General features: G+C 38.7%; 2 protein-coding genes across 2 annotated transcripts in view; both read right to left on the bottom strand.

Annotated features, from left to right (window-relative positions):
- The window catches only part of LOC118836591 (meprin A subunit beta-like), a 62,821-nt gene extending 25,237 nt beyond the window's left edge, over positions 1-37,584 (bottom strand). Inside the window, exons 1-11 of the mRNA XM_036743838.1 lie at positions 37,513-37,584; positions 34,729-34,747; positions 32,258-32,401; positions 32,026-32,070; positions 31,904-31,944; positions 27,366-27,441; positions 20,561-20,678; positions 14,488-14,666; positions 5,693-5,911; positions 4,235-4,387; positions 542-757 (exon numbers count right to left, since the gene is read on the bottom strand). Coding sequence (XP_036599733.1) covers positions 542-757; positions 4,235-4,387; positions 5,693-5,911; positions 14,488-14,666; positions 20,561-20,678; positions 27,366-27,441; positions 31,904-31,944; positions 32,026-32,070; positions 32,258-32,401; positions 34,729-34,747; positions 37,513-37,584 — 1,282 coding nt within the window. The remainder of the gene's footprint in view (positions 1-541; positions 758-4,234; positions 4,388-5,692; positions 5,912-14,487; positions 14,667-20,560; positions 20,679-27,365; positions 27,442-31,903; positions 31,945-32,025; positions 32,071-32,257; positions 32,402-34,728; positions 34,748-37,512) is intronic.
- Positions 37,585-47,157: 9,573 nt separating this feature from the next.
- On the bottom strand, positions 47,158-104,008 carry MEP1B (meprin A subunit beta). The gene is made up of 15 exons (XM_036741542.1): positions 103,946-104,008; positions 99,730-99,748; positions 99,313-99,363; positions 99,181-99,224; positions 97,589-97,664; positions 90,208-90,325; positions 85,172-85,350; positions 79,206-79,424; positions 77,753-77,905; positions 74,905-75,120; positions 71,253-71,693; positions 59,385-59,564; positions 56,220-56,367; positions 52,948-53,152; positions 47,158-47,381 (listed from the first exon to the last, which is right to left on the bottom strand). The coding sequence occupies exons 1-15, from the start codon at positions 104,006-104,008 to the stop codon at positions 47,364-47,366; spliced, it is 2,130 nt and encodes a 709-aa protein (XP_036597437.1). The 3' UTR covers positions 47,158-47,363.
- Positions 104,009-144,179: the final 40,171 nt, after the last annotated feature.

Here is a 144,179-nt window from a genome sequence, read left to right as displayed (position 1 = left end):
ATTATCCCCATTTTGCAGCTGAAAAAAATCAAGGCATATGGAGGATAAGAGATTTGCCCAGGGTCTAAACACTTCTCCAGCTCTGTGCTCCATCCACTGCTCCACCTCTCACACTGTTTATGTATGTATAAGTAGCTATCTCAATGTAGAATTGCAAATTTAAAATAAGGAAGGAGATGAGGGGCTTCTAGACCAACCCCTTTCTAAATCATTAATTCTAACTGCAACATCCCCCAAAGTGGTCATCCAATATCTGCTTCAAGATCTTCAGTGACAGGGCACTTCATTGTTTGCACCCTCTCCCCAAGGTGGTCCAATCTATTTTTTTATTTCCCCAATCTTTGGCTCCTCATAAAGCCAGTCCTTCCACGTTAATGTACTATGGCTATCTCCCGTGGATGTCAACACACCTTGTGCCCTCTTGGAAGGGAAAAAGATTGTGTCACAAAGGAAAGAAGCTTCCGACTTGTTGGGGAAAGGAAAGCAAAGAGCTTCTCAGATCAAAGTCAAACTTAGTTTCTCTGAGGATGAGATCTCATACCTTTCACTTCATCCACGAGAGTAAGAGAGACTCTATGATGGGCTGTGGAATACTCCTTGACGTAAATCTTGAGCTTGTCATCAGTGCTGCCGCTGTTGTAGTAATAAAACTGCAAGCACTGAAACTCTCTCTTGGGGTAAAATACGCGGCTTTCCAGGATTGCTTTTCCCCCTTCATTCACAGAGCTGCTGTTGAAGTGCATAAAGAAACAGACACCTGGGAGAAGATAGAGACGAGACTTGAAGACTCTGGCTCCAACAGGGAAATTTCACAGGTAGGTGGACTTAATATTAATACATGAAGTCATCATAAACTCAGGATTCTTTTTTCATTTCCTACAACCTAAGCTACAGAGTTGGGACCTAGAAAATTAGCTCATTGACTTTATGCTAAACAGAATACTAGTCAATTGCCCACATGTGTAAAAAAAACCCCACACATTTATAATAGCAAAACACTCTGCTTTTACATAGCTCCAGGCCTAATCACATTTGGCAAAAGGAGAAACTGAGGTACAGGAGTATTAAAAGGACCAAACACTATTATGTCATTTCAAACCCTGCCAAGGCAGCCAGGCAGAATGGGGCAGGTTTGGGGGTGTGCGGGTAAATACTTAACAATTGGCTTTCTGTGGGGGAAAAAACTGTATGCATGACAGATTTTTAAGTTTAATCTACATAATCATTCTCTCCATCACTTTTTTAAGTGTAGAACTTCAACCCATTAAAAAAAACCCAGCCCTGATTGGGAATGTCTGTTGATTTCTGAATCATAAATTTTCACACTGGAAATTTGGCTCCAGGTTGGAGATCCTTCCAAATCTACACACATGTCCTCCCATTCTTCCCACAGCAGGAAAAGAGGTGCTCTACAGAATGTGCCCCTAAGGAAACACCCATCAGGAATAGGAGAAAAGAAGAAGGGGGACCAAATGAGGAGAGGGGCTCATCGCACCAGTTAACAAGTAGTTTCCACAACTGCATATACAAGGGTTAATTCAAGCCAAGGATTTGAACATCATCTCAGGAAATGTAAATGCACTTCAGTTCTGAGGATAAAAGAAACAGTGATGGTGAAGAAAATAAGGCCCTTTGATAGTCTGCCCTGATTGGCACTCTTCCTGAATTCTTATGTCTTACTAGCCAATCACGATGATGAAAATAATAATAGCTAACATTTATATTGTGCTTTCTATTATCTGGACCCTGAGCTAAGAACTTTACAGCTATCTAACTATACCCATTTCACAAATGAGGAAGCTGAAGCAGAGATTATATGACTTGCTTAGTGCCACATAGCTAGGAAGCATCTGAGGCCAGACTTGAACTAAGTTCTCCCTGACTCCAGGCCAAGTGCTCTATCCACTGTGCCACCTGGCTAAGGTAACTACGTGTCAGAAGGATTAAGAAAAGAGGGCATCAAAGAACTTAGAGATCTAGAGCTGAAAGGTACCTCACACACCATCTAGTCCATTCATTTTACATATGAGGAAAATGTATTTGTGTTGGTCCTTTTGTTCTCAAAGAGGACTATGACATCAGGGAAATGATGACATGACTTGCAGTTGACTTCAATTTGAGTAAGAGAGGGCTGATGAGGAAAATGAGACACAACAGGATTGAGAGAATTCACACAGACCAAGGTAGATTTTGAATCTAGGTCTTCTAACTTAGGTAGGCTTCACCCAACACCATGCTGCCTCCCTTGAGTGCTACCTTCAGGTGTTAATGGAGAAATGTAGCAGGTGGAGGATATTGGATCCTTTTTGAATCTTTGTTCCATTATCAGGGAAATGCCTGCCTAAGTCTTCCTAGTGAGCCATCCAGTCTAGAGGGGTCCAAATTGAATGAATGATTTATCTTTTCTGAGTCTTAGTTTTCTTACTTATAAAAATCTTCAAATTTATAAAACTGTAAAACTTGGGCTAGAGGTTCTCAAAGTTTATTTCTGCTCCAATATGTCATCACTATAATTCTACTTATAATTCTACACTATAATTCTACTTCTGAGTGAAAGTTGACACCGGAGGATCATGGGGCTGGTCAGAGTGGGTTATTTGCTTCTTAACTAGCTCCTTAGGAGTTGCTTCATAAGTCTTCGCTCAACACCAACTATGTTTAGAATGAACACGAAGACATGATAAAATATGGTCCCTGCCCTCTGGGAGTTCACATTTTATGGAAAAGACAATATATTTGTAGAAGGAAAAAAAATCTTAAATTATCTCTGATTTCAAGTAATAACGATTTCAAAGCACAAGGAAAGGAAAAACAAAAACCCAAAGTTCAGAGCCTTGCTTCAGGCTGCCCCTCCATAACCTTTCTGTTTTCCCACCCCTAGAACACAAGAGCAATTTGCACTTTCATTTATCATATTCTCCAACTACCCAATGATCATGTCCTAAGAAGTTTAAGAAAGGGAGCCCCAAGGCCTCTCCTTAGACTCTAAACAGTCATAAAGAAGTGATTACTAATACCTTTATGATGGAAAGAGCATTGTCTCAGCAGCCAGAGGACATGGATTTAGACCCCACCTCCGACACTGCCCCTGCAGTAAATCAGTTATCTCCTCTGCATCAGTTTACTCAGCTGTAAAATGAAGGAGTTGAACAAGATAGCCTCTGAGACCCCCTGTAGCTCTGAACCTCTAGGCCTGGATTCTGTCTCTCTTAGTGTCCTGACATAACCATTCAAACCAGTGTAACTGCTCTAAGCTTTAGCATCTGGTCTTACATGTTTGTTACCAGAAACAGAGGCGTCAAGTATAGGACTAGCAGTGTGGTGTTTTAAGATGACATTAACCCAAACCAAATTGCAAAGGGAAATGTGCAACACTTAGGATAAATGAGGTTTCATCTGTCAAGGTTTTTCCCCTTCTTTGATCACCTGAGAAGATCAGATTTTTCAAAGAAAAATACAACATACAGTTTAATCACACACACACACAAACACAAACACACACACACATGTATGTACACATGGAAACACAATTGCTAAAGAAATCTCTCCTCAGATTGGAAGCCCAGCCTCTGAACTACAGACTAAAGATCTGGAACTGGAAAGGACCACTGAGGCCACTGAGGCCAACTCTTTCATTCTACAAATGAGAAAACAGATTCAAAGAAGTTAAGTGACTTATAGGTAGTAAAATCACAGGTGGGATTCAAAACCAAAGCTCTACCATGCCACAGTCACTGTCTTTTCCACCTTAACACTGTCCAAACACATTGAGATGTTGCAGGAACATAAGGGAGAAGACTTTAGTCATTTTAATTTGCTACAGTCAAATTCCAAAACTTCTCTTAAAATAAATCTAAAACTAGATAATAAATCTAATAAGACTGATAGAGCTTAGAAATAAGACCCCATTCTGCCTAGCTTAGCTTCTTCCGTTACAGCACCAGCCTGGTGTAGGAGATAAACTTCCTAGACTGGAAATCAAGAATACCTGAGTCCCCATCAGGTCTCTGGCACTGGCTCCCTGTGTGACCCTGGGCATGTCACTTACACTCCGTGAACATCAATTTCCTCATCTGTGAAATGAGGAGGTTGGACTAGATGCCCTCTGAGGTCCCTAGAAGCTCTAAATCTATAATCCTAGTTTAGGGCATGACTAAGCTGGTCAAGACAAATGCTAAGAGGTCTGCTGAAGAAAGCAAGGAAAGGTATGTAAGAGCCAATTTCTGGTTGTTACCTATGCACTTGTCCAGGCTTGACTGATCAGTGTCAGGCCCACCAGGCACCTGTGAAACTCTCTGCCAGTCACCATCATCTTCCGAGCTTTGAATCATTCCACAGATATTTTCCAGTTCAAAATCACATGAATCCAAAAAGGTTATGGAAGAAGCTACAGAAGGCAAAAATCATTGAATGATTCTCTAGTCAGGAGGTCACCTATTTTTAGTTCAATGAATAACTGAGTTGAGGAAAGAAGACAATGTGGGGGAAATGGAGACCAGCAAGTCTTGGGCAGTAAGTTGAGTGCCCTGAGGAGCTCTGATTAATGCCAGTTCACAATAGCCAAAGTAGAAAGGAACCCAGCAGCTTGGTAAAGCTGCCCTGACTTGGAAATGTCATTAAGGGATGTGGTGAGTCAATGCCTATTTCTTTCTATTTCCTCCAATTACTGAGCTGGCTGAGCAATAGTCCAGCTTCTTCCTTCTCTCCTCCTTAAGAATTTATACATTTCACTGTCCTCCTGGTACTGTCCAAAAACAACTTTCATTACGTCAAATACACCTATTCCTGGCTCTGTAGCAGTCCTTCTGAAACCTGTCTGGTAGAGAAATCCTGATGTTGAATTGACATTCCCAAGGGCAAATGGAAATCCATATCCCACAACGGATCATGTTTACAATCAGGAAGAAGACCTATTTAGAAGAAGAATGTCATTGAGTCTTTCTTGTAGCCACATAGTGTTGAAAGGAGTCAGCAGAGTATAGTGGCTAGAGGGCTAGTTTGGAACCCAGGTCCTATTTCTGACACATAAGCCTTGTGTTAGTCAATCATTCAGCTAGCTAGCACATATTGCTATAAAGCATTTTCTACATGTAGGCACTGTGCTAGGCACTAGGGACACAAAGAAAGGGAAAAAAAACATTCCCTGATCTCACGTCTAGTGGGAGTTACTCTAGGTAATTCATTTTGCCTCTCAGTAGCCCATTGCACCCCACTAAGACTACAAATTGTGGAGGAGCCATTGAACTACATTGGCAGGGAGAATTTTCTCACTAGGAGGGAGCCAATTAAATCTCATTCCAATAATCATGATCCAATAATAGCTCACAGTTGTATGGTGATGTATAATTTACACAGCCTTCCTCCCAATAAATCTGTGAGGATGCTGGTAAAAAAAAATATTATCTCTAATTTATAGAGGAGGAAACTGAGTCAGGCAACTTGCCCAAAGTGACAAGGCTAATAAATGGCAGAGCTGTGATTCAGCTCTTGGTTTTCTGACTTCAAACCCACTGGCCCCAAATTGCCTCCCTAAAACACCATGTTGAAACAATGCCGATTTAATTCTAATTGTTCTTCCTTCATTTTGCATTATGACTAAACTTTTCCTAATTGCAAGAACCAAGCTGACCGAAACTTTTCCCCACAGAACAGGAGGAAACAGCCATGGTTCCCCAGAGGCTGGGATACTTACAGCAGTTGTAGCGTCGATTTAATCTTTCAATGTCATAATCACTGAAATCAAAGCGTTGTCCAATCACATCCATGAAGTTAGGGTTTTTTGTTATAATTGTTGGTTCTGTTCCCCTTTGGAAGGCAGTTTTGGGGTAATGCATCACAGATGTGTAGTCATAGGGAACATTCAGGGATTCTATTACGTTTTCACCAAAACAGAAGAAATTTGACTCTTTGCCTAAAATAAATACAATAAAATAAATTACATCAATGATATAAAATTAAAAGTATGAATAATATTAAATTTTAAAAGCTTAGTGTTTATGAACCTTAAGTTATCTTATAGCAAATCCAAGGTAGTTGTGAATAATGTTTCCTTTCATGGTTCTCTTTTGCGCCTATGTCTGGTTTCATCCCTGTGAGGGGCTCCCGGTGAGGAAACTCACCGTGCAGATCAGCAACTTAGTTCTAACTTATGGCCTTAGAGAATTACTTGGGAACACTGAGAGGCTCAATGACCAGCCCTTGACCATGGAGCTAGTATGGGTTAGAAGCAGGTCTTGAATTCAGGTCTTCCTGACTCTCAGGCCTACACTGTATCCACTATGCCATGTTATATGGTACTAAATGGCATTATATGTCCACATTTCCACACACTACATACACAATACAATATAAATGTATTTTGCTTGACTATAACTATTTTGTTACATGCTTTTCTTTGCTTCTCCAGTGCCTGGCACACAGTAGGTGCTTACTAAATGTTTTTGCCTGGAGTGTCGTGCGAGATTAATGGGAGTTCTATGAGGGGTAGTGATGGTGATGCAAAAGAAAAGAAAGAAAAGAACATTGACTTAGCATTTTTTAAGTACTCAGGAGAGAACAAAGGAAATTCAGAAAGGGAAATAAACAAGAATGGTGGTGATGTTACTACCACCTTAAATAAGCTTTACATAGCCTGTTCATGGTTTCATATTCAAACCTCTTTTTATAACCTTTGAATATGAAAATTATGTTTGTTGATGACAGTCAAGTTCATGATGAAACCTTAAAAATAACAAAATTTAAATTAAAATAAACTATGTGATACGGATACATTCGGAGAATAAAGAACTGACATCTATATTGTGCTTTACAAGTATATTACACTTTGAATACAGTATTTCATTTGATCCTTAATGTTCCAGTGGCATACATAGTATAACACATATGTCCTTTTCATGAAAGAAGAAACTAAAGCTAAGTAAAGTTAAACAACTGTTGGAGATCATGCAATTGGAGGGTCGGAAGGGACCTCAGTGACCATCTAGTCCAACCCATTGAAGATCATTCAACCAGTAAGTGGCTGAGCTGGAATTCAAATCTAAATATTTTGATTTCCAAACCAATGCTCTTTCCATTCTATCCCTACTACTCTCAGGTCATTTCTAGCTCTGAATTTTTATGATTCTATTATACTCATATACTTTCTGCCATGCTTCCAAAATGGATAGAGTCCTGGCACTGGGACTAGGAAGACCTAGGTTTAAGTCCTAACATTGACATGAGTTAATTATGTAATAATGGACAAGTCACTTAAATCCTCAGTGCTTCCAGGCAACTCTCTAAGACAATAAGTTCTACACTAGTTGTTGATCTGCACCAGTAGATGGGTTTCCCCACAATGATGAAATCATAGCTCCTAACTCCCCGCAAAAAAAGGAATTTATTATTTTATGAAAAGTCTAGGAATGTGGTATCCTGAGTATATGTTGACTTTCATCACATCTTAAGCGTCATCTTTTAGCTCCTAAAAGAAAGTTGCATTGGTCAGTACCATAAGTCATTGAATGACAGCAAAGCTACTTTAAACTAGAAGATACTCAGGAGTGAAGGTAAACCGACCTTGAGGTGGCGATACAAAGGTCCATCCTTAAGCTCCAATATCCATCAATATTGTAATAGCTCAGTCCCCTCTTTTCCCAGCACCTATCCCGTGAAAGGAAGTTCTGGCAGAGAGGTGCCAATAAGAGATGGTAACAGAAGTAGAGTTCGTGAATCACAATGGCTAAAGATGGGAAGAGAATTACTGAAATGTGGAAGTAGAATATACTGGAAATTATGTTGGAAAAGTTTAGATTATTAGCAGGTAAAAATGGATGAGTACGAAGAGGTGATGATGGGATGTGTAGCACAGAGAAGATAATGAAGGGAGGGTGCATCAGAAAGGAATGACAGAGTCAGAAGAATTTTACAGTGAAATAACACTTTCTAAAATATGATCCATGTGGACATATTTATTTCAATGCTTCAATACGGTTTCATCACTTTAGGTTCTCCCTCTACCACCATAGATTTCAATCCCACAACTATCTGTCTTCATGAGTGGCTATAGTTGGAAAATTCACCTCCAAGGGGGTGACCCTCTGGTGATACTTAGCTCAGATATTTCATAGGTAACCTACACTCATTGCCAGGACCCTACCCAAGAATTGCCTACCTTGAGGTAAAGCCAAGATATCAGAGTAGAGGGAGCATTTTAGGCAAACTCTCCCAACATCCCCCTCCAAACAACTTTAAAATAAGACATCAAATAGAATCCTGGAGCAGCATAGCCAATAGAAGGCCAGGGTGAGACATTTTCCCAGTTCAGGACATTGCAGGAGGTCAGGAGAGGTCCGTAGCACTGGGGTGGGGACTTGTTGGGAATATAGTATGGTGACAACACCATCTGCTGACCTTGGGGGCAGCAGCAGTGACAGCAAAAGCAAGAGCACTAGTACCAGGAGTTCTCACCACCTGGAAAATGGTAAGGGGACTGAACACCTGGTAAGAAAGATATTACAGGGGACCCCCTTGTGGGCATGTGTTACAGGACTTGGCACCATTTACAAGCTCTAAAGCCCATGACCCAATTCCAGGTCATAGTTCCAAGGCAGAGAGAGGAGTACTTGTGGTTGCAAGGCAGCAGGGGCCCAAATTCCAGGTAGCAATTCCAGGGCAGAAGAAGAGCAGGGGTCTAGCTCCTGGTCACAATTTGGGACAGAGAAGATCCACTAATGCCTGTTGTCAGAAGCGAGCAGGTGTCTTTCCTGGATAGGGGCTAGAATTCAGATCAGGAGAGTAGTGGCCACACCTCTCCTTGGATTATACCACCTTGGAAGTACTTAAAACTTACAGACCCCAGAACTAGCTACAAAAACAGAAGGGGGAAAAAAGCCTAATGATTGGGACAGTGACGTCACCTCAGAAGTAAGCAGATTCCAACTGTAAAACAAAGTTCAAAATCAAGTTAAGGATGGAAAAATCAGGAAACAACAACAGCAAAAGAACCTGAAAATAACAATCTACTATGGTAAAAGGGAAGTTCAAGACAGAAAATCTGAAGAAGACAAAAATATGAAAATATCCACAAGCAAAGTCTCAAAGCAAAATGCAGAGTTTTGTAATTCTGTTCATACAGTTGTTCAGTTTGTTTTGGCAAGTAGACTCCCAAATATTTTATAATGTCTACAGGAACTTTAAATGGAACTTCTCTTGCTATCTCTTGCTGTTGGGCTTTGTTAGTAATATGTAGAAATGCTGATGATTTGTATAGGTTTATTTTATATCCTGCAACTTTGCTAAAGTTGTTCATTGTTTCAAGTAGTTTTTTACTTGATTCTCTAAGTATATCATCACATCATCTGCAAAGAGTGATGGCTTTGTTTCTTCTTTGCCTATTCTAATTCCTTCAATTCGTTTTTCTTCTCTCATTGTTAAAGCTAACATTTCTAGTACTGTGTTGAATAACAATGGACATCCTTCTTTCACCCCTGATCTTATTGGAAGTGCTTCTAGCTTATCCCCATTAATGCTTGCTGATGGTTTTGGGTAGATGCTACTTACCATTTTAAGGAAGACTCCATTCATTCCTATTTTCTCTAGTGTTTTTAATAGAAATGGGTGTTGCATATTTTACAAGAGCAAAATATGACTTTTAAAAGCAAAAAACAGCAGAAGAAAATGGGAAGGAAATGAGAGTAATATGAGAAAATGTGAAAAGAAAATTAACAGCTTGATAAAAAAGGCATAAAAAATACTGAATAAAATAGCCCTTTTAAAAAAGAGAATGGCTAAATGATAAAAGAGGCCAAAAATGTCACTAAGGAAAATAACTTCTTAAAGAATGGAATTGGACAAATTGGAAAAGAGATTTTTTTAAAGAGGTACACTGAAGAAAATAATTCCTTAAGAATTAGAATTGGTCAAGTGTAAGCTAATGACTCCATGTGACATCAAGAAACAGTAAAACAAAGTAAAAGAAATGAAAAAATAGATCAGAAAAACAACTGATATAAAAAAAGATTGAGGAGAGATAATTTAAGAATTATTGGACTACCTCAAACTCATGACCAAAAAGAGAGACTAGTGGCCATATTTCAAGAAACTAAAGAGGAATACCTCTAGATGTAGAACTGTAGGGAATATCTAGATATCTAGAACTATAAGAGAAAATAGAAATTAAAGGAAGCCATTGATAAACTCCTGATAGAGATCCCAAAATGAAAACTCCCAGAAATATTGTAATTAAATTCCAGAACTCCCAAATCAAGGAGAATGTACCACAAGCAGAAAGAAAAAAAAATTATTCGGATACCATAAGGCTAGAGCCAGGATCACAAAGGATTTATAAACTACCACAATAAAAGAGTGGAGGGTTTTGAATATGATTATTGGGAGGCAAAGGATCTGGGATTACAACTAAGAATAACCTTCCAAAAGGAGGTGAAAAAATTGGGACTCTAACACACTACTGATGGAATTGTGGATTGGTTCAACCAATCTGGTGAACAATTCGGAAGTATACCCCAAGAGCTATAATTATGCATTCCCTTTCACACCGCAATACCACTACTATGTCTATATCCCAAAGAGATCAAAGACGGAGTGGGACCTATATGTACAAAAATATTTATAGAAGTTCTATTTGTGATGGCAAAGAATTGGAAATTGAGAAGATGCCATTCATTTGGAGAATGGCTAAACATGTTGTGGTTTATGATTGTGATGGAATACTATTGTGCTCTGTGAAATGATGAACAGAATTCTTTCAGAAAAACCTGGGAAGACTTATATGAACTGATACAAAGTGAAGTGAACAGAACCAGGAGAACATTGTACACCACAACAATGAACAATAATGTAGTGTGTATTGTACAATAATGAAGTGTGAACGACAGCTATTTTCAGCAACACAATAATCCAAGAAAATCCAAAGGACTTATGATGGAAAATGCTATCAAACTCCCAAGAAAGAACTGATTGAATCTGAATGAAGATCAAAGCATACTTTTTTTTACTTTCTCTATTGGGGGCCTGTTTTTGTGGGGTTTTTTTGCAACATGACTAATATGGAAATATGTTTTGCATGACTTCATATGGATAATTAATATCAAAGTGCTTGCCTTCTCAAGCTGAGGGGAGTAATGGAAGGGAAAGAGAGGATTTGGAACTCAAAATTTTAAAAAAAAGAATGTTAATTTTACATGTAATTGGGAGAAGGAGAAGGAGAAGGAGGAAGAGGAGGAGGAGGAGGAGGAGGAAGAAGAGGAGGAGAAGGAGAAGGAGAAGGAGAAGAAGAAGAAGAAGAAGAAGAAGAAGAAGAAGAAGAAGAAGAAGAAGAAGAAGAAGAAGAAGAAGAAGAAGAACCTGCCCAGCAAAACTAAATATAATGAGGGAAAATGGATATTTAATGAAATAGAGGACTTCCAGGCATTCCTGATGAAAAACCAGAACTGACTAGAAAGACACACACAAAGTTAAAATATAGGCATGGAGCAGAATCTATTATGCTTCAACTGAAGTAAAAAAAAGGCAGGAATACAAAACATGATTTCAGAGAAACAAACCAAAAAAAATAGACCTAATTAAAAGGGATAATCAAGGAAACTACATTTTGCTAACAGATACCGTAGATAATGTAGTACTAAACAAATAGGTAACAAATGGCATAGCATCCAAATTCTTAAAGGAAAAATTTAATGAGTTACAGGAGGAAATAGATAGTAAAACTATACTAGTCGGGGACCTCAACTTTCCCTTCTCAGAACTAGGTGAATCTAAAATGAATAAGAAAAAAATTAAGGAGATGAATAGAATTTTAGAAAAGATAGATATGATGTACCTCTGAACAATGTTGAGTGGGAATAAAAAGGTGTATACCTTTTTCTGAGCTGTACATGGTACCTTCACAAAATTTGACCATATTTTAAGGTACAAACATTTCACAAACAAATGCAGAAAAGCAGAAATATTAAATGCATCCCTTTCAGATCATAATGCAATAAAAATTACTTTCAATAAAGGACCTTGGAAGCATAAATTAGAACTTAAATTCCTTAAGGGTATAGACATTTTAATTTAATAAAGATCGATCTAAACAAATGCAAAATTATTAACTGCTCATTGGTAGGCCAATATAATAAAATATAATAAAAATATATGAAATAAATGTAAATATATTAAATAATATATCAGGTAATATTACATAGTATATTATATACGATATTATCATATAATAATAAATACAAAAATAAAATATACAAATATAAACATAAAATTGAAACATAATATAATAAAAATGACAATTGTACTTAAATTAATTTACTTATTCAAAGCCATGCCATCCAAATTACCAAACAATTCTTTTATAGATGTAGAAAAAAATAATTTAAAAAATTCATCTGGAAGAACAAAAGGTCAAGAATATAAAGGGAATCAATGAAAAATATGAAGGAAGGCAGCCTAGCAGTATCAGATTTCAAAGTGTATGACAAAGCAATAATCATCGAAACAATCTAATACTGGCTGAAAAATAGAGTGGTTGATTCGTGAAACACATTAGGTACACAATATACTGAAGTAATTTTTTGACCATATTTATTTAGTGTTTGATAAATAAAAAAAGATCCAAGCTTCTGGAGCCAGAGTTCACCATTGGGGAAAAATGCTAAGAAATATGGAAAGCAATCTAGCAGAAACTAGGCATAAACCAACATCTCACTCCACATACCAAGATAAGTTAAATATTGAGGAGAATGAAGAAAATTAAGCATCAGATGGGAAGAGTTTATGACCAAACAAGAGATAGAAAGGGATCAAGGGAGGTAAAATGGTCATTTTGATTGCATTAAGTTAACCAGTTTTAGCACAAACAAAAACAATGGAGCCAAAATTAGAAGGAAATCGGGAAATATGTAAAAAAAAAATTTACAGTAAGCTTCTCAGATAAAGGTCTTATTTCTTAAATATATAGGGAATTGAGGTTAATTATAAAACATAAGATCATTCCCTAATAGATAAATGGTCCAAAGATATTAACATTGCCAAACAATGTATACTCATTACATTATTTATGTAGCTAATATTTACATCTTACATTGTATAATTATATATAATATTTACACTCCATATATGTTATGCTAAACATTATGTTAAGATGCTATCTCTATATGGAAGGCAACACAGTAAGGAGGAAAGTTTCATAATTGGTTACTAGTTCTGGCTTTGCCATTGGCTAGTTGGATTTGTAACACTGAACAAATCTATCAAACACTTTGTGATTGAGTTTGTTCATCTTTCTACACAGCTGCCAAAGTGATTTCTTCCTGAACCTTTACTCTTTCAATGATTTTCAATTTTTCCTTGATGAATGTCTACTTCCTAGCTACCTAAAAATACATCTATATCTCTCCCTCACTTGATCCAACCATCCTCATTAACTCCTACATCTCTCCTATATCTCTCTTTCTTTTCATCATTAAATACTTAGAAATTCTGTCTCCACTTCCTTTCTTCTCACTCTCTTCTCAAGTCTCTACAGTCTAGCATTTGACCTCTTCATTCAGTTAAAACTACTCCCTCCGAAGCTAATTGTTGAATTAATCTTAATTGCCAAATCTAATAGCTTTTTTCTCAATTCTCATGCTTTTTGACTTCTTCAAAGACTTTAATTGATCATCCTCTTCTTATTACTCTCTTCTCTCTGAGATTTCATGGCATTGCACTCTCTTGGTTCTCCTCCTGGCTGACTGAGTGCTCCTTCTTAGTCTCCTTTGCTGCACTATCATACAAATAATGACCACCGCTGGAGAGTGTCTCCCAGAGTTCTAGCCCTCTCGTTTCTCCCTCTGAACTATCTAGCTTGATGATCTCATCAGCTCACATGGGTTCAGTAATCATCTCTAAACAGATGATTCCCATATCTATTTATTTAGCTTCCTATTACCTCAGGATCAAATATAAAATTCTCTGTTTGGCTTTTTAAGTTCTTGACAACTTGTCCCCTTTTTACCTTTACAGTCTTCTTATTCTTTATCCCCCTTCATATCCTTGATGATCCAGCGACAATGGTCTTCTTCCTGTTCCTTGAACATGACCCTCCATCTCCTAACTCCATGCTTTTTCACTCCATACCTAGAATGCTCACCCTCCTTATATCATCAGCCTTCTGGCTTCCCTGGCTGCCTTCAAGACTCAGCTCAAATCTTGCCTTCTATAACTGGCCTTTCTTCCTTGCTAATGCCTTCTGTCTGAGAGCATCTTCCATTTACATTGTGTATACCTTGTATATAAATAGTTGTTTGCATCTTGTCTCTTCCATTAATATGTGAACTCTATGAGGACAGATGCCACTTTTTAAAAAAAAATTTCTTTGTATTGCTAGTGTTTGGTACAAAATAAGTGCTTAATAAAGCTTATTTGACACCATAATAACTGACAGGAGACGCCATCTTCCTTCCTCTAGCTCTAAACTCTTTTATACAAAAAGTAAAACAAGCAAGGAAATCATACCTGGAAAAATTCTGTCCATCATTACTGTGATATAGTCATCTCGATCTGTACGAGAATGCTCATGCACGAATCCCAGGGCATGGAAGAGCTCATGTTGAACTATCCCTATCTTGTCACAGAGTTTTCCTATGGAGATGGTTTGTTTGCCTGAATGTCTATTTCCCAATCTGGAGTTGCACCTAAAAACAAGGCATAAAGTGGTAAGACGGCTGACAAATAGCCCGGCTTTTCTCTCCAGATCTCCAAGCGTCATTTCAATCATTGCTTTTAGATTACTCTCCTCCCCAACCTATGACAGAGAGAAAGGCTAACAAATTACAGAACTGATTGATTCCAGCTTTATCTCCTCTCCCTGCTTCTGCTCATGCACTACTGAAGGGATTGACAAACAGTGAAGTGGTAAAAGAAAGGTGGGGCAAAAAAAGAGAAACAGAAGCAATGAAGAGCCTCAATAACCCCCAAACAATTATTAACAGCAGAATAATTGAGAGAAGAAGAGGAAGAAGAAGAAGAAGAAGAAGAAGAAGAAGAAGAAGAAGAAGAAGAAGAAGAAGAAGAAGAAGAAGAAGAAGAAGAAGAAGAAAACTCAATTAGTAAAGCAAAGATATTCTGAATGCAATTGCTCATGCCAGAGGACCAAGGCATGGAATTCATATTTAACTGTTGTGATTCTGCTACAGTTGGCTCCTATTCTAGTACCTGTGGAAGAATAGCACCTAAAAACAAGGCAGACCGTGGTAAGATGACTCACACAGAGGCCTTCTTTATTGACTTACATTAAATTCAAAGGTTGCAGCACTTCTGGAGATGACTCTAAGAGGCATTATTATTTAGCATGGCTAAACAATCACAATTAGCCCACAAATAGGACTTCAAAGATGCATTAGCAATGTGACCAGAGATGAGCCAGGGAAAACTGTAGCCAATAAGACTCTCTGCATGAAGGGAGAAAGAGCAGAGAGCTCCCACGAGAAAGCCCAAGAGAGGTTGGAAAGTAAATGGCAGTGATAAATGTGGGACTTCAAGTGTTCAGACTGGGCCAGACCAAGTGATCAGGTTCCAAAGTTCCTAGCACTCTGTCTAAAGATGCCAAAGAAAGCCAAGAAGATCCAGGGCTCTAAACCTAAAAGATAAAGGAGAACCTAAAAATCTACTCTCTGTAGTGTGTATATTGGTAAAGACATCGGAGGTGGAGGTCAGGACAGGAGCCCAAGTGAAACAGATTGAAATCAAGCAGGGTACACCATCACAATCAAAAACAGAGCTGAAGGTAGAGCATGGCCCTGGCACAAACCCAATTTAGGAACTAAGGCTAGAGAAATGAGAAAAGAGAAGACATGGACTACTAAAAAAAAGTATTATAGATCCAGAGATACCCTCAAATCTCCACTACAAGTTCCATAACAACTTCAAGCAGGGGTTCAAAGGAAAAATGCATTTTCCACAATGACCACATGTATATCTAGAAAAAATTAAGCAAGAGATGAAAAATGAGGTGAAATCTCTGGAGGGACCAATTAGAAGACAAATAAATAGCTTAAAAGAAAAGTGGTAAACTATTCACATATTAAAAACTTACTAAAAATTAGAATACACCAAAACAGAAATCAGTGACTCCATGAAGTGGCAAGAAACAATACAGCAAAATCTAAAGATTATTAAAAATAGAAAGAAATTAAAATTTCTTAAATAAAAAAACTGATATGGAAAAAAGCTCCAGGAGAGAGAATTTAAGAATCATTGGATTCCCAGAAGACTATGATCAGGAAAAAGAAAGCATGGACACTGTATTTCAAGAAATGATGAATGAAAACTGCCCAAATCACCTACTGACAGAGAGATGATAGACTCAAGATTCAGAGGAGACTAGATTTTGTTACATAGATATAGCTTGGATTTGTTTTAACTATGCTTATTTGTTGCAAGGGTTAGCATTTTTAATTCTGTTTTTAATTGGTAAGCAAAGGAGAGCAGAAGAGGGATTAGCACTGGTGATTCCAAAAAGAGGACCACTGAAACAATTTTTAAAAGTGCACAGAGAAGAACAGGAGGATATGCAGTAGGAAGCACAAACAGGAAAATTTTGAATGAAAGTATTGAATTTAATATATACTTTTTAGAAAAGCAACAATTACGAAATATAAATTAATGGTTTCATATAAAATCCTCTTTTATGTTCTATTTTGTATACTGAAATGCTGAATTTGGTTTGTTTTTAAGTTCACATACAAATAGGAAATAAAGAATATTTCTGGAAGTTCCTAGATCAGGGTCTTGTATATTATAGGCAATCAACAGCTATTTGTTAAACTAATGGATTAAAGTAACTCTACAAAGCAAACAAGGGTTGAGCTGTCTAGATTTTAGGAAAACATTTAATAAAATATGGTCTAATGGCAAATAGAGATGTGAACTGTCATAATACTGTTAAACTCAAAACAAGTGGAAAGGTCAAATGCAAAGAATAGTCATTAATAGTTCAATGTCAACTTGGCAGGAAGTCTCAGTGGAGTGCCCTGAGGATTGTTCCTGGGTTGTTTGATATTTTTATCAATACTTTACATAAGATAAAATGGCATGATCATCAAATTTGCTGATAACAAAAAAATAGGAGGGTTAGATAACCCACTTGATGACGGCCAGAATCCAAAATAATCTTCCCAGCCAGACCACAGTATTGGAGTTAATCTAATAAGATTAAATTTGATAGGAATAAATGTGAAGTTCTCTACTGGGTTAAAAAGAAGTCATCGTCAAAAGTAAGAACATAGTTATAAGGAGTCTGTCTAAAAAATATTGAGGTTTTGAGTGAGTTAAACATCGATATGACCTAGTAGTATGACATGGTAAACCAAAAAGCACATGACATCTTAGACTGCATTCAGACAGGCATGGCTTCTGGAGAATCCAGCCAACCAGAATGGTGACGAACATGGAGTCTACTTCCTATCAGGAAATAGGAAGGTTTAGCCTGAAGAAGGAAAGGTTCAGGGGGAATATAGAGCTACGTGCAAGTGTTTGAAGAGGTGTCATGTAGAAGAAAAGCATCCTAGAATGCATAACTGGAAGTAATCAGGGGAAGATAAAAAGAAGCAAATTATGTTTGATGTCAGGAAAAACTTGCTACGAGCTAGAGCTGTCCGAAAGTTCAATGACCTGCCTAGTCTCCTGAGATGGTGGGTTGTCCCTCATTGAAGGTCTTCAAGAAGAGACTGAATGACTATTTGGCAAGTGTGCAACAATGGGGATTCCTTTTGGCTGCAGATTGGACTAGATAGTTGTCCCTTCCAACTCTCAAATTCTATGATTCTGTGAATTGTCTTCTACTATGTGTCATGCACATAGTTCCTGCCTAGCAGAAGGGATACAGAGTGACAAGTGAAGCAGACCTTGTCTGAAAGGAGATTACATTCCAAGAAAGATCATATGCAAATATAAGTAATATATAAAAAGTAACGGGAGAAAGGCAGCACTAACAACTGAGGGAATCAGAAAATGCTTCAAAAAGAAAGTGGTAATTGAGCTGACTTTTGAAGGAAGTTAGAGATTCTGTGACGTAGAAGTGAAGAGAGAAAACATTCCAAGAATTGGGGAAAGTCTGTGCAAGGACTAAGAGACAGGACGTAGAATTCTGCACAGGAAGAAGTGCAATCAGAACAGTTTGGCTGGAATGTCACATAGGTGAATTGTAATAATATTGTAATAAGCCTGGAAAAATAGATAAGAATGTAGAAAGGTAGAATATTTGGTGTATGTGTGTGCATATACATATGTACATACATGTATGTATGTATATATATATATATATCTCAGGTGTGGCAATCAGATGGATGCTTTTGTTGGTTCTATTTTTCACAAGGGAAGGTTCAATATTGCAAAGCAGTGAAATGACTGGAAAAGAAAATGGATCAATAAATTGTATTTTAAAAAGAGAACGAAAGGGAGGAAGGGAAGAAGGGAAAGAAAGATGAAGAGGAGAAAGGACAAAAGAAAAAAGAGAAGGAAGAAAAAAATAAAGGAACAAAGGAAGAGAGGAAGATGAAAGTAAGCTAGAGCCACATCATAATGGGTTTTAAATACCAAGTAGAGGAGTTTATGGCTATTCTAGAGGTAATAAGGAGCACCTCTTATTAGAACTGAGTGGCGCCATGTGGGAATAAAAATAAAGAGTCATATGGACTTGTAAGAACCCTCAGAATAGTTAAAGTTCAAATAATCTGAATCTTTCAAAAAATGCCATGCAAGACAGGGAGCTTGGATGCAGAACAAGCAAGAGATGAAGCTCCCTGGTTAAAGTAGAGCAAACAGAGGCTAACAAATGACAGAGAAAAAGATAAGCCTGTTCATTTTCTACTTTGCTTCATTTTTTTCTTTCAGGGAGTTTAATCTTCTGAATAAAGAGAATAGAACAAAAATAGGTAAAAGAAGTTAAATCTCAAGATAAAGAAGAATGTTATGTGAGATTATTCAGAGTACTGAAAGACTTTGAAGATGTGAGTGCTCAACGGCTGGAAGCTGACTCTGAGAAACTTTGGTAAACCGGAAGAGTTGACACTAAACTAGAGACAAACCAATGTCTCTCCCTTTTGACAAAGATAGAGAACAGATGATTAAAACGATACACTACTGAGCTGAACATGAAGATCAACAACGGATGCAGTTCTAGAATGAATTATTAAGTGTGTGGTTCGAGAGAACTTGGGGAAACTATGATGAATGTGGGACTGCAAAGCCTTATTACACACAGGTAATTCAAAAATGGCCCCATTTCCTTTTTGACCAGGCTACCCTCTATTCCCCATCTGCATCTCTGAATGGTTTGACCTCCAAGGCCCATTATGATCCTATTCAGGGTGCCCCAGGTGGCCCACCCCAAAACCCTTTGTCCAGCTTCCTTTTGTGTATTGTCTTCTTCCCTTAAATTGTCAGTTCCTTGAGGGCAGGGACTATTTTTCTTATTTGTATCCCCAGAATTTAGTACAGTTCCTGGCACATAGTAGGTGCTTAATAAATGTTTATTGAATTAAATATTTATTGACTGGTAGTTCATGAAATGACACAAACCTAGTATCCTGAATTTCAGCAAGTCATTTCACAGAGCCTCTCAAAGTATGCTTGTGGCATAGGGACAGGGACTAGAATGGTGATTTCATTTATCTAGGGTACTCTCAAATGAGGAAACTATCTCCATCAATGGAGACAGAAACAAAGGACACTAAACAATACATAAAGATCCATGAGTACAAACTGACCTACAAAACCACATATTAACATTTTCTTATGTTTCAGAGTAACTTGATTTATTTTGTTATATATTTCCCTATTACTTTTTAATCTGGTTCAGGCTGCACTGGGGATGGTTGAAAGACATGGTATTTGACAACTCTGGCCTAGATCACTCAGAAGTTAAGTTGACTTGCCCAGTATCTCACAACCAGATACAGGAATTTAACCCAGGTCTTCCTGGCCTCAAAGTCAGTTCTGTAGGCACTGACTCCTGTGGACAAAATATGGAAAGATTCCATTCAATTCAACAAGCAATTATTGAATACAATTGAACCATGTGGCTGATTACAGTTATGGGGTTTGGAACTGGTTGCATAACAATACTGAAAATGTTGATTAATGAAATGATGTCATGCTTCATGAAAGGATGGATTCTGTCTTCGTCATCTTTGTATCCCCACCACGTCTAACACAGCATTTTGCACGTAGTAGGTGTATAATAAATGTACAGAGAAGATTACAATAAACACCAATGGCAACCAAAGACATCAGTTGAAGAGAGGAGAAGGAAAATCACCCTCTTCCTTTCTTTGTAGATAATTTGGGTATTTGGAGCTATAGGTATTGGAGATAAGTATATAATAATCCTCAGATCTAGTTTTTTTTATTATTATTTTTTTAAAGAAGACTTGGGCTACCTCCTCCTACTCTGTCTCCCTGAACCACTTCTCATGCACAAGTCAAACGTCTGACCTATATCAAGATCAATACCTGGAGTTAATTGCTTTGATTTACAACATGCTCTCTCTTTTCAGGAAATTCTTAGAATGTCAGATCTTTCTCTTACCCACGTCCTTTGTAAAAATAAATATAATTGTCTTCCTCTTTCAACTCTTTAAAGTCAATGCAGGTTTTTAAACGATACCGCTCAAACGCTCTCAAGATAATTCCTTTAGCATTCATTTCTGGAGGAAAAAAAGACAAAAAACAGTGCCCATTAGCCACCAATAGGATCCTGGATTAAGAGATGGACTTTCCCCCCATACTAAAACCTGTCTCTCAAAAGCCACTAATGGCCAAATCCAAAGCTCTTTTTTCAAGTCTCATCTTTCTTAGACTTGCTGAAGCTTTTGCCACTATCAATGGGTCCCCCCTTCTTCACACTTTCTCTCCCCTTGGCTTCGAAGATACCATATCCTTTTAGCTCTCCTCCTACCTCTCTAACCTCTCCTTCTCTGTCTCTTTCCCTTTTTCCCTACTGTCATCCTGATCCTTTAACATGGGTATTCCTCAAAAGTCCGTCCTTAGTCCTCCTCTTCTTCTCCTTCAGCAGATTCATTCAATTTCAGGGCTTCAACTTCTGCCTCTGTTCACATTTAGGACAGGAGTCCTAAACATCCTCATCATCATGAGAACTAGCATTTATATTATACTTTCTACATACCAGGTGCTGTACTAAGCATTTTCCTTATTATCTCATTTGATTCCTAATTTGCAACTGAAGAAACTGAGGCAAACAGGTTAAGTGACTTACCTAAGATCATACAGCCATGTCTGAGGCCAGATTGGGACTCATGTCTTCCTTACTCCAGGCCCACCTCTCTATCCCCTGAGCCACCCAACTGTCTTAGACATGTCTTTAGCCCAAACCCCAATTCTTGGCTATAGACTCATTATTTCTGTCTACTAGACCTTTCTACTTTAGTGTTTCATCTGTACCCCATACTCAGCATGTCCAAAAATTGGGCTTGTCACCTTTCCTCTTTCTTACCAATGTCTTTCTGTCCGAGTCACTATCATTCACGGTTTTACCCATCTCGTAATCTGGAGGTTATCCTTGACTCTTCCTACTCCTCCACCTCTCGACTCTAATCAATGGTCAATAGTCAATGATATCTAGAGAGCTGGCCTCAGAGTCGGGGGCACCTGATTTCAAGTCTTACCTCTGATATGTACTGGCTGAGAGACCCTGAGGAAATCACATAGCCTCTTAGTGGCTTAATCAACTGTCTAAAGACAATGAATTGCAAAGAAAGTCCCAACCTGCATAGACAAAGGGGAGCTTCATCATCTAGAAGTTCTCTGTGCTAATGAGATCACACATCCAATCCTTATCCCTATCAATTTCACTTCCAAAATGCATCTCAAATCTTTCCTCTACTCTTTGGCCACTATTACCTCCCTGGAAAGGAAAAAAAAAGCAAGCATTTATTAGGTGCCTGATATTCATTAGGTGCCCGGCATTACACTCAGTGCTTTCCACATAATATTCTCATCCTCACAACAACTCTGTAAGGTAAGGCTATTATTATCACTGTTACTACTATTCATATTATTATCCTATTTTACGGTTGCGGAAACTGAAGCAGGCAGCAGTTAAATGTGTGTATGTGTTTGAGGTCAAATTTGAATTCAGGTCTTTCTGACTCCAGGCCCAGAGCTCTAACACCCAGAATTACCTGGCTTCCCTGTGAGGACTGATTTACACGCACCCACACCGTGAAGATAGCCTTTTAATAGTTCTTATATTTGCTCTCTCCTATCCATCCTTCCCTCAGATCAGGATTTCTTATCTCTGTTCCCTTCCAGGCCTTGCTCTGTCACTCCTTTGCTGTCATTTCCCTGCTTTGGGCTAGTGGATTATGAGCTCCTCAAGTAGATCATAAACACCTTGAGGCCCAGTACATTTATAGCAGGAAGCTGATTCAAATTGAATTCAGCTGTGTGACTCTGCAACCCATTTAACCTCTCTGGCCATAAGGTTCCTCATCTACAAAATGGGAGAATAATAATATTTCCATTACTTACCTTAAATGGTTTTTGTGAGGATCACATGACATAACATGTGTACATGGCTTCTAAATGATAAAAAGCTATACAAAGGTGAGTTATTATTTCAATAGCCTGACAGTTGGGCTCCCTGCCTCATTTCTCTTTTCTCCAATCTATCCTCCATGGGGTTGCCCAAGTGATAATCTGATCAGGTCACCTCCTTACTCATTAAACTTGTTGGCTCCCTTCACAACTTCATCTTCCCTACCTTCCCAGTCTTCTTACGCTTTATTCCCCAATACAATCTCTAAAATCCAGCAACATTGGCCATCTTGCCATTCTTCATCTTTGGCACTCATCCCCTTCTCTCTCTCTCTCTCTCTCTCTGTCACATTCTGCTCCCCACCCCCCAAACTGTGCCTAGAGGGCTCTCGGTTCATCTCCAACTCCTGGCTGCTCTGGCTTCCTTAAAGACTCAGCTTTCAAATCTCACCTTTGCAAGATGCCCTTGCACCTTAGCCCAGCCACGGCTGCTGCCTTCCCTCTGAGGTTATCTTCCATTTATACTTCATCTATCTCGTATGTAATTGTATTTTGCATATTGTCCCTCCCCCCATTACAATGTGAGCTCCTTAGAGGCAGATACGATGTTTTTTCTCTTTCTTTGCATCCTCTGAGCTTAGTACAGTACCTATCATCTTTAATTCTTGGGCACTCTCTCCTGATGATTTCAGATTTATCCTGTGTAGAGCCTGATCGTATGTAGCTGTTTGTATGTTTTCTCCCCTGCTAGATGTTTAGTTTCTGGAGAACAAGGACTGTCGTTTACCTTTCTCTGTATCCCTAGGGCTTAGCCTAGTGCCTGGCACATACTAGGTGCTTAATAAATGTTTATTGACTGACTGGCTCTTAGGTAGTACTTGTTGACTACTTATTCATTATACAGTGCTTATTGACTAGTACTAAATTCTTCTTCCCCGTTGCATTCTTGTACAAAATAGATGCTACAGATACATCCTTTTCTCAATTAAAAATACTTAATGTTGAATTGTGACTGGTGGTAACAGCTCATTCATTATGGCCCTAGAGCAGGGCTGTCCAAAACATGAGCCGTGTGCCCCCATGCAGCCTGCCTGTGTCCACCACAAGCACAGAAATCGACACAAATGCTTTAGTTAAATCATTTATGTCAATTTCCATGCCATAGTAAACACAGGGGGGTTGCATAAAATCACAATGTGGGCTACATGCAGCCCGTGGGCCACACTTTGGAAAGCCCTGGCCCTAGAATAGGTAACAAAATGCAATGAAGCATAGCAGATATAGAATGTTGTATATACTGTTAGGCAAGGTCTATGTATTGGTTGGTTTTATTTATCAGGTTTTTCTAGGGAGATAGGAGCTCACTGTGGGTCATATGGGAGGAGATTTCACAAAAAACAATGATATAAAAAGAAAAGGCATCAATAAAATTATTTAAAAATTTTTAATTACTCCAATGCGATACAATGTAATTAAAAGAATAAATCATTTTTTTAAATTTCTTATCTGGTCTACACATGAATATAACTCGATTCATTAGGATTACATAGGGTTAAAGATACTAATAGTACTGCTCTGTTTGAGTGTTCTATTTTATAGACTCCTAATAAACTCAGTTTGTCTCAGTTTCCTTATCTATGAAAATTGGCATAATAATAAAATCTTTCTCCCAGGTTTGTTATGGAAAAAAAATGAAAGACTAGGCAAACCACGAAGCACTCTATCAATTCTAGCTATCATATCATTATTATCATTAAAATTAAGAAGAATCACTGATCAGAATGACTAAAGACATGAGGAAAGAGAGAATAACTGAATACTATTGCCTTCCAAAGTTAAATTCTCATCCCTAGCCTACCAAAAAGGCCCAGTCAAACGCTTTTTCATGACATGGTAGTAGCCCTGAGTTTTTCAAAGATGGAATAATGGAATGAACAACAAAACAAAATCCTGGTATGTTATAGAAAGCTAGAAAAAATTTTAATACAGCACTAGGGGGTGAATGTGTTTTTCTACGGACCAAACTAACTAAATATAGAGAGACTCAAGCCCAACAAGCTGGTAATTGGACATGGCATCTCCTAAAAAAAGAAAAATGCAAAATGACTTTTGTCCTGAGTCAGTCTGTTCCCCTTCTTTATTGGTGGTGATGCAAGGGCAAAAAAGAAGGCAGAACATAAAAATGACAGCTTTTAGATAGTCTGCAAACAGTTTAGCTGTTGGTCGCCTAAATAGAAAACTTTGTCCAATGACCAGTGAGTTGATAGACTGCTAGAAGAAATGAATATCACTATTGTTAAACCTGAAAATTTGGTTGAAGGAAACAACAGAGCTAGGTGATAGAAAAATCCATGTTGTTTTTTATTTTCCCTTAAAGCATAGCAGAGCTAGCTTACTTGTACGTACAAGGAGTCAGAGTATAAACTCTGGCTGCCTGAACAAAGCAATGAGAAAACTTATATACGTTATTTTAGCAGAGCTAGCAAGCCTGTATGACCTCATTTTTATGACCCCCATGTATGTTTAACCATGATACAAGAAGAGGATTTTCCTTAATGGAATAGATTGTAAATACAACAAATTAGATAGTTGTCAAAGTGTCAATTGGATTTACAACCCCAGGATCTCTGTGTTTAATTGGCCATTAACATTCCACAACATAGTATATGCCCATAAAATATTAGGATAAGGAAAAGTCACATAATTCAAGATAGTGTCTGGGGTCAAGGTTTTCACCCTTAATGGCCATGGACAGAGCAAGAAATGCTCCATCTGGATTTGTTGATACAAGAGAACAAAGAGACTGTTAGGATCAGGCTTTTCTTCTGGTTAAGTAGTTCAGGCCCTGAGTCTTATTGAAATTACAAAAATGATATAAAATAGTATAATATTTTCCACACTATGAATCAAAGTAGAAGCTAAATGGAAGGACTGCTCACAGGTTCTCCTTAAAGAGTCCAGAATCTAGCTAAAAAACAGTGAGCTCTTTGCTAAACAGAAGGACTTGACAACCAAAGTTAACACCATTTTGGAGTATAAATTCATTTACAAAACCTTTAGGGGTGAAATAGAATAAAATTAAAAGCACAATGAAAAGCAGTGGAAGGGAAAACAAGTCTAAATTGATATTTCTATCAATAACAGTGTAAAAGTATCATCCCTGGATTGATTAACCCTCAACATAAATTCCTCAGCAAAATAAACATTGATTGCTTGGCTTTCTACCTGTTAATTTCTCTACTTTCCACCATTAATGTAGTACATAAATGTACACAGTCAAACACAAGTATTTTTTAAAATAAAGCATTATATCCTTCGAAAAGCTAGTATCTTAATTCAGTCTGGGGCAGATAATAGCTACTTAGCAACAATTATTTATTAAGCACCTATTGTATGCAAAACTCTTTTTGAGGCTGAAGGAGAGATAAACCATGGTCTCTGCCCTCTTGTAGTTTGCAATCCTAAGAAGGGCTGTGAGATATAAACTTACTTCAAAACTTTAACTACTTCCAGGTTCTGGTTTTTTATCCATTAGGTCATACTCTCCATAGATTTAGTGGTCTTCTGTGACTGCAATTTAAATTCATCACTTTTCTGGTAATCTGATAAACAGCCTTTCCAAAATTAGCCAATATGGCCTTTATATGACAGAGGGTCTGTTACTATCCTCAAACAGAAAAACTTTCTACCTTGATAGGATCTGCCAGTGCTTGAGTAGCACTTTGAGAAACTAGGGTCACCACCATACAACAAGGAGGAATTAGAGGAAATCTTTACTGAAGAGGGAAATACAAAGGAGTGTAGAAGCACATAAAAGAGGTATAAATGGCTCTGTGAGCATCCATCTTCCATCCATCTCATTGATCAGGCTGGAAGAGGTCTAAGTGATCATGTACTCCAATCCTTCCATTTGACACATGAGGAATGAGGACCAGAAAGGTTAAGCAACTGATGGTGTAAATTGGCAGATAGATAGTGGAGTGGAAAGAGTGAGGGGCCTGGAGTCAAAAAGAGCTGAGTTTAAATCTAGCCTCACATACTGACTAGTTGGGTAACCCTGGGCAAGATATTTAATTTCTGTCTGCCGCAATTTCCTCACCTACAAAATAGAGATTGTAATTTCAACTACCTCTGAGGGTTATTGTGAGGATCAAATGAAATGATATTTGTAAATTAGCTTGGTAACCATAAAGTGCACCTATTACTGTTATTACTGTTGTCCATGGTCACCTAAATAGTAAAGAGCAGTCAAGATTTGAACTCAGATCCTTGGACTCCATGTGGGTTCAGTGCTCCTTCCCCACAACCTTCCTGTGTCCCTAGGTCCAAAGGAAGGTAAGGAAAACTATGTTCAATTTTAGAAAGCTACAACAATAACGATAAACAGGTGGGGTTCCAATAGGCTATTTTGGTAGTTGTTTTGAAAAACTAATAAAAATTTTTAATTTTAAATAGAAATATATTTGTATCCAAACTTCTAGGTATTTATAGCCAATGTAACTAACTGGTCACCTCAGTCTTCTACTTCATTGACTCTAGATAAAAATATACTTAGAAGTCACAAGATTTAGAGATCTTAAGAGTAGGAGAGACTTTGACAATCAGCTTTCTTTTATGAAATCCAACAATAGGGACAGATCTATGTTTTTTATACCTGCCTCCATTTCTGTCCCCAGCTCCATTCTAAGGTAAAAACAAAAATAAAGGTATTTCTGTCTTCAACTAAAGGGAGTCTGAACCCAACAGCTCCTGTAACCTACAGCCTGGAGTTTGAACAAGGCCACAGTCTAGAATAGAGAGTGAAGGGACAAGAACTCTAGCCCAAATGATGTACCTACCCAGATTATTTGCAAGGATATAAGGGATTCTGTGAGGCCATTTAGTATTATCACCAATAAGGGAACTTCTGTCTCTCTGAAAAAGAAAATAAACACAGGATATTCTTACCCCAAGGTTAGTCCACTACTTGAAGAAGGTTCAGTGTTTGAGGGTGGGGGCACAATTTAAAGAACTCCCAAACACCAGGAGAAACAAACAATTTGTGTGTGAAAGTAGTTTCCCAGCAATTCTGTAAGAGGTAAGGAAGAGAATAATGCATCTGTAGCACTGATTTTGGGTAGGACCGTTTGGAAAAGAGGCATGCAAAGCTTATATCTAGCGATGATTATAGGAGAAATCTAATCACCTTTGGCAGAAAAACTGTAATGAATGTTCTTGCACTCAATTTAGCTAAATAATTATCTGCAAGGGGAAAATTATAGCAAAAGCTCATTAATCTGAGCTGTACAGTTTCAGTGTACTTGATCATTCAGATATATGTTGGGTTAAAGGCTACTACTGCACCGTGAAAATGGAGTGTATTTTTAAAAAATTGCTTAAAAGTGAGAGCTGTATTTATAGTAGTTAAGTAAATAAACTGTTTTCAAGAATGCTTAAACCCTGATTTAGCTGTACTTGTTTTGATTAAACAGTGGACCAATTATGGATGACTATTATTGATGCCTGCTCATCAGAAGGGTCTGGTAGTATCTCTATGAAGTAACATTTTATTAACTTAGATTAAATTATTGTAGACCCCAAACTCCTTGAGCATAGGGATATTTTCTTTTTTGAATCATCAACTCCTAGCATTGTGCCTGGAACACACTAGAACTTAAATAAATAATTTGTTATTGACATGTTGATTACCTGAAATTACTAAAACATACCCTTCCAAAATACTTTCATATTTAGACTTTAAAATTAACTGATTTGAACTGACCTTTTAAATTCATCTAAATTAGTAAGGTTTTGTCATATAATTAAAACCTTCCACCTTCAAAACCTGACATAAAAATCAAACTTATATGTAATTATAATGACCAAGAACCTTGGTCCTAGAAAAGAACTGAAAAAAATGTACCTCTCTCTCCCTTCCTTGTAGAGGTGGGGCACTATGGGCATGGAACATGGTGTACACTATCAGACTGAGTTAATATCATCAGGCTTGCTGAAGTGTTTTTTCCCCTCTCATTTTTATTCGTTATAAGAATAATTAATCAATTGATAAACATTAAGTGCCCACTCTGTGTCAGGAACTATGTTAAATTTGGGGGAGGCAAAAAAATGGCAAAAGATTTTCCCTACTCTCAAGGAGCATATAATCTAAATGGGGAGACAATATGCAAACAAGAAAACATACATATACATGCATGCATGTATACATATGTATGTAGATACATATATGTGTATAGAATAAGCTATATATACAAGATAAACAGGAAATAATTAAAACAGGAAAAGCACTGGAACTAAGATGGATTTGAGAAGGCTTCCTATGCAAGGTGGTATTTTAGTTGAGTCTTAAAGAAGTCAGTTGAAGTAGATAAGGGAGAATATTCCAAGCATTCGGGATAGCCAGAGAAAATGCCTGGACCAAGAGATGGAGCATCTTTATGGAAGAGCCAGGAGGCCAGTGTCACTGGATCAGAGTACATGTTGAGAAGTAATGGGTAGGAAAACCATAAAGATAGGAGGGGGCAAGGTTATAAAGGGCTTTGACTGGGGGTGGGAGGAGGGGTGATATGACTGGAATTGGAGTAGGATTAAGACTCCTCTGCATAGAGATGGTAATTAATCCATGGGAGCTGATGAGATCACCAAGTGATACACTTTAGAGAGAGACCAGAAGAGGGCCCAGGAACGAAACCTGAGGGATACCTACGGTTAGAGTGAACAAGCTGGAGGAAGATCTAGTAAAGGAGAGAAAAGGAGCAGTCAGATAGGTAGGAGGAAAACCAAGAGAGAGTGGTGTCTCAAAAACCTAGAGAGAAGAGGGTATCAAGGAGGAGATCACTGTGTCAATGATCAACAGTGTCAAAGGCTTCAGACTGTGATCCAGGTCAATGAGGATTGAGAAAAGGCCATTGAATTTAGTAACTAAGAAAACATTAGTAATGCTAGAGAAAAGTGAGTAGTTCCAGTGGAATGATAATGTGGAAAGCCAGATTGTAAGGGATTAAGAAGAGAGTGAAAGAAACATGGAAATATGTTTAATATGATTGCTTATGTATAACTATATCAGATTGCTTGCCATCTTGGGAAAGGGAGAGGGAGGGAGAAAAATTTGGAACTCAAAATCTTATAAAAAATGAATGTGGAAAATTATCTTTACACATAATTGGAAAAAAAAATAAAATACTATTTCCAAAAAAAAGCAGAGAATGAGAGGAGGAGAAAAGGAGGCACCTCTTATAGACAGCCTCTTTGAGAAGTTTATCTACAAAAGAAGAAATATAGCATGATAATTAGTAGGGATAGAAGGATCAAGTAAGGGTTTTTCCAGGAGAAAGGAGACATGGGCATATTTTTAGGCAGTTGGAAGTGAACCAGTAGAGAGGGAGAGATTGAAAATAAATGAAAGAGTGGGGGTGACAGAAAGGACAATCTGTTGAACAAGATGGGATAGAATGGGATCACTTGAATAAGTAGAGGGATGAGCCTTGGTAGGGAGTAAGGCTACTTCATCATATGAAGCAATGGTGAAGTAAGAAATAGTTGCACAAGGAGCCTAAGCAATAGGAGATGAGGAAGTGTGGAGAAGAGAGAATTCAAGGCAAACAGCTTCATTTTTTTCTGTAAAATATGAGGCAAGGTTCTTAGCTGAGAGAGTAAGGGGAAGGGAACCATGGGAAGTTTGAGGAGGGATGAAAAGGTTTGGAAGAGCCATTGTGGAGAGTAGGATAGTGAATTGTTAAGGGAGGTATAGTAGAATTGCCTAGCAGTGATATGGGCCCAGTTAAGGTTATATAACACAAGTTTGTTCAGTTACACATTTATAGGCATAAGGTGATGAATATAGGTGAATGAGTCCAAGGCTGATGCTTGGCTAGGCATAATCAGTGATATAATACAGGGGATAGGGATTCAAGAGAAGAGGACAATGTAGAATTGGTTCATCAAGGACTCAAGATGAGAAGAGAAAAGGGTAGCTAATGTAGGGGAGATGGCCTAGGAAAGAATTGGCAAGGTCAAGCAGATGAATAGCTTTGTGTGTAGCTAAGGTGGGGTGTGGGAGTAACTCATGAAAGATGAGTAGGTTGAGGAACTGAGTGATTGGAGTATTTGAGGGAGAATAAATATGGATGTTAAAGTCCTCTAGTATGAGTGCAGGAGTTGAGGAGGAGAGAAAAATTGTAAGTATTGGAAAGGAAGTGCCCTGGGGGTCTTTAGACAACAGCTCACTGGGATTTTGATTGGGTGGTAGATAGGAGTATTATCAACCTCAAAGAAAAAGAGGTTACTGAGTTATGGAGGAAGGGGGAGAATATGGAAGTGAGAGTGGGGAGGAAGGCATATTCTGCCTCCCCTCAACCAGTGGGTGAAGAAAAATGATGAAGTTGCAGTCAGTACTATACTAGAAAGGCTGGCCAGCAAGGCTGTTTCATCAAGGGAAGGCCAGGTTTCAGAAAGAGTTAGTAGGTAGGAAGAGTAGAAGAATAGATTTCAGATGAAGGGAAGTTTGTTGCCTATGGACCAGGCATTCCAAAGGGCACAGTGGAAAGATTGGGTAGAGTTAGGATGAGACTTTTGGGTGGGAGGGTTGAGGGGGATAGGAATGAGGACTCTATGTTTAGGCAATGTGGAGTGAAGTTTAGATGGTTATTTATAGAAGTGCAGAATCACTGGGATGTGAAAGATATGACCATGTGTGAGAATGTTCATCATTAAGTGGAGGGTACTACTCCTCTACCCTCAGAGAACAGGTGCTGCTGGAAATAGGAGGCCTGAGTTTGAAGGGAGGGTTACTCTTCTTTGCACTTGAGATTCTCTACATCCCAGCTGGGAGACTGGGCTGGCAGCAGGAGGTGGAAGATGCCTTGTGCTGGTACAGATGAAAGTGGTTGTTTTGACACTGATGGAAGGTGCCTGGCCTAGCCACAAGCCATGCTGCCTCTGGGAACACAATGAACTGAGCAAGGGAGAGAAGGTTCAGGGTGCTAGTGCATCTGCATTCTGGAAAGGGGAAGGGGAAAGCAATATATTTGGAAATGAAAACAATGTAGAGTTACAAGTTATCAATTTAAAAAATTATAAACCTATCAGGTTTAGATCAACATAACCTGACTACATATGGTTAATGATGATGGCTTGGAACTAATTTACAGTAAATCACAGTAAGGGAAAGATGATGATATTAATATGAATCAAGTTATTTTTTTCCAGCACAATTTGTTTATGAGGTTTTGTGAAAGTGCAATGATATGTGATTTCCATTGTTTCTGTGCCACCTCCAATGGTTAGGGTTAACACATTGGTAGATGAGCTTCAGAGAGGTGGTATTTTAGCTTGCTTGGGCCAATAGAAGCATTGATATCACTGCAGCATGCCAACTCACCCCAAGGTCGATGTCTCCCTCAAACAGATTCAGTCCTAAAGCTAAAAGGTTAAGTCAAGACCTGACATTAGCAAATGGGTAATGGATTGTGACATTTTTTTTAAAGAAAGGAAACCACTAACCGTGATTGATGTCAAATATGTCATTGTTCTTGCCACCATCTACATCTATTATCAAAAAGACAAATAAAAAGACATAGGAGAGCAAAAGTGAATCATAGCTGAAATATTTTAGAGGTTACCTCAACATGAAATTGTAGGTTATTGTACTAGGATCACATTGTATACTCTGTTTTCCTATTTCCCTTGAGAATTGACTGACTTTGGGAATAAATCAATATAGTTCATAACAAACGGCTCCCTCTGTGCAAGATGAAAGCCAGAGTGGGTAAAAGGTCCACTGACACAGGCAGGCTGCACTCAATCAGAACCACATGCTGCAGGCTGATATAGTCAGCCTTGACTTGTCCATATGTGGCCACTTCAATGTAGACTAAAGCTTTTAATAAATGGCACAGACCAAAGCTTCCAGGTTACACCTGAATTCCTTTCTAAATTCCCATAGAACAGAAACCTTAATTGTTCTTAAGACTATGAGTACAGGTGAATAGGAGTGGAGTGTCATATTTGGTCCATCTGATCTGGCAGAACCCATCTTTCCAGCCCTAATTTCTGCCTCGAGGAGGAAGGTTGGATTTAAGTAATAGCCCATTGTATACACATACTATTTAGATGATACAGGAAAATCTACTTTCATAATATATAACTTGTCAGTAATCAAGGAGTAAGCATGGCATGATGGGCTTGGAGTCAGGCAGATCTGGTTTGCATTCAACCTCAGATACTCAGAAGCAACTGTAAGTGCTTCAAGTACTAACCTCCATAAAATTTGAAAATCTAAACTGAATTTTTACTTGAAAGATTATTTGTCATTAAAAACAAACAAACCAACCAAAAAACTCATAGGGCACATTAGCACCAATCCTGGAGCCTTGACTTGAAAGTAATTTGGAATTATGGGAAAAAAAAGTCATGAAAATGTTCATACCCTTTGACTCAGAGATCCCACTGCTAGGCATATGACCCAAGGAGATCAATGAAAAAACTACATGACTCTGGAAAAGTCTCTTAACCTCCCTGAGTTTCCTGATCTGTAAAATGGGGATAATAGTATCTACCTAATAGGCAGATCTAATAATATTTACCTAATAGTTAGTTATTAGGTAGGTATTCTTCTTATTATTAAATGAGATAATATCTATAAAGTGTTTAACACATTGCCAGGCACAAAGTAGGCATTATAAAATCACTTATTCCCTCTCACTTCCCCTTACTTCGCAAGGTTGTTGTGAGGATCAGATGAGATCACATATGGGAAGTATTTTGCAATCTTTAAAATATTATATAAACGCAATTATATAAATGCTTGTTGTTGTTTTGTCACCACTCAATGTTTTGGTCCCAGCCCCACCCTCCCCATTCAATCACAATCATGTGATCCCAGTTTATTATAGTTACTGCCAGAGTCCTAAAACATAGAATAGAGTTATTCAGCTTTTGGGCATGGTGCTTAAATATTTGGAGCAGCTAGGTGACCCAGCGGATAGAGTGCTAGTCCTGGAGTCAGGGGGACCTGAGTTGGAATCTGACCTCATAAACTCACTAGCTATGTGACCCTGGGTGAGTCACTCCACTCTGTTTCCCATAGCTTTTCATCTATAAAATGAGCTGGAGAAGGAGATGACAAACCACTACGCTATCTTCGCCAAAAAAAAAAAAAGAAACCCTAAATAGGGTGATGAAGAGTCGGACACAACTGAAAGGACTGAACAACTTAATATTCAATTAAATATTCAAGAGGGATCATGATGGTTGTAATGTTTGGATTATTTTCTTCATCATCTGAAAAAACGAGACTAGAATTCCCTCAATTCAACTTACACTCTGGGGTTTCATCATGGTCCAGATGTGACCCTGAGTTCTCAAAAGCTCTGTTTGGAGGCCCAGCAGTCTATGGTCAAAGGACCAGCCTGGCTATGTTTGGAGATGCCTCTCAACGGGGGGTCGAGGCCACCGGGTGATGAATTGTAGGTACCATACCCAATGATGAAGCCAGCTACTTAAATGTACCAGGTGAGGAATTATAATAGCATTAAATAGAACATTGTTGTTGTGGTGGATTGGTCATTCAGTCACATCCGGCTCTTTGTGACCCGATTTGGTAAAGATACTGCAGTGGTTTGCCATTTCCTCCTCCAGTTCATTTTGCAGATGAGGAAGCTCATCTCCTAACTCAGAGCACTGGGCCTGAAGGCAGGAAGACCTGAATCCAAATCCGTCCTCAGACTAGCTGTGTGATCCTGGGTAAGTCATTTAATGCTGTTTGTCTGTTTCCTAGGCTATAAAATAAGCTGGAGAAGGAAATGGCAAACCACTCCAGTATCTCTGCCAAGAAAACCCCAGATGGAATTACCGAATCAGAGACTTCTCTGACCAGACTTAAAACTCCCTAACTCCTCTGCGCCACCTAGTGGCCACATGTAGCACATTAAGTATTTCAAAGGCATTCTATATTTGATCTCATTTGAGCCTCACTACCACCCTGAGAGATAGATGCTATTAATTCCATTTTATAAAGAACACAAATTCGGAACAGGTCTTGCCCAGGGTCACATGGGTAAGAAGTATCTGAAACAGGATTCAGGTTTTCTTGGCTAGAAAACCAACACTATACCAATAGCACCATACAGGCACCCCACCCATAAATGAAATCACAGATCGTTGGAAGGAAGTACTGAAAAGAATAGAAATTGAGAGATGACTCACCGAAGTTTTCTGGCTTTGGCTAAAGAACAAAAAAGAGAAGAAAACACATTACCATGATAGACAAGATTTATCGGTGCTTCTCCTGATCTTACTGTCCTACACAGTAATAAAGGCATTTATTTACTACCTCATTAATACTGATTAGTTGCCCTCAAAGTACTAACTTTCATGAAATTTGAGAATCTAAACTGAATTTTTACTTGAATGATTGTCATTAAAGAAACAAACAAACAAACAAAAACCCCACAGGGCACATTAATGCACTGTTGGCGAAGCTCTAATTTGAGCCAGTCGTTCAGAAAAGTAATTTGGAATAATGTGAAGAAAGTCATGAAAATGTCCATACCGTTTGAATCAGAGATCCCACTGCTAGGCATATAGCCCAAAGAAATGAATGAAAAAAAAGGAAAGCCCCCACATATATACATCAAATTATTTATAGCTGTACTTTTTGTAGTACCACAGAATATAAAACAATACCAATGCTCAAAGCTAGGTCAGCCAAGTTGTAATACAGGGATGGAAAGGAATATTACTGTGCTCTAAGAAACGGTGAATATGACAATTGCAAACACGTCTAGGAAGACTTCTATGAATTGAGACAAAGTAAAGTAAGCAGAACCAAGAAAACGATGTGCATAATGGTTATAACAACGTAATTATAAAGATCAACAACAAATCATTTGAATCTGAGTGCTGTGAAATTAGAATTACCAACCTTGGCCCCAAAGAGGTATATAAGAAGAAACTCTCCCTCTTTCTTTATAGAAGTGGGGGAAAATCAATGTGGATTCCTTCCTATAATTTTGAACTTTTTTTTTAGATGTCTCTAAATAGCAAATTGCTTATGCCTCAATCTATTTCTTTGGTTCATATATACAAGATAGGAGATACAGAATCATTGTCAATTATGGCTGTTTTCAGCAAAAGAAATGAGTTGGTGGTTTCAGGTTAATGCTATAAAATGGTTGCCCATAGTATATAATACACCATCATATTTGACACCAAAAGGTTGTCTCACACATTAAGAATGTATCTGTATGTAGAAATACAAAACCATACAAACACACTTATGGAATACATTTTTAGCAGTGGAATTTAAGATGTACTTACGATATAACAAATAATTTTTAAAAAAAACATTGTCTCTGCAAGATTTGGCTGCTCTTATAAATTTAGAACTTCAGGTTTCTCTCCAAGCCTTTGACATATGATTTAGTGATTTGATTCTGGCTGTCTATATTCAGCTGGTACAGGATACCTCTCTACCTGCATAAGGTTGGGCAAAAGCTAATAAGGGATCAGAAAAGAATTCTTATTCTGCTGGGCCTTCATAGTACACAGCCAAATCACTCACACTGAGATTTTCATTCAAGCAATTTGTAAAAAAATCTATATGTCATTCGTCAATACCAAAAATTGAACTAAAACACATTTCTATTTTTTCCATATTACCGAAAGCTAGTTTGGAAACAGCGAAACAAAAACAAAAACAACAAAGCACACCAAAGTTTCTTCGTCCCCTATTTCTCTCCCTTGGATCCCCTTCCTGTTTCCCAGACCCCTGCAATCAGCCAATCTGTCCCAAACAGTAAATTTTCTCTTCTTGTCCCCAAAACGTATTCATTTCATTCACCCTGCCTGATTCACATGTTTAGCCACACAATGGCTAAACAAGTGTTAATGGTATCGCTACCCCACCCTCAGAGGTAATACTATCCTTGGTATTGCCTACTACCTTCCAGTCTGCTTATTTCTTCTTCTTTATTTCCCATATATCTTGTAACATATGCCTTTTAATTCCTTACCGTGCCAGAGACCACAAGGAGAGCCTCACAGAGCAGAACCCAAGGTAAACACCACGAATCCATGTTGCATCTGGAGCTAAAAGTCACAAAGTATAAAACTCCAAATGGGTTTTGTTTATATAGATGCCAACATTATAAATTAGAGCCTTTCATCTATGTGAGGCATCTTGTAGACTGGTCTCTTCCGAGAGTACCAAATCAAGAGGGCAAAGACTATCAAATCGAGCACCTTTCTGAATTTGATCAACTTATCCTGTTTATTTTCAAAAGGCAAATGTCTGGGGGGAGCCAGCCTGGGAGATTAAATATCTAATCTTTATTTCCTGGTGAATAACAGGAAATCCCATATGGTAAGGTCAACAATTAATTTTAAAACATACATCCATTCTTCCATTCAACTAGTCATTATAAACTGTTGATCAGTGGAGTGCTAAATAAATGTTTATTGACTGAATGACTGATGATCACTTGGATGAAGTTATAAGGAAGGTAAGCCCACCTCAGTTTTGATTGCATCTTCCTACAGAGGCTCTCCAAGTCCATTGGAGATGAATTGGTTGACTTGGGGTGTTGTGAAGTACAGCCACTCCTTTGTACTGGGTTTATTTTTTTTTTAAAAAAAGGGGAGGGTCAGTTAAAGAATTGACCTTTCTTTTTCCTTTTCAGGGAAATCCAGAGGAAAAGAGAAATGAAACCAGAGACATCAGGACATAAATTTAGAGTGAAGAAAGCTTAGAGGCCAGTCCAATATCTCCTTTTACAAGCTTGGAAAGTGAGGCCTAAAGCGGTTAAGTGACTTGCCCAAAGTCACACAAATAGTAAGTAGCAGAGCTGGGGATCAACCCCAAGTCCACTGACTCCAAATTCCCAAAGGGGACTTAAGCCTCTAGATACATAGATAGTTATGTGGAAAGTGGGGGGAGGGGTAATGAGCTAGAGTAAAGGTAAGGAATGGCCAGGTGATTAGAAAACTCACCTGTTGCCTCTGGGCTAGTCTTGTACCACCTGTTGCTCTCTGGGAATCTTCAGAAATGAAACATGCTACCATTTGCTACCCCTCATTCCAAAGCTCTAGAGACCCATCGTACATTGTTGAATTTTATTATTCAGTGAGTAATTAATGAGCATAGTTGGAAATATTGAAGCTTCGTGGTACTATGCACACAGTAGGTGCTCATGCAGGGGGTTGATCAGAAACTCCATGACCAATGTGCTGGGGTTATAAGGAGGAGAATGTTTGTTTGACTTTGATCTGATATCCCTATGTAGGCTGAGCAGTTCAACTGAGGATGAATTGGTTGGCATGAGCTATGATGGACCAGAATCATCTCTTTTCCCTGGACCTGTAAAAAGAGGGGTAAGGTACTGTCAGCCTTTTTTCCCCTTTGGGGAAGATGCCCAGGGAAAGTGGGACCGAACTCAAAAGTAAACTTGACCCCCAGGAGGCCCAGGGGTCTGCTAACCCCCTCCCCACTTATTGCCAGAGATTGGAACAGAATTAATAACAGAATTTTATCACAGGTGCATATGTGCTCAACCACATGTCCCAAGATAAGAAAACCAAGCGGCCGAGAAGCTGGAGCCCCTAATTCCACCTTCTTATAAAAAGAAGGGGAGAATTCCCTGGTAGTATCCACTTCCTAGAGAGATTCAGGACCCATCTTTCTGTTCAGAGGAAGGATAATGATTAACAGGACCAGCATCTTAGGGAAAAAAGATGCTTGGAGTCTAAGTTTTGCTGAGAGAGGAGGAACTTCAGGACAGCACAAACCCTGTAACCTGCATAGTTAGAACAAATCCATAGCAGCATAAATGTGCAGCTTATACTTGTCTCTACTACTGCCCACATCCGTGGATTCTGGAAAAGGTCCCCCATTGCATGTGACTACTACCATCTTTTGGGCCAAAAGGCTGCCATCCATAGGGCTGTGAGAGGAGGGTGGGAATTACTCAGCATTGCCCTTGGAGAGACAAAATAATAATAATATTACCTAGCATTTACATGTTACTTTAAGGTTTGCAAAGCACTTTGTGTATGTTAACTCACTGGATCCTCACAACAGCCCTATGAGGTGGGGTATGCTTTATCTCCATTTTACAGTTGAAGAAAATGAGGCAAACAGAGGGTAAGTGACTTGCTAGGGATCACACAGCTAGTAGGTGTTTGAGGGAGGATTTGAACTCAGATTTTCCTGACTTCAAGTCCCACACACTCTCCATTGTGTCACATACCAAGGACACACTGCCCCTCCAGACCTTTCCAAAAAAGGAAAAAGAAGCTGATTCTGAAGCTGACCCACCTCCCCATTTTTATATGGCTTACAACCAGTTCACCACAAATACATGTACACAGCCTCCACAGCGATAATCAAAATCCTAAAGTGTACCCCCTTGTAATCTCATCAAGTTCAACTTTCATAAGCACCTACTGTGTGCATAATACCATTCAGCTTTTATGCTTATTAATTACTTACTGAGTTATAAAATTCAATAATTCCCAATGAATCTCTAGAGCTTGAGAACACGGTGTAGCAAATAATAGCAGATTTCATTTCCAAACAATCCCATTGCCCAGTTGCTGATGCAAAGGCATTAATACAGGGCAACTGGTGAGTTTTCTAAATATGTAATCATTCCTTATCTTTATTTTTAACTTCATCTTTTTCCTCTTTGCCTATTACTACCCGTCCTTTAACTCAAGGGTTCTACCCCCTCTGGTAGTCTCCTAAAGCCTGTCAGGGCAATGTTTTCCAGTGTTTGGAATAAAATGCATGGGATTCCAAAGGAAATTGATTCTTTTGAAACACAATTATCCTTTTAAAAAAAACATGTCAAGGAGATCCCCCAAGATAGGAATCCCTACTTTAACTCATCTGCAACAAATTCCTTCTTAATTTTTCTGGCTCCTCTCTCTGATCTGAAGAAATCTTACGATATTCTTGACTTGGAAAAGTGGTAACAGGCATTAGGGAGGGTGGAAAGAAGACATCCCTGGAATGCCATGAGTCACTCAAAGAAATAATGAACTCAAGGATCTTAGAAAAACATAGATAGACTTGCATGAAATAATGAAGAGTGAAATGAGCAGAACCAAGAGAACACTGTATACAGTAATAGCAATATTGTTTTAAGAACAAGTTTGAGCAACTAAGTCATTTTGACTATTATACATACACAAATTAATGACAATGGACCTATGAAGGAAGATGATATCTGCATCCAGAGAAAGAACTGAAAAATAGAATTATGTATAAAATTATATTATATGTATGCATATATGTATATATATATATTCACACACAAACATGCACATATTTGTGTTTAATGGTAGAATTGGGGGGAGAGATAAAAAAAGTTACATGATAACTTTAATATATATTTAAAAGGAATAGCAAATTGTACATAATAGATTTGCGTTTTCATCTGCAATCACCTTTTTTTCTATTCTACTGTTATAAAATGCCATTTTTGTTTCTTAAGTTCAGAATAAAATTTTAAAAAACAATAATGACAAACAAATATACACTTTATCATTTTTTACCTTATATATTATGAAATACTCTGGGGTGGGGGGATAGGTGCAAGAAAGACCTAAGATGATGGCTAACAGGAGGCTAAAGAAAGAGGCATATGAACTATTGCTGAAATCTAAAACATAATCCTTATTTTACAATGTCATGATGAAAGGGCTTTCTCTAGGTTCCTTCCATGTAGAGAAGACAGGAAGTAGAACCATTTCAGTCCTCCAGAAGCTGTATCTGCTTCTTCCAAAAATGTGTAGACTGTGTTCGGAGATGACTAGTAGCTCTCGTGTGAAGGCTGTCAAGTAATTTTCGGGGCTGCTTTCCACCTTTGTTGTCCACCTGTCCCACCTCTCATCTGTGGCTCCAAGAAGTAGTGTGCACAGCAAGAAGCTGTATGCACAACACCCTGGTAACCATTTTGGCAGATGGGCTAAACCAGGTTGAGGGTAACCAAGGGGTCTCAAACCCTTCTGTGAATTGGGGGGGTTACCCCAAGCATGTAAAGGCTTCCCCTGGTGGAATGGGCAGATGAAAACAATTTTTTCCAACAGCCATGAAGGCAACTAAAGCAGGTCCTGTGGAGTGCTTAGAGCTTGGTTAGACATCAAAGATGCCAAGGTCATCTGCTCCATCTAGAGCCATCACCAGTCATCTTGACTCTGTCCTACCACTAGACTGTAATGAGAGTGACAAAAGCAGTGTGTGGTGCAGAGCACTGGACTGATCATAGATAATGTCAACAGATTAGAGTGCTTCTCTGAGTGGGAACAGTTTGTTGCTAACTTGGAGGGAAAGTTGAACCAACACATAGTTGGCAACAGTGGAACAGAAAAGAAATGGGAAGCTCTTAGAGATTTGGTGTACAGCATTGCATTTGCTCATCTGAGTCAGAACACTCACAAACATTAAGACTGGTTTGATGAAAATGATGGGGAAATTCAGAAGCTGCTAAATGAAAAACAAGAACTCTACAAGGTTTACCAGTAGGATAGCATGATGTTTTCAGCCATGCTGTCAAATGGCTTCAATGAAGACAAACATGGCATCTAGGTCAGCTACCACACTGATGGTAAATTCTTCAACTTGAAAAAGCTATAAACCAAGACTAAAGTGGAGGGAGTGTTGGTGCATGACTTTTTGTTTATAGATGATTGTGCACTCAATGCAGCCTCTGAAGCTGAGATGCAACAAAGTATGTATCAGTTCTCTGATGCTCGTGCTAATTTTGGCCCAGCCCTCTATCCATTGCTCCACCTAGTTGCCACCTCTGATGGCTGCCAAGTTATAAAGCTACCTCTGATCCTAATATCCAAGGCAACAAGCTTGGCAACAAGTGTGGATAGGATGGCAAACTCATTGGCAAACTCAATGTGCCAAACTCTAAAAGCCCAACCACTCTGGGATTGCCCAGGCTGCCAGGGAAAGAACAATTTTTCTAAGTGGGCTTGCAGCCTTTGGCTCAAATAGGGAACATTATATGCAAAAATGATGTCCCATCTGCAAGTGAGTTTCAGTCAACCAACCTAAGAAAAAGGGATGGGGACCAGACCTGTGACTTCACTGATTTGGATGACCTCGGTCAAGATGGGTTCAAACCAAGTCTGCAAGTTAGAGCCACCTAGAGCAGAAGCATCAAACATGCCACAAGGGGAACACTGCCAAATGAGAATTTGACCAGAACCCAATTAAAATGTGTCTGGGAAATATTTAACAAATTAAACAAAAATACAACAGAATATAGATAATGCTAAGATATGGTTTTCTAAGTCAATCTGCAGCCCAAAAGGATCTTTATGGATAATTTAGGGGGTTCCTGTTTCTGTTTGAGTTTGACACCAGTAGCCTGGAGCACTGATAGAAGTGATGTTCCATGAATATGGCAGGGTTTGACAGTTTCTGTCACCCTGAGGAGGCTATTGAAGTGAACTCCTGCCAGTCTTCTGAAGCCAACTATTTTGTCTCTCCTCTTGCCACCTGATGCTCATCTTGTCAATGAGGTCTCATCCCACCCTCAATGTACTACCTCCATAAAATGAGCAACAGGCAGTAAGAACAGGGATGGGACAAGTGGCTTCCAGAATGTGGCAACCATTTTGGGAACGTGGAAACTGAGACCTAGAGAGCTGAACTAACTTGGCCAAGGTTACACAGGCATTAAATGACAGCACTGGGATTTGACCCCAGGTTTTCTGTTTCCATATCTTACATCACAAGTTAATATGTACTATGATGATGATGATGGTGATGGTGGTGATGATACTGTCTTCTTTTATTGCCTAGACTATAGCCATTCCTTATCTTAAATAATAGCTGTACTTTTACTGGGAAATGTCTTGGCTTATCCCATTTGTATGATGTTATTGGCCCTCTCTTTTCTAATCACTTTCCTCCCCTCTTTAGTTCCACTCTTCAACCTTGACCTTGATTCCATCCAACCCTACCAACCTTCCAACCTTAGCTTCAGGAAGAAGTTTCAGGACATTTACCTATTGTATCTCAGATCAGCATATATGAAATCTCTTGTTTTAACATTCATAAAACAATCTGTAAACACTATAAAACTTTCATACACATTTTATCTCCTAAATGATAAGCCAATTGAGTACATTCATTATTTTGTTATATCTTGCCCTTCAACTATAAAATGATGAATAAATCTGAAGTCTGATGAATAATTATGACTTATCTTCCTTCTAGTCTTTGTGTGAGTGTCCCCTGAGGCTCAAGGCTGGACTTTGTGTCTTTCCCTAAACTCTGTCCTTTGGTGACCTCTTCAGCTCACATGTGTCTAGCATCTCTGTTCAGATGACTCTTCCCAGATATACACAGAGATACTGACACAGAAACACACATACAAACCCACTATGTATGTGAATATGTATCTGTATATACACTGTATATAATGTATATACATTAATATTATATATAAATATACATTGTATATATGTGTGTGTATCATCTAAACTAAATTTCCATATTACCAGCGAGTTCACCTGGATCTCCAGATATCTCAAACTCAACATAACCAATAAATACATCTCAAATTTCATTTCTATCAATCAATCATAGGATCATAGAATCAGGGATCTAGAAATGGAAAGGACCAAAGACAGTGCTGTAGTGAGTTTAATATCCACAAAATCTATATCTGCTGGGGGCTTATTTTCCCCAGAGCCGTGCCCTTCCTGAAGGCCAAAGGAGTTTTCCATGTCATCTGGGTAGCATCTTTCTCCCTCCTATGGCAGAGGAATGGTTTCTTCCCAAGGAGAACACAAACCCTTTGGATTACTCTGCTCTAGTCTTTCTTAGCTACCTCAAAGTCATAAGCAGGAGAGGGAGGGAAGGAGGGGGAGAGAGAGAGAGAGAGAGAGAGAGAGAGAGAGAGAGAGAGATATTCTAATCTCAAGGGAATTTCTTAAACTAAAATTCTTTCCAAATGTGTTCGGGGTATATGGAGAGAGGAGTACCCTTCTGGAATGCTTAGCTGGTACATCCCTGCATTCCCCTCCTATAGATATCTCCCCTTTTAGCAATACCTCACCTATACATTCACTAGCATTCCATTATGGATATAAGCTTCCTCCCATGGAATTAATGATATTTCTCACCCAAGGGAACCAATTTGTGTAAAATTTACATATGGGAGACCAGAGACAACCCTAACTTCCTCCTAAAAATCATATCCCATATAGGAGTCCTCAGGCCTTATTCTTCTTACATACATTTTTCATTTAATTATCTAAGTACCTGCTTCATTCTTCAGTTAAAAAGAAGCTCCCTGAAGACAAGGAGGGCTTCCTTTTTTGTTTGTTTTTGTTTTTGTATCCCCAGTGCCTAGCACTGAGTCTGGCACTGATTACATAATTAACAAATGCTTATTGAATTCAGTTCAATTTAATTTAATTTGAAAGTAGGTTTCCGACAAAGAATAAAGGCCAAGTGTCCAGTCTAGGAAGTCAGGAATGCTGTTCACCCACCAGAGCTTTGCCAAAGGTTGGACTGGATCCCTATAAAGTTTGGTAACATCCTATATTTTGTTAGATCTAAAACCCCCAATTTCTGCTCACTTTCCATTTCCTTGACTGATTTAGAATTGTAGGTGCAGTCTTAGTCTCAGAGTAATTGTCACAAAGGCAAACAGACCTGTTTGACTAGAAATGAATATAGTTTATTTAAATAAAGGCAAATAAATGTTCTCACGCTCCCTTCTCCTGCCTACACCCCCCCAAAAAAGAAGTTTAATATCAACAATTTTAAACTTTGACCTTAACCATTAACCAAAAATTTTGTTTCCAGGTATTCATGTAAAATGAACTAGCAAAAATCAGTTTTCATGTTTGTGCCTTGATATTCTGTGTGGGTACCTTCATACGCATGAAACTGGAAATCTTTTCTCTTATGGTCATAGAACCTAAAATCTAATTCCTAAAGATCATCTCTATCTCATGTTCAAGTTGGAAATCGCTGAGCATTAAGCAATTAAAACTTGCCTATAAAGTTGGAAGTTATTTTCATTTTTGTTATTTGTATTTTTATTTTCATTATTGTCATTTATCAAAAGCTCACACTAGAAGAGAGCATGTCTATGCCTAGAGCTCATAGGCAAATGAGGCAATGAGTTCTGCCTAAGCAAATAAAGCACTGGTCCAGCTCAATTAAAATTGAGCTACATGAGGATGAGAGTATGGGGAAAAGGTGGGGTGGGGTGGAGAGAAGCCATTTGGGCCAAGTGCACAAGAGTACAGTTGTCAGGGAAGAATGGGTGACCTGTTCCTTTTTTCTCCTCTCCCAGTCTCTGCCATCAGCAATTCCTTCACCTTTTCCATGGCACAACCCATCAGGGTACATGGGCTGATAGGAAACTGTGAAGTAAAGCATGGGGATGGTGGGCTCTGGACTCTAGCATTAGGGAAATGTATCACACCACCCCTTACCAGATTTTGGCTCCTGGGTCAAAGCCCCATCAACATAAAAGAAAGACTGGAATTTAAGAATACCTCAAAGGAACAAATTTTTGTGTCAGCTGATGAGCCTGGTCCTTGTAGTGTTTAATAAAATGTAAGTTCTTTGAGATCAGGTGCTGTTTATTTTTGCCTTTGTATCATCAGTCCCTAGCACAGTGCCTGGCACGTAGTAGGACTTAATAAAGGTTTGCTCATTGATTGATTGCTGCTCTCTAGTTACAGCTGAGGATATATGTGACAGCCAATCCTGCATGCCAGACTCAATCTTGATCCTAGGTCACACTAAGGCACACCACCAACCTAAGAATTAATCAGCTTTGCCCAAGACTTCACACATATTATGACCCATTAAATGATCCATTATCTTCAGAGTTTGTGTCCTTTTGTACCTAGGAATACACAAGTTACTCAGACCTACACATATGTGAATATTAGCTGAACTCAAATGTGCAACCAATTGGTTTATTTCCTTTGCCACCTTGTGGATGCACCTGATGAATGTATGCATCATCTGGACTTTTTCTGTTGATGATTCCTCACTCCTCTCCATAGAGTTGAGGGGAAAGTCAAGCCTGGGCAGCTGGCACTATCTTATTCCTTAACTGATGACATAAATAATTGGAGACACTAAAGATCCTGATGAATGCACCTTTTCTTAAACAAACTTCTTGCCCCACAAACAACCAAGACATGATTATAGGAAATTCTTAGCAAAGTCCAAGACAAAGGCATAGAAATACAGTTAATGTACTAACAGAGTACTTTTCTTTACTTCAAAGTTTCTCCATAGAAAGTGTGAAGAAACTGAGTTCAAATCCGGCCTCAGACACTTGACACATTTACTAGCTGTGTGACCTTAGGTAAGTCACTTAACCCCAATTCCCCTGCCTTCCCCCCTGCAAAAAAAAAAAAAGTGTGAAGAAAGACCAGTTGCTTTGGTCTTTTTTTCAGGAATGTTTTGAAGTCCTCTATTTCATTAAAAATGCATGTTTCCCTTGCAGCATTATACTCAGCTTTGCTAGGTAAGTTATTCTTTGCCATTTGGAATATCGCATTCCAAGTTCTCTGCTCCTATATAATGATAACTCCTAAGTCACTTGTGATTCTGATTGTGGTTCCTTGCAACTTGAATTCTTACTTTCTGGCTGCATGCATATTTCTTCTTTGACTGGGAAGTACTGGATTTGGGCTATAATATTCCTGAGTGTTTTCATTTGGGGGTTTCTTTCAGGAGAGGATGGGTGAATTCTTTCTATTTCCAGTTGGCCTTCTGGTTCTAACCGATCTAGGCAATTTTTTTGGCAATTTTTATTTTAAAAAGATTTCTTAAGATATGATGTCTTGTTTTGGTCACAGGGTAAAATAGTTTGATAATTCTCAATTTTTTGCTCTTCCATCTGTTTTCCAGGTAAATTCTTTTTGCCAAGATATATTTCACACTTTCTTCAATGTTTTCAGCCTTTGATTTTGTTTTAATATTTCCTGCTTTCTCATGAAGTAATTGGCTTCTGTTTGGTCAATTCTAATTTTCATGGAGTCTGTTGTTTGAGCAAGGTTTAATAACTATTTTGCCGAGCTATGGATTGCCTTTCTAATCCTTTCTTCTATAGATCTCATTGCTTTTCTGGGCATGAACCCATGCTGGGGCAGAGGATGAGAGGAATGAAAGAGATTTTGCAGAGGTAGATTCAGCAGGAATTATTAACTAATTGGATATGAGGTGGAAGAGAGTACAATACTCTCATTCTCAAGGTAAAGAAACTGAGGCCTCCTATGAGTACTGCTCTAGTCATAAAGAAAGCAAAGTAGCAGAACCAGGATTCAAATCTAGCTTCTCTGACACCAAATCCAGTGCTCATTGCATTTATTGTTAAACCCAATCCCAAATCCTCAGCCAGAGAGATAGGCTGCCTCTGGCCAAAGGTGGAACAAAAGATGACTCTAAATGACACAATAACTGCAGTTGTGGAAAGATGCCATTCCTGACACCTCAAGAATCGGGGTTGATGACTTAATAAATCAGTTCTGAAGGGTTGAAAAGCCCGGGGATGGGCAGGGAATTTCCTTACAAACAGCCTGAGCTATTTCTTCCAAACAGGTCAAAACAACTGAAATCATACTTGAATTACTTTTATGAAAAAGAAAATCCATTGATAATACTTCCAATTATTGACTGAGAGCATATTTTCAGAAGAGTAAAAATGATTACAAGTTACAAAAACTGTCATTTCCCACAGCTGAAATTTGTTCCTGGGTGAATCCATGATGAGTAGGCAAGGCATTTTCCAATTTATTTTTGTTGTCGATGTTGTTGCTGTTTAATATCTTCAAAAATATTTTCAGAAAGATGTGTTCTTCTAAAAGGAGAGAGAACAATACATAGCACGATTCATAAATGTGAAAGTTATAATTTGAATGAATCCCAATGAAATGGTCTAATTTTTAAATGAAGTCCTTATCAATGGCTTTCTGGAATCATTCCACGATGGCATCTAGCCATACCCACTGCCTCTGAGATTCACCAAATTCAACTGACTGAATTCAAGGAACATCTCTTAAATCTTATGAGCAAGGCAATATGCTAGGCACTGGGGATACAAAGATGAAAAAAATCACCCCGTCTCTACCCTCGAGGGACTTACAATCTAATACAACATATAAGAAACAAGCACGATATGAAAGGGTCAAAAAAGAAACAAGAAAAAGAGCTCTAGGAAAATGTGAGACAGGAGAGATTGCCCAAATGATTGATCTGACCTGTTGGGTTCCCTTTACAAAGATTATGAAATGTCAAACGGGTAGGCGCAAGTTTTCACAGATCACTTTAGTCTGCTCCAATTATTCCTCGCTGTTAGCAATGAGATAGCTATGACTGTTTAAAGTTTTAAGATGGTTCCTCACTTGTAGAAAAGTAATTAAGGTTAAAACAGATAGCCTTCATTTGGTAGGATGGTCCTGGACCTTGGCTTACCATTCCCTATTAAACATCCCCCAGAATCTCCTTCTTTAACACATTTCATTCTTTCCAGGCCCAATTTCCCCATTAAGATGAGAATATTAGTACTTATATTACATTTTTTCAAGATCATTATGAGAAAAAATCCATGTAAACCATAAAGCATTACATAAACATAAATTGCTATCTTCTCCTTTTTAAAAAAAAATATTTTTACTTGCCCACTTCTTTTCTACCTTAGCTGTAAAATAGAGATAATTATAGCACCTACCTTGGAGGGTTATTGTGAGGATCAAAATGAGAAGGCATATGTTAAGTGCTTTATCTACCTTAAATAACTATATCAAGTCAAGTCAACAAGCATTTATTAAGCACGTACCAACTATGTGCCAGGCACTGTGCTAAGTGCTAGTGATACAAAGAAAGACAAAAAACCAACCCTGCTCTCCAGGAACTAATGTTGAGAAACAACATGCAAACATGTACAAATGAGACAAATGCAAGATAAATTGATGGTAGTCTCTGAGGGAAGGTGCTAGCATTAAAGAGGAATGGAAAAGGCTTTTTGTTGAGAAAGCCTTTCAGCTGACACCCAAAGGAAGCCAGGGAAGCCAGAGACTGAGATGAGAAAAGAGAGCTCCAGGCATAAGGGACAACCAGTGAAAATGGACAGAGTTGGGAGATGGAGTGAGTATATTGTATGAGGAAGAGCAAGGAGGTAAGTCACCGGATTGTAGAGTACTGGGAGGGAAATGAGGTGTAATAAGATGGGAAAGGTCAGAAGAGGCCAGGTTACGAAGAGCTTTTAAAGTCAAAGAATTTTTTAATTTGATCCTGGAGGTAATGAGGAGTCATTGGAATTTATTGAATGAAGGTGGTAGTGTGCATGCGTGCGTGCATGTGTGTGTGTGACATAATCAGATCTATGCTTTAGGAAAACAATCTGACAGCTGGCTGGAATGGAGAGAGACTAAATGCAGGAAGCCAACCAAAAGGCTATTACAGTAGTAGTCCAGGTGTCAGTTGAGGAGATCCTGATCCAGGGGGGTAGGCAGTATTAGAGTACAGTAGTGAATATAGGAGAGAAATTACAAAAATAGAATTGACAGCACTTAGAAGCTGAAAATATATGGAGAGTGAGAGAGTGAGAAGTTTAGATGGAACTAGGTTATAAGCCTGGGTGAAGGGGAGAATAGTGGTCCCCCTCAATAGAAACAGGGAAATTATAAAAAGAGGAGAGTTTAAGGAAAAAGATAATGAGTTGAGTATATATATGCATATATATGTATATGCTACAATGATGATGATCTGTTTTATTGCCTAGACTAGAGACTTTTCATATCTTAAGTAACGCTTGTACTTTCACTGGGAAATGTCTTGGGTTGCCCCGCCTGTATAATCTAAGCGGTCCTCTCTTCTTTAGTCACATTCCTCTCTTCTTTAGTTCCATTCCTCAACCTTGACTTTGATTCTATTCAACCCTACCAACCTTCCAACCTTAGCTGCAGGAAGAAGTTTCAGCATGTTTACCCATTGGATCTGGTCTCAGCTTACATGAAATCTCTTGGCATCAGATTTAACATCCATAAAACAACTTGTAGACTCCATAAAACTTTCAGGTACAGTTTTATCTCTAAAATGATAAATCTGTTACTAAATTTATTGTTTTGCTATGCCTTGCTTTTTGATAAGCTTAGAAAGATTTTCTGCCATAACTTTAGATAAATCAGCTATAAAATGGGATCTGATAAAGAAGTATGCAATGTATGTGTCCCCTGAGGTTCAGGGTTGGGCTTCTCTCTCTACATTCTTTTGATATTGACCTCTTTAATTCATACTGTCTAGTTATCATTTCTATTCAGATGATTCCAAATATATACATATATGTGTGTATTATATATGAATATATACAATACTCAATAAGGACAGACTGGTTTACCTTTTATATGAGGAAATATAAAACATGTCTAAGATTGTTATTAGTAATTGGGTAGTTCATTAGAAAGATTGGGGTAGCCCTGAGTATGACATGATTTTAAAAAGTAGAACTGTTTAGGAACAGGTAAAAAGAATAATTATTTCATACAAATGAGGTGCTAGAGGAAGAACTGACACAGAGGAATTAGATGCGGGAGGAGAGCTATTAGTTCTGGAATCCTACTTTCATCAGTAATGAGTTTAAGAGGGAACAATACATATATATCTAAAAGGGTATAAAAGTCTTCTAAATTCAGAAAGAAATAAAAGGCTAAGGGGATAGGGAAGGTGGGGCGGATAAGGGAGGGATCCTTGGAGGGGGCAGGGTAGGTTAAGTAATAGGAAGGCAAGGTAGCTGGTAGAAGTAAAGCAGAGGAGTCAGGAGGGATAGGAAATAATTGATGCACACAAACATAAAATAAAGATCAGGAGTAGAATTTATTAGGGAAAAAAGCAGGGGTAGTAATCATGATCTTAGACAAAGTTAAAGCTATAATAGATTTAATCATAAGAAAAAATAGGGAAACTATACTATATGTCAGCCATATTAATCAATACTGTTTTAGATTATTTAAAATAACTAGACAGTAGAAAGATGGAATATTATCATGGTGTAGGATATGATGAATTGGTGGGCCTAGAAAAATATGGAAAAACTCAGACTTATGAAGAGGTTATCCACCCTCAGAGAAACAGAAGACAAGTATAGTATAGTCTTACATAGATGCATATGAATGTATATGTCTATGTATGACTAATTATAGATATCTAAGTATATGTATGTGTATATAAGTGCATATATGTATGTGTATATATCTTTGTGTGTATATGCACATATATGTATGTGTGTATATATATGTCTATATGTCTATATGTGTACTTAATTGTACCTTTGGTAGGGGGGGTAGAAAGAAAAGGGAAAAAAGAGCAAAGTAAAAAGTATACAGCACAGAACAAAAGAAAACTTACAAGGAAGCAAAGAAAAGATGGACAGCTCTGAACATAATGCATAGTATTTATTATATAGGCTTCCTAGAAATAGATATTTATTTCTGTACATTTTGAACCCTCCCTTATGTTCTGCTGTGCACACAGGAACGCTTTTTTTTCTTTTCTTATTTTGTATTTAAGTTTTAATATTTGAGCTTATAATAAATTTCTTTTTCTTTTATTATGTATTTGTTTTTTATTTAAGTTTAAAATAAATTAATAATTTTTTTTTCCTTTATTTATTTTTAGTTTACCACACATGGTTCTACATAGTTTTGAGTTCCAGTTTTTCTCCCCTCCCTCTCCCCTCCCTCCCCAAGACGGCATGAAGTCTCATATAACTGTCATGTATAACTTCGCATTGAATTAATTTATGCTCTAGTCAAGTCGTGGAGAAGAATTTTGACCAATGGAATGAATTAAATTAATAATTTTAAAATTAAATAAATAATTTTTTCCCTGTTCCAAACTTCCCCATTTCTTTCAAAGCCACCATTATCCTTCCAGTCACTGTGGCTTGTAACATTGGAACCTTCCTAAACTATATATTGCCTTATATCTAATCAGTTGCTGTGTCTTATTTGTGTTACTTTCGCAATATCTCTTGAATGGTTGACTTTCTTTTCTCATGTACATGGCCATCACCTTAATTCAAGCTTTTATCACCTTAATAATAAGAGCTAGTATTTATATAGCTATTTTAAGGTTTACACTGCTCTTTACAAATAGTATCTCATTTAATCCTCACAACAACCTTAGGTAGGTGAGATTATACTCATTTTACCAATGAAGAAAGTGTGGCAGATGGAGGTTAAATGACTTGCCCAGGGTCATACAGCTAGTATGTATCTGAGGTCACATTTGAATTCAGGTCAGTGGCACAGTGGATAGAGTGCTGGACCTGGAGTCAGGAAGACTCGTCTTTCTTCGTTCAAATCTGACCTCATACGCTTACTAGCTGTGTGACCCTTGGGAAGTCACTTAACCTTGTTTGCCTCAGTTTCTCATCCATAAAATGAGGTGGAGAAGGAAATGGCAAATCGCTCCAGTATCTTTACCGAGAAAATCCCAAATGAGGTCACAAAGTCAGACATGACTGACAAATGACTAAACAACAACTTCCTGATTCTGGGCCCAGGACTCTATCAACTGTACCACTGCAGCCACCTTTCACTTGGACTCTTGCAATGGCCTCCTAATTAATCTTCTTGTCTTCATTTTCTTCCCTTTTCAATCCAACCATCCCATGGTTTTCAATTCATGGTTTTCAATTCATATTGCTAACATGGAGACTAAACATGTCATCCTGACTCCCCCCACTCAAAAATTTCCAATAGCTTCCAGTTGCTTATAGAGCCTTTTCAATAATATAGAGAGTTGTAGGCTTGGAAACAGGAAGAACTGGATTGAAATCCAACCTTCGACCCTTGTTATATAACATGAGCTGGTCTTATGTCCTTAAGAAACAGTATAGAGGATAAAACACTTAGCCTAGAGTCAGAAGACCTAAATTCAAGTATTACTTCAGGCAGCTACTAGCTGTGTGACCCTAGGCGAGTCACTTAATCTCTGTCTGTCTCATTTCCCTCTTTTATAAAATAAGGATAATAATATCACCTGTCAAAATTTCTTGCACATAGAAAAAAAAAGTCTTAGGAGCTAGAAGGAAATCCTTGGAGCCCTGTGCTTACAGTCTGTGTCTTTCTTTTTAAAAATAAGTTCCATCGATGAATTTGTTTTTAATTTTGGGGAGTTGTATCTTGCTATCCCTCCAAAACTGAACCCTCACTTATAACAAAAAAAAAACAATCATGTAAAAGCCAATGCTATGATGACCACAAGTATTTTTTCTGCCCCCATAGTCCCACACATCTGCACCAAGAGGAGAGGACACATAATTTCATTATCTGTCCTCTGAGACCAAGATTATACTTTATTATGGTGACTCAGAATATGGTTTCCCTTTAACATTTTGTCCTATTACATTATTGCATACTTACATTTCCTAAGGTCATATCAGATATATTGGCACTGCTCATTTTTCTGTATTTCTTCTTAACACAGTAGATGCTCACAAGAGTCACTATCAGCATAACAGCAAATACAGCCACAGTGGATGAAACTGCGATAACGATGGTGTCCCTGGTGGAGCCCTTAGTCTCACATTTTTCTCCAACATACCACCAGTCTTTCCCTGATTGACACCTAGAGAATAAGACCTTGGACTCTGAAATATTGTAACAAGATATACTTCAATAGTTATTTGGTTAACATTCAACACACTTACGTTCAGAGGGTCAATAACTCTACAGCAGGAAAGATCACTGGAAAAAACATATTTGTTGAGTTGAAATTGTTTAATCGTGTTATGTCTGACTACAATATTGAGAGCCTAAAATACATCCTGAAGAGAAAGAGAGTTATGTATCATCCCACCCCTGACATGTGGAAAGAAGCAGCAAGTTAGAGGAGAATGGCAGAGCAGCCAGCAATGGGGAAAGCAGTGAATAGATCTGAACCTAAGACGTCCCAAATTTCCAAAGCCTGGCCTCTCTTATGGAAACCACAGAGATGCAGTGAGTCAGAGAGAATGAAACTGCTCTCCAACTGGTACTAGAAAAACTCCAAGACTCAAATAAAATTAGCTAATGAGTGGGACTGCTATCTGTAGCAAACTTAGCAAGGACATTCCTATACACATGTATATACAAATACATATACATATATCATGCTGTGTATATGTTATATAGTTGTGATCTTTTTCCTTCAAAGAAGGACAGTGTGGTGTACCCATAAGAGTTCGTTGCATGGGTAGAATCAGAAAATGTAGATCTAGAAGAGACTTTTGAGATGATCCAGTTGAACCCCCTCATTTCGTAGAAGAGGAACCTGAGGCCCAAGGGGTTGAAGTGACCTGCCTAAGGTTACATAGCCAATGAGTGACAGGGTCAGAACATGATATTGAACAGTCTCCTAACTGGTCTCCCTGCCTCATATCTCCCATCCTACACGCTGCTGCCAAAGTAACTTTCCTTAAGTGTAGACGATGTGACTCCCATTCTTATCCAATTCCAGGGGCCTCCTATTGATTCTGGGACACGTTACAAGCTCCATTGTTTAGCATTTAAAGTCTGGCACAATCTGGCCCCAACCTATCTTGCCAACTTCATTGGGTGGTACTCCCCCTCCTACAGTGTGAGATCTAGCCAAACCGGCTTCTCTCTGTTCCTCGTATACATCGCTATGTTTCCCAACTCTGAGCCTGTCCTTCTTCCTTTTCACTAGCTATTCCTCATGCCTGGAATGTTCTCTCTCCTCACCTTCACCTCACAGAGTCCCTCTTTTACTGTAAGATGCAGCTCAGGCATTGTCCTCTGCATGAAGCCTTTCCTGATCTTCCCAGCTACTAGTGACCTCCCTTTCACATAAGCTTCTATTTAATACTTTAGGATATATTTATATTTATTCACTGTATAGTTCTGCTGTGTATATTTTTATACATAGAACATAGGCTTATTAAGAATAGGGGTTGTTTTATTAGATGTACTTACATACCTAGCAAAGTATCTGACACATAGTAGGTGCTTAATAAATATTTGTTGTTTGATTTATTAATCCTGTACCCTGGAGAACATCTATCAGTCTTCTTCCTTTTTGACAAGGAAGTATTCATCTTTCCATAGCTGCCTTAGGATGATATGACTTTTGTTTTATTAATATTGAACTATGTTATTAACATTGAACAAACATAAGGTGTTTGGATACCTTCTAAATTTATAATTATACTTTTTAGGATAGGGATAGTGACTAATCTTTTTTTATTTTATTTTATATTTTATTGATAAAAGGGAGTCTCAATCAGATGAAGATTTCTACTGATCGTACCTTCTTGTCAGTACTTTCTCTGCAACTTAGAGCCTCAGAAAGCTATCTGTTATCTAGACTGTAGACCCCTGAGAGGTCAAATGACTTTCCAAGGGTTGTATAGACAGTATTCTTCTGAGACAGGACTTAAAATAATCAAGTCTTACTGGATTTAAGGAAAGTTCTTCATCCCACAGGCACTGTTTCTCGTTTTCCACTGTACTGTCCCAAAAGCACATATAAAGACTGGGAAATATTCATTGCTCTAATCACGTTCTTCCCACTTCACTTTGGGGTGATTACACATCAGGAGTCAACAATCACACCATGGATGACAGCCTGGATGACTGGGAGGATGATGTTGTCCTTGACAGTAATGTGAAGGTGAGCAAAGAGTTTGGGGAAAAAAATAATAAACTCTGGTTTTTTTAATATGTTGAGCTGGAGATGTCTATGGGACATCCAATTTGAGATATCTCACAATGATAGTGTGAGAGTGGAAATCAGGACAGAGAACAGGAGTGGATAAATAGATCTGATATCATCAGCATAGGGACTTAATTGAACCCATAGGACCTAATGACATCAACAATAGAGACAGTATAAAGAGAGAAGAAAAGAGGGTTCAGGATAATGCCTTGCAGGGAAAGAGGGCCATCCACAGTTAGGGACACCTACAATTAGTGGGCAAGACATAGAAGAAGATCTAGCAAAGATGTCTGAAGAAGTAAAAGGAAGTAACAGTTGCTGGACTACACTGATTCACAATTTTGTATTAATTTTATTTGAAGATGATAAGTTTTTTAAAAGTACCTGGGACTATGCTGCTATAACCCTCTTACTACCACCACCGCCCCAAAAATAAGAAGTTATTTCAATGAGAAGAAATCTTTTTTCAGAACAATAGGGTAAAAATGAAAATTTTATTTCAATAAAGAATAAACTTTCTTCCTAAAGCAAAAAGTAAGAACCCATTTGAATTAAAACCTGGTGGACTGTTTTTCATTATTTCATAAGCAATGTCATTCTCTTCGTTACTAGCCCTTGGAAGACATAAAATGAATTACAGTGCAATGGCACCTACAATAGAAGGCACTGTATTCAGAATCAAAGGATTTGGGTTCAAATTCTGACTCTGCCTCTTTTACCTGTGTGACCTCTATGGGCCTTAGTTTCCTCATATGTAAAATAAGAGGGTTGGATTCAATGACACCTCCAGTACTTTCCAGCTGTAAGTCTATGATAGTAAGAGTCTATGAATATTATGTGGGCTGCATTGCAAGGGATATAGGCATGGAACATGCCCTTCATTAACTTCCAAACCCCCATTTTTTTTTACAACTGGAGACACTTCATGAAGAAGCCATATAAATCAAAGCATGCCTAAAGATACAAGCTATCTTTTTACCTGCATTCTGCTTTGTCATCACGGATAACACAGACGCCATCATTCTGACAAACGAAGTTCTCACAGAGATTTGCTTCAGGATTCGTTGGAGTGACTGGCTCCTTTGAAGGGACAGGTGATGGTTCAGTAGAAAGGAGATTTGATATATCTAAAGGAGAAAAGGGTTCATGAATAGAGGTTGGTTTATGAATTATCAGCATGGCAGAACACTTAGAGCCATTGAGAAATTGAGACCTAGTCAATTAGTCAACATGCATTTATTAAGTGTTTAATATGTGCCAGCCATGGTGCTAAGTGACAGGGAAATAAAGGGAAATAAAAAATGTCCTTACCATCAAGAAGCATGCATTCGAACAGAAAGAACAGACAACATGTACGTAACTAGATACAGAGAACATATAAGCAGAATCAATAGGAGGTCATCTGAAAAGTGAGGTACTAGCAGCTGAGTTCCCCAACCCTGGAGATTTTCAAGAGGAGGCTAGATGACCACTTGATGAGGATATTGTAGAAGAGATAGACGTTCTAATGCAGAAACTCATGATATGCTGTGTGTTTCAGGAGGTTTCAGAATGGGGAAATTGGCAGAGATAATTCTGTGTGTCCTCAGAGCTATCACATTTTACCTGCTTTTAATAATCAGAAAGCACCGGTTTCTTAATACCTATGTCTCAGGCACTGGGGATGCAAAAATAAAGTTATAAATCTGAAATTAATACATGATCTGGCAAAATTGATGAAACTGTTGCTTTTAGTGCAAATAGCAATATTTATCTCGCTCTAGAAGAATAGGACAATGCTAAGGGATGCATGCCAAGGGATGTAATCTAGTCTTGCTTCTATCAAGCATATGAAAGTCAAAATACCCCAATACTTTGAACTGGGCCACTTGCTATCACAGGACCTCTTCTTATCAACTCTTAAGTCAGGAAGATCAAAGATTAGAACATGTTAGAGCCAAGGACCTTAAATAACAGTCCTAGACCCCTCATTTTACAGATGAGGAAACTGAGACCCAGAGAGGACCCAAGGTATGGTATGCGATTTGGTATAGACCTATAATTTCATTAGTGTGCAGAGCTCACAGTAAGTCAATTCCCTCTACCAGTACAGATCTACAATTATTCTCTAATTTATTGTCTTGGAGAGATCCCTGGAACACTGAGAGGTTAAGGTCCTCACCCAAGGTCAAAGGTCAGTATGTGTAGGATGCAGAACTTAAATCAGGTCATCCTGACTCCCATGCCAGTTCTGTGTCTTGTATGTCACACTGCTTCCAATAAGTTATATGTAACAAAATAAATTATGGCTCTAATCAACAAAACATGAGAATTACTGAAATTGAAATAGGAAATATACTCTGATGCCTCATTATGGTGATCAAAGGCAGTATCAATAGAGTACAAGCTCTGGCAGGTCAAACCATCTCATAAGAAGTGGTTGTTAATTTTCATTATGAGTATTTACACTTCAGAAACCAGCAAATGCTACAAATCAGGACTTGATTTATAGTTGATTGTATAGGCTTTAAAAAAGTAATAGAGACCTAGATGGCTCTGGAGGAGAAAGTGAGGCTGGTGACCTTGCACAGCCCTCCCTCACTCAAATCAAAGTCAACTGCAAGTCATGTCATCATTTCCCTGGTGTCGTGGTCCTCTTCAAAAATGAAGGACAAACACAATAAGAGAAATGTTAATAATTCAGATTAAATTTAAAAATATATTTTACATACCTTTATTTTTTGAAAAGCCAGTTGTTAAACATTTACCCAGCATATCACTGGTCTTACCCAGCTAAAAAGGTTACCAGTGGGTCCATTGCCCAAAGCCCAGTATAGCTAAACCTGGAGAAGCTCAGCATCAGAAGACCAGTACCAAGGAATGATTTTATCAGGTACAGAGGGTTACAACTTGTATCAGTGGAGAAAGTACACCCATCAGGCTGAAATCACAGATCTACATTTATCAACTGTCAGAACTCAGTTGCTTCACAAGTGTACACAAAAGCAAAATGAATTTTAGTTATTATTTCTTGGAGTTTAGTTTTCCAGGACCCATGGTCATGACAATCTCCTGTTCCCAGGTATTTTGCCTTGCCAATCAGGTGCTGAGTCATGTAGGCTTCTGCACCTGATGGCCCTGAGCCAATTGGGTGCTGGGTCACCTAAGCTTTCACATGGGTTTTTGCACCTTTCGGCACTAAGCCAGTCAGGTGTTGAGTTACTTAGGTTTTCATATTTTTCTGCATTGAGCCCATCAGGTACCAAATCTATAGGTACTGACAGATTGGTATTTTGCCTGAGAGCTCACTCATAGAATGCTTCACCTTAAATGTTGGTGCTCTCCCAGTCTGGTGATGCATGTAAATGTTAAAGTGTGTAACAAGATTACTAGATGGTTGGAGCCCTGTCCATTGGATACCTTGTTTCTAATCTCTCTATGTTTCTCTGCTTCTTTCTGCATTGTTTAATTAAAGTAATATTATTAACCCCTTTGAATCTGTCTTTCCTTTAGAAAAGTGGAAAAAGAGCCTGTGCTAGCAACCCACCCTGTGTCCTAGTGTGGTTGCTAATCCAGTTGGCATGGTCGACAGGATTACAAAGTATCCTTGCTAATACAAAGAGGTAAATGGATATTTTTTTTTACTTCTAGAAAAATAGGCAAACAAAAACACACAGACATATACGTGAAGACATATTTGTCCTGTGAACCACACTTGAGGCCACAGATTCCCCACCCTGATCTAGTCCAATTTTCTCACATTACAAATGGAGAAATTGAGGCTAAGTCTTAGAGAAGTGTACTACTAAGTCACATGGAGAATTAATAGCAGAGCTGAGACTAAAACCCCGGAGTACTGACTCTCAGGCCAGGGGTCTTTCCTATGTACAACCCTGTCTCCTTAACTAGTTGCAAGATCTAAGTTGGACATGTTCTTCCTTACTCTAGGAACCTTCACTGTCCTACAGCTAATTTATTTGATTCACATTGTAAACATTTCAAGAGGGTCTGGAAATGTCTCTTGCCCTCTCCTTCCCCACGCTGCCCTTTTCTCCTAAGAATAGATCTCATACACCTGAAAATATAACAGAAACTACACATTAAGTCACCTATTGCACATAAAGAAAAACATTCATTAGAGGAGAGTCACCTTGTATTAACATACCTTCCACAGTCAGAAGCATGTAAGCATTATCTCCTTTGATAAAATCTCTGCTTTGCATCCTTAGGCGACTTATGTAGTTACTGGTTCCATATCGTGGACCTCTGCTATATGATGTTCCATTAGGGAAAGTTGCTGTCACTCCTACTATGGAGGGCTTGTCCCAAAGAAAGTCTTCATCATCTGAAAAAGCAATTCATATTTATAGGTCATATCCAGTAAGGTCAGGTTTTTGTGAGGTTGTAAAAACAATCAAAAGTATGAAGGTTAAAGTTAGAATGGAGATTAAGCAACTAAAAAGTGCTTACAGAGTGGGATACTTTCTCTGCCAGATCTGTGGAGATTGTTACTGCACTTGAAACTGAAGGAATGCATAGTAAACAGGAATGCATAGTAAACAGAACTGATCCACACTATAGCTTAAGTTGGTGATCACCAGTGCAATGTAAATGGAGAGGTGCCAAAATTCCTATCCCAAAATATCTACTGCACTGACCTGTTGTAATGCCCACCATTGGAATTGGTTTTTAGGAGTTTTCTGGAGACATGCTCATTTTAACTGGGTTAAGGACTTGTGATAACTTGGTAGGATAACGTATTAGGGCAGATTAATATGTTTAGTTTAATTAAATGTCAGATTAATCGATTGTCACTTACTAGGGAACAGAGCTCTGAGGGAATTGACAACAAGAAAAAAGTACAGGGGCAGCTAGATGGTGCAGTGAGTAGAGCACTGGCCCTGGAGTCAAGAGGACCTGAGTTCAAATGTGGCCTCAGACACTTGACACACTTACTAGCTGTGTGACCTTGGGAAGGCACTTAACCCCAACTGCCCTGCCTTCCCCCTTCAAAAACAAAACAAAACAAAACAAAAAAGAATGTACTAAGAAAAAAGTACAGTATGCCAATGAGGCTTGGAAGTAGGAGACCCAAGTCATCCAGAGGCATTTATGGAATACTGGGTGGAACCCAAAAGGGGCCAGGGAGGAAGGGAATGGAAAAAGAGATTATCTAAAAAATGAGCTTTGCTTAACTTTACAATTTTGCCTATGCTAGTACTGAGCTCCATTTTCTCCGATATACACTCAAAAATTTAAAAAAAAAAAAAACAACACAGAGCCCAGTGAGTCCTACAGAGTCTAGTGAAAAGATGAAAGTAACTGTTTCCTATTTGTGTCCCTATTTACGATCCACCTGAGGAAATTTCAAAATATACCCTGATGCTCAAAAAGGAATTACCACTTTATTTTTTTTTTATTCTGGCTGGATCTTTTTTTCAAACTGGACCAGGCCCTTCTATATTCCTGTAGCACGGAACATTTGCCTTGTTATTCAATATTGGATCAGAGGCTCTTATATTTAGAATCAGAAGTGACCTTAGGGAAGGTCTATTCCAAATACTCATTCTAACAATGAGGAAACTGAGATCCAGGGAAGTAACATGATTTGCCCAGGATCATAGAGGAAGTGTTATTTCCATTCTGCCTTAAGTTCTAACTCCAGTGTGACTTGTTTTAGTTACTTAGCACCACTCAAAATGGATTGAGGAAATCACAAAGGAATCAATACTCACTCCATGGAAGACAGTTCCATTTCTTTCTCTGTGGCTCCAAAGATAGCACATTCTGCTTAGACTACCAGCTCACCTTGTCTTCTTGCCCTGTATTGAGTCCAGTGCTCAGTAATATTGGGTCATGGGAGAAATATGGGAAGGTATTGCTGTCTGGAAGAATGTGACCACTTAATATCTCTGGGTCATTCCTCCATGTAATTTGGGCAAGGATAATTTCTAAAAAATTATTTCAGAACATTATTTCCTAAGGGGCCTGAGCCATGCTCATTTCACTCCTGTCTCAACTATCTCTCCAAACTTGTCTATCTCCCCCCAGCCATCTTGTCTGCCTGGTGCACTCTTCCCTCCCATTCTCACTCTTTAGATCCCCTTTGTGTGTTGTCTTTCTCCATTAGAATGGAACATCTTGAGAGTAAGGACTTTCTTGTTTGCTTGTATTCATATCCCCATCTCTTAGTACAGTGCCTGGCACATAACAAGTGTTACCTGCTCTCTATTTATCTACCTTACCTATCTATGGTGAGGGAAACTGCAGTACATGGGTTCTGTGCATTTGTTTCCCTCTAAAATTAATATGTCTTTTACCTTCTCCGTCACAGAAGTCCAGCCTTTTTTACTATAAAGTTCGAACTTCAGGTTAACAGTAATTTTTTGGGATACCCTCCCTCTTTCTCTTTATCAAGTCTCCACAAGGTACATTAAAAATAATAAAGTCAGATCACCCCTGAAGATGATGAATATAGAAAACACAATAGACAAACTCTTTCAACATTCCCCTCAAACAACTTTAAAATGATACTTCAAATCTAATTCTGGAGTGGCAGAGCCAACAAAAGGCCAAGGTGAGACATTTTTCCAGCCCAAGACAACCTAGGAGCTCAGAAGGAAACGCTGGGGTGGGAGACAACCCAGAGTCCACATGAGGGTAATATTAGCTGTGGGACTTGAAGGTGGCCTGCAACAGCAGCCACAAATCAACTTCAGAAGCCCTAAAGCCAGAGAGGGTAACAGAATCAAGCAATTGGTCAGAAAGAGATGACAGGAGACCCCTTTACTAGCACTGGGCACAGGACCAGGTGATGTTTGGCAACTCCAGTGACCACACCAACTTCCAGGTCATAGTTACAGGGTGAAAAGGTAGTCCTCAAGGGAGCAGGGACCCTGAAAAGCAGTATCACTTTCAGTCCCAAGGGAACAGGGGCCCTGAGGATCAGTATTGCTTACAGTGACAAGGAAACTGGGGCCTTTTCTGGGTAAGAACCAGAGTGCAGATCAGAAGAGTAGTGACCACACCTCTCCCCTGATCACACTACCTTGGAAGCACCAAAAACTTCCAAACTTTTAGAACTAGCTCTGAAGACAGCACTGCAAAAAAAGCCTAAAGCACAGGATAATGCCTCTCACCCCAGGAACAGAGCCCAATTTTAACATAAAGTTCAATGTCAAGAAATAGACTAGAAGTTGAGCACACAAACAAAAAAAGAAGCTATATTGGCAACCAAAAATGGGCTCCTTAGCACTTGGTCAACAAGTGCCCTTGACTGGTTTGGCTTTTTCCCCTAAGCTGAATGCTGTTTGTGTCTTGGACTGGAGTGGGCTTGTCGGCCCCTTCACCTTGCTTGGGCTGATGGAAAGAGCCTGTGCTTTTCTGGTCAGCCCCTTCGCCTTGCTTGGGCAGATTGGGGGAGCCTGTGCTTTCCCCGGCGTACCTTACACCCCCGCAGAAGCTGGATGGTTAAAAGCAGCTCCCGTTGGAGCCAGAGGCAGTTACAGCTACAGTTACAGTTACAGTTACAGTTACAGTTACAGCCACAGCCACAGCTGAAGCAGGAGCTGCCAGTAGCAGAGCTGACCTACGGGAGGAAGCTGAACACAGACTTCAGGCCAGTGGGTAATCTTATTACCATAGAGGGGGAAGCATGATTTTGCTTTACGCAATCATGCTTCTCTGTAGCCTCCTGGTTACTCTTTTAAGGCGTACTTATTGGGCCTGGAAGCCTTTGATCAATATATCAAAATGGGGTTGCTGGTTCATGGGTTGGTTACTGTGGAGCCTAAATATATGTTTTGATTCTTTTGCCTTCTACTTTGAGAGTTTCTTATATCCGGCGGTTCCGAACGTTTCAGACATGTTTATGATCCTCTTTGAGATTATAAACTCTGCCCTCCTAATACATTTGGCGACGAGGATGGGATCGCTAGGTATAAGATCTCTATTTAGAAGCAGAACAATTCCAGAGGAAGAGATGAATATCCCAGGATGGGAGGATCCATTTTATTCCTCCCTAGCAAAAGAATTGGCTAAAAAAGCTGGACCCTGTGAAAACTGGGAACCAAGGCTACGGAGAGGAGATCCTAGGGATTTGGAAAAGTGTTTACGAGAAGTTGGGATTCAGTCAGGGGCATCACTATCTAGGCAAAGCTGGATAGTGTTATCAGCCTACCGGCTAGTATACGAAAGATTGAGATTAAGTGAAAGACATGGGGGCACTCCTACCCCACAGGAAGAAGGGGAATCTCAGATAGCAGGAGACCAAACTGACTCAAATGAGAACTTTTCTATTAATGTGGCTAAGAGCAACAGGAGACCAAAAAAGCCCAGAGTGCATTTCAACCCAGCCCAGAAAGAGCCTGACTGCCTGCTTCGTCCTAGCCATGGTGGCAGAGGAAGTGAGTGGGGGGAGAATGAGACAATGTTAGGGGCTGAGGCACAAAACACTACTGGGGTTCAGGATGTGCCTCACACAGAGAATAGGAGATGGTTAAATGATCAGACAAGGGCTCGACCCATACAAAGGAGGAAGACAGAAACCCGAGGTGAAGATTCAGTTACAAGGGAAATTCAGGAAGATTTCTCACCGCAAGAGGTCACAGATATTTTGAGTAGATTCAGCCAAAGAATAGGAGAACCATTGATATCTTGGATGGTAAGACTCAGTGATCAAGGGGCCAGTGGGATATCAGTAGATGGGACAGACTGCATGAGATTCATAGGTATCAGCCATGATCCTCTAGTTCAACAAGCTTTTAGGGAACATCATCAGCAAGGAGATGGTGATAGCAGGACTACTCTGTTGGCATTAGCCGCTGTGGGATGCAATAAGAGATATGCTACTGATTCTATGTGGCCCACTGAGCACAGACCCTGGTATTCACTTAGAGATTGTATCATGAGACTAAAGGAGGAGGTAATGAAGACTGCCATTATGATAGGAACTGCAGACAAATATTACAATGATCCAATGGGACTGCCTCATAGGAATTTAATAATTAGGACAGCTCCCCCTGCTTATAAACAACTAATTTTGAATTTATTACTTGGAGAAGTAGGGAGCCGTCTTACAACAGTGATAAATAAGATTTTACAGTTACATGACTTAGGTGACTGGGGAGGGGATAGATCTCCTCGAGAGAGAAGGGTGAATAACCAGCAAACTTGGCGCCAAAGGAGAGTAACAAGGAAAGAAATGTTTACTGCTTTATTGAGAGCAGGGGTAGGTTTTGAAATGATAGATGGAATTCCAACCAATGAATTATACAGAATGTATAGAGGACTTGATAACACGAGAAATAGGGAAATAAGAACTGCTCCTGCAAGCCCACAAGCCACTCAGACTGAAGGTGACCTTGTGTGATTAACGGATGAAAACTTGTACATTTGGGGAAAGGCTGGGAGGACAATCTTAGTCTCTATCTAGGGTGGGATCCTCTTGGCTTCCTCATTATGTTCCTTTTGAAAAGAAACATTTCCCACCTGAGTTTGGCTCTGATGTTGGATCTTTGCATAACTGAAATCTCAACCAAACTTGAGATGATTTTATTTGAAGAATTATAGTCCATACTTGTCTATTCTTTTTGTCCTTTGTTTTGGCTAACCTTGTTGCTAGTTTTGTTTCCTTCAGGCTTAAGCACCCTGCACTTTCCGGTGACTGCCTAAGCATGTAGCATTCTTGGAATTCCTGCCAGCTCGTTAAAGAAATGACCTCTGGAATAGGACTTTTTGGGGGCAGGGCCATCTCTACATCCAATTTCAGCATGAAGAAGCTATGGAAAATGAGACCTTCACCCCTCACCCCAAGATTTTGAGCCCCAATCGTTCAAGGGGGGTGGAAATGATGATAGTGTTCTGTTTACTTATTTTGTGTTATCCTTGCTGTGTTGTTTTATTGTTATGATATTATTGATCCTATGTAATGGATACAAGGATTTAGGGGTGGACATTTGAATTATTAATAATTATTTTGGGGATGATTGATTAAAAAGATTATCTTGCTGGGACCTAGGGGTGGATCACATTTGAATCGTAAACCAATATTTAGGAATGTCACCAAATGATATGTTTTGCTTTATAATGAATGATATGTTTTAGTTTCCTTTGTAATTGGATCACAATGTATGTTCTAGGATACATGGCTGATTAGATTATGTATCCTATAACAAGGGGTGGAGTATATTGGCAACCAAAAATGGGCTCCTTAGCACTTGGTCAACAAGTGCCCTTGACTGGTTTGGCTTTTTCCCCTAAGCTGAATGCTGTTTGTGTCTTGGACTGGAGTGGGCTTGTCGGCCCCTTCACCTTGCTTCCCTTGCTTGGGCTGATGGAAAGAGCCTGTGCTTTTCTGGTCAGCCCCTTCGCCTTGCTTGGGCAGATTGGGGGAGCCTGTGCTTTCCCCGGCGTACCTTACACCCCCGCAGAAGCTGGATGGTTAAAAGCAGCTCCCGTTGGAGCCAGAGGCAGTTACAGCTACAGTTACAGTTACAGTTACAGTTACAGCCACAGCCACAGCTGAAGCAGGAGCTGCCAGTAGCAGAGCTGACCTACGGGAGGAAGCTGAACACAGACTTCAGGCCAGTGGGTAATCTTATTACCATAGAGGGGGAAGCATGATTTTGCTTTACGCAATCATGCTTCTCTGTAGCCTCCTGGTTACTCTTTTAAGGCGTACTTATTGGGCCTGGAAGCCTTTGATCAATATATCAAAATGGGGTTGCTGGTTCATGGGTTGGTTACTGTGGAGCCTAAATATATGTTTTGATTCTTTTGCCTTCTACTTTGAGAGTTTCTTATATCCGGCGGTTCCGAACGTTTCAGACATGTTTATGATCCTCTTTGAGATTATAAACTCTGCCCTCCTAATACAGAAGCTGATCATAAAAAGCTACTATGGTGACAGGGAAGATCAAGATACAAATTTAGAAGAAGACAACGAGGTCAAAACAGTTACAAGCAAAGTCTCAAAAGGGAGTGGGGGATGTAAATTGGACACAAGTCCAACAAGAATTCCTAGAAGAACTAAAAAATTATTTTCAGAATTAATTAATATTGCTTGAGGAAAAATTGAGAAAAGAAATGAGAAATGCAAAAAAATTATGAAAAGACATTTAACAGCATAGTAAAAGAGGCACAAAAAAAATGGTGAAGAAAATAAAGCCTAAAAAAAAAAAAAAAACACAACTGGCCAAATGGTAAAAGAGGTAGAAAACTTCAAAGATGAAAATAACTCCTTAAAAAGCAGTCTTGGCCAAAGAAAAAAGAAGTACAAAGCTCACTTGAAAAAATAATTCCTTAAAAATTAGAATTGGGCAAGTGAAAGTTAATAACTCTATGAGATATCAAGAGACAATAAAGCAAAGTCAAAAGAATAAAAATAGAAGAAAGGGTGAAATATCTCATTAGAAAAACAATTCACTGATAAATAGATTGAGAAGAAATAATTTAAGATTTATTGGATTACCTGAAAGCTATGATCAAAGAAAGAGCCTAGATGTCATATTTAAAGAAATTATCAAGAAAAACTGCCCTGATATTCTAGAGTGCATGAAAATTAGAAGAATTCCTTGATCATCTCTTGCAAGAGATGCCAAAATAAAAATTCTCAGAAATACTATAGCCAAATTCTAGAGCTCCCAGGTCAAAAAGAAAATGCTTCAAGCAGCAAGAAAGAAATCATTAAAATACCATGGAACTCCAGCAGAATCACACAAGATTTAGCAGCTTTTACATTTAAGAAACAGAGTGTGTGGAATATGATGTCCTAAAAGGCAAAGAAGTTACACTTACAAGGAAAATTTAGTATAATCCTTTGAGGTGGGGGTGGAGGGATGGATATCTAATGAAATAGAGGACTTTCAAACATTCATAATGAATAGAACAAAGGAAAATAGAAAATCTGACTTTCAAATACAAGACTCAAGCAAGAAGCATAAAAAAGGAAACGTAAACGAGAACTCATAAAAGATTAAATAAAGTAAAATGATATACATCCCTATATGAGAAGATGATATATGTAACAGCTAAGAACTTTACCATTATTAGTACATTTAGAAGGCCTCTACATAGACAGAGGGCATGGGTATGAGTTGATCATGTTGAAATGATCTCCAAAAAAAAAATGGATGGGTGAGAAAAAGGAATGTACTGAGAGAAGTGGGAAGGGAGAGAAAGAATAGGGGAAATTATCTCACATAAAAGAGGTGTACAAGGAAGATCTTTTATAGTGGAAGAGAAAATAATGGGAAGGGAATAGGCAATGCTTGAACCTCACTCTCATCCAAATTGGTTCAAAATACATATACATGTGTGTATGTGTGCATGTATATCTGTATTGTGTATGTATATGTATATATGTTTATACATATACAAACATATATGCATATATAAACATATATCCATACAAATATGTATATATGTACACACACAGAGACACTCACACTCAGTTGGGCACAGAAATCCATCTTACCCAAAAGGGAAGAAGGAAGAAAGGAGAATAAGAGAAAGGTGGGGTTAAAAAGGAGAGTAGATTAAGGAAGGCAGTAGTCAGAAGCAAAACAGACTTTTGAGGAGGAGACAAAATAAAAAAAGAGAGAGAGAAAGATAAACAAGACAAAAGAATGGCGAGAAATGCATAGTTACTGATCAGGATTGTGAATGGGATGGATTCATCCATAAAATGGCAGCAGATAGCAGAATGAACTAGAAAACAGAATTAAACAATATGTTGTTTATAGGAAACACACTTGAAACAGACATACACCTAGTTAAAATAAGAGTCTAGGGCAGAATTTATTATGTAGCTGAAGTAAAAAAAAAAAAAAAACAAAAATAAAAAGAGACCTAATTAAAAGAAAAAAGCAGGGAAACTGCATCTTGTTAAAAGGTGCCACAGACAACGAAAAAATATCAATATTAAATATGTGGACCAAATGGCATAACATCCAGATTCCTAAAGGAAAAGTTAAACGAGTTACAGGAATGGGTGCTGGGGAAGCTCAACTTTCATTTCTGAGAGCTAAATAAATTTAAACATAAAATAAATAAGAAAGAAGTTAAGGAGATGAATAGAATTTTTTAAGAGTTAATTATAAGCCTCTGGAAAAAATTAAATGGGAATAGAAAGGAATATACCTTTTCTCAGCTGTATATGGCACCTTCACAAAAATTATGTAGTAAGGCATAAAAACTTCACAACCAAATGCAGAAAAACAGATACATTAAATGCACCCTTCTCAGACCATAATGCAATAAAGATTACATTCAAAAAAGAGCCTTGAAAGCAAAGGTTAAAAATTAATTGGAAAATAATCTAATCCTGAAGAATGAGTGGATCAAAGAAAAAAATTATTGAAATAATCAATAATTTCACTGGAGAGAAGGACAATCAATGAGACAACATGACAAAATTTATGAGATTCAGCCAAAGTAGTTCTTAGGGGAAAAATTATATCTATAAGTGTATACAATAATATAAAAGGGAAAGAGGAGATCAATTAATTGAGCATGCAACTGGAAAATCTAGAAAAAGAATGAACTAAAAAGCCCCAATTAAACAACAAAATATACATCCTGAAAATAAAAGATTAATAAAATTGAAAATAAAAAAAACCTACTGAACTAATAAAACTACTAGATTTTTTTTTTTGGGGGGGGGACAATAAAATAGATAAATCCTTGGTTAACTTGATTAAAAAGAAAGAAGAAAGCTAAATAACCACTACCAAAAATGAAAAGGGTAGATTTGACACAAATGAAGATAAAATTAAAGAAATTATTAGCACTTATTTTGTACAATTATACACTGATAAATATTACAATCTAAGTGACATGGATAAATACTTACAAAAATATAAATTGCCAAGATCAAAAGAAGAGGAAATTGAATATTAAGACAACTATCTTTTAGAAAAAGAAATTGAAGAAGCCATAAATGACCTCCCCAGGAAAACTTCCCAGGACTAGGTGGATTTACAAGTGAATTCTATCAAACATTTAAGAAACAATTAATCCTTATGCAATATAAACTATTTTTTTAAGATAAAGAAGTCCTACCAAATCCCTTTCATGACACAAATGTGATTTTGCTACCTAAACCAAGAAGAACAAAAAAACTATAGACCAAATTCCCTAATAAACATCAATGAAAATATTTTAAATAAAAAATTAGCAAGGAAAGTATATCAATACATCACAAAGATCATGAACTATGACCAGGTAGGATTTATACCACCAATGCAGGACTGGTTCAATATCAGGAAAGCTACAAGTATAATTGACCATATCAATAACAAAAACAATAAAAATCATATCTATATAAATGCAGAAAAAGTTTTTGACAAAATGCAATACCCATGCCTATTAAAAACACAAGGTAACATAATAATAAATAGCTTTTCCTAAAATGATAAGTAATATCTATCCCAAAACCAAGAGCAATCATTCTCTGTAATGGTGGTAAACTTGAAACCTTCCCAATAATATCAAGGAGAAACAAGGATGTCCATTTTCACTACTATTATTCAATATTGTATTAGAAAAGCTAGCAATAGCAATAAGGCAAGAAAAATGAACAAAAATAGGAAATGACAAAACAAAACTATCCCTCTTTGCAGATGAAATAATGGTATACTTAGAAAATAATAAAGACACTACTAAAAAACTAGTTGAAACAATTAACAACTTCAGCAAAGTTACAGAATATAAAATAAACCCACATGGATCATCAGCATTTCTATATATTACCAATGAAGTCCAGCAGGAAATGAGAGAGAAATTCCATTTAAAATAATTGCAGATAATGTAAAATACATGGGAGTCTACCTGCTAAGACAAACCCAGGAAATATATGAACATAGTTACAAGAGTCTTCACAAATAAAGTCAGATCTAAGCAATTGGAGAAAATTAATTGCTCATGGGCAGGTAGAGCCAATATAATAAAAAATGACAATTCTGCCTAAATTTATTAACTTATTCAGTTCCATACCAATCAAACTACCAAGGAGTTATTTTTAAAAGCCAGAAAAAAAATAACAAAATTTATCTGCAAGAACAAAAGATCGGAATATCAAGGAAATCAATGAAAAAATATAAGAGAAGGCAGCCTAGCAGATTTCAAACTAGATAACAAAGCAATAATCATCAAAACAATCTGGATTTGGCTAGGAAATAGAGTGGTGGATCAATGGAATAGATTAGCTACACAAAAAAACAGGGGTAAATAACCGTAGTAATCTAATGTTTGATAAACCCAAAGATCCAAGCTTTGGGGACAAAAACCACCACTTGACAAAAATTGCTGGAAAAATCACTTGCCTTCTCAATGGGTGGAGGAGGAGTGGGAGAGAGGGAGGGAATTTGATGCTTAAATTTTTAAATGAATGTTAAAAATAAATAGGTAAAAATAATAAAGTCAGAAGATCATCCTCTAAATACCATTCTTTTTAAGAACTAGAAAAAGAGACACGATGGTCACAGCATGGAACAATCCTTAGGAACTCTTCAATGACTAAATTATACTCCTCTCGCCCAATACCATCCTTTCCCCTGTTGTCCCTGCTTGATCTAATTCACTCATTCATTCGACAACCATTTATTGATCAGGTCTCTTCAAATCAAGAACTGGATTATACTACTATCATGTCCAACCCTGGTATAACCAGGGTAGTTGGGTGGGACATAAATCAAAGGTTGAGAATCAGTTGGGGAGAGTGGTTGTTACCCTTCGCACCAGTGCTGTCCTAACCCATACTTCTCATGTGGTCACCCTTCTCATTCCAAGTTTCTCTGTTAGAACTTTTGCTGCCCACTATTCTTGACACTCACTTTGCCACAATCATTGCAATACTTGCTCACAAGATCCATTACTCCAAAGATTCTGGATTCTTATACCAAACCAGCTGTCTAACTGATCAGTAATTAGTGCCATTTTCAACCCTTCCTCCCTCTTTTCTTTTCTACTCCCTCCTTAGCTTCCCAGGATAAAGAATATATTGTGTCAGGAATAAAGAAAAAAATTCACAAACCAGTTTTCTCAGTGGGATCTGTAGTCACACTCCTCTGGTTGGACATGCGCCGACGAATATCAGGATTCTGATCCAATAGCGTCATTGTGGCTTGTTGCCATGGACACGGCCACTGTAACTGTTCATCATTGGCTCCAGAGATCAGGGAGAAATATATCCCTATGTTGGTCTCATCACGTACATCTAACCAAACCTCAAAGGCATAGCCTAGAGGAGAATAAAACGGTGGGCTAACGATGCCTTCATTTGAGTTACTGTATTGTGAAAAATTGTCTATCTTCCACACATAATGAGGACAACGTGTTTCTGAAAGATTGATGTCATCGATGGAGAGACCACCAGTTGTTGTGCCAGTACCTCGAGTTCCTTCAAATACCACCCTGAATTTGGTGGTAACTGCCAATGGTACATGATAGAGTTGCCAGCTCCCAATGGGTGCATCTGTAATAGGAGAGGACTGTTAGCTTTTAGTTCGTGGCCTCTGTGACTAATTGGTAGTTCAAAAGTCAATGATGTTCTAGGTCATGGTTCGATCCACTCTCTGGTCTAAATGTTTTACTTCCCCATATTCATGCCAGATCACATGACCTAAGAGAATGTTTGAGCACATTTCTGGTGATCTATGAAGTCGCTTACAATTTTCTAGGGCCAAACAAGAAGCCATATTCAGCAATCGAGCTCTACCTCTGTGCTGCTTACAAGAATGTAAGAACTAATACTAATAACAGCTAGAATTTAAATAGCACTTTATGGTTTGCAAAGCACTTTACAAATAGCTCATTTGATCCTCACCACAACATTGGGAGGCAGGTGTTATTATTAGTCCCATTTAACAGAGGAGAAAACTAAGGTGGACAGAAGTTAAATGCCTCACCCGGGGTTACACAGCTAGCAAGTGCCTGAGCCTGGATTTGAACTCAGGTCTTTGAACTACCATACCGAGTCAGATAAATGGCCCTTCTATCCTTGTACTTACCTCAGTTTGACAATCACATCCAAGACTGTTTTGAAGAAGAGTGTCCTGGGGGCAGCTAGGTGGCTCACTGGCCCTGGAGTTAGGAGAACCTGAATTCAAATCTGTCCGCAGACACTTGACACATTTACTAGCTGTGTGACCTTGGGCAAGTCACTTAACCCCAATTGCCCTGCCTTCCCCCCTCAAAAAAAAAGAGTATCCTGATAGGATCAAAGGTTTAGGGCTTAAAAGGAACTTTACGGGCATCTCATTCATTTTATAGATCAGAAAGCTAAGGTTTCCAGGAGTTAGATGGCTTTCCCTTACTATCAGCTAGTAAGTGGCAGTGCCATAATTGGAACTCAGGTCCTTGGATCCCTACTCCATCACCCTTTCTACTACACCATGATATTCATCTCCAATAGCATTATCTTCAGGGTCCAGTGTTTGAACCAGAATATCCCTGGCTCTCTTTTTGTAGTCCCATCATGTTCAAAGTTAGCTAAACATTCCATAAGACTTTGGGCCTACATAGAACTCTAAGATCCTACTAACTTGAAAGTCCTAGAAATGTATGAATTCCTAGGGGAAAAATATGGCAAGTTTACTACCAGCTACCCAGTAATAATACACAGATTGATATCAATTCTTAAAAAGATTACTTTCTGAAATCTTGCTCCCTAGAAACTCACCTCGATGTCTTGGTGTTTGGGCAATTTACCTGGCCTATTGCCAGGAGGAAGAGGGAAACAAGCATTTCTTAAGCAACTACTATGGGCCCTGGTAGGCAACTACTCTTATCCCCATTTTTTAGCTTAGAAAACTGAAGCAGATGGAGGTTAAAAGACTGGCCCAGGGTCACAAACGTAATAAGTACCTGAGGTTAGATTTCAACTCAAGTCTTCCTGACTCAAGCCTCAGTGTTCTATCTGCTGCTCTACCACTCACTCTAAGTTAATCTATATGGAAGTAGATATCTTGATATAGGGTATAGTGATACAGTGGATAGAATGCAGGACCTGAAGTCAGGAAGACTCATCTTCCCGAGTTCAAATCTGGCTTTAGACACTTAACTAACTGTGTGACTCTGGGTAAGTCACTGAACCCTGTTTGCCCCAGTTCCCTCATCTGTCAAATGAGCTGAAGAAGGAAATGGCAAGTCACTCCAGTATCTCTGCCAAGAAAACCCCAAATAGGGTCATGAAGAGTCAGACATGACTGAAACGACTGAACAATAACAAAAACCTTGATATGGAGTTATAAACAGAGTGAGGAAGGAGATGAGGAATCTCCTAGACCAGGGCCAGGGAACCTGTGGCCTTGTGGCTACATGTGGCTTTCTAGGTCCTTGAGTGCAGCCTTTTGACTGAGTCCAAGTTTTACAAAACAACTCCTTTTCTTAAGGGGATTTGTTCTGCAAAGTTTGGATTTGGTCAAAGGACCACACTTGAGGACCTAGAAGGCCATGTGTGGCCTCCAGCCCTCAGGTTCCCCACCCCTGTTCTAGACCAACCCCTGCCCAAATCATTAATTCTAGCTGCAACATCCCCGAAAGTGATCCTTCAATATCTGCTTCAAGATCTTCAGTGATAGGACATTGTACTGTTTGTACCCTCTCTCCAACGCAGTCCAATCTATTTTTCAACTTTGCTAATTGTTAAAAAAAAATTTCCTTTGGTTCTTCATAAAACCAGTCCTTCCTAGCTAGTGCACTATGCCCATCTCCCTTGGATACCACCATACACTATGCCCTCTTACCTTTCTCCCTCTCACCACATCCCCAAGAGGAGGAAGGGCAGGGTTGTGGAAAAAGGCCTCCCATAAATCCCTAGCCAGTCAAGAACTGAACTGAGGAACTCACGTCAGGGAAGCACTAAACAGAAATGAACACTATAAAATGAGAGGCATCATGGCATTTTATCTAGAATCAGCCTTGGAGTCAGGAAGGCCTACTTTCAAGCCCAGTCTCTAAGGCATACTTGTTATGTGGCCTTGGGCAAGTCTTTGAAATGCACCCAGGCAACTCTCTAAGGTAAGAAATCCAGTGCTGTGGCTGATTTGAATGGGTGAGGGAGGGGAGGATTTCCTTACCAGAAGTCCCCTACAAACAGCAAAACCACAGGTGTAGACCAAAATAAAATAAAATCAAGGGGGCATAACTGGCACTTGGTAAGGTGCTTAACTAGCAAGACAGATTCCCCTCAACTATAGAAAATTACTACCTAGCCACACTCTATACTAGACTAAAGGGGTTTCCAGAGTCCATCAGGTTTCAGTCATCCTGAACCCTGAATTATTCAAGAGGCAGCAGTTTGAGACTGAACCTCAAGCCCTTGAAGGAAAAGTTCTAGAAAGGGTCCTTTAGCCTCTTGTTAATCGCAAGACCTTTAGGTCAACTGCTTGTTCTCTGATTTGTAAAAAACGGCTGTCAGGAAAAGAAACAGATGTTTGGTATCACAAACCTGAGCAACGAAAAGAGAAGGCAGAATAAAAAAAAAAAAATCAAAGTCCTGAACCAGGTAATCACTAGGGTCACTTCCAGCTCAGAATCCCACATGCATCTCAAACCATCAGAAGACCGAAACATAGTGTTATAAAAGAGGAAAGGCCAGAACGTGTTGAAGAAAAGGAAGCAAAGAGCCACAGAAGGTCTCAGATCAAAGTCAAGCGTAATTATGTGAGGATGAAATCTCCTACCTTTCACTTCATCCACCAGAGTGAGGGAGCTATCACCATTGTCTGAGGTATACTCCCTGACGTAGATCTTGAGCTGGTCATCAGTGCTACCGCTGTTGTAGTAAAAAAACTGCAAGCACTGAAACTCTCTCTTGGGATAAAATATGCGGCTTTCCAGGACTGCCTTTTCCCCCACGTTCACAGAGCTGCTGTCAAAGTGCATAAAGAAGCCGGAGTCTGCGAGAAGACAAAGAAGAGATTAGACACTTGAAGACCCTGGCTTTAGAAGAAAAAATTTCACAAGTGGGTGTACTTAATATTAATACACGAAACCATCAACAACTCATTATTTTTGTTCATATCCTACAACCTAAGTTACAGTCAAGACTTGGAAAATTACCTCATTGAGTCACAGCTAAATAAAATATTAGTCACACATGTGGAGGGGGAAGACATTTACAATACCAAAACACTCTGCTTTTACATGGCTTCTTGCCTAACCACGTTTGGCAAGGGGGGAAACTGAGGCAAAAGGCAATCACAAGTACCAACATATTAAAAATCTAGTGTATCATTTTACATCCTGCAGCCATGCAGAGTTCAGCTGGTTCAGGTGTGTGCTGGTAAATATTTGGGGCAATATCCTATACACATGACACATTTTTAAAGTTTCATCTGCATTAACATTTTTCTCTATTATTTTCTTAAATCAATCTTTTTTCTTAAGTCAATTTTTCCTAAGTCAATCTATTTTCTTAAGTCAATTAGACAATCAGCAAAAACAAAAAATAAAGTCCTGATCAGTAGTGTTTCTTGATTCCTGAAGCATAAATGTTACATTGAAAATTAGGCTCCAAGTTGGAGCTCCTTCCAAATCCGCAAACAAACACATCTTATGCCCTCCACAGCAGGAGAAGTGCTCTGTGACTGTGCCCCTAAGGGTACATACCCATCAGGAATATGAGAAAGGCACAAGGGAGATCAAATGAGGAAAGGGGCTCCAGAGGGGTCCAAACTGCATGAAATGTTTCACTTTCTGAGCCTCAGCTTTCTCATTTGTAAAAATTTTCAGGTTTATAAAACTGCTAGATGTTCTCAAAGTTCCTTTCTGCTCTAATGTTCTATCACTATAATTAAAATTCCTCAGCCTTCTGAGTAAAAGTTACCCCAGGGAGATCATGGGGCTAGTCAGAGTGGGTTGTTTGTTTCCTAACTAAATATAGGTTTCTTCATTAGTTTTTGCTCAGCACCTGCTATGTTCAAAGTGAAGCCTGAGATCTATAAAAATATGGTTCCTGCCCTTTATAAGTTCACATCTTTTGTCAGAAACATAGCTGTAGAAGGTTAAAAATGTCTTTTCAAATTATCTCTGACTGCAAACGATAACTATTCTCAAGCAAAAGAAAAAAAAACTGAGTCCAGATACTTGCTTCAGCCTGTCCTCCCCTAAATTTCCTGTTTCCCTACCCCCTCCACGCAAGAATAATTTGCCCTTTCACTTGTCATATTCTCCCCTGATTACCCAAGATTATTCCCGGAGAAGGTTAAGAATGGGAGCACCCAAGGCCCTCTCTTTGGATAGATTACAGTTTATAAAGTAGTAATTACTTATGACTTTACAGTGAAAAGAACATTGTCTCAATAACCAAAGAACAGTGAATTCAAATCCCACCTAACACACTTACCCTGGGACCTGGAGCTAATCAGTTACCTCTCCTCCACCAAAGTTTACTCAGCTGTAAAATGAAGGGGTTGACCAAAATGGCCTCTGAGACCCCTTCTAGCTCTGAACCTCTAGGACTGGATTCTGTCTCTCTTAGTGTTCTGACCTAGTCATTTGAATTCATAATATAACAGCCCTAAATTTTGGCATCTGGTTTTATGTTTGTTATCAATAACAGAGACACCAAGTTTGGAACTAGCAATGTGGTATTTTAAGACCACTTTAGCCCAAATAAAACTGCAAAGGGAAACATGAAATAAATAAATGATGTGTCTTCTGCCAAGATTTTTCATTTGTTTTGATCATCTAAGGAAAAAATATATATACATTTCTCTCTCTCTCTCTCTCTCTCTCTTTTTCTCTTCCCCTTATACATACGTGCATGTGCTCACACACACACACACACACACACACACACACACACACACACACGAAATCGCTGAAGATAATCTCCTCAGTTTGCAAGCCTAAGATCTGAACTACAGATCAAAAATCTAGACCTCTGAGGGCATCAAGTCCAACTCCCTAATTTTACCAATTAGGAAACTGAGATTCAAGGGGTTTAAGTGACCTATAGATAGTAAAATCGCAGAGGGATTTGAACCCAGAATCTTCTAAAGCTAGAGCCACTGTTTTTTTGACCTTACCGTAGTCCAAACTCAATGAAATGTTACATATACAGAAAGGTAAGGAAGAAATCCTTAATCATCCCAACTTACTACAGTAACAAGTCACGTTCCCAAATCACTCTTATTATGCATTTAAGAGTACACAATAAATCTAATAACACATGAAGAACTTTGAAATAAGACCCCATTCTTTAGATGACATTCATCCTCTTCCTTTAGGGGAGCAGCCTGACATAGGAGATAAATTTCCTGGACTGGGAAGCAGGAAGACGTGAGTTCTTATGAGGCTTCAGGCACTTAGTATCTGTGTGACCCTGAGCGTGTCACCCAAACTTTGTGAACTTTGGTTCTCTCATCTGTAAAATGAAGAGGTTGAACTGGATGCCCCCTGAGGTCACTTGCAGCTCTAACTTTATGATCATATTGTAGATATGATGTGACTATGCTGATAAAAGCAAAGGCTGAGAGGGCTACTGAAGAAAGCAAGAGCCATTTCCGTCCCACCCATGGTAGTTACCTTTGCACTTGCCCTGGTATGACTGATCAGTGTCAGGCCCACCAGACACCTGTGAAACCCTCTGCCAGTCACCATTATCTTCTGAATTTTGAATCATGCCACAGATATTTTCCAGTTCGAAATCACATGAGTCCAAAAAGGTTAAGGAAGAAGCTAGAGAAGATAAAAATCATTGAATGACTCTCTAGTCAGAATTTTTATTCTATTTTTAGAATAACTAAAACTATTTTTAGTCCATTATATAACTGAATTGAGGAAGAAGGAAGGCAGCCCAGCAAGTCTTGGGCAATGAGTTCCCCAAGAAACGCTGATTAATGCCAGCTCACATAGCCAAAATAGGATGGCATCCCACAGCTAAGTAGGGCTGCCCTAACTTGGAGCTGTTCATTAAGGGATGTGTTGAATCAAGGCATACTTCCTTCAATCCTTCTCAAATTACTGAGCTGACTGAGCAATAGTCCAACTTCTTTCATTACTCCTCCTCAGGAATCTGTACATTTCGTTGTCATCCAGGTACTGTTTGAAAACAGCTTTCAATATGTCAAAAATTCCTGGTCCAGGAGCAGTCCTTCATAAACCTGTCTGATAGATCCCGATGTCAAATTTACATTTGCAAGAGCAAATAGGAATCCATATATTCCACAAAGCACAAGATGTGTTTTCAGATCAGAAAGATCGATTTAGAAAAATACCTTTGAGTCTTCCTTGTAACCATATAGTATTTAAGGGAGTCAGTGCAGTAGTGGCTGGAGGGCTAGTCTGGAAATCAGGACTATCTATAGTCAAGTCCTGCTTCTGACACATAGGCCTTGTGTTAGTCAATCATCAATTAGCAATTGATTGCTATTAAGTACCCCTTACATGCAAGACACTGTTCTAAGCACCTAGAATGCAATGAAAAGCAAAAAACCCCAAACATCCCCTGATCTCAAGTCTCATGGGCAAATCGTTTAGCCTCTCAGAACCCCAAGGCAGCACTCTAAGACTATAAATTATAGAACAGACAACAAGCTACACTGGTAGAGTTTTCTCACTAGGAGAGAGTTCTTCTGCCAATGAAATCTCATCCCAATAAAACTGTCCAATAATAGCTCACAGTCACGTGGTGATTTATAGTTTATACAGCCTTTCTCACAATAAACTTGTGAACTTCTGGTACAAATATTCCCATTTTACAGAGGCAGAGACTGAGGAAAGTGACTTCCTAAAATGACATAGTCAATAAATGGCAGAGCCACAACTTGGTTCTTGTTTTTCTGACTTCAAGCCCACTGCCCCAAACTGCCTACCTAAAACACCATGTAGCTATAATGTAGATTTTAATTCCAATTATTCTTTCTCCATTTTTCATTATGACTAAACTTTTCCCAATTGCAAGAACCAAGCAGGCTGAAACTTTTCCAAACTGAGCTGGGGGAAACAGCCATGGTTCCCTAGAGGCCAGGATACTTACAGCAGTTGTAGAGCCGACTCAGTTTCTCAAGGTCATAATCGCTGAAATCCATTCGTTGTCCGATCACATCCAAGAAGTCAGGGATCTTGGTCACGATTGTTGGTTCTGTTCCATTTTGGAAGGCAGTTTTGCTGTAGTGCATCACGGATATGTAGTCATAGGGAACATTCAGAGAGTCTGATACTGTGTCATCATAAGTATTGAAATTGTGCTCCTTTCCTAAAATAAAAATAATATTAAATAACATAAAAAACATAAAATATAAATAATATTAAATTTTTAAAGTTTGAGTTTATGAACCTTAACTTATCCTATAGCAAATGCAAGGTAGCTGTGAATAGTATTCTCTTACATAGTTCTCTTTGATACGTCTCTGATTTCATCAGTGTGAGGTGCTCCCAGTGAGAAAACTCCCCCCACCAGTTCAGATCAGCAGCCTAAGTCTAACTTATGGCCTTAGAGAGTTACTCGGGGGCTCTGAGAGGCTCAATGACTTGTCCTTTGTCATAGAGCTAGTATAGATCAGAGGCTGATCTTGAATTCAAGTTTTCCTGACTCCCAGGCCCACACTCTAACCACTATACTGTGTTGCATGGTACTACATAGCACAACATTTCAAAGTGTGTGGTATGCACTCCATATGCGATACAACATAAATGTGGGGGTTTTGGTTTTATTTGTTACCCATGGTAGGGTTTTGATTGGATCTCCTCAAGGACAGAAATGATCTTTTTTTCCTTTCTTTGTTTCCACAGTACATAGCAGATAATTAATAATTTTGGGGGGAGGGGGGAAAGCAGGGCAATTAGAGTTAAGTGACTTGCCCAAGGTCACACAGCTAGTATGTCAAGTGTCTGAAGCCAAATTTGAACTCAGTTCCTCCTGATTCCAGGGCCGGTGCTCTACTCACTGCACCACCTAGCTGCCCCAATAAATGTTTATGGACTGACTGTAGTGTTGTGAAAATAGTAAAAGTTGTGAGGGAGCAGTGATAATGACATGGAAAAAAAGAAAGAAAAGAAAATCAATCAAATATTTTTTAAAATATTCAGAAGAGAGCAGGGGGAAATTCAGAAAGGAATATAATCAAGAAGGGCAGAGCTGTTGCTACCATGTTAAATAGAATGTATACTTTAAAAAAACCAAGTTTTAAATTTTTACATTTGAAAATTAAGATAAACTAAGAGGCAGAGATCTGATCCTGAACACCTTATTTGTTAGGATAACAGTAATCAATAAATTGGGAGAATGGACCCTCTCAATGACCAAATACCCCAAGGTAGTATTCACCAGGTTAATATAGTTTGGGGAAGTACAGAATTGGGTAGATGGGGAAGAGGTTAAATTAGTTACAGGGTAGACAGCATGCTGGAGGTGAGGACAAGGTGATGGGCTATTTTAAAGAAAGCATCTAAGTGGGGCTAGCAACCACCCTTCTCAGACAATTAAGGAATGTGAATTGTTTTATGGGACCCATCAGCATCTTGCAGGCCCTGTTAGTTGACCTGAGGTAGCAGACTCCCTGGCACCTAGAAGGATCTGTTAGATAAGAATGTTGCAAGGATAGACAATGTGCCTTCTGGGGATGATAACAAGTTAACTTGTAACTAACTTAGAGGAAAAGCTGATTCAGGAGTAGAGAAATGCGGACTGAGCAATTATACAAAATGGGGCAATAATACAGAATAGGGTCAGTTACAGAACAGAATAAATTATTAAATGATACAAAATAATTTTAATTTCTGTAGCATAGCCAATTTATAGTTTTATATGCAATCCTCTTTTCAAGTCCTTTGCATAAAAAATGTTCATGTTTCTTGATGACTAAGTTTATAATAGAAAATCTATTTTAAAAATAAAAATAAAGCATATAATATGAATACATTCTGAGACTGCTATCTATATTGTGCCTTATAATTACAGAGGACTTTCAATACATTATCTCATTTGATCCTTAAAGGCCCAGTGGCATACACAGTACAATACATATTTCCATTTTCTGGATCAGGAAACTACAATTCATTGAAGTTAAATGACTGCCAGAGATCACAGAATTGGAGGGTTGGAAGAGACCTCAGTAATCATCTAGTTCAACCCATTGAAGATTATTCAACCATAAAGTGGCAGAGCTAGAATTCAAACCTAAGTCTTTTTCACTCCCTAACCAATGATCTTTCTATTCTACCACTACCACTCTCAGGTCATTCCTAGCTCTGAAGTTTTATGATTCTTATTATATCCACATACTTGCTATCATACCCCCAAAATACAGTCTTAGCCTTGGAATCAGGAAGACCTGGGTTCAAGCCCTACCTCTGACACTGGCTAGTTATGTATCAATGGACAAGTCCCTTAAACTCTCAGAGTCCCCTACAACTCTCTAAGACAATAAGTCGTAGACAAGTTACTGATCTACACTGATAGATGGATTTCCCCATAATGATGAAATCATAGCTCCTGACCAAAAAAAATCTTATAATTTTATGTAAAGCCTAGGATTGTGGTGTTATGAGGACATCTTGACTTTCATCACACTTCAAGTCTTAAACATCATCTTTTGGCTCCTAAAAGAAAGTTATATTTGGTCAGTACCATACGTCATTGAGTGACAGCAAAGCTTCTTTAAGCTCGAAGATACTTAAGAGTGAAGGTGAACCAGACCTTGAAGTGGTAACACAGAGGTCTGTCCTTTAGCTCCAAATCCCATGGAGATTCTAATATCTCAGTCACCCTTTTCCCAGGTAGCACCTATCCTGTGAAAGGAAGACCTAGCAAGAGATGGTAACAGAAGTGGAATCCTTGGAACATAACGGTGAAAGGTAAGAAGAGAACCACTGACCACTGGAAAGGACAATATACTAGAAAAGTCGTATTGGAAAAGTTTGGATCATCAGTGGATAAGAATGGGTATGAGGAGGCAATGATGGGGTAGGTAGCACAGAGAAGATGCATCAGAAAGGAATTGTTGAGGGATGAGGGAGACGAGGTCCAGGAACTCCAAGACTGGAGTTCCCAGATGGGGTCATTGACATTCTTCAAGTCAAGGTGGCAAAGATTTATTATGCTTTATAGCGGGCAAGAGCTCTTAGGGAACCTGCAACCTTACACGGATGCAGGGAAAGTTTAAATACAAGATTTGGGGGTGAAACCTGTCAATTAGGTGTTTTGGGGTGGGATTAGGGAGTGATTAAGGGGTGGTCAGATCTTAAAGGAACATGCACTTTTTGTATCTACTGCACAGGTATCTTACCCAGAGTTCACTGGGAAATAGCCCAAGGTGGAGTTTGGGATTGTGGTTTTGACTGTGAAACATCACTAAGTCAACCATCGGTCAGGGCTGGCTGGAGATATCCAGGTTGCTTCCATCAAATGTCTTGTTAGACAAGATGAATGTAAGGGAGTATACATTTGACTATGTCTAGGATACATATCAGGAAGTTCAGTAAGTAGTAAATATTGTTGTCTCCCAGTGCACAGCCAATTAGCACACACACAAGGAGTCAGACCAATAAATTCTATATGTGCAGCTGGTAGCAGTATCAGGAGGAGAGATAAATGTTTGGCGAAGGCATGCTGCCCTTGAACTGGAGAGAATCTGCTAGAGCCAATGCTTTGAAGCTAGGGAGAGATGTGATTTCAGAACTGGGGTCCAGGCACCCAAGCAGAGGCTAAGGAGAAATGTGAGGTTAGAATTAGGGTACAAGCACAAGCACTCCATCAGAATGACAAGAGTCAGGAAAATTTTACAGTGAATAACAGTGTCTGAAATGTGAGCTACACAGATACATTTACGTCAATCCTTTCAAGGGGTTTCGTTGATTTAGATTCTCCCTCTACCACTATAGCTTACAAACCCACAACTATCTAAGCAAATGGTCTTCAAGAGCAGCTGCAGTTTTAAAAAATCACTTCCCAGTGGACAGCCCTCTGATGACACTTAGCTCAGATGCTCCATGGGTGACACAAGTCCATAGCCAGGGACCTACTCAAGAACTGTCTAGCTTGATAGCCATTGAGTCTGCCAGAGCTTGTGGTCCACTGACACATCTATCAAGACACGAGGGTAAACACAACATCACAAAGAAATATTGAAGCCAGACTTTCATAACATAAAAAAAATTTCAAATTGGCAACATTTGGAAAGGGATCAGATTGTTCAAGATCTTAAATTCTCTAAAAAGCGATTTGTTAATATCAAGTCAAAATCTGACATTCAAAAAAATTTTAATTTTTGAATCAAATTCTTCTTGAGGATTTCATGGCATTCATAACACTTGTTACACCCACATCATATGAGGGAAAGCTTCCTCAGAAATAAACCAGGCAGAGCCCTAAAGCAACTAGTCTTCCGGATAAAGTTAAATACTCATCTCCCTGAGCATATTATTTAGAGTCCTAGCACTTGTTTTCTGTCACCTAGTGGGCCAATTCCCCCACCAGCTGGGCAAGAAAGATAAGAACATTTCTACACAATGTATGCTCATTATATTTATTTACTATTTACATTGTACATAGTATTATTATTATATGGAATATATAATAGCTATACTGTGTATATAGCACATTACTATCAAGGTACTATCTACATGTGGCAGCATGAAATAGTAGACAGGGCCATAACTGGTTTCTAATTCTATCTCTACCATTGGCCAGTGGACTATGTAACACTGAACATACCTATTAAACTCTCTGAGATTCAATTTCCTCATCTCTCCACACAGCTGCCAAAGTGAATTTTTTAACCTCCACTCTCTCATTAACCTTTAATCTCTCCCTGTCAGCCAGATACATCCCTGCAACCTAGAAATACATCTAGATCTCACCCTCACATGATCTAACTATCCTCACTAGCTCCTACCTCTCCTATATCCACTATATCACTCCTTCCTTTTGCTGTTAAATGTCTTATAAGCTCTTCTCCACTTTCTCTCCTCTCACTCTTTTCTTAACTCTCTGCAGTCTGGATTCTGATGTCAACATTCAGATGAAACTACTCTCTCTAAAGTCATCAGTGATCTTTTAATTTCCAAATCTAATGGGTTTTTTTTCTCAATTTTCATCCTTTTTGACTTCTTCAAAGCCTTTGACACTGTTCATTACCCTCTTCTCCTTTATACTCTCTCCCCTCTGGGGTTTCATGACATTCCTCTCTCTTGGTCCTCCACCTGCTGATCTGACTGATCTTTCTTAGTCTTCTTTGCTGTACTATCTTCCAAATAATGACCACTGACACTGATTGTCACCAAGGGTCTCATATTAACCCGCAGTTATTAACCCTCATCAGCTCATAAAGTTTCCATAATCATAAATAATTCACTAAGGAGATGATTCCCATATCTATTTATCCATCTCCTTATTACCAATGGATCAATGGATCAAATATAAACAGATCAAATATAAAATCCTTTGTTTGGTTTTTAAAGCTCTTCATAATCTTCATAATCTGACCTCTTCCTATTTTTACCATCTTCTTATTCTTTATTTCCCTCCATATACTTGATGATCTAGCATCAATGGTCTTCTTGCTGTTTCTTGAACATAACTCTCCATCTCTGGACTCCATGCCTTTTTACTGGCTATCCTCTGTGCCTGGAAAGCTCATTCTTCTTATCTCAGTCTCCTGGCTTCCCTGGCTGCCTTCAAGACTCAGTTCAAATCTTACCTTCTATAGCTGGCCTTTCCCCGCGTTGTTAGGACCTTCTCTATGAGAGTAGCTCCCATTTATACCGTATATACCTTGAATGCAAATAATTGTTTGCATGTTGTCTTCCCCATTAGAATATGAGCTTCTCCAGGGCAGGGACCACCTTTTTGCCTTTCTTGGTATTGCTGGTGCTTTGCATAATGCTTGGCACATAATAACTGCTTAATAAAAGCTTGTTGATCCACTAATGACGAAAAGGACGTACAATCACTTGACTCTAATCTTAAACCCTCTTAAACAAAAACAAGCAAGGAAGCCATACCTGACTCAATTCTGTCCTCCATTATTGTGACATAGTCATCTCGATCTGAACGAGATTGTTCATGCCAGAATCCCAGGGCATGGAGGAACTCATGTTGAACTGTGGCTATTCTGTCACAACCAGATCCTATGGAAAGTTCCTGTTTGCCAACATGTCTATTCCCTACTGAAGAATAGCACCTAAAAACAAGGTACAAAGTCGTAAGATGATTGACATTAAGTGCAAAGATTACACATGTGCTAGAGATGCTGGTAAAAGGCATGATTATTTGACATATTAACAATTAGCCCTCAAATAGGAATTCATAGATAGATTATCAATACGACCAAAGACAAGCTAGAGATAACTATAGCCTGTAAAGTTCTCTATCTGAAGGGATCAAGAGCAGAGGGCTCCCACAAGAAAGCCCAAGAGTGGTTAGAAACCTATAGTGAAGACCAACCCTAGGCCAACTCAGGGCTCGGCTTTGTTTACTAAAGCATTAATTAAAAATCCAATACACATTCCATGCAAATTGCCACTCTATCTTCCCACTCATGAAAACTAAAACCCACAGGTGAGCTGCATAAAATTGCCCATGGGACACATCTTGGACAACCCTGGTGTAGACCTTGGAAGTAAATGGCAATAGTAAGTATGGACCCTGTAGCATTCAGACTAGGTCAGGCCAGGTGCTGAGATACTAAAGTTCTTAGTACTCTGTCCTGAAATGTCACAGAAGGTCATGAAGATCCAGTGTTCCAAACCTCAAAGATCAAGGAGGACCTAAAACCTCCTCCTGCTGGTGTAGGCATTAGTGTAAACATACTATTTAGAGGTGGAAGTCAGCACAGGAACCCAGACTGAGACCTAGCAGGATGGATAGTCCCAACGAAAATCAGAGTATGGGGTGGCGTATGACCCTAGCATAAATGCCTAATTCAGGAAGGAATGCTAGAGTAATGAATAAACAGAAGGAGACACAGACTATAAAAGTACTGCAGATCCAGAGATAACTCCAAACTACAAGGAAAGTGTAGCTCTATAGCAGGGATTCAAAGGAAAAAATGTGTTATTCTACAATGACTATATGAATGCCTAGAAGAAATGAAGACTGAGATGAAAGGTGAGATTAAAACTCTGAAGGGAAGAATTAGAAGAATTCAAAAAAAAAAAGCCTAAAAGAGAAAGTAGTAACTCATATACATACAACAAACTCCCTGAAAATAAAAGCACACCAAATAGAAACCAGTGACTCCATAAAGAAGCAAGAAATAATGGAACAAAATCAAAAGATTTTTTAAAAGAGAAAAAAAAATTAAGATATCTAATATAAAAAACTGGCTTGGAAAAAAAAGCCAAGTAGAAATAATTTAAGAATCATTGGTATTCCTGAACACTATGATTTAAAAAAAAAAAAAGGAAGACGGCCTAGACACTGTGTTTCAAGAAATCATAAATGAAAACTGCCCATGTCACCTACTGACAGGAATATAATAATATTGTAGTATAGAGGAGACATAAATTTTTGGACAGGGATACTGTGTGGATTTGTTTTGACTAACTATGCTTATTTGATGCAAGGGTTAGATAATTCCTGTTTTTAATTGGTAAGAGGAGGAGAGAAGAAGTACTAATAATAGTGATGCCAAAAGAGGAAAAAGAAAATTAGAAAAGAAAAAAAAAGGGTTAATGAAACATTTTTAAAAGCACACAGAGGAGACCAGGAGAAAATTCAGAAGGAAGCACAAATGGGAAAGTTTTAAATGTAAGGTACTGAATTTAATATATACTTTTTTAGAAAATCAAGCCAAATTTAATTTTATTGTTTCATATAAAATCATTTATATGTAGAGAGAGAGAGAGAAATGCTTAATTTGAGGGGCGTTTGTTAGGTTCAGACTACAAAAAAGTAAATTTTTTCAAAGGGTAAAAGTAGGAAACTAAGATTATTCCAGAAGATCCTAGATCAAGATCTTACACATTATAGGTAATTGATAGTAGTTTGCTCGATTAAATGATTAAGGCAACTTTATAAAGTAAACACAAATAGAACTGTCTAGATTTTAAGAAAGCTTTTGATAAAATACTTTCTTGTGGCAAAATTATCTTACTAGAAATGAGTGTCGCCAAATGGTAATAAAAATGAAAAGAATTACATGGACTTAAGAGAATTACCAGGATGAACCACTCTGGAGAGCAATTTGTAACCATGGCCAAAGGGTTATAAAATAGTGCATATCCTTTGATCCAGCAATACCAATACTAGGTCTGTATCCCAAAGAGATCATAAAAAAGGGAAAAGAACCTACATGTCCAAAAATATTTATAGCAGCTCTTTTTATGTTGGCAAAGAATTGGAAATTGAGGGGATGCCCATCAATTGGAGAATGGCTGAACAAGTTATGATATATGAATGTATTGGAATACTATTGTTCCACAAGAAATGTTGAGCAGGGAGATTTCAGAAAAACTTGGAAAGATTTACACGAACTGATGCTGACTGAAGTGAGCAGAACCAGGAGTACACAGTATCAGCAACATTGTGCAATGACCAACTTTGATAGCCTTAGTTCTTCTCAGCAAAGCAAAGCAATGAACTAAGACTATTCCAAAAGACTCAGGATGGAAAATACTATCCAGAGAAAGAACTATGGAGTCTGAAAGCAGATTGAAGCATACTATTTTCTCTCTTTTTCATTGTTTTTTTTCTTTCTCATGGTTTTTCCCTTTTGTTCTGATTCTTCTTTCATAACATGACTAATGTGGAAATATGTATAATATAATTATAATGTACAGCCTTTAACAGATGGCATGCTGTCTTGGAGTGGGGGGAGGGGAGGGAAAGGAAAAATTTAGAACTCAAAATCTTATAAAAGTAAATGTTGAAAAAAAAAAAAGAATTACCAGGATGGTTAAGCTCATAACAATCTGAGTCTTTCAAAAATGCAAAGTGAAAAAGGAACCTGAACACAGGACAATTAAGAGATTAAACTTAGTGGTTAATGTGAAGAGAACAGATGCTAACAAATAACTGAGAGAAAAGGAAACTGTTCATTTTCTACTTTGCTTCCATTTTCTCTATTAGGAAGGCTAATCTTCTAAATGAAGAGAATAGAACAAAATTAGGTAAATAGAAGTTAAATCTCAAGAAAAGCAAAGACTATTATGTGAGATCACTTGGAGCACTGAAAGATTTTACAGATGTGAGTGATCAACAGCTGGGAGTGGCCTTTGAGAAACTCTCATAAACCAGAAGAGGTAACACTGGAATAGAGACAAAACAATGTCTTCTCTTTTTCAAAGGAATAGAGAAGAGATGGTTTAAACTATAGATTAATGAGCTGAAGATCAAGATAAACAATGGATGAAGCTCTAGAATTAACTTTAAAATGTGTGGTCTGAGAGAACTTAGAGAAACTTTAATGAATATGGGCCAACATTGGCTTGTAACCTCATTTTCTTTTTGACCAGACTACTCTCTATTTTCCATCTGCAGCTCTGATTGGTTGAACAAGGTCCATTATGCCCCTGTGCAAAGTACTCCCTGGTGAGGCAACCTCTCACCCCTTTCTAGTTTCCTTTTGAGTGCTGCCTTCTCCCATTAGATTGTAAGTTGCTTGAAGGCAAAGACTATCTCTTCTTTTTCTTATTTGTTTCCCTAGAACTTAGTAACTGGCACATAGTAGTTGTTTAATAAATATTTATTGAACTAAATGTTTATTGGCTGGCAGCTCAAGGAAATAAAATAGACTTAATATCCTGAATTTCAGCAAGTCATTTGACATAGCCTCTCAAAGTATGCTTGTGGCATAGAGATGGGGACTGAACTCATTTATCTAGGGAACTCCCAAGAGAGGAAACTCTCTCCACCAATATAGGTAGAAACAGAGGCCACTAAATCATACTTAAGTATCCCTGAGCATAAACTGACTTACAAAACCACATATTAATATTATCTATGTTTTATTTTATTTTGATTTGTTTTGTTACATATTACTCTATTACATTTTAATCTGGTTCAGACTGTACTGGGGATGATTGAAATACGTGGTGTTTGAAAACTCTGGGCTCAGAAATTAAGTGACTTGCCCAGGGTCTTACAACCATATGCAAACTTGAACCCAATTCTTCCTGGCCTCAAGGTCAGTTGTATAGCCACTATATCACATTGACTCTTGTGGACAAAAAATGGAGAGATTCCATTCAATTCGACAAATAAGTATTGAATTTAATTGAGGAATTTGGGTTGATTAGGGTTTTATGGTATGAAACTGGTTGAATGACAAGTCCTAAGTGTATTGATTAACAGAACAATGTTAGACTTCATGAAAGGATAGATTCTATCTTCAGCATCTTTGTACCGTTACCATGTCTAATATGGTGTCATACACATAGTAGGTGCTTAATAAATGGGCAAAATCAGATTATAATAAACATCAATGGTAGCCAAAGACATACATGTAGAAGAGAGAGGAGGGAAAATCTCCCTCTTAGTTTCCTTGTTGACAATTTGGGTATTTGGGGCTGTAGGTTTTGGAAATAAGTATATAATAAACCTCAGGGTTTGGTTTGTTTGGTTTGGCTTGTTGTCTTTTGCTTGTTTGTTTGTTTGTTTGTAGCAAATTCTGTATCACTCCTCCTTCCCTGTCTCCATAAGCCACTTTCCAGATACAAGCCAAACACTTCTTGATGTTCAGTCATTTTCAGTTGTGTCTGACTCATCATCCCATTTGGATATTTCTTAGCAAAGATACTGGAGTCATTTGCCATTTCCTTCTCCAGCTCATTTTACAGGTGAGATACTAAGGCAAATAAGGTCAAGTGACTTGCCCAGAGTTATGCAGCTAGTAAGTGTCTGAGGTCAGATTTGAACCAAGAAAGACAAGTCTTCCTGACTCCCGGCCTGGCACTCTATCCACTGCACCATCTAGCTGCCCAATTCAAACATAGGGAACACATAATGATGAGGCCTGGGGGTAATTGCTCGGATTTACAACATGCTAAAGACCTTCAGTTTTCAGGAAGTTCTTAAAAATGTCAAATCTTTCTCTTACCCACTTCCTTTGAACACTGAAATGTAGTTGTCTTCCCCTTCCCACGGCTTAAAGTCAATGCAGGTTTTTAAACGATACCGTTCAAGTGCATTCAGGATAACTCCTTTGGCATTCATGTCTGAAGAAAAAGAGGAGACAAAAATAGTGCCTGTTAACCACCAACAGGATCCTGGATTTAGAGCTGGCCTTTCCCACCAGAACTAAAACCTGTCTCTCACAGGCCACCAATGACCAAAGCCAAAGGTCCTTTGTCAAGTCTCATCTTTGGACTCTCTGCAGTTTTTGACACTATAAATGACTCCCCCTTCTTCATACTTTCTCTTCCTTGTCTTCAGAGATACCATGTCCTCCTAGTTCTCCTCCTACCTCTAACCTTTCGTTTTCTGTCTTCTTTGCTCATTCTCTACCCTCATCCTAATCCTTTAACCTGGATATTCCTCGATGGTCTGTCCTTAGGATTTTCTCTTTCTCTCTTCCAGCATATTCTTTCAGTTCCTTAGCTTCACCTTCTGCCTCTGTGTGAATGAGTCCTAAACATCATCATTATCACGAGATAATTTATTTTGTGCTTCCTACACACCAAGCACTGTGCTAAGCATTTTCCCTATTATCTCATTTGACATTCACAGCATCCTTGGGAGGCAGGTGCTATTCTGATCCTAATTTTACAGTTAAGGAAACTGAGGCAAACGGAGGTTAAGTGACTTGCCCAAGATCACATAGATAGTTTCTGGAGCCAGATTTGAATTCAAGTCTTGAGGCCCACTGCACTATCCACTGAGCCAGAAGTTGTTTTAAACTCATAGCTCTGTCTACAGGGCATCTCTGTTTGTATGTTTCACCTGCATCTCAGATTCAACATGTCCATAAATGAGCTTGGTCATCTTCCCTCTAAACCTGTTCTTCCTTTTTACATCATTATGTTTGTCAACAGTACCGTCATCCACTCTTTTCTCCATTTTATAACCCTTGACTCTTTATATCCTATACATATATATATATATATATATATATATATATATATATATATCCTTTATATCTTTTATATCCTTGACTCTTTCTATTCCTTCACCTCTCAACTCTGCCTGTCATTTTTTTCAGTCATTTCTGACTCTTTGTGACCCAATTTGGAGTTTTCTTGGCAAAGAAACTGGAATGGTTTTCCATTTCCTTCTCCAACTCATTTTATAGAGGAGGAAATTGAGGTAAATGGGGTTAAGTGACTTGTCCAGGGTCACACAGCTAGTAAATATCTGAAGCCAGATTCGAACTCAGGAAGATGAGTCTTCCTGACTCCAGGCCTGGCACTCTATCCACTGTGCCACTTAGCTGCCCTACTCTCAACTCTAATTACTTTGAAAGACAATGGCCAATAGTGGCTAGGGAGCTGGCCTCAGAGTCAGGACCATCTGGGTTCCAGTCCCACCTCAGACATGTATTGTCTGAGAGTCCCTGAAAAAGTTGCACAGCCTCTCAGTGGCCTAATCAACTCTCTAAGACTACAGATTGCAAAAAATATATCAACCTGCATTGATAGAAGGAGCTGCATAATTTGGAAGTTCTCTACACCAGGGCTGTCCAAAATATGGCCCGCGGGTCGCATGTGGCCCGCAGTGCGATTCTGCGGCCCACCTATGTGTTTTAATTTTCACAAGCAAAAAAATAAAACAATAATTTGCATGGAATGTGCATTAGACTTTTTAATTTCATCACTAATAAATAATCTCATTGATGTTAATTTTCTTTGGTGTTTTTAAGCAGTTTTATGGATGGAACATATCGCACAGAATTTTCCATCAACCTGTGGGATGCGTTCCGTCTGTATGACGCAGACTAGTCAATACGCACCTACCTTTATACTGTTGTATTGTCGTTTTGCTGTTTTGCGTTTGCTTTCGCGCTTTGAGCCTTCGCCTGTAGTATCGATGACGTGCGTTCCCCCACTTTCTATTGGTGTACTATATTTTTTATTCTGGGTGCGGCCCTTGAATAATTATTTTATTTTAATGCGGCCCTAAGATAACCTAAGGTTGGACAGCCCTGCTCTACACTAATGAAATGACAGATCCGGTCCATGTCCCTATCCTTATGATGTCGATCTCACTCCTGAAACCTATCTTAAATCTGTTTCCTCTTCTCTCTTGCCCCTATTACTTAAAAAGGAGGGAAAGAAGTATTTATTAAATGTCTAATATGTGTCAGACACTGGGCTAAGTGCTTTTACAAATATCTCATTTGATCCCCACAACAATTATTCCTGTTTTACAGTTGAGGAAACTGAGACAGGCAGCGGTTAAATGCCTTGCCCAGGGTCACAAAGCTAGTGTATGTTTGAGGTCAAATTGGAACTGAGGTATTCCTGACTCCAGGCCCAGCACGCTATCCACTAGACCTTCATACCAAGTTGCCCTGGAAAAATTCTGGTTAATATGCCATGACAATAGACTTCTAATGATTCTTACACTCTCCACTCTCTGCTCTTTCCAATCCATCCCTCCTTCAGATCAATATTTTTCCTGTTTCCTTATAAATATTGCTCTGTCACTCCTTTGCTGTCATTTTCCTACTTTAGGCTAACAGATTAGGAGCTCTTGAAGTAGATTATAAACACACTGAGGCCCAGTACGCTTAGACAATGGTGTAGCAGGAAGCAAATTCAGATTGGACCCAGCCGTGCGGCACCTAACTTTCCAGGGAATGTTTCCTCATCTACAAAATGAGAATGATAACATTCCCACTACTTAAACTATTGTTGTGAGGATCAAATGAAATAATACATGTAAATGGTTTATAAACTATAAATAGCCATATAAATGTGAGTAATTACTGAAATAGCCTGCTGGTTGGTCTACCTGCCTCAGTCTCTCCCCATCATCCATGTAGCTGCCCAAGTGATTTTCCTACAGCACAGATCTAACCACATCACCTCCCTACTTGAAAAACTCCAGTGGCTCCCTTCACAACTGGGCCTTTCCTACCTCCCCAAGGTTTCTTCTATTTTACCCCCATCTACATTCTCAAAATCCAGCCACACTGGCCTTGCTATTCCTCAAAAAGATACTCATGTCCTTTTCTCTTTCTCCCACACCTTCCTCCCCACCTCCTCCAACCCCCAAACTGGGCACAGATTGCTCTCCATCGAAACTGCTTTCCATTTCCCAGCTGCCCTGGCTTCTTCAAAGACTTAGTTTTCAAATCCAACATATGCAAGAGCCCTTTCCAAATCCCCGCTCCCACCCCAACCCATCCAGAACTAGTGCCTTCCCTCTGAGAGTGGTTTCCATTTATACTATGTAGATTTATAATATGTAGATTTATTTTGGATACTGTGCCCCCTCCCATTAAAATGTGAGCTCCTTCTTTGTATCCTCAGAGCATAACACTATACACGTGTCCTTAATTCTACTGCCCTACCTCTTCTGATTATTTCAAATTTATCCTGCATAGAGCTTGACTGTACATAGTTTAATTCTCCCCTATTCTACTTTTAAATTCCTTGAGAACAAGGATGGCCATTTACCTTTCTATGCATCCTCAGTGTTTGAAACAATGCCTTGCATATGGTAAGGGCTTAATAAATTTTTATTCTTAATTTATTCTTAATAAATACTTGACTATTATTAAGTTCTTCTTTCCCATTGCCTCATTGAACAAAATAGGTGCTGTATAAATATCTTTTCTCAATTAAACAGTGCTGAATTCCAAGTGATTGTATAGCCATTGTAGGTATACATTATAGCTACTCTATTCTCTATAACTTTATAGACCCATAACAGCTCTTCTATCCATTACATCTATTCTATATAGAGAATAGGTGATAAAATACATTTCTCTCTTCTTTGTAGGGGGAGGCACGGCAGATGTAGAATGTTGTATAAACTGTTAGACAAGGTCTATGTGTTGATTGGTTTTGTTTATCAGTTTTTCTTTGGGGAAGGTGCTTATTGTAAATTTTGGGAGAAAATCTCAGAAATTACAATGATATAAAAAGAAAAGGTATCAACAAAATTTTTAAAGGATCAATAAAAATTTTAAAGGATTTTAATTCCTATGCAATGCTTTGAATAATAAGACATTAAAGTACTTTTAAAAAACTTCTGTAATTCAATCCATTAGGATCACATAGGGTTAAAGATGCTCTGAGTACTGCTCTGCTTAAAGTATCACTTTAGTCTTATAAAATCCTAGTGAGCTCAATTTGCCTCAGTTTCCTCATCTATAAAAAAAAGGAAATAATAATAGAACATAACTCCCAAGATTGCTATGAGGATAAAATGAGATGCTATTTGGGAAAAGCCTGACAAACCTTAAAGCACTATGTAAATGTTAGCCATTATTTTTTTTTAAATTAAGAAGGATCAAGGTGACTGATCTGAATGACTAAAAATATGCTGAGAAAGAGAATAGCTGAATACCATACCCTTCCAAAGTTAAATTTTCATCATCAGGCTACAGAAAAAAGGCCCAGTCAAATGCCTCTTCATGAAATAGAAGTGCCCCTTGGTTTTCAAAAGATAGAATAATGGAAAACAATGAACAACGGAACACAAGTCCTGGCATGATCTCTCAAGCTAGAAAAATATTTACTATAGTAATAGAAACAAAATGTGTTTATCTATGGACCAGACTGGCTGAATATAGATGGTTTATCACCAACAAGCTGGTAACTGGACATGGCATCTCATAAACAAAGAAAAATGCAAAATGGCTATTCATCCTGGGCCATTCCTTTCCCCTTCTGTATTGGTGGTGATACAAGGGCAAAAAAAGAAGGCATATGCTGAAAATAATCACAGCTTTTAGATGATCCACAAACAGTTTAAGTCTAAATCGTTAGAAGGCTAAAGAAGAGAGTTTGTCAATGAGCAGTAAGTTGATAGACTACTAGAGGAACTGAATATCACTGTAAATTAAAAGAGAAAATATAAAGAAATCGTAGGTAACTGGAAGGACTGCTCACAGATTCTCCAGAAGCTACTTGGCAAACAGTGATCCCTTCACTAAGCAGAAAGACTTGGTAACCAAGGCAAAAACATTTTTAAGGATAAGTTCATTTGCAATATATGATGGAACCAGATAGGATAAAATTTAGAGCACAGTGAAAAGCGGTGGAAGGGGAAAAAACCCAAAGAAAGTTTGGCATGAGATTCAACTAAACCCCAAGATTAATTTGGAGGGAGAACAATAAATAGATGCCACATGGTACAGATTCAAACAATATTTCTATAATATTGTATTTCATAATCAATGATGGTAGAACCACCACATTTGGACTCTAACATCTAAGCACCCAATGTAATATATAAGGAATAGCTCTTAAGAAAGTGAAGAATGTCTAAACCAGACAAAACATATACAGAAGAAATTCATGCTGAACACAACATAATTTTGAAAGCACTGAGAAACTGATATTCAATATATCTCAGATGGGAGAGAATGCAAAAAGAAAAAAAAATTGTCAATAGTATTGTTACCAACACCCACCACTCCCACCGCCCACCCAAGGCAACCAAGAAGGTATTAGCAACAGATGGCCTGCATGTTTGCTTTCTCATTTCTATAAAATCTATATGAAAAGATGCTATGCTCCTTGATGGCATCCCTGTTGGAAATGTGAAATGGGAACAGGCAGACTTTCACAGATGATTTTCTACAGCAGATCACACCTTCTCAGTCTCATAATAGAGGGAAAGATAAAGAGATTACATAATCATGCTTTGTTTATTGATTACAAAAAAAATTATTCTATCCATATTTGTTGATGCAAAATACAACCTTAAAGGCTCTCTTCTAACAAAGTATCTCACGTTCAAAAGTTAAGATAAAACAAAATTCCTTAATGTATGGATGTAATGAGATCCATAGCTATTCCAACAAGATAAGTTATTGATTTTTACACAAGAAAAAACTATGTATTGCTCAGATTGTGACATGGAGTCAAATTTAAAGCCCAGTGCAAATGCAAAGTGAGCTGGGGCTAGAACTGAAGGGGGAAAAGATAGCAAACTGGATTGGATTTGGGAGATTATGCCGTGTTTTCAATTATCCTAAGTTTCTCCCTGACACTAAAATAAATATTTTAGGACCACATTTTTGCAGCATCCCAGTGTTGCTATATGGCTAATAATCATGAAGGATCATGGTCTCCACTGAGTCAAAATTCAATTTCAATTCAAATTCAATTCAGTTTCAATTCAAAACTTTAATGGAGAGGTGAAAAATGTGTGCATGTATGGGCTACAATATATTACCAGTAATGTCTTATGGACAAGATTTTGCTTAAGATATATCATCCAGAAGATGTTCAACTGGAAAAAGAAGATGATTTGTCAGGCATCAAAAGGAAGAGATAACATATGAATAGTCCAAGGGTTGCACTTGCATCTGTACAATGTTAAGAGATCCAGAGGAAGGCATCTAATCTCCAGAGGATAGCTTCCTTGTGTAGAACTAATGAGAGGTCATGAGCAAAAATCCCACAGAATGGGAAGGAGTAGTTAGGTTAGTACTCACAACAGTGAACTCATGGAATCCAAACTATGTTATTTCAATCAAAAGTGGTATAAAAGTACCACTCCTGGATTGATCAAACCTCGACATAAATTCCCCAGCAAAATAAACTTTTTATTCCTTTGCTTTCCATTAACTTCTCTAATTTCCACCATTCTAAGATAACATCTGTAAATCAGCTTGAAAACCTAAATGTAACATATAGATGCTAACCACTACAATTATTGTTGCTCAGGGTCACACAAGCAGTGAACGGTAGAATCAGGATTTGAACTAACATCCTTGGATTCCTGTGAGTTCATTGTTCTTTCCACTGAACTATACTGATTCCCTAGGTCCAAAGGAAGGAGAAGAAGATTATTACACACTGCTCCAATTTTAGAAAGTTGCATCCATAACAATAACAGATGGAGTTCCAACAGGCTCTTCTGGTAGTTGTTTTGAAAGAGTAACAAAAGAAATTTTTTCTTGTTAATTTTCAATAGAAATATACTTGTAGCTGTGCTTCTGGGTATTTATATCCAATGTACCTAACCATTCATATCTGTCTGCCACTTAACTGACTCTAGAGAGGGGCCATGTACCTATAGAGTTTAGAGATCCTAGGTCTAGGAGAGACTTTGGTGACCATAACTTTCTTCAATGAAATTGAATAATAGGGATGGATCTATCTTTTTTGTGCCTGCCTCCATTTCTCTCCCCAGCCCACCTCCATTCTGGGGTGAAAAAAATAAAAAAAGTATTTCTGTCTTCAATTAAAGGAGGTCCGAACTCAACAGCTCCTATCACCTACAGCCTGGAGTTTAAATGAGGCCAGAGTCTGGAATAGAGGGTAAAAGGACAAGAACTCTATCCAAAATTATATACCTACCCAGACTGTCTTCAAGGACGTAAGGGATGGTGTGAGGCCATCTATATTGATCACCAATAATGGAATTTCTTTCTTTCTGAAAAGTAAAATAAACACAGAATGTGCTTATCCTGGGGTTAGGCAGCAACTTGGGGAAGGATAGGTGCTTGTTCCAGGAAAAAAGGCAGTTTAGGAATCTCCCAAACACCAAGGAAAACAAATCATCCGTGCCTGTATGAATGTTGTTTTCCAGCAATTGAGTAAGATGTCAGGAGGAGAATAGTGGATCTATAGCATTGATTTTGGGTAGGACAGTTTGGAAAAGAGGCATGCAAAGCTTGTCTAGAAATGATTATGGGAGAAATCCAATCACCATTGGCAAAAAAAGCTGTAATGAAGTTTCTTGTACCTAGTATAGCTAAATAATTATATGCAAGTAGCAAAAGCACATTCATCTGAGCTAGCCTATTTCAGAATTCATATTTCAGACATAATCTAGGTTAAAGTCTATCACTGCACTATGAAAATGGAGTGTGCTAAATAAATAAAAAAGCTTAAAAGAGAGAGAGAGCTATATGTTTACAGTGATTAATTAAATAAACTCTGTTAGAGCACTCTTAAAACCCTGCTATGGCTGTTCCTGTTTTCATTAAACAATATGCCAATTACTGATCGGCTGACTATTATACTATTATTTACGCCTATACATTGTATGGATCTGGTAGGATCTCTATGAAGTAACAATTTATTAGCTTAGTCGTTATCGTAGAACGTAAAATCCTTGAGGGTAGAGACATTTTCATTTTTGTTTTTGTATCCCTAATTCCTAGCACGATGAGTCACATATACAGGGACTTAGTAAATGATGGTTGATTGACAGACATTATTGAAATTAATAAACTAAGCCCTTTCAAAGTATTAAAAACTTATTTGAACTGACATTTCTTTAATTCATCTGAATTGGTATGGTTTTATTGTATAATTAAAACCTTCCAGGTTGACAATCTGACATAAACATATCAAGCTTATATATAATTATAATGACCAAGAAGTTGGGTCCTGGAAAAAAGTTGAGAAAATGTACCTCTCTCTCCCTTTCTTGCACAGATGGGGCACTATGGATGTGGAACATGGCATACACTATCAAACTCAACTGATGTTGGTTAGTTTTGCTGAATTGCTTTTTCCTCCCTCTTTTTTATTCTTTGCTGCAAGAGATGGTTCGATGGGCAGGGGACGGGGGAAGGCTTATATTTGGAAATGAAAGCAATGCAAAAATACAAGTTATCAATAAAAAAATTTAAACCTATCAAGTCTAGATCAATATAGTCCAACTACCTATGGCTAATGATGATGACCTTGGAAATAATTTACAGCAAATCACAGTAAGGGAAAGATGATGGTGTTAATAAGAATCAAATAATTTTTCCCAGAACAATTTGTTTATGAAGTCTTGTACAAATGCACTACTAAATGATTCCCTTTGATTCTGTGCCACCTCCAATGATTAGGGTTAACATACCCTCGCACAGGTAGATTAGCTTCAGAGAGGTAGTATTTCAGCTTGCATTGGCCAAGAGAATTATTGATATAACTGCACTGTGCCAACTCACCCCCTCAAGATTGATGTCTCCCTCAAAAAGGTTCAGTCCCAAAGCTGAGTGGCAAGACAAAACCTAACATTAGCCAATGGGTAGAACCCTACACAAGCATGTGGGATTTTCAAAGGAAAGGAATTCACAAACCTTCATTGATGTCAAATATGTCCTTGTCCTTGCCACCATCTATATCTATTACTAAAAAGACCAAAAGCAAAAGAGCAAAGGTTAACCTTGGCTTATGTATTTAAGAGGAGAGAAAATCTTTAGGTCACTTCACTACAAAACTACAGCTCATCCTACTAGGGTCACATCATGTACTCTGTTTTCCTGTTTCCCTTGAGCATTGACCAACTTTAGGAATAAATCAATACAGTTGGTAACAAACGGATCCCTCAGGGCAAGAGGGAAGCCAGATTTGGAAGAGGTTCCATTGACACAGACAGGCTGCATTGAATTGAAACCAAGTTGGAATCAAGTGCTGCAGGCTGATGCAGTCAGCCTTGACTTGTCCATATGTGAACACTACAATAAAGACTGGAGCTTTTAGTAAATGGTACAGACCAAAGCTTCCAAGATGAGCCTGAATTGCTTTCTAAATTCCTAGGGGGGGGGGGAAAGCACAATTTTTCTGATTACTCCATATGAGTATAGCTGAGTAGGAGCAGAATGTCATATTTGGTCTATCTTGTCTGACAGAGCCCATCTTTCCAGCTTCTTTTTTGTTAGTGGTGGTGGAGGAGAGAGGTTTGTGTGATATAACAGCCCATCAAACTCACATACTATTATGATACAAGAAAATATACTATCATGATTTACAAGATTTGCCAATGATTTCAAGGGGGCAGCATGGTATAGTAGATGGAGCATGGGGCTTGGAATCAGATGGTCCTATATTTAAATCCAACCTCAGACACTTGCTGTGTGACCCCAGCCAAGTTCTTTAACCTAAGCCTCAGTTTTCTCATCTGTAAAAAGGGATAATAATAGCATTAATTTATATTATACTATACTAATTTATATTATATAATATATATGTTATATATTATATTAATTTATACATTATTATAATAGCATTAATAGATAAAAATAGCATTACAAGTAGGGTAGCTATGTGGCACAATGGATAGAGTACCAGGACTGGAGTGAGGAAGACTCATCTTCCTGAATTCAAATCTGGCCTCAAACACTTACTAGCTGGTATGGCCCTGGACAAGTCACTTAAGCCTGCTTGCCTCTGTTCCTCATCTATAAAATGAGTTGGAGAATGAAATGGCAAACCACTCCAGTTTCTTTGCCAAGAAAATACCTAATGGGGTCACTAAAAGTTAGACATGACTGCAACAACTGAATAACAACAACAAAACAAGTAAAATCTAACAGTAGCATCTAATTTATAGTTAGCTATTAGGTAGACATGATTATTATTAAATTAGATCATATTTATAAAGTGTTTAACACAGTACCTGGCACATAGTAGAGACTATATAAATGTTTAATCCCTCCTCCTTCCCCCTACTTTACAACAAAAATTGCTATAAGGAGCAGATGAGAACGTGTATGCAGTGCTTTACAAACCTTAAAATGCTATAAAAGTGCCATCAGTTGTTATCGTCACTGTTGCTACAACTCCGTGTTTTGATCCAAGCACCATTCAACCACAGTCATGTGTTCCCAACTTTGTATTACTTGCTGCTGAAGTCCTGATACATAGAATGGGGTCATTCAGCTTTGTGGTACAGTACTTAAATATTCACAAGGGATGATGATGGTTATAACATAGGGATTATTTTCTTTTTCATCTAACACAAATAAGACTAAAAGTCCCTCAATTCAACGCATACTCTGGTGTCTCATCATGGTCTAGATGTGACCCTGAGTTTTCAGTGCTTCTTTGTGATAAGCCCGGCAGTCTGTGGTCCTTCTAAGTTCGGAGAAGCTTCTTGACAGAGAGTTGTCCACCAGGTGATGAATTGTGGGGGCCATAAGTAACACTGAAGCCATCCACTAAGATTACAGGGTTTTTAATATGTGCCACTAGAGGAATGAAAATAATAATTGCTAGTGTTTATATAACACATTAAGTATCGCAACGTGTTTTACATATTTTATCTCATTTGAGCCTCACTGAAACTATGGGAGGTAGGTACAAATATTCCCATCTTACAGATGAAAAAATTGAGATTAAAAAGGTTAAATGACTTGCCCAGGGTCACATAAGTAGGAAATATCTGATTCAGAATTTTAACTCAAGTCTTCCTGACTCCAAATCAGTACATTACCAATTGTACCTTCTAGCAGCCACACCCATACATGAAATCATATATCACTGGAAGTATTGAAGAACAGAAGTCAATATAAGACTCACCAATGTTTTCTGAAGTTGGCTGAGGAACAAAAAAGAGAAGAGAACACATTGTTATGACATACAAGATTTATCAGTGCTTTTCTTGGTCTTAGTGTTCTATATAGTAATAAAAAGCATTTATTTGTTACCTCACTAGTATTAATTCTTTGCCCTTTGATAACTAACCTTTTCGAAATTTGAGAATCTAAACTGAGTTTTTACTTGGATGATTATTTGTCATTAAAAAAATTTTAAACCATAGGGCACATTAAAGCACCATTGGTCGACCAGTCCCTTGATCCAGCCTTTCAGGAAAGTAATTTGGAATAATGTGAAGAAAGTCATGAAAATATCCATATGCTTTGACTCAGAGATCTCACTGCTAGGTATGTAACCCAAGGGGATGAAAGAAAAAAGAAAGGCTCTCACATATATACATCAAAATATTTATAGCAGCACTTTTTGTAGTGCCAAAGAACAACATTGATAACCATGTATTGGAAAATGGTTAACCAAGTCATAGTGTAGGAATGTAATGGAATATTACTATGCTCTAAAAAATTTTTGAATATGATGACTATAGAGCTATATAGGAAAATTTCTATAAATTGAGACAAAGTAAAGTGGAACCAAGAAGACAATATTAATAATGCTTATAATAATATAAAATCACAAGAGCCAAAGCATTTGAAACTGAGTGCTGTGAAATTATAATGACCAACCTTGCCCTCAAAGAAGTGATAAAAAGAAGATACTCTCCCTCTTTCTTTGCAGAGGTGGGAGACTATGGGCGTGGAAAACTTAGTTTTTTGACGTGTTGTTTGGTGTTTTTCTTTTCTCATCTTTATTCTTTGTTATAGCTGATGTATCTCACAGGGAGAAATGCAGGATGTATAAAAAGATATAGCAATGAAATATATTTTTATTAGGGAGGTAAAGAAATCAAAATGAACATTGTAAATTAAAAAGAATCTCATTAGGTAAGAATGAGTGAACAACAAAGGGGTGACAGCTCCCTTTTCCTCTGCTATTGGACACCATTTGAAGCTCAGTTTGAGGCACACATTTTAGGAAGAACATTGACAGCATACAGAGATACTAGAGAATGGTATGGTGAAAGGCCTGGAGATGATTTTATTCAAGGATTGATTGAAAGAAATGGAAATGATGAATCTGAGGGATATTTGAGGGGACATGGAAGAAAGCTTGCTCTGTATTTGAAGGGTTACAATATGAAATAAGCAGAAATATGAGTATGAGGGGAAAACTGCAAAAACGTATCTTTCAGCTCAATATAAAGACAGACTTCCAAAAATCAGAGTTGTCCGAAAGCAAAATAAACTACTTGAAGAAGTGGTAACTTCATACTACGAGGTCTTTTTAACAGGTTCATGTAAAGTTAAATAATCCAACAGGTTCATTCCCTAAACTGAAATATAGTGGCGAAAGAACACTAAATGTAAAGACAAAAGACTTGGTGCTGCTCCTTACTACCTGTGAGACCGTGGGGATAAGTAACTTACCTTCTCCGAAGCTCAGTTTCCTGATCTGTGAAATGGGAATAATAATACTAGACCTACCTATTGCCACAAGATCTTTACAGCACTCAAACGAAGTAAGGTATGTGAAAGAGTTTTATAATGAGTAAGGCATATATGCACATAGCAAAGAAAGAAATTAATTCCTCTCCTTTTAAAAAAAATGCTTTGAATAAAAGTAATGAATACCTCAAAACACACTACTCAACATATTTTGCAGTCACGTTTTCCTCAGGTCTTTTGTTTCTTTAGACAAACCAATTTTTTTAGTCAATTAGTGTGCTGTCAATTTGGCTGCTATTTTAAATTTGTAACTACAAACTTCTTTCCAAGCCTTTCAAACATAATTTAGTGCTTTGGCTTTGTCTGTCCATATTCAGCTGATACAGGGTGCCTCTCTACCTGCACAAAGTTGGGCTAAAGCTAGTGAGGGAGCAGAAGAGAATTCTTACTCTGCTGGGCCCTTCACAGTCTGTAGTACATGCACTCAAATTGAGATTATTACTCGAGTAATGTTAAAAAAAAAATCTATGTCATCAGTCAATACCAGAATTTGAGCTAAAACAAATTTCTCCTTTTTTCTATATTAACAAAAGCTAGTTTTGAAACAGCGGAGCAAAAAAACTCAACCAACCACACCAAAGTCTCTTAGTCCCCCATCCTCTCTCTTAGATCCCTTGCTGTTCTTCAGTCCACTGCAATCAGCCAATCTATACCAAATTTTCCCTACTTGCCCTGAAAAAGTACTCCTTTCATTAACCTTACCTGATTCACATGAAAGAAAACCGATGATTAAAGTTTTAACAGTACCACTGCCCCACCTGCCCACCAATATGTTTGTTAGTTTTGCTTTACTTTCCATATATCTTGCAGTATATGCCTTTTGATTACTTACCAGGCCAGCCACCACAAAGAGAACCTCGCTCAGCAGAAGCCAAGGCAAATACCATGAATCCATGTTGCATTCCTAGCGGAGAGCTGCAAGAAATTCCAAATGGATTTTAGTTATAAAGAGGCCAACATCATAAATCATAGCCTTTGACCTGTGTGAGGCATAATGTAGATTAAAGTCCATCAAACTTAACACTGTTCTGAAGTTGCACAGTTTATCCCATCTGTTTTCAAGAGACAAATCTCTGGGTGGTGCTAGCCTAGGAGGATAAATATCTAATCTTTATTTCCTGGTGAATGACAGTTAATCATATATGATTTTTTAAAACCAGCAATTAATTTTAAACTACATATCTATTCTTCGATCCAACAAGTCATTATTATAATATGTTGATCAGTAGAGTGTCCAATAAATACTTGTTGACTGACTGAATGGTGATTAATTGGATGATGTTACAGGGGAGGTGAGCCCACGAGGGACATTTTTTTACGTCTTCTTATAGAGGCTATATAGGTCCACTGAGGATGAATTACTTCTCTCAGGATGTTGCGGGGTGCAGCCACACACATTGATTTTCTAGACTTCCTTGGCACTGGGCTTTTTAAAAAAAGAGGGGTCAATTGAAAAACTGGCCTTTCTTTTTCCTTTTCAGGGATATCCAGAGGGAGAGAGGAATGAAAGCAGAGACCAAGGAAGACATAAAATTAGAGTAGAAGAAAACTTAGGGGCTGATCCAAATGTCTCATTTTACAAATTTGGAAGAGGTTAAGTGACTTGCTCAAAGTCACACAAACATTAAGGAGCAGAGCTGGGGATCAACCCCAAGCCCACTGACTCCAAATTCTGAAAGGGGATTTTGGTCTCTAGATAAATGGATAGTTATGGGGAAAGAGGAGAAGAATGAGATAGAGAATAAAGGTAAAGAATGGCTGGATGATTAGAAAACTCACCTGTTGCTTCTGGATTAGTCTTGTGCCACTTGTTCCCCTATGGGAATGTTCAGAAATGAGACATGCTATCATTTGCTACCCCGCATTCTTAAGTTCTAGAGACCCATCGTGCCATTGCATCAAATCACTGTTGAGTTTGATCACTCAGTAAGCAATGAACATAATTCAAAATATCAAAGCTGCATGGTACTATGCACAGAGTAGGTACTGATACAGGGGGCTGATCAGAAAACTCCATGATCGGTTTGATGGTGTTATAAGCAGGAGAACTTTTGTTTGACTTTGATCTGATATCCTAGTAGAGGCTGCATGGATTGATTCGGGATGAATTGGTTGGCATGAGCTGTGGTGGGCCAGAGTCATCCCTTTGCCCTGGACCTATAAAAAGTAGGATAAGGTGCTAGTCTCCTTTCTTTCCCTTTTGGGGAAGATCCCCAGAAGGGAAGTAAGGGGCCTACTATCCATCCCCTCCTCCTTTAATCTCAGAGACAGCAGCGGATGAGAGCAATGGTAGAATGGATGTTCCCATATGTTGGATGCCAAGTGTCTGTACCTAGCCATGGAGATGTAGCAACTGAGATCTATTGCAGTTGTGTATATGTTCAGCCACATGTCCCAGGATAGGGAAACCAAATGGCCAAAAGGTTAGCATACCTGAACTCCAGCCTCTTAGATAAAAGGCGGAGGGGGGGGGGTTGCGGCATTCCCTGGTAATATCAACTTCTAGAAACATTCAGGACCCATCCTCCTGTTTAGAAGAGGAGTTCCTGGACAAGACCAGCCTCTTAGAGAGAAGAGAAGCCTGGAGTCCAAGCTTCCAGAGAGGGAAGGAGGAGCTCCTGGACAGTACCAGCCCCCCAGCCTGCAAAGCTAGAGCCATGACAGCATAAATATACAGCTATTATTTATCTTGGACACTGCCAATATCCATGGTTGGATCCAGGAATTGATCCTCTGTTATCCCCAACTGCTACCATCTTTTGGGCCAAAAGGCTGCCATCTCTAGAACTGAGGAAACAGGGTGAAATTTAGTCTGCATGGCCACTGGGGAGCAAAAATAATAATAATAATATTAGCTAGCATTTTTGCATTGCTTTATGGTTTATAAAGCCCTTTCCATATGTTAGCTCATTTGATACTCACAACCACCCTGTAAGGTAGTTGCAGTTATTATTCCTATTCTATAGTTGAGGAAACCAAGGCACAAAGGTGTTAAGTGACTTGCTCAGGATCACATGGCCAGTAAATGTCTGAGGCAAGAGTCAAACTCAGGCCTTACTGACTCTATGTCCCATGCTCTATCTATGGTGACCACTAGCTGCCACTATGCCACTATGTGGGCATCTCCCACAAACCAAGGACCCACTGACCCTCCAGATCTTTCCAAAGAAGGAAAAAGTCTGACTACAGTTGGTCCTCCTCCCCCTTTTTATAAGTTCTGGCTCACAAAAGTTCGCCTCTCCCTATAAGCTTGAGCTCACAAAAACTCACACCAGCCAATTCACCATAAATACATGCACACAGACTCCACAGGGATAATCAATCAGAGTCCCAAACAGAGGCCCACCTCCTTGTAATCTCATCAAGTTGAACTGGGAACTCCCACATCAACCCCTTCTATAAGCACCTACTGTGTGCATAGTACCATGAAGCTTTGATATTTCCAATTATATTCATTACTTACTCACTGAGTTATAAAATTCAATAATTCACAATGAGTCTCTAGAGCTTGAGAATATGTGGTAGCAAATGGTAGCATATTTCATTTCTGAGCATTCCCATTGCATTGCTGCAGACACAAAGGCATTAATGCAGGGCAACTGGTAAGTTTTCCAAATAACTCACAATTTTTTTACCTTTCTTCTTTATCTCATCTTTTTCCTCTTTGCCTATTACTACCCATTCTTTAATTCAGGTGTTCTAAGCCATTTGGCAGTCTGGTAAAGCCCCTGGACTCCTACTCAAAATAACATTTTTAATGAATAAAATAAGATAGAAACGGTTACAGAGGAAATCAATTCTCTTGAAATGCATTTTTTTTAAGTTAACAGAACTCCCAGGTTAAGAATCCCTACTTTAATGCATCTATAATCACATCTATCTTAATTTTACTGACCCCATTTTCTGAGTTGAAGAAATTTAATTATATTCTTGACCGGGAAAAATGGTAAGAGGCATCAGGGAGGGAGGAAAGAAGACATCCCTGGGATACCTTGAATCACTAAAAAGAACTAATGACAAACAAATATGAATTTTTTTACCTTATATAACATGCAATGCCCTGGAGAGGGTATAGGCCAAAAATCATTCTTAAACAAATTCAAAAATAAAAATGTTGCTTAAAGACCTAAGGTGGTAGCTGGCAGGAGGCTAACGAAAGAGCTGGATGAACTGAGGCTAAAAACCAAATCACAATCATTTGACAGTGTAATGATTGAAGGGTTTTCTCTAGGTTCACTCCATTTATAGGAAATATAGGAAAAGCAATTTACTACTAGTGGAAAATCTTAGTCTCCAGAAGTCATATCTACTTCATCCAAAAGCTCTCTTTACATGTATCCTGATACTTGAATGCATTTAGCGACTACTAAAAATCTTTATATGTGGAACCCTATGGGGCTCATCAGCTTCTACAGCATCTGTGATAAGATACCAAACAATATTTCCTATTGCTGGATGCCAAGTTATAAAGCCACCTCTGATCTTAATACCCAAGGCAATAAGCTTGGGCACAAGTATGGACAGACAGACAGACTCCTTGGCAAGTCCAATGTGCCAAGTTCCAACCCTCAAAGGCCAGTCACTCTGGGAACTGCCCAGGCTGTCAGGGGAAAAACAGTTGTTCTAAGCAGGCCCATAGACTTTGGCACAAATAAGCATTGATATTTTATTCAAAAATGATGTCTGACTTGCAAATGAGTTTCCATCAAGCAACCCAGTAAAAAGGGATAGGGATTGGACTTTTCACTTATTTAGGAAACCCAAGGATGACTTCTACCAAGGCAGGTTGAAACCTTCTCTGGGATTCCAGAGCCTAGAGCAGAGGTGTCAAACATGCTGCGCAGAAAACAGTACCAAATGCAAAATTGACCAGCACAAGATTGAAATGTAGCTGAGAAATATTTAACAAAATAAATAAAAATATAATAGAACATAAATAATGTTGATATGCTGTTTTTAAGTCAATATGCAGCCCAAAGGGATCTTTACATATGATTCAGTGGCCCCCATTTCTGTTTGAGTTTGATACCAGTGGCCTAGAGCACTGAGAGATTAAGTGATCTGCCCAGAATCCCGTAGTCATTATATCAGAAAAAAAAGACTTGAAACCAGGCCATACTAACTCTATAACCACTGTGTCTTTCTGCCTTTCCGACATCATAAACACTTCAAGAAAGAGATCAAAGGACTCCCCAACTTTCTCTTAAGTCCATTGCCATCCATTCCTGTTTTTATCCCCCTCACATAAAAAAAAAAAAATTGGTTCTTGGTGAACTTCTGGATTTTGAGCTTCCCAAAATAGATTATCTTTTAGAAAGAATTCTGCTTCTTGGGGAAGCTTCATATATTGAACTGAAAGAAAACAAAATGAATCCAGGACAAAGAAAGGAGCCAAGATCAGAAGCAGGCATTTCTATTTACTTCACAAGATTTTGGCTCTTAAATGACCAATCACGAGGGCCAGATCAAGGTCAAATCTGTTAAAGAGCCCAATAGAATAAAGGAGAGAAAAATTTTGGAATCTAGCTGAGGAATCATGCTAAGCTAGGAGAAGAGGGTTATACCAAGTAGGGCAGGTTTCTCAGCCATAGGCTTAAATTAATTGAAGCAGTCCCTTCCCCAGACCAGTATCAGCTGAAATTCTTAGTCACCTACTTAAAACCAGCTCTATCCCTGGGTACCAATATCTACCATCCATCATCAAAACTTGCCTTCATCTCCCAGAATAGAATTGTTTCTGTAGCTTGCTTCCCTCCTCTTTTTCTAGGCAAGGCAGGCTTGTCTGCTTAGGTAACTAGCCCTTGGGCTCTTAAGAACCATTTATAAATAAAGTCAAGGCAACTCCACCCTCAAAAGCCTGATGTCAACAGTTCTATTCACTGTGCTGTCCATCCCACCTCAGGCCTAGCAAAAGATGACTCCATGGAAACACCCTACTATTTTATATAATAAGCATGAAAAATTAGTTTCCTGTACGCTGTATATACCACATGTGCTCAGGTTATAGGATCATAGACCAAGAATTAGAAAAGAACTTCATAAAGTCATACGGTCTGTTATGGGAATTTTTTATTTCTTTTTATTAATTTTTATTATTCAGGGCTCAGGATCATTCCTCTTAAAACTTTTAGCTAACTAAAAGCTTATCTTTTGTTAAAGTTAACCTCACCTAACCAAAACCTGACTCATGGAATAATAATGTTAAGGGAAGGTCAGGGTTAGTTCTCTTAGATGAAAAACTGTTGAGATGACTGAAACCTGTCGCATGGAATGTGAAATTTTGCTTTGGACCCTTAAGCATTCCTTAGATAAGAAACCTGAGGAAAATTCTCAGCTGTCTCCAACTCTTAAGCAACAAGAAAAGCCTATCTCCCTCTTTTAGCCTATTTGTGAGCCCTCTAAATGTAATTTAATCTGTAATCCAACTTAGTTTACCTACAAAGTCTGTTTAACTATGTTTGTTTCATTGGGGGATTGTGAGATTGATTTTAACTAAGTTTGTCCAATTTTTATGGACATTGAAGGAAGCATGGGATTATGAATCTTTCTTTTCTTTAACTTTTATGGCCCTAAGAGAAATGTACAAGATTAGAATACGTAAAAGAACTATTTCTCTCACTCTAACATAATTTTGTCTATGGGAGGCCTAATTAGAATCTTAATTGAGGCTCAGGATTTTTTTTTATTGCTTGTTTGGTTGGTTTTTTGTCCGAGATCTGAACCTGCGTTTGAGCATAAAAAAAAAAACCTAGGTTTTTCTTACGCCTATAATTTCTACATTGTGGTAGATTTACTTTGGCAGCAGTTACTAACCACATGAACTCAAAGAACAGATATTTCTCCCACAACGGGTCAACCCTCCACATTTTACTTATGAGCAAACTAGGGGCCAGGGAAGTTAAGTGACCAAGGTCAAAGAGGTGCAGCAACAATCTCACTAGCAGCTGCTGTGGGGATGTAAGATCCACCAACAACCAGCACCCAGAAAGCTGCCAACACAGATTCTTTGATCTGCTTTACTAAGGAAAGTAACTTTAAGGGGTTAACAATCTCAGGTTAATCAAACATACAAATATCATTCACAGTTCAGAGGCAAAAGATCAGCCCCCTGAACTTCAAGGCAAATACAAACATCAACAGACAGACCTTGTCTGTTTCAAATCACAATACATAGTTACCAGTGCCAACTTCTGAGTTGCAAAGCTAGGGGGGGCAGTTTGCAGCGTTCTCAGAGTCTCAACACTCCTTCCATGAGTGTGCCCCAAAAGTCAAACACCAAACTCTCCTCAATTATATCCTGTTCAGAGCCCTGAGGGCTCTGACCTCACCCAGGCCGGGTGTGGGATAGTGTTGGGGTCCTCTACCCCAACACCCAACTTGTTGGGGTCTGTTATCCCCCAACACCCAGGCCTCTGTTCAGCAAAGGACCTGATCTCGCAGACAATGAATGGGGCGGAAGCCGAAGATGGACAGTAACTCCGTTTTATTCAGGTTAAAAGCAAACTTTTATATCTTTGGTTATATAGGCATTAGGGCCACCCTGGTTCAGCCTACTCTCCTTCCCTTCTCTTCCCGTGCTAATCCGAAGCTCCCTGCGGTCAGGCAGTCCAGATAAAGAACCGGAAGCTCCGTGTGGTCTTAGCAAGCCCAGACAAAGAGCCGGAAGTGCCATGTGGTCAAGCAGGTCCGGGCAAAGACCTGGAATTGCTATGGAGGCAACAAAGGCGAGACCCCTCCTCCTGGCTCCACCCATATCGCAGAGCCCTGAGTTTACCTCAGCAGGCCCTGGGCGTGGAAGTTCGAGGAGGGCAGGGGTGGGCTCTAACTCTAACAGGATAGTTCCCCATCCCCAGTATCACATCATATACAAATCAATGACTCCCAATTGTCTCTGTGCTGAGAAATAACCAAGACAGAAAGATCCCACTTAATCTGCCCCATTCAAACAAAGGCCAGAATCATTAAAGGCCTTATGATTATGATTAAATCATCATAAAAGAGGAAAACAGCAAAAAGTCCCACCTTAATTACTGTTACAACAGGTAATAAGCATCAGAGGTGAGATTTAAACCCAGGACCTCTGATTCCAGAGCCAATCTTCTTTTGCACTGTACCACACTGATGCCTTCCCTTAATCTTTGTGTACCATGTAAAATGATGAAACTAAAAGTAAGGTATGTTTATCAGGGTTGGGCACATTAAGTGAATTGAATGTAATTTGTTTCAATCAGACTTTGGCCTTAAGTGGCCAAAGAGGTCCCTTAAGAGCACCTCTTGTTAACCGGAGTATAGTTCTTAAAATGCTCTCTAAAGAAGGGAATTATGGAAGGTTTCTTTTTTATTAATTTATTCTTTATTTTTAGTTTACAAGACTAGTTCCACAAGTTTTTGACGTCCAAATTTTCTCTTCCTCCCTCTCCTCCCCCAACCCCTCAAGACAGCATGTAATCCGATATAGGTTCTACATATACCTTCTCATTGAACTTATTTACATCATAGTCTAGTTGTAAAGAGGAATTATAACCAATGGAATGAATCATGAGAAAGAAGAAACGAAATCAAAAACAAAAGGAAAAAAAAAAAGAGAGAGAGCAAATAGTTTGCCTCAATCTGCATTCAGACTCCATAATTCTTTCTCTGGATGTGCATAGTTTTTCCATCATGAGTCTTTTGGAGATGTCTTTGAACCTTGCATTGATGAGAGGAGCCAAGTCTGTCAAAGTTAGTTACGGAAGATTTCTTAAGCCGTGATAGCACTGGACACATGTAATTCCCTCTATAGGATGAGCATTTACTATTAAATCACTTACTTTTGGTTTTTATAGATAAGAATAGGAAGAAGGTTAGGACAGATTTGGTTGGGGGGAACCCATATTCCAAAAGGTGAATAAATTCCTTAGACAAAAACTTGAGAAAATGATATAAAATTTGTAAAAATGATACAAAATTGCAAGGGCCCTTTTTCAGGCCTGCGGAATAGCAGTACAATAATGGAGCTTTCACTGCTGGGATCTGAGGTTCTATACCTGTCCTGTTTGAAATACTGATACAGTAATGGAATTCCAGAGGTGCCTCGATGTTTGCCACTCTCATCCTCCAGGCCCAAGTCTATAGTACTGTCATGTGAGTGGCAGGGCTGGACAGGCTTCCATGATATTGAGAAAGCAGATGAAGGACAACAACAACGATCCTTCCTTCACCTGGTGTTCTTCTCACGAATGAGGCCTCTTCCAACTGTCATGAGTGAAATTTTACAAAAAGGTAAACTGAGATATGTTTCTCCAAGCCAGTTAACATTTTATTCACAGGGCACAAACCTGGGAATGAGATAAGTCAATGGCTTGCTTCCATTTATGCCAAGGACCCCAAGGAAAAAAAAATAGCTACCGTTTTATAGGTTTGGGGGAGCACAGAACAAAGAACAGAACAGGATAGATGACATCATGGGGTTGACAGTAAGATGACTGGTTAATAGTTGAGGCATGAGGAACAATATAATTGGTTGGAAGTTAGGAATGGACGCTAGCAACAATCCCCCTCCTTCCTTCCTGTGACTAAGAAGTGTTCGTTATTTTTAGTCCCCCCACAAGATAATGGCCCAAACGTCTTTGGATAGCAAACCAGACATCCTTGAAGGATAGGTTGGTGGTGTAAAGTTATTAGACCGATCTCCCTTATGTCAACTGGAGTCTCTCAAAGTTAGCAAAATTCCTTGAGGCAAGAATAAAAGAGTGATTCAGTAGGAGAGCTGAATTTCTAAACTATTTTCTGAATATTACAAGCCTGCTGAATTCTGAACTAAGTTCAGAGACAAAGAACCATGGCTTAAGCAGTTACAGGATAAAAATCAATTAATTGTAAATAGGATCAAGAAAAAAGACACAGAATCAATTTAGTCTTCTCACAACCCATATTACTTCCATAAAATGAACAACAGGTTGTAAGAGCAGGGATGGGATAGGGGGCTTGAAAAATCTGGTAGCCATTTTGGAGATGTGGAAACCAAGGTCTAGAACCAGGGTGGGGAACCTGTGGCCTCAAGGCCTTTTGACTGAGTCCAAGTTTTACAGAACGAATCCTTTACAGAACAAATCCAAGAGTCTTTGACCTGCTTAAGAAACAAGAAAGCCCCAGGTCCCAGGCCCCACACCTTTTTGCTAAGTAGGCTCGGAGCCTTCAGGGCCCTGAACAGGGTATAAGAGCTCTGAGGTTGGTGTTTTGCCTTTGGGGGCACACTCATTGGAAGAGTGTTGAGAGGAGACTCTGGGTAGCCATTGGAGCCCCCATTTGAAAACCCAGATGTTAGTGCTTCTCTTTCTGGTAACTATGTAATTCCCTGGTCGGTCAGACAGACAGAGGCCTGTCTGTTGATTTCTGTGTGTGTTTGCTCTGTTTATATAATGTATGCTTGTATTTTCTGTTTGTATTTTCTCTGAAGTTCCGGGTGCTAGCTTTTTCCCCTGAACTAAGTGAATGATATATGTAAGTTTGATTGAAGAGAGATTGTAAACCCCTTAAAGTTGCTTTCCTTAGAAAAGCAGATCAAAGAACATGTGCTAGCAGCCCTCCTGTGTGCTGGTCTTGTTGGTCTTATGCCCCCACAGCAGCTGCTAGCAACATTGTTGTTACACTAACTGGATATTAAAAGGATATTTTATTCTATCCAGATGGAAAGTATCATTGACAGGGTTCTGCTGACACAAACTGAAAGGTAAATAAAAGAACAAAATTCGAAAACAAAAACGGAAGACTGACTGGCGCCTGCTTTCTTCTATGCAGTTGCATCATAAGCCCTGTCACCCACAAACTACTCTACACTTGGGCCTGCAAGATGCGAATGGCAAAAAAAAAAAGTATATTCAGAATGTCATCACTATATAAATATTTTCCACTAGACAGGTACAAAGCCTCAGACCCAGTGAAGACTATTTGTTGCTGCCAGTGCTCTGACTTGAGGCAGGCTCCTGCAATGTATGGAGCAGGTGATTTTATAGAAATATTGTCACTTACTTGCCCACCTTCCCTCCCTCCAGTAATTACACGGGTACAGTCAACAGTCTTTGTCATTTCTGGGCATAAATTATTATTCATCACTGGTGTTTGAGCATATATACAAGGTTAAGCCACAAAGCATTGTTGTCATCTTCTGGAATATAGCTCTCAGCTCCCTCGTTATAGAGGACCAAGGACTAACAAGACTGGTCTGAAAGTTCAGTTTCTAGAATAGAATGAAATAAAACACTTATATTCCATCAAAGAGTTAGTAAAAGCAAGTTTATTTAAGCACAGCAAAAGGCGGCTACTTAGTGAGGACATGTTGATTCAGCTGAGCTCAGCTTTCCAGTGTCAATGTTGGTTATGCTACCAATCTGTTAGTCATAAGCCTAAGGGAAAAGCCAGGTGACTATACTTGTCCCTAAAGCAACAGGAAGTGATATCAACTGCCCAAATTTTTAGTGTCCTGAGACAATTCAACCTCAAAACAGTTTCAATACCTTTTTAAAAAAAAAAAGAACCTCTCAAGGAAAAGTTTAGTCCACATGGTGGGGGACTTCAGTATTTATTCCTCATGCCACAGAGGTAGGTAGAACAAGTCTTCATACTTAAAATCCAAAACCATAAGCCTAGTTCAGTGGTACATGCTCACCCCAAAGAGGAAATCACATGTGTCCCATGCTATCATGGCTTATGAAATCCTCCACAATCTTCACCTTTAGTAGGCATCTAAAGGAATATCTTTCCTTAAAAAGAAAGACTTGCCGTTAAGTGGTCCTTTTGGCCAGCTAAAGCCAACATGTGGTGACCACAATTCAATGCAACCCACGCCAACTATGATTGACTAATCACCTAAAATGTGCTCAACACTAATAAACATATACCGCTTTCAATTGCATCATTTCACATAGAACATGTCATTTGAGGAAAGGTGCTTTCCTATGCATAGGGTAGTGGGAAATGCTCTTGCCTTGGATTTGAGACCTAGGTGATGGGCTTGGAACAATTTGTTCTCATCTACTCATTGTTCTGGGAGGAGTCTTCACATGCTTGGAGCAGACATTCCCTAACTCACTGAGGGATCTAAGGCCTGTTGGTTACCCTCAACCTGCTGAGACAGTTTTACTGGGGTGTGGCCACTATGCACGCATGCTACGGCTTCTTGGAGCCACAGGTGAGAGTTAAGTGGCAGGTGAACACCAAAGATGGATGAGCAGCCCTGGAAAGGGCTCAGCAAGTCCTCACCCTAGATGTGCTAGTCTTCCCTGAACACCCCATACACCCTATACATGCCCTATCAGATAGGCAGTCCACCTGTGATTGTCCCCATTTCATATACATGTGAGGAAACTCTAGAGGCTAAATGATTTACCTGGATGTCACACAGCCTGAGCGACCTCTAGCACGGCCTGTGCCAGAGTCGAGGAAAATAGGCCCTTTGATCCTAAGAGCAATGTTCTTTCTACTGCATTACACTGAATAGGTTGGGGAGCAAGTTCCTTTTCACTGTAGTCTCAGTTCCAGCACTTAGCCTATGTGCCTGGCACATAGTAGGCACTCGATAGATGCTTCTTGACTGACTGGCAGACTAGTTTCTTGTGGAAATAGATGTGCATCCTCCCTTCCCTTCATTGCATAGGTAGGATCATGAGTGTTGAACACTGCAGCTACCATCAGATATAATCAATTCATTGGAGGGTTTTGCCGTATTGCTTTTTTTCCTCTTTCTTTTTTTATCATCATTACAAGAAATAACTTGAGAAGAAGAGGATTGGGGGGATATAGATGGATATGTGATATAAAAACTAAAGATCACCAAGATAAGTTGACTTTTTTAAAAGATACTAGAAATTATGTTGTATATTTGACTCATGTTCCCATTCCTCCATAGCTTCCAATACAGGGTGTTCCTAAAGTCTGGACACATAGGCAAAAATGCATATTTTCAAGAAATGAAATGAATGAAATTTTCAACAACATTTTATTTAATTGGAATATTAACAAATAACATCTTCAATATGATTTCCATCTTTTGTGATGCAAAGGTTGATGTGCTTTGCAAGATTCACATGAACTTAATGCAATAATTCCATATTTCCTATGTGTCCAGACTTTAGGAATACCTTGTACATTTCTTTCTCTATCAGCCTGTTTCTTCTCTAATTCCAACCTTCTAAAATACCATCTCTTCTACATAGTTCACTTTCATATTGTGTTTTTATAGTTTAAAAATCCCTCTCTTCACAGATGCCCTGTGACATGGATAATGCCTGTTCTTACTATAACTATCCCACTTCATGCATGTGGAAATTGAGACTCACAGCTTAGGTGACTTGCCCACAGTCCAATAGCTGGTAAACATCCCAGCTGAGATTCAAGCTCTGTTCCTCAGATTTTAAGTCCACAGTCCTTGACACTGATGGTGTCAAACTCGAATAGAAACTGAGGCCACTAAACTCTACATAAGGATCCCTTTGGGCTGCATATTGACATGTTAACATTATCTATATTCTGTTGTGTTTTTATTTAGTTTCTTAAATACTTATCAATTATATTTCAATCTGGTTCAGGTTAGACATAGGAGTATTGTATTTCCGTGTTTGATAACTCTACACCAGATCTATACAATCTGTGGCCTGCCACATCAAAGGATTCCGGGCAGCCCCCCAAAAATATAGAGGATTCCTCTACATTTTTCAAGGGCCACCTGAAATCCTCTGGCTTGGAGGGCCACAGGTTGTGCAGATCTGCTCTACACTATAACCATGGTGCTGATGAAGAAATAGTGAAAGAGAATGAAAATACTCAATTTATTCCTTTCTAGGGAACTACTTATACCAGCCACTTAAACATATCTTAAAAAAAAAAAAACCCAACATGTAGGCTCAGTCACCTATAGTTGAAAAATTTTGACTGAGTTATCATGAAGACTTTTGATGAAAAGACAGCAGGGTATTTGATTATTATCCCTATATGGAATTTGGAAGGAGGTAAGCAGAACTATACAGTATGGGGCCAAAGATTGCATTTTGCATTAAACATAGAAAAGCAGGTAGGTGGTACAATGGATAGAACACTGGGCCTGGAGTCAGGAAGACTCATCTTCCAGAGTTCAAATCCAGCCTCATACACTTACTAGCTGTGTGACTCTGGGCAAGTCACTTAACTCTGTTTGCCTCAATTCCTCAATTATAAAATGAACTGGAGAAGGAAATTGCAAACCACTTGAGGAGTTTTGCCAAGAAAACCCCAAATAGGGTCTGAAGAGTCAGACACAACTGAAAAAAATGACAGAACAATAACACAGAGCCTAATGTTTTGGTAGGGGATCTTCTGTTTGCTGAGAAATTACCCTAGTTTAATGAAGTGAGCACCATTCTTTGAGTGAGAAAACCTGAGTCCTAGCTCCTGATACTCATTATCTTCAGGGCCTTGGCCAAGTCACTTAGTTTCTTTGAGCCTCAGTTTTCTCACTTATAGATGGGAATAGTATACACTAAGTCACAGGATTTTCTTAAAGAAAACCATTTATAAGCCTTAAAGAGCTATATAAATGTGAACTATCGATATCCTAGCTCCTGGGAAAGTACCCCAAACCCTGGGCTATGAAATATGCCTTCGTCTTAGGTGAAGGGTGTGTCTCTGGCAAACATTAGCATTTCTAGTCAGCACTCCTTAGATTTCATGGGCTGTGGCTATGTTGGTTTAAAAAAATTAAAAAGCAGGTGTGCTAAATGATAAGACCAGATCTTGGGAACTTTACAGCCTGTGTCAATACAAAGCTATCCCCCACTGTGGGGTCATTCTGACAGTGCTGACTTGTGTTTTGACAGGTGCTGTTGTGGGTGATGTGGCCTCTAGTTGTTGACCTTGCTCTATGATGCAAGAAACACAAGGAACTCATTCAACAAAATTTTGTTTCGTGCCTACTATGTGCCAGGCACTCTGCCAATGACAACATAAGGGTGAGCTGCAGTTTGCTAGAAGAAGGACAATGAGTCAGATGATTCAAGGCTGGAAAAAGACCCTAGTAGTAGTCATGGAGTCCAGACTTCTCATTTTACAGATGAAGAACCTAAGTCGCAAGGAAGGTAAGTGACTTTCCCAGAGTATGAGCCAAAGAGCTAAGGATCTAAGGTGGGATTTGAACCCTGGTCTTCCTAAATCCAAAGCCCTTTGTCCAAGCCATTACACTACACTGTTCACAAGTTGCCCATGAAGCTACTGCTGGGATTACAGAGTAGAATACTTTCTTTACTCCAGTTCTAAAGCCTGTTACGGTGAGTGAGTTTTTGAAAGTGTGTCTCCCTTGGTTGATGATAAGACCTCATCGGTAAGCTCTAGCTTCAAAGAATAAGGTGGCCCACTTCCTTTCATAAACTAACCCTTCCACTCTGCCCTTAATCTTCTCCCATTTCCTTCAGGATCTTGCTTCAGCACCTCATCTTTTTTTTTTTTTGGCACCCTCCTCTTGAAGGTATACCCTCCCTAGGTATACTTCTGCCTTCTGCCACTCATCAAAACCTGTGTTCAAATCTCCCTTGTCACTTAGATTAGAACTGACAAATTATTTCATACTAAAGTGTAAAAGGCAAGACAAAAGTCCTATTCCAATGCCTCATTGTGATGTGGTGCTAATCCTGGGTACCTGAATGCCCCAAAAAGGCAGTCTCTAGAACTTTCTGCCCAGCTAGAAGGGCTGAGCATACAGTCCCAGTCCGAGGCCCAACCTCTCCAAATGCAGCGAGGTCTCACCAGCAGTTTGTCCACCATGTGGCCATGGTAATCAACGAAGCAGGGCAAAATACAAAGTGGTCCTCAGCTTTTGTTTCCTTACTCTTCTGCAGTTCTAGTAGCAGAGTAGCTGAAAAGGGGCAGAAGGTGCTAAAAATCAGAGTTTTTAGAACCAACTATAAATATTAATTTAATCTGCTGAGAAAACTACTGATGATATTGATTACATAATAAGGTATGGTAGGTATGACAGGTATTAAAAAGAATGGCTTGTAACAGAGAAGAAGACTTATATAAAGGTCACTCACCCTATAATATTACTGAATTTTAAATAGTAATTCATCGTGTTCTCAAAACTATACTATGCTGTAAGTTCTATGAGGGAAGGATCTTAAACTTCATTTCTCTTTCCAATCCCTAGCATGTTGCTTTTTATACAAGACATTCTTTCTTTCTTTTTTTTTTTTTGGAAGGGGGAAGGCAGGACAGTTGGGGTTAAGTGACTTGCCCAAGGTCACACAGCTAGTAAATATGTCAAGTGTCTGAGGTCAGATTTGAACTCTGGTCCTTCTGACTCAAGGGCCAGTGCTCTATTCACTGCACCACCTAGCTGCCCCCATACAAAACATTCTTAATAATGGTTCACAATCAAGAAATTATCCTCAACTCTTCACTAGGTCTTGCACACACCACCCCCATATCCAAGTTGCCAAGAACTGTCAATTTCCCCTCTGCAACAACTCCCAAATATGCCCTGCTCTCTCCTCTTACAGTGCCTCCACTTGGGTGCAGGCTGTCATCACATCATGCTTGGACTAGTGCAATGGCCTGCTGGAGCATCTGCCTGCCTGACTTCTCTCCCTCACCTCCTGTCCACCCTTCATTCAGCCACTAAAGTGATTTTCCTAAAGTATAAGTACAATCATGTCACCTCCCTATTCAATACACGAAGTGGCTCCCTATTGTCTCTAAGAGCAAATACAAAAGGCTATTTTTGGTATTTAAAGGCCTTTGTAACCTAGACCCCTCCTACCTTTTCAATATTCATACACCTTATTCCTTGACATATACTCTTCAATACAGGAATATTGACCTTCTGGCTGTTTCATGAACAAAACATTCCATCTCTAGGCTCTCTCTAGACCCCTTTCCTGGTTGTCCCTCATGCCTGGAAGTCTCTAACTCATCTCTACCTATTCAATTTCCTGACTTCCTTTAAGTCCCAACTAAAATACCATCTTCTGCAGGAAGCCTTTCTCAATTCTTCTCAATTCTAGTACCTTCCCACTATTATTTTCTATTTATCCTTGTTTGTACATTTTTGTAACCCTAGAACTTGGCAAAGTGACTGGCGCATAACAGGCGCTTAATAAATGTTTGTTGACCGAATTAAACTTTTAAAGTCAAGTCGCAGTTTCACCTACAAGTTGACAAAGATGACAAAGTGAATAGTGTATGTTGGAGGGGATGTGGAAAGACTGTACACTAGTTAGAGGAGCTGTGAAACGGTATAGATATTCTGGAAAGCAATTTGGAATTATACATCTAAAGAGTCTCAAATAACCATACTCTTTGACCCAGAGATTCCATTGCTAGGCATATACTCCAAGGAAGCCATTTACAAAAAGGCCATTCATATACATAGAAATATTTTTAGCAGAATTTTTTGTGGTAGCAAATATCTGGAAACAAGTCAAATATCTATCAATTGCAGAATGACTAAATAAATTGTGGAGCATAAATATAATGGAATATTACTGTTCCCTAAAAAATCATAAAGCATGGAAAAAGTCATATGAACTGATTCAAAATGAAATAAGCAGAGCAAGAAAAACAATGTACACAATGAATTATAATAATATATGTGGAAAAAACAAAAACTGCAAAATTATCAAAACTGAACTTTGTGAAATTGCAAGGTGCAAAGTTGACTCCAAAGATGAAATATGAGAAGATAACTTCCTCTGCCCCCAGATCTGCTGAAGAAGTTGGCTCTGGAACATTGCCTATAACATGAAATTTTTTCTATGTATTGATTGGTTTTGCTGAGTTTGTTTCTCTTCTTCCTTTATCAAAAAAAAAAATTCTTTGTTAGAGTGATGGCTAGATTTTAGAAAAACATTTGATAAACTCCTCACACTATTGAGATGGATGGATGTGGGATAGATGATAGAACAATTAGCTAGGTTTAGAATTTATTGAATGGCTGACCCCAAAGAGTAGTCATTAATGTTTGCTGTTGATATGGAAGATCTGTAGTGGAATACCCCAAATTTCTGTGCTGTTTAACATTTTATCAATCATTTGGTTAAAGGAATAGAAGCCATGCTCATCAAATTTACAGACGACAAAGCTGGAAGGGATAGCTGACACACTGTATAACAGAATCATAATTTAAAAAAATAATAATATCATAACAGGGTTAAAACATTGAACCAAACCTAAGATGAATTTTAATGGAAGAAAATATAAAATCTTAAAAACTGTTAACTCCCTGAGGTCAATGACATATCATTTTCCTCTTAATATCCCTAGTAACTTGTACTGTACCTGGCACATTGCAGGCATTTAATAAATGTCTATCGATTCATTATAGAAGAGGTAGAAATGGCACTAAAGAGAACAAACACAGGAAAAAAGCTACTGGATTAGGCCAGGTGTATGTGGAGGAGATCTATGCTGAAAGTAAAACAGTTTTGAGGGTATTGTGGGGTCAATTCACAGGGAAGGGGAAGAAACCCAAAGTGCAAAAAAGTCTCAGACTTTATTAGCACCCCAAAAAAGATGACTGAGAACGTCAGCTGCTAGTCCAAATACCTACTTTCACATCTATACATAATTTTTATGAGACCAATCTATATATGCATCAGGGGCAGTCTTGATATTAGTACCAAGGGCATTCAAGGATATTATAAGGAAAAGGCAGATTTTTATAAGTAATATTCCACAGTAGACCACATTGTTACCATTTCACAACTGACTGAAAAATATAGAATATATTCAAGACCAAATGCAACATGTAACAAGCAAGCCAAATACCTCCGTTACCTCAAACATCACCTCTCCTAAGACCTGGATAAAGATAGCTCAGGATCCTGAACTCAAGACCCTTGAAATAACAGTGGCCCCCAGACTCCTGACCATGCTGTTATGCCAGGCTCTTCTTCCTCCATCATCACATTATATGTGTGGTCTTCCTTCTGAAACATATGCTCCGGAGAACAGTCCGTTTTGCTTTTTTTGTTTGTACAGCTCAGCAGAGAATTTAGCCCAGCACTTTACACATGGTATGTGTTTAGTAAATCCTTTTTCTTTCATTCATTCAAGATCCAATTGTGTTCATTATTTGTTGATTTCTTTAAAAGTATTTAATTGGGTAAAGTAAAATATTCATTCTCTTCCAATAAAATGTTTCCCATGGACACATCAAAATATTCAAGATTCCTTGAAAAACATAACATGAAAAATTCTGACAACCCTCTATTAATGGCAGGTGATTATTAATGGCACTGTTTTATAGAACAGTGAAGCATATATACTCACCAAAATTGTTTGCCACTGAGTCCATGTTAAATAGGTGTTCTATATGGATGATGGAATCCTCCATATGTTCCTATTTACATTAAGCCCCAGAATTTTGCAGAGCTTCCTGGAAAAGCTCAATGACACTCAAAAAAATTGACCCAGTTATCCGCACAGGGGGAAAAACACAGAGAAGAATCTTTATTGTCTAGAATTTAATATGCAGTTATATCAACAATCTATATACCTCATTCATCTGGAAAGCTATCTAGGACAGATACTACAAATGGACAATTAATTAATTGGTCCTTGAATTAAGCAGGAGGATAACAGGCCAGTTCCTCTAACGATGGCAAACTTCTTCCAGGTACAAAGGCCAACATTTTTTTAATTAATTCATTTATTTTTAGTTTACAACATTCAGTTCCACAAGCTTTTGAGTTCCAAATTTTCCCCCTCCTCCTCCCTCCTCCTCCCTTCCCCAAGATAGAGTGCAATCAACATATTCAAGGCTCTACATATACATTCGCATCAAACATATTTTCACATTAGTCATGTTGCAAAGAAGAATTATAACCAATGGAATGAACCACAAGAAAAAAGAAACAAAACAAAAAAGAGAGAGCAAATAGTTTGCTTCAATCTGCATTCAGATTCCATAATTCTTTCTCTGGATGTGGATAGCATTTTCCATCATGAGTCTTTTGAAGTTGTCTTAGAACCTTGCATTGCTGAGAAGAGTCAAGTCTATCAAAGTTAGTCATCGCATAATATGGCTGTAACTGTGTACAATGTTCTCCTGGTTCTGCTCCCCTCACTGAGCATCAGTTCATATATAAGTCTTTCCAGGTTTTTCTGAAGTCCATCTGCTCATCATTTCTTTTTTATTATTTTTTTAAAATTTGTTTTCTATTTTTAGTTTACAACACTCAGTTCCACAAGTTTTTGAGTTCCAAATTTTCTCCCCCTCCCTCTACTCCTCCCTCCTCCCTAAGACAGCATGTAATCCGATACAGGTTCTACATATGCCTTCATACTGAACTTATTTATGCAATAGTCAAGTTGTAAAGAAGAATTATAACCAATGGAATGAATCATGAGAAAGAAGAAACAAAACCAAAAAAGAAGGAAAAAACAAGAGAGAGAGAGCAAATAGTTTGCCTCAATCTGCATTCAGACTCCATAATTCTTTCTCTGCATGTGAATAGCTTTTTCTATCATGAGTCTTTTGGAGCTGTCTTTTGAACCATGTATTGCTGAGAAGAACCAAGTCTATCAAAGTCATCATAGATACCATGTGTCTGTAATCATGTATAATGTTCTCCTGGTTCTGCTCCCCTCACTGAGCATCAGATCGCCTGAGTCTTTCCAGGTTACTCGGAAGCCCATCTGCTCATCATTTCTTATAGCATAATATTATTCCATTACATTCATATACCACAACTTGTTCAGCCATTCCCCAATTGATAGGCATCTCCTCAATTTGCAATTCTTTCCAAGGCCAATAGTTTTAAAACAAATATTATACTAGAAATGCTATGTAACTGTAAGTCATGGAACACTACCGGTCTTCAAAAAATTTAAAATGTGCATCAATCAGAAGCGATGGAAAGTTGTGTAACAGATATGTAGGGTGCAATAAAAAAGTAACAATAACAACAACAAAAAATACAAAATCAATCAACAACCAACAACCAGCATATCAGGCACTCTTCTAGGCACTAAGCATATAAATGTAAAGCACAAAAAAATCCATATTCTTAAAGAGGTTACGTTCTAAATGGACAGAAAAGTATATATACATATATATAAACATGTACAAATATAAAGAAAATAAATATAAATAGAATAAATAAAATAGGATAAATACAAATAAGTGTAAGCTGTTGGGAAGATCAAGAAAGACTAAGAGAAGTTTGAAAAAAATCCAAGGAGTTTAGTTAACTATACCTTTAATTTGAGTCAATAGTGTATTATCTAATATACAATCTCATATGGATACTTTTTCTGATTTCTGTTTGCTATCAATTTGTATAATTTTGTTTTGTTTGATATTTGCTACACGTGTTTGTTGTGGACCTGGCATTTGGTGGGAAGGGAATCAAGCTTTGGATGCTTTGGTGGCACTCTGTCCACATTAAAGGGTAGCAATCAGAAGCTCAATTTGAACCTAAAAACTATTTTCCCTAGGCTAACTATATTTAAAAGAGCAGATAGATATAATTCTAGCCCAGTACCCTTTCTCTCTGAAGGAAGCAGAGTAATCAGCCTTTAACCTCCTGCCGTCCCTCCTGCCAGGAATCAATGTTTTCCTTGGACAAGGGTGGGAGGAGGATATATCTAGTCATGCCTCTCTGAAAACCACATCTAGACAGACCTATGTGGACACACATAACTTACAAGGCATAAACACAGCACAACATACCCCTTACATGATGATGGATATTTATAACTGGAGAAACTCTGAAAGAGGACAATCAAAATGACACATGTTCTTGAGATCACGCCATATGAAGAGAGATTAAGGGAAATGGGGATGTGCATCCTGGAGAAGAGTAGATTCAGAAGGGTTGATTGTTGTTGTCTTCAAGTATCTGAAAAACTGCACATGCAAAAATTAGATTTGATATGCTTGAACAGAAAGTAGAATTTGGAACAACGGGTAAAAGCTGCAAAGAAGCAAGTGTAGGCTTGAGGGAATAAATAAAAACCTCCTAACAATGAGATCTGTCCAAAAGTGGAATGGGATGCCTCAGAATATATAGGGTGTTCCTAAAGTCTGGACACATAGGCAAAAATGCATATTTTCAAGAAATGAAATGAATGAAATTTTCAACAACATTTTATTTAATTGTAATATTAACAATTAACATCTTCAGTATGATTTCCATTATTTGTGATGCAAAGGTTGATGCACTTTGCAAGATTCATGTGAACTCGATGCATTAAGTCCACATTGCCATCAATTTCAACACATTCACTCTTTGTGTTCAATCAAGTGTGTTGCGTCTATGATTTTTATTGAGTACACCTTCTCCTTTAGCATACCCCAGAAAAAGAAGTCAAGGGGGCTCAGGTCTGTCAATATTCCAAATATTTCAAAATATGCATTTTTGCCTATGTGTCCACACTTTAGGGGCACCCTGTATAGATTCTCCCTCACTGGAGGTCTTCAAGCCAAGGCCAGATGACCACTTCAGGGGAAAGTGGGGTGAAGAGAGAATTCTCATTCAGGGATGCATTTGATGAGATGGTCTCTGAAGTCCTTTTTTTCTGAGACTTTGTGAAATGTCCAGTAGGTAATTGAAGATGAGCTATGGTAAGAAGACAAACCTTAAGGTCAAGAATTGAGAGACATTAGTGTAAGGATACTGTCTGGGATAGATTCATGCAGTGAGTTTTTCTGCAAGTCCCATTCTCTTTCTCTCTCACACGTTCAGATAACCCCAACATACCTCTTAGCATCAGACCACTTTCTAAATAGTACAGTTCAGGCATTGTCCTCAAAGTCATACCATAGTTATGATGTGCCACCTTGTGGCTATTTTTTGCATACAACAGCAGCATAGGCTTGAATTGCTTTGATGCAAAAACATTTCTTTATCAAAGTCAAGTAAATTCGCATTTATTTAACTTTGTGCTGACTTTGTTGAGGAAAACATTTTGTAAACCTTAGCATACTATATAAACATGAATTCTACTTATTAACCCAGATGAACCAGCTCATTGGACCTTCCATCCAACTGTATATCATATCCTGAAAAAGGGCATCCTTCACCTACTTGTTTTTTCCTGTGAAGATTAATAAGCCAAATTCTTTTAAGTGGCTCTGCAGTATCTCAAGCTTTATGAAATCAACATAATGTCATCTGCAAACAGGAAAATATAGAGGACTTTACTAGCTATATTCAATCCCTCCTCAATTTGGACTCAGCACTGGATAGCAATAAAACACACCTTTGGTAAATACACCTACTTTGTTCCTCGTTTAACATTATCAAAGGATTAGCAAAGTTATATTTGTTGTTACACCTACTATGGAACTTTGTATGATAATATAAGCATGAGAGACACCTTTAATTTTTTATGTTTTATTTATTTTATTTTTAATTTTATGGAGTAAAACAAGAATTCCCATAACATTATAGAATAAAAAAGATGATTGCACATAAAACTGTAAGTCTATTATGTACAACTTGCTATTTTTTTAAAAATATGTAATAAACTTATCATGTAATTTTCTTTTTTTTCCTTTTTCCCCTCCCTCGCATCCTAAAGACAGCTACCATTAGACACAAATTGGTGTGTGTGTGTGTGTGTGTGTGTGTGAGCATGTTTGTTTGCTTGTGTGTTTGCATGTTTATGTAAAACCATTCTATACATACTTCTATTTATCATTTTTTTCCTCTGGAGGCAGATAGTATCTTTCTTCATATGTCCTTTGTAGTTAATTTGGGTATTTATAAGAGTCAAAATGATTTATTTGCTTAAAGTTATTCTCAAAACAATATTGCTGTTACTGTATACAATGTTCTCTTGGTTCTGATTTCAGTCTTCATTACTTCATGCAAGTCTGTCCATGTTTTTCTAAGATCATCAAGCTCATCATTTCTTAGAGCACAGTAGTATTCCATCACAATTATATGCCTCAACTTGTTCAGACATTCCCCAACTGATGGTGCAATTTCCAGTTCTTTGCCACCGCAATGAGAATTGTGCTATAAATATTTTAGAACATGTAAGTTCTTTTCCTTTTTCCCTTATCATCTTTGGAAACAGACCTAGTAGTAGTATTGCTGAGTCAAAGGGTATAGGCAGTTTGATAACTCAGCATAATTCTAGATTGCTCTCCAAAATGGTTGGATCAGTTCACGATTCCACCAGCAATAAATTAGTGCCCGTTTTTCCACATTCTCTCCAACATTTGTCACTTTGCCCTTTAATCATTTTAGCTTTCTTCTTGAAGAAGAACCTCTAAGGTTGCATATTATTCTACCCCATAAAAGAGTCTAAATAATCCATATGTAATAAGGACAGTGGGACCCTATATTTTCTATGTAGGGAATTGTAAACATGTTCTACTATAGAAAGTTATTTTCAAAAGCCTGCCTCTTATATTCTCATGCTTTTATTAAGGATATTCTTTTTATGTACATAGATTAGTCTCACATTTTGTAAAAATGAGAAAGTAGATAGATGGTTCAAGTGGTTATTGATGTTGTCTTGATTACTTTATGTTGGTAGGAATCGCACTTGTGATACACACACACACACACACACACGCACAATCCATTCGATAACTTCCCTAGTAGTTTGAGAATTAATCCTTCAGTGTTCTTAAAATTATGTTGCCTCCAGCACAGATGTTCTCTATATATACTTGGTCCAATCTAGCTGCTCCAAATTTCATGGGTTCACTGAAGAAATGAAGAAAATAATTGATAAAGTAAATAACTGGTTATAGAAATGTTGAATATCTTTTCAGTTTTCAGTTGTTATCCTTCCAGTTTCATGTTTAAATACTCAGGAAAATCTGATTCAATTTGGTTAGATTGTCAAACTTTGTGCTAACTCATTTTTCCTTCCAGGACTTCCTGCAATTTTTTAAAAAATGTGTTTACTTATTTGTTTTGTCAAATTGTATCCAGCTTATTAAAGATACTTTTCATAAACAATCATGGTAATTCAAGAAGGACGTGGGCTAAAATCAGCAACAGTATACAGCAACTTTCTAATTCTCCTCCTCCATGGACTACCCACAAAGTTACTATAAAACACAATAGGAAGTCTTCAATTTATACTTGAAACAGGGAAAGTTTATAGTGAGGGTGGACACTTTCATGCTATATGTTAACAAATTTTCACAAGTCTATTCTGACTTTGTGGAAACAACATTAAAAATGCAATATTCTTAACTAGGAAAAAAAATCCCCAGTATGAAAGCAATGCAGCTCTTTTGGGAAGGTTACATCTGGGCTATATTATAATTCAAGTCCAGATTGCCTGAAAGACTGGTAACCAATACAATTGATTTTGGGATGAGGAGAGAGAAGGAAATGGGGACAAGTCCTGATAATTTCCTGTGTTTGGAGGGAATAAAATGCATGCTTATGACAGACAGGGAAGAAGTACAAAATTTTTATGTTATCCACTCCGACCCCAACCAGAGAAGTTGAGGGTATCCATGTTCATATCAATGTATGTGATATGCAGATAGGCATTCGGACAAAGATTTGATATTTATAATATAAACAGTTAAATTAATATTTACAAATGATCCAAAGACAACAGGATAATCTTAAATACCCTCTGCTCACTTTTCTGCCACTCTGTCATTGTCACTAAAGAAGCCTAAGGCGACCACGTGTAATTTTTCATTTCATGGATTACCTTGACCAAAGATTGCATCACTTGGGAGCTAACCTACTCCCAATAAGCCTCTCTGTACTTTGGTAGATGGTCCTCAGTGAACAGACACAAGTATTTTACAGACAGAGTGTGTGCAGAACTGTGTTACCTTTCAAGATTTTAGGGGTCACCTCCACATCAAGATGAGACATCAGGGTAGGAAGGAATTCTTTTTCAAAATTTAAAATTTTATTTTTATTGATATTTGGTTTTTACATCACTTTCACTTCTGAATAAATCTGTCTTTCCTCCACTAGCCAGGGTTGTTTGTTGTTGTTGTTGTTTGTCCTTTGTTCTTAAAAAGGACCATGACATCAGGAAGATGATGCCATGACTTGCAAAGTTTTAAGTGAGGGAGGACTGTGCATTTTTTCCTCTGGAGCCATCTGGGTCCAGGAGCAAAATATAGATCAGGATCATTGGAGATGGTCACCTGCCAGGGGGCTATCCTTTGTAACAAAGATTTAGCAAGTATAATGCTGCCTTCCCTGTCCCCCTCTATCTAAAGGCCAAGAATGTTATATGTCACCCTCCCCCCAAAGGTCTCCAATAAGCTTAAGTGAGACTGGATATTTAGGCACTCTGCAAAGGATTTTAGGCCCCACCAATGGTGTTCCCTCAATTGTTAGTGAGTAAGTCCCCTACACCCCATTTCTCCTGAGCAACTAACTAATGCTGGTTTTAACAAAGAAATACTTACTGCAAAAGGTTAATCATATTGCACTTATCTTCATCCTAATCTCTAACCTCCATTAGGTAGAAAAGTAGTAAGTTGCCTCCACTCAATGAGGAACTTACCCTTCACATCCAAGTGACTTTGAATTCCTATAGATCATCCTCCAAACCCTTTCATATTAAATCTTTTCCTCTCCCACTCTTTCTGTCTACAAGCTCTTACTGAAACGTGACTCCCCTCTGATTACACAGACTCCCTGGCCACTCTTTTGAGTATTAGCTACATCTTCACTCATTTCTCCTCAACTCACTGTTTGAGGAGGGGGAGTTGGAATACTCCTTACTCTCCATTGCCACTTCCAGCCTTTCCTTCTTCCTCTATTACTCAGTAACTCTCTTCGTTTACGGTTCATACTGTTCATATCTACCACCAAACAAAATCCTGTTGACTGTTGTCTATAGACTCACACCTCCCCCTACCCCACCGTCCCTCCTCCCTCCACCTCCTTTCACAATGAGTTCAGTACCTAGCCTACAATTTTCCTGTCTTCCTCAACTCTCACCCTTATACTAGGGGACTTCAATATACATATTGACTCTCTCTCAGCTACTCTAACCACTCAATTCCTCTGTCTACTTACTTCCTATGATCTTCCTATGATTCAGGGAAAAAATGAAGCCATTTACCATGGCTTTCTTCTCTCCTCTTCCTCAACTCCTATTACTTTCTGCCACTATCTCCTTCATCTCCCCAGTCTCACACGATGAAGTAGCTCTCCTCACTACTGAGGCTAACCTCTCTACTTGTTCAAGCAATCCTATTCCATTCCATCTCTTCCAACAGATTGCCCCTTCTGTCATCCCAACTCTCATTTATTTTCAATCTCTTCTTTTCTACTGGTTTATTTCCTACTACCTACAAATATGCCTATGTCTCCCCTATTCTGAAAATCCTTCATTTGATCCTTCCATCCCAACTTACTATTGTCCTAGGTCTCTTCTGCTCTTTGTAGCTAATTCCTTGAAAAGGCCATCTATAATAGGTACCCCCACTTTCCTCTCACTCTCTTCTTAACCCCTACAATCCAGAATCTAACCCATCATTCCACTAAAAATGTTTTCTCTAAAGTTACCAATCATTGCTTAGTTGCCAAGTCCAGTGATCTTTTCTTAATCCTCATTCTCCTGGACCCCTCTGTAGCCTTTGATACTTAATCACTCTCCTTAATACTTTCTTCTCTGTACAGTTTTTTTTCTTTGCAACACCACTGTCTCTTGCTTCTCTACTTACCTATCTTTACCTTACCCTCCTTCTCCATTTCCTTTACTGGATTCTTATCCGGATCATGCTTTCTCACTATAGATGTCCCTCAGAGTTCTGTCCTGGATCTGCTTCTCTTGTCCCTCTATACTACTTCACTGAGTGATCTCATCAGCTCCCATAGATTTAATTATCATCTCTATGCTGATGATTCTCAAGTCTGCCTATCCTGCCCTAAATTCTCTTCTTACCTCCAATCTTGAATCTCCAGCTGCTCTTCAAGCATCTCAAACTAGATGTTCAAGAGTCATCTTAAACTCAGCATGTCCAAAAGCGAATTCTTTTATCTTTTCTCCTGAATCCTCCTCCCATCCCTATCTTCCTTGTTGCTTGCTGTAGAGGGCAACACTATTGTCCTGTTCCCTCATGCTCACAAACTAGGAGTCATCTTGGACTCCGCAATATCTCTCACTTTCATATCCAATGTGTTTCATATCCAAGGCCTATCATTTTCACTGCTGCAACATCTTCTAAATATGCCCCCTTCTCTCCTCTAACATTGGCACCACCCTGGTACAGGCCCTTATCACCTCATGCCTGGACTGTTACAGTAGTCTATTGGTGGGTCTGTCTATCTCAAATCTTTTTTCCATTTCAATATATCTTCCATTCAGCCACCAATGCTTTTTCTAAAGTGCAGATCCGACCACATCATACATCCTACTTAATAAACCTCAGTAGCTCCCTGTCACTTCCAATATCAAATATAAAATTCTCTGATTGTCATTCAAAGCTCTTCATAATCTAGACCCCTCCTAACTTTCCAGTCTTCTTATACCTTACTCTCCAACACATACTCTTTGATCCAATGACATAGGCTTCCTGGATGTTCCAAGAACAAGACACTCCATCTCTAGCTCCAGGCATTTTCTCTGGCTGTCACACATGTCTGGAACTCTATCCCTCCTCAACTCCATCTACTGACTTCCCTGACTTCCTTTAAGTCCCAACTAAAATCCCATCTTTCACAGGAAGCCTTTCCCAACTTCTCTTAATTCTAGTGCCTTCCCTCTGTTAATTATTTCTTATTTGTCCTATATATTGTTTGCTTTATATATATTTGATTGCATGTTACCTCCCTCATTTGATTGTAAGCTCTTGGGGAGCAAGGACTGTCCTTTGCCTCTTTTTGTATCCCCAGTGCTTAAGCACAGTGCCTGGCACATAGCAGCCACTTAGTAAGTGTCGATTGATTTGATTTGTTGTTTTCATTCTTAAATTGTAACACCCATAACTGATCATAATATAGCAGATGTAGTCTGACCATGACAGAGAAGTGTTACCTCCATGGTTCTGGATATAATATAGAACCACCTTTAATGTAGCCTGAGACTGTATCCATTTTTAAGTTGCCATTTCACACTTTTGACTCATACTGAGTTCACCATCCAATAAATGCCCAGGATTTTTCAAGCAAGCTACTGTCTAAATGTGTGTCCCCCATTCTGTACTTGTCCAGCTGATTTTTTGAACCTTTATAAAACTACATTTATCTCTACTAAATTTAATCTAATTCAATTTAGCTAGAGGATATGATAGATTATTAAGATCTTTTTTTAACCTGATTCTATTATCCAATGTGTTAGCCATTCCAACTTTTGTCATCTATTAATTTAATAAGCATAGCATTTTTATCCTCATCTAATAAAAGAAATATGCTTTCCTATCATAGAATCATGGACATGAGCTGACAACCTTGCTCTTTTTTCATTGGAGAAGGGAATTAGCATTTATATGCCTATTGTGTGTCAGGAACTATACTAAGCTAAGCACTTTTTTTTTAAACAAATGTCTCACTCAATCCTCATAGCAACCCTGTAAAGTAGGCACTATTATTACCTCCGTGTTACTTGATGAAACTGAGGCAAACAGAAGTGACTTTCCCAGCTAGTCATACAGCTAAGTGTCTTAGGTTGGATTTCAACTCATGTGTTCCTGACTTCAGGCCAAGCACTGCAAACACAGCTGTCTCTAATACATTAAAAGATCTGTGATTTTCACTAATGTTAGTATTAACCTACATTGGTATCACCATGGAGGTGATAGGTGCTTCCCTTGTCCCTTGGTTGGAGGCAATTCCTTCCTCTGATTAGAGAGATGGAAGAGGGACTTGGAGAATTCCTGCCAGATCCTGTATTTAAGGAGGGTGCCCAGGGCAGCCTGTTCATCATTTCCCACCAGGTTACAGGATTTAATCATCTCACACACCCACACTAGGCGCTTTCCCTTCCTACCCCTAACTCTTCTCTGCTTCTTTTTATGCACTGTCTTCCCCCATTAGATTGTGAACTCTTTTGCTTTCGGTGGTTAACAAATGTTTGCTGCCCGATTGACAATAGTCATGAAAGGAGTTAAAGCAAAAATAAATGATTCCTGCTGCAGTTAACAGTGAGTGGTACTAATTGCAATTATCTACAGACTACCTCCTTCCCCAAGCTCTCTTTTCTTTCCCTCACTACCATTTATTCCTATTGTTATATAAATAAAATAGTTGTTGCTAACCCTTGTTGCACATTTGATGTTAGCCAAACCAATGGATATTTGGGAAGAATGGGAAATTCAGGAGAAGTAGGAGACACATCCATCCTCTAGCATAAAACATTAATGGCAGAGTGATAATTGCTCATTCAGGAAACCACAAACCTTATAGTCATCCTGAAATCATACTGCTTAGCCAATTCTAAGTTAATTTACAGGAGATGGGGTAAGCCAAGAAAGATACTAGTAAGCTGAAGTGAATAAAAAGCCTCTTTAGACACAATGGAAGATGTTTCACAAACCAGCCTGGGCCTGGTGGAGAAGAAAGGTATTTTATGTGTGCACTATATGAATCTCCGTGAAGGTTAGGCCACTGAACCCAGAGGGCTCTGGAGGAGAAAGTGAGGCTAGTGACCTTGCACATCCCTCCCTCACTTAAATCAAAGTCAATTGCAAGTCATGTCATCATTTCCTCAATGTCATGGTCCTTTTCGAAAACGAAGGACAAACACAACCTGTGAGTAGCCTCTGCCTATGCCTATGCCTAGCCCAAAGCTGCCTCCTTAACTTCAGGCTACTGGCTAGATCTCTCTCTCTCAAAAACCAAGCCTTAAGCCCAATTCGCTCTGGAGCTCATAGATTAAACAATAGGCCCCTGCCCTCCTAGCACAGAGTGAATGTAAATACCAAATACTAACTGTTTCTCTTTTGGCCAGGAACCTTAAGGGTCTTCTCCTCCCAGTTTGGTTTTTTTTTTTTTTTTTTTTGCAGTTTTGATTAAAAGGGCCATAACTTGATTAACTTCTTAAAGAGGCCTATTCACTCAATGGGCTTTACCTCACTCAAAGTGAGAACCTGAAACGACCTCAGCCTGAAAGATCCAGGGTCTTCCAATGCATCCTGGGCCATCTCCAGTTGTTCTGGTGAATAACAGGCCACTGCACCCAGATGGCTCAGGAGGAGAAAGTGAGACTGGTGACCTTGCACTCTCTCACTCAAATCAAAGTCAACTACAAATCATGTCATCATTTCCCTGATGTCATAGTCCTCTTCAAGAGTGAAGGACAAACACAATATGAATTTCCATTTGGCTTTCTATATCACTGTACATGTTGTCATTCCCCTACATCTACTCCTATCCCTCAGCAAAACACTAGTGCATGAGAGTTTACAGTGTGAAAGACTCTCTTCACTTACTCCCATCCCTGGGGTCAGCTCCTCCATGCTCATTCAGGTCTATTTACTTACGTTCATGCTTAATTCTTGTACATGGACACTCCCTCCACTAATGCAGCCTGCTCAAGCCCCCCCCCCAAAATTAATCCCCTGATTAACAGCCAATTCTGGTGAAAAACCTCTCTGAATTTAAGTCACTAGAATAAATTAAAACCTTTCAAGTTCGATAGGATATACCAGTACTTAGGCTCCAATCAAATGCCTTCAGATGAAGCATCTATATAAGACTTAAATGAAGAAAAAAGTTTCATCTCCCATAGTTTAATAAAGTTTCCTGATGTCTTAAAGGTATCAAAATGTTTAGAGTCATTGAATAGTTAGGATTTAGAATAGAGAAATGTTTGAGAGAGTCTAGTCTAATTTCACTTTACAGATGAATAAACTGAGGCTTACAGAGGTAAAATTCCCAAGGCCCCATAACAGCAATAGTGGCTTGGATTTGGACAATCTCATTAAAACACAGACAGTTAAAATGAAGTGCACAATATAAGTATCTGTTACTCCTCATGTTCTCTAATTCTATTCAATTAAACAAATCTTCATTAAACATCTACTAGGAACAAGGCATGCCTCATCATGCTAAGGAGGTGACTTTGGGTACTGGAGTCTAAGTCAATGACTTACAAGCTCTAACAAGTCCAACTAAATAAGGAAGCTTTATTATCTTGCAATAGACCCAAATGTCTGTCATCCAAAAACCATTCTAAGTTAAACTCAGAAAAGCTTATCAACAGTAAGATGGACACTAGGTTATGATTTTTTTTTCCAACCACAGCACCTTGTTAAGACTATCTCCTAAAGTGTAGATGGGGTAAAGGGGATACTCATGCTGAAGAAATCATAAATCCTTTAAATATTGAAGTAAATAGTAGGCACAAATTCAAGTCCCACTGAAATCTCTATAGTGACTCATCCATTATAATAAAGACTTTCTTTAGTCCCTATTCACGTTCTAGTCTCTCTTTTTTAATAAGAGGAAGAGACTTGTTCACAAGGCAAATTCCTGGTGTTGTGCATCATATGATGCTGAAGTTGGCTATATTCTGTTTGGGCCTGTGTAGCTGCAGAGGCCCCTCTCTTAGACATGTGGTTCCCAGGAAAACTTTCATTAACTTGAATACCACTTCAATGCAATTTGTTGACTGAAAACATTTTCTTTATAAACTTCAAAAAGTTGGGGATGAATTTCTGCTAGGGGAACACTTTTTGCTTTTCAAAATCAAATCCCAGTATGTGCTTCAATCTGGAGACCATATGTCTAGGAAAAGAGTTCTTTGTAACTCAGGTCAGCTTTAGCCAATCTACTTTATAGTGTTGCCCAATATGCCTGACAAATTCATTGTATTCTTCCTCTTTATTGGTCCCATGCTGGGACTTAAAAAGGGGACTGTGAAAGAAAATTAGATGAGCCAGTCAGTATTGAAAGCAATATGTCCTTTTATTTGGTATCATTAAGGAAAGGCCTTGTTGATTAACTGGAGACACTGAAGGCTGGGAGCACAGAGGTGGAAGGCAGAGACAACCAGAGAAAGTCACTAGAGCAGCACCTGTTCCCTAACCCAGGCAGCAAGTAAATACCTTCAAAACTAGCACAACATGTGCTGCGCTAGTGCTCTTGCACAGTGCTTCTCAACGATGGTGGCAAATAATTCCTCCAGAATGGGAAGGGGATAGACAGGGAAGTTATACTGCCAGTGATGGCCCCAGAACTTTGAGAATGAGGAGATAAGAAGTTCATGATGCAAGGCTACCCCTTGACCTTGACACATTGTTATGATGAGTTCTCAACACTCCTCTTGGATCCAGTAGATGGGATTTCTGGGTCAATCATCATTCCATACACCAGAGTAGCTCAGAAATCCTGAAGAAGTATTTTTAGAGATAGTGTGGTCTTTTAAAGAGGCGGAATCTTGCTCATTTTGATTAATTTCCCACCTTTGAAGTTATGGGTGTGAACAATGGAAGTTTCTAATATGGTACCTATTGTAAGACTAAGCCTAACTTAGGAAAAGCTTCAATTGTAGGTTCTAGGAAAATTCAAAAAGAAGAAGGAGGTGCCAGGAAGGAAAAGAGGTCATGGGTTAGAGCCAGGACATCAGAGAAAGGAGGAAGAAGGTGATGTGAGAAAGAACCAAATGTTCTTCCCAATTAACCTTCTTAATTTATTCTTCCAAATAATCTTTTTTTGATTGTGCTAAGGGAAGAACTGAGCTGTTCACTACATTTTTGTTTCATTTCGTTGCCTTCCTTTTCCTCTCAAAGGCCCCAAACTCCCCAATGAGAGACACCTTTTTAAATTCCCAGAGCATTCACCAAAACAAAAGGAAAAAAAGATTTTTTAAATTAAAAAATCCAAGAACAGGGGTATAGGAAAGCCACTGTGTTCATTGAGTCTTCCTTCTTTTATCTTTATTAAGTTGACAACACTCCTTTTGACTTGCTGATTAATTCCATAAAGGTTATATATTAAGCTCTAACGTATCCATAGATCCTATAGACTGAGAATGTGATGTCTATGTTTAATATCTGATCATATTAAAATTCTACTATAATCAATGAACACGAATTGTATCCATCCATCCTTCAGTAAGACATAGACTCTTGGATTTATCGAACTCCTTGAAGGCAAAGGTTGGTTTATTTTTGTCCTTGTAGCCCCAGAGTCATGCACACAGTAGACACAATATTTATTCAACTGAATTGAATTAAAGAATTTCTGAGTCTCTGTGACCAAGAGACCAAAGCCAAGGGAATAGCACCATCTGGGCAGCATCTGTCTAGCACCAGAGCAGCCTTCCTGGCCCAATCCAGCAGCATCCAAGCTCAGATAGGGACCAGTATACCCACTGAGCGATCCAGTGAACCCAGCATAATGGCTTTCAATCTATCCACAGCCTGTGAGTAAGCAGCCAGCACAGCTGATCAACATAGCAAACCTGTCCATTACCAAAACCACACCTCACAGCATATGCCATAAGTACCCTGAGGAGAAATAAAAGCCTTCGAAGCCCTGAGGTCCAGAGTTGTGAGTTGCCTTGGCCGTGCGTGCTCCCTATACATGTGTTTCACTTGCATTGTAGTTTAAATCCATGCCCACTCTTCCCTGCTACAGATTCTATGTATATGGGATGCCCCTAGTATTAATGGTGAATGTTCTATAATTGTTATTTTTGTTACACATTTGAGTAAATTCCCATTTTAAAGAATTAAGTCTACTAACTGTCAAGGGGAAAGCACCACTGGGGCTCAGGAGCTAGTGTTAGGAAGATTGCACTCACAGGGTTAGCCCTAGACCCTGAAAGGAGTAGAAGCCACTACTCTGGAGATCCAAACTGCCAGTGCCAGTGTAAGCCGAAAGAAGGAACCCACAGAGGAATATTTTTAAAAAAGGGAGGGGGGTGTTAGTGAATTTTTGTAATACACAAAAGAGAGCAGAAGGAGAGGTAGAGCCAAGATGATGGAATAGCATCAGCTGAGTTCTACCCCACAACTTCTCCAAACAGATATCAGACCAAATAGAAAACGCCAAAAAAAAAAAAAATTAAAGTGAATCATTTTTTTCCAGCCCAGGTTCTCACATGGAGAGAGACAGAGAAGATTGTGGACAATGGAAATAAGTCTAGCCAACAACCGCCATGTGAAAGCAGTCCAGCACAGGAAAGGCTGAACACCAGGGCAAGAAGAAGTTCTAAATCTAGTTGGGTGAGGCAGGAGTGGAACCTTGTGGAGGGTGCAGGAATAGATGCCAAGTGCTAGCCCTGTTTCTCACTACCCAATTCCAGGTCATAGACTCAAGGTTGACTGAGGAGGGGAACTGCACCTAAGGGTGATGTTCCAGGCTGAGGAATGGGCAGAGGTCTAAGCTCTGTATTGAACAAGGAGCAAGTTCGGAAGCAAACAACAGCTTGTGGTTCTCACCACAGAAGTGAATGAGGTCTAAATTCTAGCCTGCAGCCCAATTTGAAATCTGCAATGAAATAATCAGCCCAGGATTAACAGTCCAAAGAGGAGCTTGTATCTGTCACACCCAGTAGAGCTTTCTAGCTGTCTCATAGTATCTGGTTATAGCAGCAGTCTACTGGAACTCTTACCAGGACAAACCAACAGGTATGTTGCTCAAACCCAAACCCAAATCAGGAACTTGAAGAGCTGAGAGGAAAAAAATTAGATTTTTTTTTTCCCAAATCAGACCCCTTTGGGAATGAGCACTGAAAGTTTGCAGATTTCCAGTCTGAACTGCCCCCAAGATCCCAAAATAGCTCCAACATTCAATATTCGAAGAAAACAGCGGCAAAATCAACTCAGACATTACCCCGCAAGAGTGCAGAGACTAGCCCAATATCAAGTCCAAAGTCAAAAAGAAAACTGGAAGAATGAGTAAACAAACAAAAAAAAAAGAATCCTAACATCAAAATCTATTATAGTGATAGAGATGCTAAAGACATAAACCCAGGAAGAGAGAATGATTCCAAAACATCTATAAGATAAACCTCAAAGGAAAACACAGCCTGGGTACAAGTTCAACTAGAATTCTTGCAAGAGATGAATCAAGTTGTTGTTTTGTTTTGTTTTGTTTTTTTTAATTTATTTATTTATTTTTAGTTTACCACACATGGTTCTACATAGTTTTGAGTTCCAGATTTTCTCCCCTTCCTCCCCCCTCCCTCCCCAAGATGGCATGGAATCTCATATAACTGTCATGTATAACTGCGCATTGAATTAATTTATACACTAGTCAAGTCGTGGAGAAGAATTTTGACCAATGGAATGAATCATGAGAAAGAAGAAACAGAACCAAAAAAAAAAAAAAAACCCAAAAACAAAAACAAAAGAGAAGCAAAAAAGGCGAGCATGTAGTGCGCCTCAATCTGTATTCAAACTACACAGTTCTTTCTCTGGATGAAGATAGCATTCTCCATCGTGAGTCCCCTGGAATTGTCCTTGCACCTTAGGTTGCTGAGAAGTGCAAAGTATGTCAGGGTTGGTCCTCACGGAATCCATATATCTGTGGCTATGCACAACGTTCTCCTGGCTCTGCTCCGCTCACTCAGCATTATGTTGTGTAGGTTTTTCCAGGTTGTTACGAAGTCTGCATCATCCCCATTTCTTATGGCACAATAGTATTCCATCATCTTCATATACCACAGCTTGTTCAGCCATTCCCCAATTGATGGGCATCCCTTTGATTTCCAATTCTTGGCTACCACAAAAAGAGCTGCTATAAATATCCTTGTAGGGGGCGGAGCCAAGATGGCGGCTGGTAAGCAGGAAGTAGTGTGAGCTCCGTACCTGAGTCCCTCCAAAAACCTATAAAAAATGGCTCTGAACCAATTCTAGATTGGCAGAACCCACAGAACAGCAGAGGGAAGCAGGGCTCCAGCACAGGACAGCCTGGATGGTCTCTGGGTGAGGTCTATCCCACACGGAGCTGGGAGCTGGGAACGGAGTGGAGCAGAGCCCAGCCTGAGCTGCGTGGACGATCCAGACCAGAAGCCGGGCAGAGGGGGCCCTAGCGCCCTGAATATGTGAGCTGCGGCAGTTACCAGACCCCTCGACCCACAAACACCAAAGACTGCGGAGAAGGTTAGTGGGAAAAGCTGTGGGAGTGGAAGGAGTTCGCGGTTCGGCTTCCAGCCCCGGGGGCAGCGGAGGTGGGGCAGCTACAGCTGTTGTTACTTCCGGCTCCAGGCCCACCTGGTGGGAGGAATTAAGTGGCGGATCAGAGCAGGAGTGCAACAGCCTGCTGAAGATCTAAGCCCAGTCTGGACTGGGGGTCCTTGGGGAAGGAGGAGTGCGGCTCTGACAGAGCTGGCACCTCCCCCCCCCAAACGTAGAACATAGAACTCGTTATTCTACAAGCAGTCATACCCCACTGAAAAACTCAAGGGTCAAGTTAGTTGGTTGGGAATATGGCCAGGCAGCGAAAACGCGCCCAGATTCAGTCTCAGACTTTGGATTCTTTCTTTCGTGACAAAGAAGACCAAAACATACAGCCTAAAGAAGACAACAAAGTCATAGAGCCTACAACAAAAGCCTCCAAGAAAAACATGAACTGGCCCCAGGCCATAGAAGAACTCAAAAAGGAGTTGGAAAAGCAAGTTAGAGAAGTACAGGAAAAATTGGGAAGAGAAATGAGAAGGATGCAAGAAAACCATGAAAAACAAGTCAATGACTTGCTAAAGGAGACCCAAAAAAATACTGAAAAATACACTGAAGAAAACAACACCTTAAAAAACAGACTAACTCAAATGGCAAAAGAGCTCCAAAAAGCCAATGAGGAGAAGAATGCTTTGAAAGGCAGAATTAGCCAAATGGAAAAGGAGGTCCAAAAGACCACTGAAGAAAATACTACTTTAAAAATTAGATTGGAGCCAGTAGAAGCTAGTGACTTTATGAGAAATCAGGATATTATAAAACAGAACCAGAGGAATGAAAAAATGGAAGACAATGTGAAATATCTCCTTGGAAAAACCACTGACCTGGAAAATAGATCCAGGAGAGATAATTTAAAAATTATTGGACTACCTGAAAGCCATGATCAAAAAAAGAGCCTAGATACCATCTTTCAAGAAATTATCAAGGAGAACTGCCCTGATCTTCTAGAGCCACAGGGCAAAATAGAAATTCAAAGAATCCATCGATCGCCTCCTCAAATAGATCCCAAAAAGAAATCTCCTAGGAATATTGTTGCCAAATTCCAGAGCTCCCAGATCAAGGAGAAAATACTGCAAGCAGCCAGAAAGAAACAATTTGAGTATTGTGGAAACCCAATCAGAATAACCCAAGATCTGGCAGCTTCTACATTAAGAGATCGAAGGGCTTGGAATGCGATATTCCAGAGGTCAATGGAGCTAGGATTAAAACCTAGAATCACCTACCCAGCAAAACTGAGTATCATGTTCCAAGGCAAAATATGGAGTTTCAATAAAATAGAGGACTTTCAAGCTTTCTCAGTGAAAAGACCAGAACTGAATAGAAAATTTGACTTTCAAACATAAGAATCAAGAGAAGCATGAAAAGGTAATCAAGAAACGGAAATTGCAAGGGACTTACTAAAGTTGAACTGTTTTGTTTACATTCCTACATGGAAAGATGATGAGTATGATTCATGAGACCTCAGTATTAGGGTAGTTGAAGGGAATATGCATATATATGTATATATGTATGTATGTATATATATATATGTTTATGTATATATATAAGTGAATGTGTATGTAGGTATATATCTATGTGTATGTGTATGTGTATGTATGTGTATATATATATGTTTATATATGTATGTATGTATGTATATATATGTAAAAGAGAGAGAGCAGACACAGGGTGAGTTGAAGATGAAGGGAAGATATCTAAAAGAAATAAAATGAAATTAAGGGATGAGAGAGCAACATACTGAGAGAGGGAGATAGGGAGAGATAGAATGGGGTGGATTATCTCGCATAAAGGTGGCAAGAGGAAGCAGTTCTATGGGAGGAGGGGAGAGGGCAGGTGAGGGGGGAATGAGTGAACCTTGCTCTCATCAGATTTGGCCTGAGGGGGAATACCATACATACTCAGTTGGGTATCTTACCCCACAGGAAAGAAGAGGGAGGAAGATAAAAAAAAAATAAAAGGTGGGGGGATGATGGAGGGGAGGGCAGATGGGGGTGGAGGTAATCAAAACAAACACTTTGGAAAGGGGACAGGGTCAAGGGAGAAAATTCAATAAAGCGGGATGGGTTGGGAAGGAGCAAAATGTAGTTAGCCTTTCACAACATGAGTATTGTGGAAGGGTTATACATAATAATACATGTGTGGCCTAGGTTGAATTGCTCAACTTCTTAGGGAGGGTGCGTGGGAAGGGAAGAGGGAAGAGAATTTGGAACTCAAAGTTTTAAAATCAGATGTTCAAAAACAAAAAAAGTTTTTGTATGCAACTAAAAAATAAGATACACAGGCAATGGGGCATAGAAATTTATCTTGCCCTACAAGAAAGGAAGGGAAAAGGGGATGAGAGGGGAGGGGGATGATAGAGGGGAGGGCTGACTGGGGAACAGGGCAACCAGAATATAAGCCATCTTGGAGTGGGGGGGAGGGTAGAAATGGGGAGAAAATTTGTAATTCAAAATGTTGTGATAATCAATGCTGAAAACCAAATATGTTAAATAAATAAATTGCATTTAAAAAAAAAAAAAGGTGGCAAGAGGAAGCAGTTCTGTGGGAGGAGGGGAGAGGGCAGGTGAGTGGGGAATGAGTGAACCTTGCTCTCATCAGATTTGGCCTGAGGGGTAATACCATACATACTCAGCTGGGTATCTTACCCCACAGGAAAGAAGAGGGAGGAAGATAAAAAAAAAAATAAAAGGTGGGGGGATGATGGAGGGGAGGGCAGATGGGGGTGGAGGTAATCAAAACAAACACTTTGGAAAGGGGACAGGGTCAAGGGAGAAAATTCAATAAAGCGGGATGGGTTGGGAAGGAGCAAAATGTAGTTAGCCTTTCACAACATGAGTATTGTGGAAGGATTATACATAATGATACATGTGTGGCCTAGGTTGAATTGCTCGACTTCTTAGGGAGGGTGGGTGGGAAGGGAAGAGGGAAGAGAATTTGGAACTCAAAGTTTTAAAATCAGATGTTCAAAAACAAAAAAAGTTTTTGCACGCAACTAAAAAATAAGATACACAGGCAATGGGGCATAGAAATTTATCTTGCCCTACAAGAAAGGAAGGGAAAAGGGGATGAGAGGGGAGGGGGATGATAGAGGGGAGGGCTGACTGGGGAACAGGGCAACCAGAATATAAGCCATCTTGGAGTGGGGGGGAGGGTAGAAATGGGGAGAAAATTTGTAATTCAAACTATTGTGAAAATCAATGCTGAAAACCAAATATGTTAAATAAATAAATTTAAATTAAAAAAAAATTAAAACAAAACAACAAAAAAATAAATATCCTTGTACATATGGGTCCTTTTCCCGCTTGTGTGATTTCTTTGGGATACAACACTAGAAGTGGTATTGCTGTCAAAGGGTATGAACATATCTATAGCCCTTTGGGCATTGTTCCAAATTGCTCTCCAAAATGGCTGGATCAGCTCACAACTCCACCAGCAATGCAACAATGTTCCAATTTACCCACATCCTTTCCAGCATTTATCATTTTCCTGTTTTGTTATTTTAGCCAATCTGACAGGAGAGATGTGGTATCTAAGAGTTGTTTTGATTTGCATTTCTCTAATCAGTAGTGATCCAGAGCATTTTTTCATATGCCTATAGATAGCTTTAATTTCTTCCTCTGAAAACTGCCTGTTCATAGCCTTTGATTGTTTTGTTTTTTTAAAGAGGTAAGATTCATTTTACAAATGAAATGACAGTACTAGAGGAAAAAAATGGAAAAGAAATGAGAGTTATGGAAGAAAGAATTGGAAGATAAATTAACAACTTTGCACAAGAGATTAACAACTTTGCACAAGAGATAGAAGACCTTACTCAAGTAATAAACTACCTAAAAAATTAGAATGGACCAAACAGAAGTCATTGATTCCATAGAAAAAAAAAAGAACACGAAATATTAAACAAAGTCCAAAGACCAGGAGGAAGAAAAAGAAGAAAATGTAAGGCATCTCATAGCAAAACAACTGTCCTGAAAAATAGATCAAAGAGAGATAATTTAGGAATCACCGGACTACCTGAAGCCATCATTAAAAAAAGAGCCTAGAC

The sequence above is a fragment of the Trichosurus vulpecula genome, chromosome 1 (assembly GCF_011100635.1).
Source record: "Trichosurus vulpecula isolate mTriVul1 chromosome 1, mTriVul1.pri, whole genome shotgun sequence".
Taxonomy (NCBI): domain Eukaryota; kingdom Metazoa; phylum Chordata; class Mammalia; order Diprotodontia; family Phalangeridae; genus Trichosurus; species Trichosurus vulpecula.
This window is presented reverse-complemented; position numbering and strand designations above follow the sequence as displayed.

Coding starts and splice junctions, on each gene's coding strand:
- MEP1B (XM_036741542.1), bottom strand. CDS start 104,008: ATGGATTCATGGTATTTGCCTTGGCTTCTGCTGAGCGAGGTTCTCTTT. Junction 79,425..85,171: donor GGAGGACAGAATTGAGTCAG/GTATGGCTTCCT, acceptor TTTTTATTTTAG/GAAAGGAGCACAATTTCAAT. Junction 75,121..77,752: donor ATACCAGGGCAAGTGCAAAG/GTAACTACCATG, acceptor GTCTTCTCGCAG/ACTCCGGCTTCTTTATGCAC.